The 144179-nt window shown below is 40.6% G+C and overlaps 4 protein-coding genes, 1 long non-coding RNA gene and 1 pseudogene across 5 annotated transcripts in view; 4 read left to right on the top strand and 2 right to left on the bottom strand.

Moving 5' to 3' along the window:
- The window catches only part of c21h5orf22 (chromosome 21 C5orf22 homolog), a 17271-nt gene extending 11357 nt beyond the window's left edge, over positions 1-5914 (top strand). Inside the window, exons 6-10 of the mRNA XM_073491975.1 lie at positions 1821-1883; positions 2824-2945; positions 3433-3499; positions 5408-5547; positions 5651-5914. Of these exons, the coding sequence (XP_073348076.1) occupies positions 1821-1883; positions 2824-2945; positions 3433-3499; positions 5408-5547; positions 5651-5807 (549 nt within the window). The 3' untranslated portion in view covers positions 5808-5914. The remainder of the gene's footprint in view (positions 1-1820; positions 1884-2823; positions 2946-3432; positions 3500-5407; positions 5548-5650) is intronic.
- A 10843-nt stretch (positions 5915-16757) lies between these two features.
- LOC141017306 (uncharacterized) lies at positions 16758-24495 on the top strand. The gene is made up of 7 exons (XM_073491976.1): positions 16758-17138; positions 19649-19793; positions 20461-20556; positions 22120-22264; positions 22416-22561; positions 23392-23531; positions 23739-24495. Exons 1-7 carry the CDS (start codon positions 17039-17041, stop codon positions 23885-23887), a joined length of 921 nt encoding a protein of 306 aa, XP_073348077.1. The 5' UTR covers positions 16758-17038; the 3' UTR covers positions 23888-24495.
- A 14563-nt stretch (positions 24496-39058) lies between these two features.
- Positions 39059-106702, top strand: LOC141016457 (voltage-gated inwardly rectifying potassium channel KCNH6-like). The gene is made up of 23 exons (XM_073490833.1): positions 39059-39134; positions 42689-42919; positions 59609-59773; positions 64956-65403; positions 67103-67275; positions 68115-68194; positions 69041-69160; positions 71061-71233; positions 78442-78580; positions 80854-80991; positions 81252-81406; positions 85003-85244; positions 86046-86245; positions 96162-96249; positions 97607-97771; positions 97925-98046; positions 98176-98247; positions 98999-99098; positions 99883-99991; positions 100101-100222; positions 100372-100621; positions 105840-106260; positions 106448-106702. The coding sequence occupies exons 1-23, from the start codon at positions 39059-39061 to the stop codon at positions 106700-106702; spliced, it is 4044 nt and encodes a 1347-aa protein (XP_073346934.1).
- Positions 91148-92467, bottom strand: LOC141017309 (uncharacterized). Its single transcript, XR_012180640.1, has 4 exons — positions 92394-92467; positions 92114-92256; positions 91783-91801; positions 91148-91402 (listed from the first exon to the last, which is right to left on the bottom strand). It is a non-coding gene; the product is annotated as an uncharacterized lncRNA (long non-coding RNA).
- A 2706-nt stretch (positions 106703-109408) lies between the features above and the next one.
- Positions 109409-112388, top strand: LOC141016456 (uncharacterized; annotated as a pseudogene).
- Positions 112389-120446: 8058 nt separating this feature from the next.
- tmem70 (transmembrane protein 70) lies at positions 120447-124431 on the bottom strand. Its single transcript, XM_073490489.1, has 3 exons — positions 124196-124431; positions 123229-123328; positions 120447-121088 (listed from the first exon to the last, which is right to left on the bottom strand). The coding sequence occupies exons 1-3, from the start codon at positions 124370-124372 to the stop codon at positions 120643-120645; spliced, it is 723 nt and encodes a 240-aa protein (XP_073346590.1). The 5' UTR covers positions 124373-124431; the 3' UTR covers positions 120447-120642.
- Between the last annotated feature and the right edge of the window lie 19748 nt (positions 124432-144179).

Here is a 144179-nt window from a genome sequence, read left to right as displayed (position 1 = left end):
TGCTAATGATCATCAATTTCACATGTAGGTTGAAACACAGTCATTAACTGAAACAGAAGCAGCTGTGTAGGAGGCTTAAAACTGGGTGAGGAACAGTCAAACTCTGCTACCAAGGTGAGGTTGTGGAAGACACAACAGGTCTTACACCACGGCAAGACTGAGCACAGCAACAAGACACAAGGCAGTTATACTGCATCAGCAAGGTCTCTCCCAGACAAAGATTTCAAAGCAGACTGGGGTTTCAAGATGTGCTGTTCAAGCTCTTTTGAAGAAGCACAAAGAAACGAGCAACGTTGAGGATCGTAGACGCAGTGGTCGGCCAAGGAAACTTCATCAAGACACATCAAGCTTATTTTCCTTTGAAAGCAGAAGATGTCCAGCAGTGCCATCAGCTCAGAACTGGCAGAAACCATTGGGACCCAGGTACACCCATCTACTGTCCAGAAGTGGTCTTCATGGAAGAGTTGCAGCCAAAAAGCCATACCTCCTACATGGAAACAAGGCCAAGTGACTCAACTATGCACGAAAACATGTTGTAGCAGAAGGCAGCTTGTTCGCCGAAGGGCTGGAGAGCGGTACAATAATGAGTGTCTGCAGGTAATAGTGAAGCATGGTGGAGGTTCCTTGCAAATTTGGGGCTGCATTTCTGCAAATGGAGTTGGAGATTTGGTGGATTAATGGTCCTCAATGCTGAGAAATACAGGCAGATATTTATCCATTATGCAATACCATCAGGGAGGCGTATGATTGGCCCCAAATGTATTCTGCAGCAGGACAACAACCCCAAACATACAGCCAACGTCATTAAGAACTATCTTCAGCGTAAAGACGAACAAGAAGTCCTGGAAGTGATGGTATGGCCCCCCACAGAGCCCTGATCTCAACATCATCGAGTCTGTCTGGGATACATGAAGAGACAGAAGGATGTGAGGAAGTCTACATCCACAGAAGATCTGTGGTTTGTTCTCCAAGATGTTTTGAACAACCTACCCGCCGAGTTCCTTCAAAAACTGTGGCAAAGGCAAAGGGTGGTCACACCAGATATTGATTTGTTATAGATTTCTCTTCTGTTCATTCACTGCATTTTGTTAATTGATGAAAATAAACTAGTAACACTTCAGTTTACAGCATTCGAGAATCGAATTGATTCGTGACCTTAAAATCGCTAATTAAATCGAATCGAGGATTTGGAGAATTAGGACACCCCTATGAACTATAATAATCAGCATTGTTTCACAGTAAAGGTGCATGTGGAGGAAACCTATGAACATGACAGATTCTGTTAAACTAACAGAGCTTGATGAAACTGTGACATCTTAACAGGCAATTTACATTGTCCAAACTGCAGAATCACAGAGCTTAAAACAGCAGAGCGTGAGCTCTGATAGACACATGTATAAGCAGTTTATCTTGAACGTTTAGTTAATGTCACAAATGTAATGGCCTCCTGATGATGATTGTTTTTTTACCTTCTCTACAATGCAGTGTAATTCATAAAGGCTAAAAAGTGGTGTTATCATTCTTGTTGGGCCTATAGTAAGTACCAGGTTTATCAAAGAATTGTTAAAGTGAATAATGAATATGAATTGACCAAATTATTACCAAATTCACATTTTTACTTAACAATTAATCCAGTCATTCACCCATGTATCCCATTTAGCTTAAAACAGAACAATTATAACCTGAAGAAAGATGAATGTGCGAATTGCATTTAAAACTATGTGCATCTACATAAAGATCCCTCTGTAGTTTAAATGCAACATAGTAGTAAAACATGTTTCCTTGAAGTGACCTCAGCTCCATGTTGTCTTTGTGTCAAGGAAGAGTACACCATCCTTCAGGAGCTCTACAACTTCCAAGGACCCAGCCCTGATGCTGATAAGGTCAGACCTTGTTTTTGCTTTTGTTTAACCAAAAATTATAACCCTCTTTTTACAGTCTCCATACAAGTACAGAGTAGGACCCAGGTGTGGTTGAACACATGTGCAAATGATGTATATGTAAGAACTGTATTCTATTATAACACACAGGGCTGCATAATGGAATGAAATTCTGTAACTCCATCATGCACATATACGTGTATACACCCACAGCTTTGGTTCTGGTGCCCATTTCCAGCCCTGCTGTGATAGTGGTTTTAGACAATTCCATATACTGTAAATATAAGTGTAATCCTCTGAAGAAGAAACTCCACATGTATTTTACCTAAACCATCCATAGTTACTCTTACCATTAAAGGAATAGTTCACTCTAGAACGAAATTCAGTCATTATCGACCGGTGTAGTTTCTTATTCCCGTGGGGGTACCCTCCTGCAGCAATAATCCATATAACGGGCGTCAATGGTGTTCGAGACAAAAAGGTCCATAAAACTACACAAAAACTTTGTAATATTCTTCCGCGGAGTGTCCCTCCAGAAAAATGTACTAAATGACGTTGTTTCAAGTAAACTCTGGATGTCGCCACTTCAGGACACTTGGATTGCAGCGGACGAGCAGTATGGAGGAATATTACAAAGTTTTTGTGTAGTTTTATGGACCTTTTTGTCTCGGACGCCATTTCCGCCCGTTATATGGATGTTTGCTGCAGGAGGGTACCCCCGCGGGTCTCCAGCTGCACTTTGAGGAATAAGAAACTACACCGGACTTCTCATCAGCATGAGGGTGAGTTGATAGTGACTGAATTTCGTTCTAGAGTGAACTATTCCTTTAACCTTTTAGAGCTGTGGTAGGTTTTTATTGTAAATGTATGTTTTGATAACTAACTAAGGTGTCTGTGTGTCTGGTCTGTGTGATTGATTGATTGTGTGTGTGTGTGTGTCCAGGAGGAGCTTGATGCATGTGTGGATCGTCGTGTACATCAGTTAGAAGACCTGGAAGCAGCATTTGCTGACCTGCTAGAGGATGATGGGGAAGAGACAGTTACACGCTGGGCGAGAAACCCTGGGTAAAGTTTCTCTGTGACAGTACAGAGAGCTAAACAACACACTGCCTTAACATTGAAGTTAGTGCAATTTTTAAAGGCGAACTTAGGCTTCATTGGGTCTAGTACTCAACCTGTGATGTGGTGTGTTGTTTTTTGAGCGACGCATGTCAGCAGTTTCTATCAATACTGTTTCATTTTATTACACATTGTAGAGATGCAGGTGAAGGGATGATTATGGAGGGAAATTAATGCTTACACTACTTACTCTATATTAAGCAGTAAACTGAGTTTTCTGAAACTTAATTGTGATCATTTAGCCTCATCACTGACCGATAGTCTAGCACTTTATAGATCGAACAATTACGCTCTAAAGTGTAGAGTCATGCATTGTGTCACTGTCAGTAGAAAGTCCATGCCATTGCTCTCTGTCCATTACTGTAAATTTGTAATTTTTCAGGGTACAGTAAGAGCTCATGTTCTTCCCTTTTTCCTTATATGTGTTTTCAAGCATGGCTTCATTAACCCAACTGGTTTCCAGTCTGAGGTCGAGAAACCTGTGCCCTGACTATGAAATGGTAAGAATGTTACTGAACCTGCATACCGTAACTGTATCTACCACTGCTTCAAGAACCACAATAACAGTATAAATAGTATCAATATGTAATTATTACACCATGTTAAAGCAGCTACAAGGAACTTTCAGTTTTTTCACTGCAGACAGAAGCATATGAGCCACACTGCCTCCTGTGGAAAAGATCTTGGTCTGGCTTGCGTGTGCATTTGTTCTGGAAGCAAGTAAAAGAAAGACAGAACTTATTTTTAAAACAATTTTTAAACAGGAAGCATGATGATGAGGTTGTGTCTTTAGCCCCTTTTACAGTGCCTTTCTATGGATGGAATCTTGCACCGATATTCTGCCTCGCCATCTGTACAGAGGGCGACAATGGGCGACAGTTTTGTTCTGCCCCTGATCTGCTAGTGCAGATAGTAACAGAGCCTCAACAGAGGTGAGACGATGTCTGTGTCCCAGATTCCACCAAAACATCACGGCCATGTTGCATTCTATACAATGCTCGTATTTCCACCGGCTGCGCCACCGCATGTTTCAGCAGCATCCCAGAAGCGGCTCTCCGCTCTGCTCCACGGAGAATACGTGCCGTGTCTATTTTCAGGAAGAGGGACCGTAGCTGCGTCAATGTGCACAGAGCAGATTGAGCCAGACAGGAGAAGGGAACGGCATGGTGCATCCAGTCAATTTTCAAAATAAAACACCCAGTGCTGACTCGGGATATAAAGCACAATGAAGGTGGAAATATTAACAATAAATACAGTTAAAACAGACAAATAATGAAATTATTTAACTATGTAGCCAACTCAACCATAGTAGAAGCACAAAAAGCCAAGAAGAAGTAATGAAATAAACACAATCTGAGCCAACAACATCAGGCAGGCATGACACTCCGCTTCTGAAACTCTCCTCATGGGATATGAAGTCACATGGAGGACGGAACAAATCAGCAGCGCACACGCCAGGTAACATAGACGTGCCCAGTGGAATCAAGGAGTAAGGTAAACCGGCAACGTGGGACGGTGAGGTGTTCTGATGCTGTTCACAGTCAGACATCTTAACACATCCTTCAGTTATCAAATAAAAGAGAAATGACCCACAAAGCAATGTTACAAGACCAAACAACAGTAAGGTAGGGTCTTCGACAACTTACATGAGAAAAAAAATACAGAATTTATATGTGGAAAAGTTGCTGTCATCGTGTCTGTCCTACCTAAATGACACACTGGAATGGCTGTATGCTGGCACTGCTTGGTTCAGTGTGAACAAAGGCGAGCCTTCGTTGTAGCATTAATGTGGAATTTGTGGGGAAAGGGCTTACGTAAGATTAGTAACTGTAATATGACAACAATAAAATAAAGGAGACTTTTTTTTTAGTGTAGTACCGCCAGACTATAGAGCTGCTTCTCTCCTCAGGCTATGAGTCCCCTCAATTAATAAAGATCAATAAAGATCAACGATAATAATCATCAAAACAGCTAATCTTTGCGCTGAATGTCTTGTTTGCTTATGTAGGGCATATAGAGGCATCAGTATTAAATGGAGACTTCTTCTTTAAAGTTAAAAGTTCCTTGTACTAGTGCAGTAAGTATTGACATGGATGATTTTGGTAAGATGGATGTTTTTATTTCTGTCTGTTCACATAGCTGTCATTTTGTTCACGTCTGCCTGACCAAGGCCTTAAGGGTTGCAACATCAGGATGAAACTCAAAAGGACAGGATCTTCAACTCTTCAAATAATATGAATGAAAGATTCAGAAATGATTCAATGATAATACACTGCCTTTTCAATTAAAGGCTTAAAATATCTCAAATGAAACATCATTCCTTCATTCTGGCTCCATTCTTTTTCCTCCTTTTATCTCTTGAGTTTTTGTCTTTCAACCCTTCTCCTCCCCCGTCTGTTCTCTGTCAGGTGCATCAGGCGGGGTTAACCTGTGACTCTGTTGAGCTGCCTCACCACATCAGCACTGATGAGGAGATCGATAGACTCGTCTCAGCTGTACAACTGCTTCTGAAGGCTCTGCCTAAACCTACACTGGTGACTATGTCAAGGTAAATATACCAAACACAGAGTTAAAGGTCTGCGGATGTCGACTTCTGAATTGAAATCTTAATTCAGTAAAAGAGGTTAAATGTGTTTAACATGTGTTTTCAGGTCAAGTCTAGATGAGTACTGCCCAGTGGAGCAGGTGGATTCAGTCCAGACCAGAGTGCTGGCTGTACTGGAGAGCCTGTATGGACCACTGGATTTGCACAAAGACTTTGAAAACAGCAGCACAGAAACTCGGGGCTGCCAACCTCAGGCCTCTTAAAGGAGAAATTCTCCATGTTATGTGGATGTATCCCAATCAGTGTTGATGGTAAATATAGTTAATTAAGGGCAATAAATTCCCCAGTGTGTGGTGTCATTACAGAGAAAGTTGGTTTATTAGTTTTCCTGCTTGCACAGCCTGCCTACATGCAACCTCCTGACGCTCTACCCCCTAATACTTCCAAACCTGCCTTCTGGATTGTTTGGTCTTGTAATGTTGCTTTGTGGGTTGAAGTGTTGGACATTTCTCTTTTATTTGATGAGTAAAGGATCTGTTTAGTTGTCAGACTGAACACCATCAGACTGACACAACCTTGATCTGCGCCTCCGCTGTTCCATTCACACAGACGCTGTCTTACCTCTGCTGCAGCTCTGATACTACCTCCGGAGGCAGATAAGAACTCCAGCATAACTTTCACACAGACAACGAGGCAGAGTATCGGCGCATGATTTCCGCACTGAAAGGGCAGTGTGAATGGGGCTAGAGATCTGGAAAACATCCTGGATCAAGCTGTTGCACTGGATGGACTGACCTTGTTCAGAGCCAGCAGGTCACGGAACTCATGGGAGTCTTTTACCAGCTGACACGCCCCCTTAGTTATTAGCCCATTTCAGGCTGTCCTTTCAGTGCAGGAATCATGTGCTGATTCTCCGCATTGTCGTCTGTGTGAAAGTTTCAGATGCGGAGAGGGGGACCACTGCGGCTCTGAGGCGCCTCCGGACATAGTATCAGAGCCGCAGCAGAGGCAAGCCAGAGTCTGTGTAAATGGATAAGCTGGAGGTGCGGATCAGGGGTGTGTCCGTCCTACCAACTCTTCAACACATTTCTGCCCAAAAAACAGCGTCTGCCCCTGGCAAAAAACTTCAACTCACCATGTGTTTATCCCACTATTGTGGTGTTGTAGTTACTGTCTTGAAAACATCACCCTCCTGACCGAGACTTCAGTGAACTTCCCCCCAGAAAACAGCATCCCTCTCCACTAGTGATAGAGCCAGACTGGGTCCGCTGTTTACTGATTGCAATTATGTAATAATGTCATTTAGAGCAAAAACGTAACTTTGTCACTTTCCAGGATGTTTGGTGGGTCAGGATCTCAATCACAACACATTATGACAGCATCCATATGATTATAAACAGTCAGCGGATACATGTTTAGATTAACAAGAGGACACCAGGGGAAACAGGTTGAAAAAAAATCACACAGATCTCAACGTCATGATGTGTACCGCCACACCTCTTTTGGATCCGCAGCTTCCGACTGCTGTATGAATTGACACACTGGTGCGGCTTTACCGGAGCTGCTTGGTTCAGTGTGAACAGACAAAGGCTGAGAAATGGCGAGCCTTCACTGCAGCGATAATGTGTTATGTAGTTTTAATTTAATCACTTATCTGTTGACATATGTTACATCATTTCAGTGCCACCCATGAATCAAATTCATTCATTCGTAAATTCGACATTCGTAAATGTCTGAACTGATACACTTTAAACTGCAGACACGTTTGATTTTTTCCCCGTTGATGATGCGCAGATCACAGGTGGGCATACAGTACTGTGCAAAACTTTTAGGCAGGTGTGAAAAAATGCTGTAAATTTAAGTGTTAATAGTTTATTTTCATCAATTAACAAACTGCAGTGAATGAACAGAAGAGAAATCTGAATCAAATCAATATTTGGTGTGACCACCCTTTGCCTTCAAAACAGCATCAATTCTTCTAGGTACACCTGCACACAGTTTTTGAAGGAACTCGGCGGGCAGGTTGTTCAAAACATCTTGGAGAACAAACCACAGATCTTCTGTGGATGTAGACTTCCTCACATCCTTCTGTCTCTTCATGTATCCCAGAAAGACTCAATGATGTTGAGATCAGGGCTCTGTGGGGGGCCATACCATCACTTCCAGGACTTCTTGTTCATCTTTATGCTGAAGATAGTTCTTAACGACTTCCTTAAATCCTTCTGTCTCTTCATGTATCTCAGACGCCTCCCTGATGGAGTTGCATGATGGATAAGTATCTGCCTGTATTTCTCAGCATTGAGGACCATTAATCCACCAAATCTCCAACTCCATTTGCATGAATGCAGCCCCAAACTTGCAAGGAACCTCCACCATGCTTCACTGTTGCCTGCAGACACTCATTATTGTACCGCTCTCCAGCACTTCGGCGAACAAGCTGCCTTCTGCTACAGCCAAATATTTCAGATTTTGACTCATCAGTCGAGAGCACCTGCTGCCATTTTTCTGCGTCCAAGTTTATGTTTTGTTTGTTCCTCCCATGTTGGAGGTATGGCTTTTTGGCTGCAACTCTTCCATGAAGACCACTTCTGGCCAGACTTCTCTGGACAGTAGATGGGTGTACCTGGGTCCCACTGGTTTCTGCCAGTTCTGAGCTGATGGCACTGCTGGACATCTTCTGCTTTCAAAGGAAAATAAGCTTGATGTGTCTTGATGAAGTTTCCTTGGCCGACCCCTGAGTCTACGATCTTCAGCGTTGCTCGTTTCTTTGTGCTTCTTCAAAAGAGCTTGAACAGCACATCTTGAAACCCCTGTCTGCTTTGAAATCTTTGTCTGGGAGAGACCTTGCTGATGCAGTATAACTGCCTTGTGTCTTGTTGCTGTGCTCAGTCTTGCCGTGGTGTAAGACCTGTTGTGTCTTCCACAACCTCACCTTGGTAGCAGAGTTTGGCTGTTCCTCACCCAGTTTTAAGCCTCCTACACAGCTGCTTCTGTTTCAGTTAATGACTGTGTTTCAACCTACATGTGAAATTGATGATCATTAGCACCTGTTTGGTATAATTGGTTGATCATACACCTGACTATAATCCTACAAAATCCCTGACTTTGTGCAAGAATTGATGCTGATTTGAAGGCAAAGGGTAGTAACACCAAATATTGATTTGATTTACATTTTTCTTTTGTTCGCTCACTTTGCATTTTGTAAATTGATAAAAAAAATAAACAATTGTTTATATATTTTAAAGTGTTGTTAGTTTACAGTATTTAACTTTTGCATAGTAGTGTATATCCATGGACACTGCGGGAAATCTGTGCAGGGGTGGTCGTATCGTATCCTCGAGCAAGATACTGAACCCCGAAATTGCTCCTGACGCGCAGTTGGCACCTTGTGTGGCAGCCTCTGCCGTCAGAGGGCCCTGCGATGAGCTGGCGACTCGTCCAGGGATATACCCTGGCCTCCGCCCATATGAACACTGGATTTGGCCCCAGTAACCCCCGCAACCCCCCGAAAGGGGGGATAAAGCAGCAACATCCCCACAACCCTTACGGATAAAGCGGTCAAGAAAATGAACTGAACTGAATCCAAACAATATAACAATATGTACAAATGAATAAACCTGTTCAATAATAAATACACAAAAAATAAACTTTTAAACATATTTTTAACAGTAGTGCAACATGTGATAACAAAAAGTGCACACTAAAGACTCAAAACAAAAAATTAGATAATGTAAAATGTGATTCATTTAACCTATTCATCAAAATATAATATATAAAATAAACAAATAAGGTTCAAATTCACCCCAAGTGAATAGAATAATAGAATAATATATTCTACTTCACACTTATATCACACTTCATTCACAATGCAATCTTTCTGGCCTTCCTTGCTGCAAAGTCATCAATAACTTCCTCATAGGAGGTCTGACCACCAACCTCATGGTTGATACTGATTGTGGCCAGACCACTGAGGTGTTCTTGAGCCATGGTGGATCTGAGGTATGTTTTCAGGAGTTTTAACTTGGAAAAACTCCGCTCAGCTGAAGCTAATCCATAAGGCAATGCACAAGTTGGTATTTATTTCTGTGAGCTGCTTTTTGTGTATGAATTTCAACAACTCAAGGGTTGTCATGCTCTTTGATGGCAAGTCAGGTAAATTTTCCAAATCTTGAGCCAGCTCCTTTCCATCCAAATCAGATTGCCCCCCATGGTTTAAGGTGTGTGCAAGTGCCTCTGCTTGCTTCATCAGCTCTTGGTGTGGCAGGTCTTGGAAATTTGACAGAAGGTCAAACTTGTCTTTCACAGTTTCAAGAGTGGTAAACCTCTCCTTATGTGCTGAAACCTCAGCATCCACCACCATATTAAAGAAGGTTATCTCCAGGTTTTGCAAGGCATCCCTAAATGGCTCATCAGGAGACTCATAAGAGAAGTGCCGTTTGTGGACCTCAGACGCTTTTGCACAAGGACTGCATCCACATTCATGTCTTCACACGTCCTTAGCCGATGTCTGTGCTGCCACAAAGCCTGTGGCTCTGTAGGACTCAAGAGCTTTTTCAGTCCTTTTCAGTAGATTTACTGCTACATCCACTTGCATTGTTTGGGACTGTAGGACTTTGCTCAGCTGCTGAATTTGACTCAATATGTCATACCAGACGACTGTGCACAGAGAAAAGCGGAATGATCCCACTTCTTCTGTCACAGATTGGGCTTTTGCCCTGATGGTAAATATAGTTAATTGCCCTGGTTTCTCACCTCAAGCAGAGCCTCTCTTACAGCTGCAGCTTCATATCGCAGAGGCTCTATAGCTTTCACTCTGCTCTCCCATCTGGTTTCTGACCATATTTTGAGTGAAAGGTTGACATGTTTCTTGAGGATTGCCAATCTCTGGGGGGAGGCAGAAAACAGGCTGTATCACTTCTGTACAATACCAAAATATCATAAGGCATCTCTGAAGCTTTTGGCAGCGTCAGCAATGTTCAAATTGAGTGAATGTGCACCACAAGGCACAAACAAAGCTCTTGGGTTCAATTGCAAGAGACTGGCCTGTACTCCCTTATTTTTCCCTCTCATATTTGCGCCATTGTCATATGACTGTCCTCTGCAGTCATCAAAAGCAATCTGAAGCTCCTCCAGCCTTTTCAAAATCAGGTCTGACAAACTTTCACCAGTGGTCTCCTCTACTGCCAGGAATCCAATGAAGTGTTCCTTAACCTGGGGGTCTTCCTCCAGTGACGCAACTCTGATAACTACTGACAGCTGTTTGGTGTGGCTAACATCCGGGGTGCAATCTAAAATGAAGGAAAAGTACTTGCATTCCTTTTCCTCTTGCACAATGGTTGATAATTTTTTTCCACTGATACATTCAGTCAACTCAATCTGGATATGTTTGCCCAAGTAGCTCTGGTGTGATGGTTGACTTTCAACTTTGTGGATGTAGTCTTTCATCACTGGGTCAAATTTTGCCAGAAGCTCCACCTCTTTCAAAAGTTTCCATTTGAAGGAGAGTGCTCTGCACCGATTATGCTCTGCCTCAAGGAGGGCCTGCTCTTGTTTGTCTATGGTTGTACCTTGTTTTAATCGAACTACCAATTCTTTCCATGATGCCAAATTCTTATGGTGTTCTGGACTATTTTCATGGCTGGTCAAAGCAGCACTTGCATTCTTCCAATCAGTCAGTCCTCTGTGTGTTAAATGCATTTGTTTTGCAGAGAAAAGTTTACAACAAAAACAAAAAAGACTGATATTCTTTTTTAAGTATGTCACCCAGCTTCTTTTGATCTTTTCACCATTGACTAAGGTCCTGCTGAAGTACTGGTGGTGGCAACCTCTTCCATCATCTCTCCGAGGAAAAATGAAATCAGGTGGTACATGATACGGCCCTCTCCGAACCAACTCTGTTCTCATTAGGTCTGTTACATGAAGAGGCTAGTCAGCAGGATCAGCTGAAGGTGAATTGCCAGTGTTTGCTGCATCTAGAGGGCACATGAAGCACACTTTCTCACCTTGTATTCAAGGGCACATGAAGCACACTTTCTCACCTTGTATTCAAGATAACTTACCACACACACACACACACACACACACACACACGATATATAGAATAAATATAATGACAATGTAATGCTATTGTGTGACTGCAGCATAAAGCATAACCTGATATTTTTTTAAAGAGAACATCCTTGAGCCACTTAGATGAATAAAACAGGACAGTTAAGTTATTGCTAAAATTCTTTACATTCATCAGGCACACACCCGAGACACACCCAAGTGTGGAATCAGTGGTGCAATCAATATGAACAGCTTGCACTCACCTGAACATCCAGGCTCAGTGGGTAGAGGCAGGGTGAGGTTGGCAGGAAGAGCAGCAAATACATTGACTGGATGAGACATGGCACAACATATTGTCATTTTCATATAAGTCAATACATTTTTATCATCACAAAAATTCACTGACACATTAAACTAACCTGAGGAAACCGGAGCAGCTGAGGTGCATGGCTGTTCCTGGTCTGATGATTCAGCTGCAGGTGGTCCTAAATATTTTTAATAGTGAATCTAAAATGATATAACAAACAAGTGTATTATCAACATGGAGTAAATCATTTCCATTTTTCAAATGATATTATTATTAAGCTGCTAAGCATTTTAATGTTGACATTCATTTTATATAAATTCACTTAGTGCCATATGCTCACAGCTCTATGTGCATACCTCTCTGTATAAACATAACTCTACCTGTATGTATATATAATTTATTATTATGCTCAACTTTTTTGATACAATATTCCATCAGTATGCAACTTATACTTATCTCTGTTCATCAGTATATAACATATGCTCATCTTTTGCACCTTGTCTAAGTCCACATGTTGATATCCTCATCTGCATATGCGGCACTGACTCACTCAGCACTTTACTAGTTTGCACTCTGGTTAGATGTAAAACTGTATTTCACGGTACTTGAACTTGACAGTAAAGTTAAAACTAATCCAAAACTGAATCTAATCTAATTGTGCTATATGGACAGTAATAATAGACTTTTCACATCCACTCAATTTTTAATTTCATAGCACACAATGAGATGCAAAGTGCTATATACTGTAGCTAGCGTCAACTTGTATAGTGTTTTTCTCATAAAATAGCCAGCCAATCAAGGCCAACCCAGGCCAGCAGTCTGAACCAGTCTTATGACAGTCTTATTTTGACAATTTTGCGGCCGACTGCATGTTAATGACCAAACCTAGCCGAACGAAGCGGAACGTCACACGCCCTCATTGCTACTTAACGTTAGCTTACTAGTAAGATGACATGATGCTACTGCTAGCTAGCATGATCATATCATGAATGCTCAGTGAATTTAAAAAATATATAATCAAAATTACATACCTTTCTCCTTTGTTGTGAAAGTGACTTGTAACAGCTATAAAGGGGCTTTACGTCAGAATTGTCATTACTTTTACTTAAGTTTAATTTATTTTTTATGTCAAAGTATTTTTTGTAGATAGAGGGATGGCAAAAACTGTTGAAAAATAAATAGACATTATAATTTTAATTATACATTTTTCTCACAACATATTTGGCGCCCCTCACTAGGTGGTGCCCTAGGCAAGCGCCTATGTCGCCTGTAGGAAGGACCGCCACTGAATCTGTGGATTGGGTGGTCCAGGTCATAAAACTAAACATTGTGATTAATATCAGATGGGCTGCTGGTGGGTGGAACAATACATCTCATTAATGAGGAAAACATCAAATTACCTGCACAATAAGTGCGTCTCTCCATTAACAGAACTGTGCGCATTACGCATGCGGCACATCAGTTTAACTTTATTGATTATTTAAATATTATTATTTAATTAAATAATAATTTAAAAAACTCTCAACCAGTTTTAGGTCTGTGTTATAATTTAAATATATAATAGATAATGACATTTTTGGCATAAATTCATCTGGCGTCTCTACAGCTGTAAAAGCCGACTGACAGCTGATCCAACTGTGATTAGCTGCAGCTGTCATCAGAAACGGACGTCGCTTCCTCCATTGCTGCGGAGGAAAGGACGTCTCATTTGTCTTAAAACCTATTTCCTCAGTCGTCTCTCCTCCCGTGGTTTCCCCGCGTCTCTCCCTGAACCCTCGGTGGGCGGGACTAAGATGCAAGAAAAGGAGGCAAGTGAGGGAAACATGGAAACAATTTAGGTGAAATGAGAAGCACTCCCAGTCTACATAAATAATGTTTGGTACTCAAATGCAGTAAAAGTTGATGCATAGTGTTCGCCAGATGTCGAATTTCTGATGCTAAGATGTCATACATGCCCAGAGAATTCACAAGTGTTTTTATTGTTGCTGTGTACATTCCCCTAGATGCAAACTCAAAAAATGCACTGCAGGAATTGTATGATGTCATCAGCCGCAACATGACTAAACAACCGGAATGGAATTTTCATTGTAGCTATGATCAAACAGACCTTAGAACTGTTTTATCTTAATTCCACAAGCATGTTCAACTCTATGCGAAGGAGATGTGCGGCAAATGGTGGTCACACCAGATACTGACTGGTTTTCTGACCCCCCCAGACCCCCCCAATAAAGCAAAACTGCACATTTCAGAGTGGCCTTTTATTGTGGCCAGCCTAAGGTACACCTGTGCAATATTCATGCTGTCTAATCAGCATCTTGTTACGCCACACCTGTGAGGTGGGATGGATTATCTCGGCAAAGGAGAAGTGCTCACTAACACAGATTTAGACAGATTTGTGAACAATATTTGACAGAAATGGATCTTTTGTGTATATAGAAAATGTTTTAGATCTTTGAGTTCAGCTCATGAAAAATGGGAGCAAAAACAAAAGTGTTGCGTTTATATTTTTGTTCAGTGTATTTCTCTGCTTCTTCTGCCTACTTATTCAGTTGATAAAAAAGGTCAAACCATCAGTTAAAACTAATGAAGTGTGGAGAGTCCTACAGGACTGTTTTGAGTGCTCAGACTAGCAAATGTTCAGAGATGCTGCCACTCAGGATAACAACATCAGTCTTCAGGAATATACGTCTTCAGTCACATCATATATCACCAAATGTGTTGAGGATGTGGTGATCGCAAAGACAGTAAGATTATTCCCCAACGAGAAGGCCTGGATGAATGGAGAAGTGAGGGCTCTATCCAGAGCCAGAAAAGGCTGCCTTTCAGTCTGGTGACATGGTAGCATACAACAACGCCAGAGCAAGACTGAAAGCTGGTATCAAGAAGGCAAAGAGGAGACATGAGCAGAGCCTGGAGACTTCAACACCAACAGCACTAAAGATATGTGGCAGGTAGGGATGTAACGATAGCAGAAACTCATGGCACAATATCATCATGATAAAGAGTCCACAATATGATATTTATCGCGATACTTAAAAACAAAAAGCTGACTTGAAAAATGTCCGTTAACACTAAATCTGATGTGTACAGCATTGTACACCCATGACTGCACTCCTAGACATCAAGAGAGAACCTATCTCGGTCATCACACATCACCATCCTGGTTAAAAAAGCACAGAAAATGCTCTACTTCCTATGGAATATGTAATGCTTAATTCCAGAGCAAGATTCCGCTCAACTTTACAAAGGAGCAATAGCAAGTATCCTGGCTGGAAACATCACAAACTGGCGAACCGCCAGTACATGGCCCAGGACAGGAAGGGTGTACAGTAGACAATTAAAATCACCCAGAACATCATTGGTACCCATCTAGAGAGTATCAGTGATATTGGTGAAGTGAGGTATCTGCACAGAGCCAAAAGGATACTGAAAGACTACACCCCCCCAGCCACGGTCTGTTCACCCTGCTGCAATCTAGCGAAAGATGCAGAAATATCTGCCACCATACCACCAGACTACAGAGCAGCTTCATTCCCCAGGCTGAGACTCCTCAATTCATCATCAGCACTCCATTTTCTAAAGCAACATAGATATAGCAAAAATGATATTGCAATAAATTTATCTTCTGACCTTGTATAATTACATCTCTCCTTGTATTACCATCCAACAGAAATAGTCTCTTCACCTGCAACTGTTAAATAATAAAGTTGAAAATAAAATAGTAATCTATGTAAATCTGTTTGCAATTATTTTTGAGTTTTCAATTTTAACATTAGAAAAAAATCAATACTAATAATTGGGTAGGTAATACAAGACAAGGATTTATAAAAGAAGGGTCAGAATCTAGGCAGCAAAGCCATGGTAGCCCTTTAATTTTGCCCCTGGTAGAGGTCAAGCTCGTTACACACTGAAACCTACAGTTTCTATTATACATCTCAATGTAGTTTTCATTTGACCTCCTTTCCTCCCATGTGACGATCTATTGTGAGCTGTTTCAACATTATTAGGTAAGCTGGATACATATTACAGATATCCATTGTTCAGTTCTTCTAAGTTAAAAAGAACATTTCAGATATTCACATTCTGTCTTCCTAGGACAATGACATCATGTTTGCTATTCATCCATAAGTAGATTTTGATATCCAGAATGAACCATCTGATAAATGAAGTTCCTACAAAGAAAACTCTAATTTAAGATCTACAGTCCAACTGTTACTGGTCATAATTTTAATTTTAGACATACAAAATTAAAAGCAATTCCAGATATCCATAGTTTAATTTTGAATAGCCAAAAACATAGTGACTGGTAAAATGTCTGAACAGATCTACTAAATTGGCATAATAATGTGTACAAATGCAGTTTTAGATATGTACACTTAGAATAATGAATATAAAGAATGCACTTGCAGATATCCACAAATGTATTGTGGATATCTGTTGACGGTTAAGATAATAAAAGCCAAAATTATTCACTTAAGTTCTAACTAGTAACAATCACACTGTAGACACAGTGGACATTATACAACAGTCACAGGCTGTTTAGGAGCCTTCTCCTACTGATATGTAAACTGAACTTCATAAACAAAAGTATCTACTCGAAATAAAGCCAATAAATAGACCTAAAAGGAGCTAATAAATAAATGTGAACTCTCAGTAAGTGAACTCACAGTATGGCCAAAAAAGAAAAAATCGTGGGAAATGTGAAGGTGAGGTGAGTCATCCTCACAGAGGACCCTCTGGTTAATAACAGCAGTTTGGGGATGTATATTTCCACGTTTTTTCCTGTAGAGGACACCATTGCGACTCAGCGTCCTGTGCCTACCCTAAAACCCTCCGACCTCATGGCAACGACGAAAAGCACTTTACCAACTTTAGCTCCGAAAAGTTACAGTATCAAAGCCAGGTCTCGTCATGTATGTAGATGGAAAGCTTAACTTGTGGTGAAAACGGGGCCATCTGTGTGTCTGAGCCTTCCGTCTTCTTTCAGCAGTTCTAAGGTCGTGGGCGTATACAAAGAGCACGTGAAGGCATCATTTAGTCAACGTGCGCTGTTGTTTGTGTCTCCGCCTCGATGGTAACTGACGGACAGCCAGCAGAAGAGCAACACACGCAAACAGGCAAAGAGGAAAACGAGCTAAAATGAAGGAGAACAGTTTGCCCCGAATAGTTGTTATAATCTTGTGTCTGGCCGTTTTTATTGCCGTTTTAGTTATTAACGCTTTGGCCGGAGCGGGCAGAGGTGAGTGAAATATGGTTATTAGCCTACACTTGAAGGGTTTTCAGTGCGTTAACTAGAGTTTCTGGACTCTCGGCCGATTTGCAACGTGTTTACATTTGACATAACGTTAATGTATTTAGCCACATGGGATTTGTATTCTCCTTAACTTACACAACAGCGGTTTCTCTAGTTACGAAACTGAAAAAGGAACTCCCAGTTAATGATGTACCACTAGCAACTCATTACATTCCTGCGCACAGACACTATGAGGAATTATTTCCTCACTGTGCCTAATGTTAAATTAGCTTAATAACTAGGAGTTGCGTGATTAGCTTACTTTTTATTGAAGGCGTTGGCTTTTTGTTTCAAGATACACAAATGATACGGGTTTGTTGTACCGTGTTCATTATGTTGGCAACGGCAACATCTCTGTCAAAAGAAGTCACTGAATCTGTGTTAGTTAGTGGACTTTCTACCAAAGACATAGAAGGAACCAGCTTAAACGAATGCTAACGGGAGTTGTTGCGGTGTCACCACACAACCGCTGGAGTTCTTGGATGGGGAACAAAGTCATTTTAATTTTTTTTTTTTTTTAAATCCAACCCAATTGTTAGGGTGTGTCATAGAAATCTAATTCGATGCTTTCAAACAGATGATGAGACATTTCCTTCATGGTGGGTGTCGCCCATGGTTGATACACGTCGGTGCATTTTTTTCTTCTTGTTTTGTACCAGCCCACATTTACTTGGTGTTATGAATTGTACTTTTTATGCCACACCCAGCCAATGGTTAAGCATATCATTGATTTGGAAAAATGTATTTCTCAGAATGACTTCCTAAAAATTGTTGACCATTTATCACAATATTTATATATTTATATAAAGAAAAGATACCTTGAACAATGTCCTATAATAGTAAATCTAATGTGTACTGCATATATTATTTGTATACGATTTGTTTTTCTTTTTACTTGAGGTACTTCTGCTTTCATTCTATAGTAAGATAAAAGTAGCCCATGTGAAAAAAGTAGCCATTGTCTTTGGCAATGACTGATTGGACTATGTACAATTGCAAAACAATACAGCAGCCAGTAGCCAGTAGCCAGTACCAGTCCCCCCTCTGGTTGTACCGGGGGTCTCACGGACCTCCCATCCTCTTGTTGTCCAGTAGACAACCAGGGCAATGGAAATCTCTGTCAGCATAACTGACATGTTATCATTTCCTACCTGTAAGTTTAGTGGTTGTCTGGTGGTAAGGGGTTGACGTAATTTTCTCAAGGTTGGACTGTGACCTGTCATTTCCCCGCTGGGAAACACTGTCACTTTGGCTGTCGCAGCTGCAGTGTCTGCAGTGTTAGGTGAAGCAGACGGGCTAGGTGGCAGAGCAGCGGCAGGCAGCACCGTGGCAATTGGCCTGTTTGTTCCACCTAACGAGCCTAGGGACACTTTTGCAGTAAATAGCAGGTCCAGAGGATGAGTGACCTCGACAGGAGCAGAGGCTGAAGAGGTCAATGTGTCTGTGTGAAGAGGTTGGAGTGTTACTACAGCTCAATCACCCCGAAAAAAGCAACATTACCAGAGTCACTGTGTGAGTGAACAGTTAATGTCAAGCATAAAGAATGCAACCAACAAAGCCAGCCAAGCAGAGGTGGAGTAAGCCGGGTCTTTCTCTTTGAGCAGTATGATTGCGCCCTCTGCTGTTCAGAAAGAATGATACAATGACAGGGACATACAGTATAGTAGAATGCATTCTTACTGATTTCCCTTGTGAGATCCATAAACTTTACAAGCAGAATATCCTTGTGATATGGTGGTAGATATCGACACAGTCCCGCGACAGCATTGCAACAGTTATTTATCGCGAAATTCTGTATATTGTTGTGTCCAACTGCTCACATATTGATAAATCAATATTACAGTCCAAGTAATATTTTGAATGAATCAGTTGTACTTATAGTGGAGTATTCCTCCATGTTTTAACTTGTGCTGTTACTTAGTTCTTCCACCACTGCTTCCATGTGTATTTTTTTTGCAAGATAACAGATAAAGCTTCTGTATGTACACACAAATTATTAATTTATGTTTTACACCCTATACATACCATCTCTATAACAATAATAATACAAATTTGTGCTGAGTTGAGACATTACATCTGTTCACTGACTGACTCCATGACTTTTCAATGCAGCATAAATAGTCCTGTTTTCTTATAGAATAATGTGTGTGTCCACATACTGTACTTGTTCATGATCTGAGTGAAGCTCCTTACTCCCAGTTAAAGAAATATTCATCTGACTGCAGACAATAGACAAACAATAAACTGTGTCCTCCACAGTTTGTCTTTGGCCCTTTCCTGTTTCACCATGACAGTGCAATGGCATAGAGCGCCAGCTCTGTAAAGAAAATGTTTTCCCAGTTTGGAAGAACTTGACAAGCCTGTACAGAGTTCTCCAACACCTCAGTGAGCCAGACCTGATCACCCAACATTGCTTTTGGAGATCAATCTAGTGAGTTACTGTCTCTGCTTTCTAGGTCCGTTCCACTCCTCTACAGGTAATGTGTCGGCCCGCTATGAGACAGACATCACTCCAGCTGGCTGGACCTTCTCCATCTGGGGTGTCATCTATACCTGGCTCACTCTCATGGTCATATACAACACAACATATGTGTTCAGAGGGTAAGTTAACACCAAAATGATCTTACTGGATATTTATTTCAGCAGTTGATGTGTCTGATAGGACTCATTGGTCAGAGCAACATGCCAATGACAGCACTGATGCCATCATGTTACAGACGTACTCAAGTTCTGTACTTCAGTCCAATTTTGAGTTACTTTACTCTGATATTTTTTTCATAACTTCAGTTACTAGTTCCTTTGCAGATTACATTCTGCATCAGAGCCAAAGTAGAATATATTTAAATTATGTATTTATTTATTTATTTTATCGCTTAAAACCTTTGATTTTAAGAAAACACTGATTATGGTCAGCAGAAAAATGCTGAAAATTCAATCAAAATCGCTATTTTTAAAACACTAAGACGACTCGACACAACATGAAACTTTGCTCGTAGAATCACCAGGGTCTCTACACATGAACACGAGCATTGAGAACATTGTTTGTGTACACAGAGTTTACTAAAAAGAAGGTTTTTGAACAACTCACGTTAGCTTTAGCTTGCTCCACTCGCTGCCGTCCTGCCAGTCAAGATGCGTCGATCCCCGAGTGCGGTGTAACATGGAGCTTTCTCCTCCATGTTACAAAAAAAATCTTTTGACACAAGTATGTAAACTATCAAACACTATACACACTGAATGACACTGATATTTGTCTTTCTGTAAATAGGTCCTGGGCTCAGTGTCTGCTGCCCTATGCTTTCTATTTTTGCTGGCTGGCCAACATGGTGCTGAACATAACATGGCTGCTGCTGTGGGACAGGGAGTATGTCTTCTTCCTCTACTTCTTATGTTATTTACACTGAACATTTTAAAAACAACACCAAATGAAACACGGTCTGAGTGTAAGTTGGATTTGGCTTGGTGACAATATGGGTTAGGACCAGGCATTGAGGAGCACTAGAGGCCCACTGAAATGAACGATATATAAGAATAAACCCATTGTTACATTAAAACGCTGTTATGTATTACCATAGAGAGGAGGAGGGATTGGGGACAGTATTAAGTATTTAGGTATGAGAATAGTGAATTACATTTATGATTAAAATTGGCTAAAAATCTTCTTAAAGGGTGGTACACCCCCCAAGAAAGTAAAGATATCAGTCATGTAGTTTTCTGCCTCTATGTATTGTATATTTTATGAAGAGAAATGGCAACAAAAAAATGCATGGCAGTCGGGCACATCCAGAAACTGTTCCAAGGCAGGTTCTGGACCAACAGAAGATGAATAAGAAATGGGAAACAGGAGAAAGAGAAATAGGAAATGTGAATTTTCATGCGTGTAGACACTAAATTAGAAAGAGATTGTAAGGATGACTGATAATTTGGTCAATTTTCTACAAATCCGCCAGTGAGCACCAACCGGAAATTCAACGTCAATTTCTAAATGAAAACTAAGTGTTAATCGAGATGATTAGAGTCACATTGCATTGGTAGGTGAACTCTGGTCTACATAAAGATGTAATTTAAACTTATTTTATGTTTTATATAAAATGTCATAAATATGGAACTGTAAAGGCTGTGTAAAGACATAGTAATGGGTGCAGTTTTAGACATTGCGCTTATTTCTATTATTATTATTATTATTATTATTATTATTATTAAGTATTTAGAGCATAACAGCTTTTAAAGGATGCTGTTAACTCACTGTCCATGGATCCAGGGGACGCACCCTATTTTATCTCTGGTAGTGCTACATTGTGAATGACAAATCTGTACTGAAATAATTCTAAAAAGAAACTCAGACAGAACTCAAGACTCCTGTATTGAGTGTGTGTTAAAAAAAATAATATCTTCTTTAATCTGCAAAGAAGAGTCTATCATCCTTTTGGATCCTGACTAAGAAACAGTATTTCAAATCCCAGTGCAGTATGGTCTAAATGTGAGTGTGTAATCAACCTCATCAATAGTCGGTGAAATGTTTTTTACGTTTGAACCTGTTTTAAACCTCTGTTCACCAGTGACCACAGACATTTTTTAAATGTCTTTGCTTTGATTTAGTTTATAAAAAACTTCAAAGTGAATTTAGTTTGATTGCAACTGAGAAATGTTTTATCAACTATTTTACAAATGGATTTGATGCCCGTTTTGTTATGCAAGTATAGTTAGTTTTATCAATATTCAGTATGGTTGCCTCTCCAATAATTACAAATAACTTTGGGTTAGGTGGGGAAACACAATCATCAATATAATTATGAAATATGAGGGGGGGTTCTTGTGAAATTGCTCACAGTATTGTTCTGTGGGTGATCATCACTTAAAAACTGACATTAATACAGCAAATATGATGCATTAAGGGTCCCTCGTTCTTTTTCTCTCTCTCTTGCAGGTTGATGTTGGCTGCTCTGGTTGTATTAATTATGATAGCGATTTCCAACTATAGTGCTTTATTCTTCTGTTGCTTTGCCACGGATTACTATGGACTCTGGTTACAGACATACCATCGCAAAGACCTGGCCTGTCTCAGAATACTGGTATGGCATTGTGTGTGTGTGTGATAGACCTCAGAGTTTTGGCAAACTGTTTTCCATTTGTGCAGTACACTGCTGATGAAAAAAGTCTCTTTTTAAAACACACCCTTGTGAATGATGTCAACCTTGTCCCCTTACATGGTGATATGTTCAGGTCCAGAATGGTTTGGCTCTCTACACCACATGGACAGCCATCGCCTCTCTGATCAACTTCTCTCTTGTTCTCCACCTGTGGGGTGTGGACAGGAGCACAGCAGCAACAGCTTCTCTGTGCGTCCTGTTTGGAGAGGTGTTGGGATGGTAAGTTCTGATTGGACCAGGTTAAATTATAGATAAAATCTGATGACTTTAAAATTGCTGTTTAATTAAACTGGTAAAGTAAAACTATGTCACATTTTTAAATAAGATATACAAAATAAGGAATAAAATTGGGTACCCTAGTAGCTCAGTTAGTAGAGTGTGTGCCCCATGTACACATCATATGTCCTCGCTGTAGTGACCCAGGGATCTGCAGTGACCTTCCCTCTGCCATTTTGAATGTATGATGCCATATCTCAAATGGACAAAGATATAAATAAAACCCATTTTCTTTTTTCTTTTTAGAATATTTGGCATGAAACTTGATAAATGTTACTAAAAACAATTCTAACTAACTGGAGGGGAGTTTGCAGGCTTTTAAACTCTGTGTTGGTGTGACCTTACAGAGTCGATAAGATCATGTGTGAGTTCTGAGTTTCAGAGTCTTTTAGGCCACTTGTGGGTCGTTGACCCAACCGGCCTTCATGTGGGTTGCTAGGGCTAGGTGTGTTAAGCTGTCTGGGAAGGGAACTCAGTACAGCACTGTAGGTGGGTGATAAGTAATTTCTTAGGCCACCTCCTCTGTTCAAAGATGGTCGTGCCAGTTTGACATAGATGGATTCTTTTACTCCTCTTTCAAACCATCTGTCTTCTCTGGACAAGATGTTTACTCTGAAATGCAGAGCTCACACGTGTCCTTAACGACTCTGTAATGAGACACCCACACAGAGAAACAAGTCCAGTTGCCTACGATACAGCACTTAGAATTACAGTGACCTGGATGACTGAAACCTTCATCAACACGTTACTAAAGACAGTCACTTTGTGTGCAGGTTCATCCTTGAGAACTGGGTGCTGGACCGTTGGGTGCGTAACATCATGACCGTTTACCCTGTGGTGATTGTGGCTCTGGTCGGGAACATCATGAAACATTTTAACCCAGCGGACCCCACTACAAATTCTGTGTTCATGGGTGAGTTTAACAAAATGGCTACCCCAACTGTGACTTCACCAACACCAGCTCTACTGCCATCTTTCTCAATTAATTAAATTAATACATTTAGAATAAAAAGAATGGTTGTGGCTTCCATTTTTAAAGGGTTTTTTTGAGTTTTGACAGTTCACCCAGTTATTCAATGTTGCATTTTTTTTTTACTTCTTTCCTTTTGTGTCTTATCAGTTGTATTGCTGGTGCTAGTGTGTGTCCTGCTGATTTTCCGAGTCTGTACCGTCATCTGGAGAAACATCAGGCGGCCACTTCACTCTCCAGGCTCAGCCCGGCTGATGATATCACCGCTTGATGGCAGCAAATTCAAGGTCTTTACTTAAACAAAAGTAACCGGTTACAGTCTTTCCAATCCCACTGCTGTCTTAAACTGTCTGCCCAGACCCACTCTTATTTACAATTTCAAACAAGCCACTGCAATACTCTAGGATAATAAAAATAAAAGGATTTTGCACTTATGAAGGGGTTAATAGTCATGGATTTTGGAAACATGGATAGGAACTGTATTTCTTTCTTTGGAATGTTTGACATTGATTTGAATTGAAAGGGGGGGTGTTGAGAGTCTGTAATGGGAAGATTGAAAAACTTCTCTCAAACTGCAATTAAGACAAATAACTCAACATCTGAAACACTTTCTTTGAAATACTAATAAACCACTTCTGTTTTCACTATCTACCATGAATGTTGTAAAGTACTTTTTATACATAGGCATGCATGTGATTTGATCATGTTTTGTAATGTTATTTTATCACAGTATTATTATTGCATTTATGGCCATTTTTTTCTTATCCATTCAGTGAAAATGGACATGCATACACTGTTTGTTTGCTTTTTGACTATATAATTTGAGAAAATTAACTATCATTTATTTTCAGAACTTTGTTGAATTCATTCTGAATTTCCAATTAAAGCATTCATTTTTAACATCTAATGCAGCCTGGAAAGTTTTATCAAATCAAATGAAAAATGTATTTGACTGTTCTGTTCAGACAAGATCTATCCCACCATGAAAATAAATCATATACATGGAGAGCATGTTTACTTTTTAAAACTGGGAACAAACCATCTTCTCTGATTTGTACCAAAGCACCATTCAGTCTCTCCTCTACTGTTCCTGCCACTTCTTTAATATGACGTTATTAATCGGACCAAAGTCATCCATTGTCTGGATGGATACTCGATTCTGATTGGCTGCAGGGTGTCAGTTAAATCTTGATGTATGGACACCTATGGAACTACTCAAATAGTTCCACTGAAACGGTTCACCGTTATAAATTAGCCTGTATCGAAAATGAGTGGCATTCACATAGCTGGCTGCACACACCTTGATCTTCGAAAATGAATTAAATGAGAAAAATCTGTATATCTAAGCGTAGTCTTCAGTGCATTGTCCTCTAAACACCACAGAATGACTACAACACAGAAGCTACACTAAGTAGCCTTCATTGTTCCTCTGAACACAAGCGACCATCTCACTTCTGATTCAATATTTAAGTCACTACTTCAGGCTGCAGCCCAACAGTACATCAGGGAGTGAAAATGTTTATATTGATTTTTTGGACAATGACATGGCTGCTAAATATACTGTCGTACTATATTTACTGTTTGTCAACTGTACACAATGTTATAGACGCACAACCTCGCCTCCTCTTCAGGCATTATCCCTTGGATAACCAACACGCTTCCGGGATAATTGGCTTCTCCACACCCAACTTTGCAGGGCTAAACAAAAAGGTCTTTGCACGCATTGCAACCTCAATAGCACAGGACATCACACACCCGCTCAATCAACTCCATACCCTGCAGGTACAGAGCCCTGAGGAGCACAAGGAATTGCTTTGGGAAAAGGTCAGACCCTTCAGCCATACTGTAGCTGCCTGAATGAACTGGCCAAATGAGTCTGTCATTGTTTGTAAGCACTATAGGTTGTTTGGAATTTCTCCTCTAAGACAAGTCTAAAGATTATTGAAACCTGCAAATATTAGACATCCCATACATGAAGACAGTCAGAAAGAAGTGTAGGACTGAATAAGTGCAGAGGTGCTGTCACTAATTGATTAATGCCTTGCTTTGACATCTAGTCAAATGATTCTGGTAATGTCTACTGCTCCCACCTCACAAACATATGGAATACAGTTGTTGCCCTAATCACTCTAGATGTGTAAAAAAAAAAAAAAAAAGGGAATTTTAAATACTGCTTCCTTTTGTGTTGTTACTAGTTCCAGTGCTTGCTAAAGGGCACAGCAAATCACTGGTACGAGCCTAATATGATTTACTGTTATTACACAGTAAAGAGTAGCCTGCACCACTGCTTCTTCAGTTGTCTGACCTTTTTTTCCCTCCCATCTCGTGTTTGCCCTGTGACAGCATGCTGGGCCACAGCTTGATCCACACAACTAAATGTTGACCCAAGTCAAAGTTTGCAATGCTGCTCATTAAATTACTGTTAATAATGGTGTTATTACCTTGCTTTGATTTTCACTCATGATGACAGTGCCCACAACCCAATTGCTAGGATAAATGTTTGGAATCTACATTGGATATGGTAAAACGTTACATTTGTTAATGTTTTAACTTTATGTTTTGTTAGGCTAAATTCTATGTTGTGACAGTGCTGTGTGTATGGTTTGGTTAGATTTAGGCACATAAAAGGCTTTGCTAGGGTAAGGACATCATATGTGGGTTTTCCTGGTTCTGTTACCACAAACATGGTTGCAAACTGTCCCAACAATGTTGTCAAAAATGTCTAGCTTTGATGCCATTAACACAGTTGGAAAATGTCTTGATGTCTGGCTAAAAATATCCAGTGGTTTCATGCTTACAAATGATGAAACGCAGTCTCAAACATTGGTCTCTTGTACAACAATCATCTGCCACCACCATCCTTACAACCATCTCTTCCACCTCCTGAAATGAAGTCTGCTTATATGCATGTAATGTGAATATGATATGACACATGTAAAAATGTTGATATGATATGCATCACACATTCAAATTTGAACAAATCAGTGGTTTGCACAAATGTAAAATGCCTCTCTTTCATTCTGGTTACTGGGCTGAGTGCCCAACGCGACTAATGACATGCTGGCTGCATGGTGGCGCAGTGGTTAGCGCTGTTGCCACACAGCAAGAAGGACCTGGCTTGAGCTGGGGCAGGCCCTTTCTGTGTGGAGTTTGCATGTTCTCTTCTCTCTTGCATGTGTCTGCGTGGGTTCTCTCTGGGTATTCCAGCTTCCGTCCACAATCCAAAGACAGGTTACTCTAAATTGTCTCCAGGTGTGAGCATGAATGGTTGTTTGTCCCTATATGTCAGTCCTTTAATTGTCTTAAGCAAAAAAAATATATGTTTAGTGCTGGCCAGTTATATAGAGCTCTATATGTGAAGTGTAATGTGATGTTTTGCCTGAAAATATCAGACGGGGTCCAAGAGATGGCAGGCGGCAGCTGTCCTCCCAGTAGCCACAGGAAAAGCACAGTCTCTGCTCCAATGACGACCCAGTAGCAAGGAAACATCGTATTTATAAATGAAATGAAGGCAGGCTAATACAGAGCACTGACGAGCAGGACACACATGTGAACTACACAGCAGTAATGATCTTCTGAGCCCGCGATCCCTGCCAGAAGCACCATACTATTGGCTGTCGTAACGCTGCCGTAATATGACACCGTCTTAAACTTAAAGTGAAACTCTCGCCAAAATGCAACCTAGGGTTTTTTTGTGAAGGAACCCGAGTCAAACCTTGGTGTAAAAGCATAATTACGACAAAAAAGCCACTTTTAAGATTTACCGTATTTTCGTTTTCGGGTCAAAATCATTTTCAATGGCGTGCTAGGGGCAACATTACGGTAGCATTAAAATCGCTATTTTTAGAACACTAAGAAGACTCGACACAACATGAAACTTTTCTCGCAGTATCACCAGGGTCTCTACACATGAACACGAGCATTGAGAACATTGTTTGCGTACACAGAGTTTACTAAAAAGAAGTTTTTTGAACAACTCACGCTAGCTTTAGCTTGTTCCGCTCACCGCCGTCCTGCCAGTCGAGAAGCGTCGATCCCTGAGTGCGACGCTTTAGGAGCTTCCCACCTTTACTCTCCTCCATGTTACGTCGCACTCAGGGATCGACAGCACTACACAAAACAATACTAACAGAAAACATCAGCTGACTGAAACTACAGCTGGGTTACATAACCAAAAGTGCACATGAGGCCAACAGTGTTCCGCCATGGTTTGTTCAAGCCTCGCGCAGCTTGAACACTCTGTGACGTCATCTTCCAAGAGATCAAGATGGCCATCTTGGCTCTCCTACATCGTAGCTCTCTTTCTTTGTCTCCCTGACACACACACACACACACACACACACACACACACACACACACACACACAATTGATCAATTTCCTTACATTAATAAATTCTATTATATTGTATGGAGCCGTTTTTTGTGATTATTAATTTTAACTATTAATTTAAATAATTAGCTTTAATAACTAATTTCTAAAAAACACACCTGTCCTACCATCAATTTCAACATTTCTATATGAAATGTATGCATTGTTCCATAGGATACAATTGTGAGGAGAACAATTATGTTTAAACAGAAGAGCCCAACATAACAGAATTTGCTGATGAACGTAAACTAGTTTCACAGGGAGTTTTCAGACAGAGAAAGAAAATTAAGACTGCCAGTTTTACTGAAAAAGGGATTAGGGAATATATTCCATATACTATTTTGATTCTTATGGAATCTTTTAATCCAGTTGATTTTTATAATTTAGTTAAAGACTGTAAAGGTCCAAACTTTAAGGCCCCCTTCAGCTAAAGGGTTAGAAAGAGCAGTTTTTTAAATTTTATTTTATGGGCCTTATTTTTCCATAAGAAATTAAACAGGATCTTGTCTAGCTTGGAACATTTGGATTTAGTGACATCTAGTGATGAGAACACATAAGCTCCTGACATCCCCTCTGCTTTACTTAATACACTACCATGTATAGATAGGTCTCTGGCCTTGATGACAGGCAAAAGATTATTATCCAGAACTTCTTTGGGATCTTTAGAAATTCTAATTCCTACGTAAGTTACAGTGCCTTCAACAGGAATGACAAATTTCAGTAAGATCAGTGTTATTTAGGGCTTTCAAACCTGAAACATCAGAGAACTTAGATATAACAGAGCCAAAGAAAAGTCTTCAGTCCCAGCTCGTCAAATAGCGACACTTAGTCAGGGCCTTTTGCGTCACTTTTGGTAGCACAAGGTCCCCCTTAGCGTCTGTTTGTTAAAGAATCCATCATTGTCAAACTGGAACGAGCATCTTTAAACAGAGGAGGTTGCCTACGACACTACTTATCACCCACCTACAATCCAGTACTGAGTTCCCTCCCCAGACAGCTTAACAACCATTCACACCTGGGCTCACCTAGCCTTAGCAACCCACATGAAGGCCGGTTGGTTCAACAAGTGGCCCTAACAACTCTGAAACTCAGAGCTCACATATGTCCTTAACAGCTCTGTAAGGACACTCCCACACAGGGTTTAAAATCCTGCATCTTTAAAAGCCCTTCAGTTAGTTAGAACTGAAGAAGCCTCTTGGATGAGAGGTGAAATGTCTTCAAGATACCTACAATACAGCACTTGGAATAACCATGCCCTGGATGACTGAGAACCTTCATCAACATGCCTTAATGTTAATGCATGGAAATGAGCCGCTGATCGATGGTTCTTTACCGTGAACACAACAAGAGAAAGATGAAGAAAATACATATTTCTGGCACAGAAAACAAGGTGTTGGTTGGTGAGGTGGATGTTACAAAGCACATATTGTAAACGTTTGTTCACATCATCCTCTAGTAGTGCAAGGACAGTGACAGTTGAGTTATTATGCACAAGTCGCACTGCAATATTTATGTTTACAGCGATCAAACTGACTGTTCCACTTGCCAAAAATATTGCGACAATCTGTCTGTCTGTCTGTCTGTCTGTCTGTCTGTCTGTCTGTCTGTCTATCTATCTCTATCTCTAAGAGATTTGGAGATATAGATATAGAGATATAAAGCTAGATATATAGAGATGTAGAGATATAAAGCTAGATTTATAGAGATATAGACACAGCTAGTAGAGATGTAGAGATATAGACATAGCGAGATAGAGATTGAGATCAATCTTTCTCTCTCTCTCTCTCTCTCTCTGTCTGTATATCTCTATCTCTAAGAGAGATAGAGATATAGAGATATAAAGCTAGATATATAGAGATAAAAACATAGCGAGATTGAAATAGATATATATATATATATATCTTAACTATAAAGGTGCAGCATATTTCGTAGTTCTATGATGCAGCTAGATAGTAAAGATTGATGGAGTGATTTTGTGTCAGGAAATAAGGTGATGTATCAAGTTTGCATTCAGTGGTCAGTTGTCCTACTATTGAAATAGACATTGAAGTGGACCACGTTAGTTATCAAGTTATCTATCAAATTCAAATTTTCAAATTCAAAGGGGCTTTATTGGCATGAAAGTTTAACAACAATGTTGCCAAAGCATCTGTCCGAACACTCGGACATAACACAACAAATAACAACACAAACACAACACCAAGATTGATTTACATTAATTACATATACAGTGTGTGTATGTGTGTGTCAGTCTATCTATCTATCTATCTATCTATCTATCTATCTATCTAGGAGGTGAAACACACTTTACATCATGACACGTTAGACATATATCTCTCTATGTATATATATATATATATATATATATATATATATATATATATATATCTCTATATATACATATATCTTTCTCTCTCTCTCTATCTATCTTTCTATCTCTCTATATATATATACAGAGAGATACAGTATATCTCTAAATATAGAGATATATATCTATATATAGAGATATATAAAGATCTATCTATCTATGATAGCCTGCCCCTTCTGTATGTACGCATACAGAAGGGGGCGGGGCTGTAGACTGAATGGGGGTGAAACACACTTTACATCATGAAACGTTAATCTCTAATGTTTCATGATGTAAAGATATATCTCTCTATGTATATATATATGTATATATATACACTGCTCAAAAAAATAAAGGGAACACTAAAATAACACATCCTAGATCTGAATAAATGAAATATTCTTATTAAATACTTTGTTTTTTATATAGTTGAATGTGCTGACAACAAAATCACACAAAAATTATCAATGAAAATCAAATTTATTAACCCACGGAGGTCTGGATTTGGAGTCACACTCAAAATTAAAGTGGAAAAACACACTACAGGCTGATCCAACTTTGTTGTAATGTCCTTAAAACAAGTCAAAATAAGGCTCAGTAGTGTGTGTGGCCTCCACGTGCCTGTATGACCTCCCTACAACGCCTGGGCATGCTCCTGATGAGGTGGCGGATGGTCTCCTGGGAGATCTCCTCCCAGACCTGGACTAAAGCATCCGCCAACTCCTGGACAGTCTGTGGTGCAACGTGGCGTTGGTGGATGGAGCGAGACATGATGTCCCAGATGTGCTCAATTGGATTCAGGTCTGGGGAACGGGCGGGCCAGTCCATAGCATCAATGCCTTCTTCTTGCAGGAACTGCTGACACACTCCAGCCACATGAGGTCTAGCATTGTCTTGCATTAGGAGGAACCCAGGGCCAACCGCACCAGCATATGGTCTCACAAGGGGTCTGAGGATCTCATCTCAGTACCTAATGGCAGTCAGGCTACCTCTGGCGAGCACATGGAGGGCTGTGCAGCCCCCCAAAGAAATGCCACCCCACACCATTACTGACCCACTGCCAAACCGGTCATGCTGGAGGATGTTGCAGGCAGCAGAACGTTCTCCACGGCGTCTCCAGACTCTGTCACGTCTGTCGCATGTGCTCAGTGTGAACCTGCCTTCATCTGTGAAGAGCACAGGGCGCCAGTGGCGAATTTGCCAATTTTGGTGTTCTCTGGCAAATGCCAAACGTCGTGCACGGTGTTGGGCTGTAAGCACAACCCCCACCTGTGGACGTCGGGCCCTCATACCACCCTCATGGAGTCTGTTTCTGACCGTTTGAACAGACACATGCACATTTGTGGCCTGCTGGAGGTCATTTTGCAGGGCTCTGGCAGTGCTCCTCCTGTTCCTCCTTGCACAAAGGAGGAGGTAGCGGTCCTGCTGCTGGGTTGTTGCCCTCCTACGGCCTCCTCCACGTCTCCTGATGTACTGGCCTGTCTCCTGGTAGCGCCTCCATGCTCTGGACACTACGCTGACAGACACAGCAAACCTTCTTGCCACAGCTCGCATTGATGTGCCATCCTGGATGAGCTGCACTACCTGAGCCACTTGTGTGGGTTGTAGACTCCGTTTCATGCTACCACTAGAGTGAAAGCACCGCCAGCATTCAAAAGTGACCAAAACATCAGCCAGAACGCATAGGAACTGAGAAGTGGTCTGTGGTCACCATCTGCAGAACCACTCCTTTATTGGGGGTGTCTTGCTAATTGCCTATAATTTCCACCTGTTGTCTATTCCATTTGCACAACAGCATGTGCAATTGATTGTCAATCAGTGTTGCTTCCTAAGTGGACAGTTTGATTTCACAGAAGTGTGATTGACTTGGAGTTACATTGTGTTGTTTAAGTGTTCCCTTTATTTTTTTGAGCAGTGTATATAGAGAGAGAGATATCTCTATATATAGAGATATATCTCTCTATGTGTGTATATATATAGAGAGATATCTCTCTATATAGAGATATCTCTCTCTATGTGTGTGTATATATATATATAGAGAGATATCTCTATATATAGAGATTTCTCTCTCTATGTGTGTGTATATATATATATAGAGAGATATCTCTATATATAGAGATTTCTCTCTCTATGTGTGTGTATATATATATATAGAGAGAGATATCTTTATATATAGCGATATATCTCTATATGTGTATATATATGTAGAGAGAGAGAGAGAGAGAGATCTCTATATATAGAGATATATCAAATTCAAATTCAAAGGGGGCTTTATTGGCATGAAAGTTTAACAACAATGTTGCCAAAGCATCTGTCCAAACACTCGGACAGAACACAACAAATAACAACACCAACACAACACCAATATTTATTTATATCTCTCTCTATATAGAGAGATATGTATAGAGATATATATCTCTAAATATAGATATATATCTATATATACAGATATATATAGATCTCTCTCTCTATCTATCTATCTATCTATGATAGCCTGCCCCCTTCTGTGTGTATGCATACAGAAGGGGGCGGGGCCTTAGACTGAATGGGGGTGAAACGTCTTTTTACCTCATGAAACGTTAGAGATATCTCTCTAATAATAATAATAATAATAATAATAATAATAATAATAATAATAATTTAAAGAGCATTATTTGTGTGTTTTGGAGTGAGCGTTATAAAGTCTGATGGCACCAGGTAGGAATGATTTCCTGTGCTGTTCCTTTAGGCAGCGGGGTTGAATGAGTCTGTTGCTGAAGCTGCTCTTTAGCTTAATTTTGTGGAGGGGGTGAGAGGCATTGTCCATGATAGCCAGCAGTTTTGCCAGCATCCTGTCCTCCACCACCTCCTCCAGGGGGACAAGATAGAGTCAACAACAGACTCTGCCTTCTTGATGAGTTTATTCAGTCTGTTGGCGTCTTTTGTTTTGATGCCCGCACCCCAGGACACCACAGCCAAGAAGATCGTGCTCGCAACAACAGACTGATATTGTACAATAATATTGTGAATATTAGTTTGGTAAAAAGTTATTTTGTGTATGAGGTTTTTTTTTCTGTCTTTTTATTTGGGGGGGCACTGAAGGTGAGGTTCGCCCAGGGTGTCATGCAAGCTAGGACCGCCACTGTGTGCGCATGTGTGTTTGAGTGAGATATATCTCTATAGAGAGATATACAGATCTCTATCTATCTATCTATCTATCTATCTATCTATCTATCTATCTATCTATCTATCTATTTGTCTATCTGTCTATCTCTGTGTTTAAGTGAGACAGAGAGCACGCATACACATACAGAAGGGGGTGGGACCATAGACTGACTGGGAGTGAAAGACACTTTACATTATGAAATGTTAGAGATCTCTCTCTCTCTCTCTCTCTCTCTCTCTCTCTATATATATATATATATATATATATATATATATATATATATATATACATATATATATATATTTGATATATATCAATAGTGATATACATATCTATATATAGATATCTCTCTCTCTATATATACATAAAAATAAATAGAGAGAGATATATATCTCTATCAATAGAGATATATATCTCTATCAATAGAGATATACATATCTATATATAGATATCTCTCTCTATATATATATATAAATAAATAGAGAGAGATATATATCTCTATCAATAGAGATATACATATCTATATATAGATATCTCTCTCTCTATATATATATATATAAATAAATAGAGAGAGATATATATCTCTATCAATAGAGATATATATCTCTATCAATAGAGATATACATATCTATATATAGATATCTCTCTCTCTCTATATATAAAAATAAATAGAGAGAGATATATCTCTATCAATAGAGATATACATATCTATATATAGATATCTATATATATATAAATAAATAGAGAGAGATATATATCTCTATCAATAGAGATATACATATCTATATATAGATAGCTCTCTCTCTATATATATAAAAATAAATAGAGAGAGATATATATCTCTATCAATAGAGATATACATATCTATATATAGATATCTCTCTCTATATATATATAAATAAATAGAGAGAGATATATATCTCTATCAATAGAGATATATATCTCTATCAATAGAGATATACATATCTATATATAGATATCTCTCTCTCTATATATATAAAAATAAATAGAGAGAGATATATATCTCTATCAATAGAGATATACATATCTATATATAGATCTCATATACATATATATGTATATATATGTATATATGTATATGTATATATATACATATATATATATCATGTTCAAGATTGCACCACAGACGGCAGCTACGGTGTGTTGGTGCGCGTTCTTTTGTCTTGTTTTGTTTGTTAATTTAACTTTTTGCCTGAATACCTGGTGCTCTTTCAATAGAGAAGAACTCGTGTCCATAAGGGCAACCACTTTAGCGGACTTATTCCCCACTTTTCTCTTCCCAGTCGTGGAATTATTGGACATATTGGTCAAAGGTGCGCTCACCTTTGCTCATGCGGTGAAACGCCGGAGAAGAGGGAAACGATCTGGTGCGCTCGTGCGTCTCTGGTAGCGCGGACATCACACACCGCTACCAGGAATATTTCTCTCCAACGTGCGCTCATTGTGCAACAAACTAGATGAGCTTCAACTGCTGGTGGGGAAAAACAGACTTTTCTTCATCTTCTGTTTTGTGTTTTACGGAGACATGGCTCTGCGGATTGATACCGGACTCCGCACTGCAGCTGGCAGGCTCCCAACTCTTTAGAGCGGATCGCGACACAGAACTTTCTGGTAAAACTAAAGGTGAAAGTATCTGTTTTTACACTAACAGTGGCTGGTGTAATAACATGACAGTGATCCTACAGCACTGTTCACATCATCTGGAAACATTCATCATAAACTGCAAACCCTTCTACTTCCCCCGTGAGTTTGTTTCATTCATTCTGATCGGTGTTTACATCCCACCGCATGCTAATGTGCAGGAGGCGCAGCGCATACTAGCCGACCAGACACTGAGTGTGGAGCGGACTAATCCGGACTCTTTGATGATTGTGCTTGGTGACTTTAACAAAGGTAACCTCAGCCATGAACTACCCAAATTCAAACAGTTCATTAATTGCCCGACCAGAGAGAACAATATTCTGGATCACTGCTACACCACAGTCAGTGGTGCATATCACGCCGTCCGACCACGTCATGGTCCACCTGATTCCCTCATACAGGCAGAAACTAAAACTCTGCAAACCTGTTGTGAGGACGTCAAAGCAGTGGACCAGTGAAGCTGTGGGGAACCTGCAGGCGTGTTTGGACTGTACAGACTGGGATGCTTTCAGGACTGCCACCAACAGTCTGGATGAGTTTACAGAGGCTGTGACGTCATACATCAGCTTCTGTGAAGACTGCTGTATCCCATCACGCAGCAGGGTGAGTTATAACAATGACAAGCCCTGGTTCACAGCCAAACTCAGACAGCTAAGGTTGCAAAAGGAGGACGCGTTCAGGACTGGGGACAGTGACAGGTTTTAGAAGCCGAAGTACAGCTTTAGCAAGGTGGTGGGAGAAGCTAAACAACAGCACTCTGAGAAACTTCAACACCAGTTCTCAGCTAATGACTCTGGTTCTGTCTGGAAGGGGCTCAGACAGATTACAAACTACAAACCAAAACCCCCCCACTCCATCAACAACCTGTGACTTGCAAATGAACTGAACGAGTTCTACTGTCGCTTTGAGAGACAAAGGGACAGTCCTGACACCATCCCCGCGACACCCTCTCCTATCTCACCACCTCTGTGGTCAGGAAATGGTTTGAGCACCTTGTGCTGTCCCACCTCAAATCCTTAACCAACCCACTCCTGGACCCACTGCAGTAAATATGGCCCTGCACTACACCCTCCAGCATCTGGACTCCCCAGGAACATATGCCAGGATCCTGTTTGTGGACTTCAGCTCTGCTTTCAACACTATCCTCCCGGCTCTGCTACAGGACAAGCTCTCCCAGCTCCACGTGCCTGACTCCACCTGCAGGTGGATCACAGACTTCCTGTCTGACAGGAAGCAGCGCGTGAAGCTGGGGAAACATGTCTCTGAATCCCAGACCATCAACACCGGATCCCCCCAAGGCTGCGTTCTTTCTCCCCTGCTCTTCTCCCTGTACACCAACGGTTGCACCTCCAGTCACCAGTCCGTCAAGCTCCTGAAGTTCGTGGACAACACCACGCTCATTGGGCTCATCTCTGGCGGGGATTAGTCCGCCTACAGGTGGGAGATTGACCATCTGGTGACCTGGTGCAGCCAGAACAACCTGGAGCTTAACGCTCTCAAGACAGTGGAGATAGTCGTGGACTTCAGGAAGAACCCAGCCTCACCCGCCTCCATCATCCTGTGTGGCTCCCCAGTCAACTCTGTGGAGTCCTGCCGCTTCCTGGGCACCATCATCACCCAGGACCTAAAATGGGAGCTGAATATCAGATCCCATTGGCGATTGGCTGCATCCTTCCATCCCTTCAGGACCTGCACAGCTCCAGGGCTCTGAGGCGTGCAGGTAGGATTGTGGCCAACCCCTCCCATCACGGTCACAGACTTTTTGATGCTCTCCCCTCTGGCAGCAGGCTGCAGTCCATCAGGACCAAAACCTCCCGCCACATGAACAGTTTCTTCCCCTCTGCAGTTGGGATCCTTAACAAGTCCCAGGACCCCCCACCCCCACCCCCACTGACACTGACACTGACTCTTGCACTCTGGCACTCAAACCCACCACCGCCCTTGAATCTTTGCATTACATTAATGCAGAATTTGTATATCTTTTATTTTTTATATCTTTTAAATCCAGTTAAATCCAGTTAACTCACTTCTAGCATAATTGTAGGCATTTCACACAGATTTAGATGGACAAATATTAAAATGACGTGCAAAACAGCTGATAATAACAAACGAGTGACGTTAGCATAACGTTACAACAGCTGTTTAGCTACAACAGCTAGCAACTTTACCTGCAAACAAAATAGCATTGTTAGCATTGGCTTTGTTCTGAAGTTAGCAGCTAACTACGTTCCTGGCAGGTCAACAGATTTAAACAGTGTTTGGTTGGAGACGTTTGGTGGATAAGGTGAACAACAAAAAAGTTTGACTTACTTCATGACGACTGCAGTCCAGCGGCTCAGCCTCCGTCTCAAACACGGTGTGTTTACTTTGAAAATCCCGGTGATTATCTCTCTCAGTTGTGGGAAAGTGGCTGAAATATCACTGTATAACAGTTATGAATTATCTAAATTATTTAGGCTATTTGTTGTTAGGTTGTATTTATTTCATTTCGCTCTCCTTAAACTGACAGCTCCGGCCAACACGCTTCAAAACACTCAACTTTTACTTTGAAGGCTGTTTCCGGCACTCGACTTCCTTTTTCAATGTTCATTGTACAAGTTGGATAAAGGAACAAGCTGCATTACGTGTCTTACAACAATGAAATAGGAAATACCCCCAAAATGGGATGTTTCATTATACAACGTTAACAATGGAGATTCATTATACTTCATGCACGGACCCAGAACCTTCATATAAACAAATGAACAGTTCAGTCCCCCTCAAGCAAGCTACTAACAGCCCCGTATACACACCACACCTTCTGAAACACATCATATATATATGTATATAAATATATATATAGAGAGAGAAAAAAATCTATCTATCTATCTATCTATCTATCTATCTATCTATCTATATCTCTATATCTCTATATCTCTATCTATCTATATCTCTATATCAAAGTCTGAGGGTTTTTTTTAATTCTTTTTTGGTTGAATGCCTGAAATAAGGTCTGTGGTTACCACAGGCTTAACATATTTAGACTCATTATTCAACCTAAACTTTACAAAATGGATGGAAGTTTGTTATCATCTGTACCCTTTAAGTGTGGGTACAATATGACAATTTTGAAATGAATCACAGCAGATTTAAAGTATGCTACATCAGACTCATTACCTCACCTCAAAGCTGCAGCTTTGCTGCTTAGTACACCATGCTAATAATAAGTAATATTAGAATATGTACCTATTAGTTAATTTATATACATAGCTTATAGTCTTTTATTCCCTATCTTCACACCTTGATCACTTAAACCCACATGTAAAACCTATGTATTGGTACATAGTATGCTGTACTGGCACACCATTACTACACAAAAATGAACTGTAAATGTGGAAGAATCATGTTGCAGGCCACATTCTAAAGGGTCACCAGTCCATCTTACTAAAAGCTTACTCATATTACTATGAAGCCACATGTGCCTAGTTGTTCGCTGTTACTGACACACCTGGGTTTTCTCATGCCTTATTTTGAGCAGCACAGTGTATTTAAAGAACTTTGCATTATTAGCAGCGTAATAATTGTAGTAGTTATAGAATCAGACGAAGCAACACTAGAAGCAGTAGTAGCCTAAAAGCTACTAATGGCTGCTATTATATTTGTATAGCCAACATATTGCACAGACCAATCAAAGCCGATGATTCAGATTAAGGTTGGACCTGTACAGTCAGGAGAGAGAGAGTGAGAGAGAGAGAGAGAGAGAGGAATCAGAGAAGATGAGAGGGGAACAGATGAGGGGATGTTGCAAAGCTTGACCAGAGAAAGACGACAACAGCTCTTTTTTTACTTCTGATAAAATAAAAATGTGCTAGAGACAACTGTTGTGTAAGAGAGCAGCTTGTTTGACAGAACAGCTAAGGTTTTAGCCAATCACAGCCAAAGGAGGCTCCAACAACAACATCTGAACCATGCCGGTGAGACGAGGCCATGTGGCGCCCCAGAACACTTTCCTGGATACCATCATACGCAAATTTGAGGGACAGAGTAAGTACAAAGATCCATTAAAGGTGCTATTTGTAAGAAAATTTGATTTTGTGTCTCATTCCAAAAAAACTGACAAGTTGGGATTGTAGGACAAGTCATCCGCCACCCAAAGTACCAGTTTTTGACGAGTTGGGAATGATACTCAAAAATCTACTTTTCTTACAAATAGTACCTTTAAACCTACATTGTAACTGTTTGAGTTCAGTACTAGAATGATGGCAGGATAAATGAAAAAAAACCTTCTTTGTTGAAGTTTATAGGCTATTTACAAAAACAAAATAACTTTTTGGGATAATTCGATTTTTACAGTTATTCTGCCTACAGCAGGAGAAACAAAGATACTATTTTGTTTGTTTGACTCAATACATCCAATATGTATGTACTCACATAGAGACAAAACACGAGCAAATTCAAAGAACATCTCCGTCGATCTGACAGCACATTTAGAGAACATGTTGCAGATACAGAAATGGCGGCAAAAATAAACGGAACCAAATCTGGTCACTCAGCCTTTGTTTGTGTGATGTGTAAATCAGTTACATAAAGTTTTGTATAGAAAGTAAAGTCATGCATGTATTAAAAGACATTTTTTTCTCATTAGCTTACACACTATAACTGGGCCTTTTAACCAGGTCCATAGCCAGGATTTTAGAAATACTGAGGGCATGTACTTTTAACTAAACATCCCAAGCCCAAAAACAGGCACATTTCACACATCTTTAAACACTATTCCCCTATTTTCACACATGATTCAGATTTGTCGAACTGTTGGTGAAAGACTCCACACTAATCCCTTTATTGATCACTGTCTGCACCGTGTGATCACTTAGGAAATGATCAACTCAGTTAACACACAATTCCCCATATGTTAACACTGAGAGTCCAGCTTGTTCAAACACCCATATGAACCTCAGAATAGAAAAGTAAAAGGGGCATGGGTTTTTTTTCTGCATGACCAAGACACCTACATCTGTGTTCACCTCCTCAAAGTGATGGAGAAGGCCTGTCTAGATATTACGAGTGAAGCTTGCCAGGGGTGGATAAGACATACAGTGGGGTTTTCTCCCACTGCCTGGCTGTGGCTAATACTGCCTGTGATGTCGATGAGAATCTTTGGCTTGTTGGCCCTATTGGTAAAATACATCAAAATTATTTTTCTAAAAGTTTGGTTTGATGGAAAGATAAGTGTGCAGTTGTGCATTTGTGTTTAGACTTTTGGAAAATGAAGCATAATTTCAAGAAATGTGTCTTAGCAATAGAGAAAAACGGTAAACAGTCCTGACAGATGCATATGACCACAACCTCACTTCTGTATTGTCCCTGCTGACCAAAGTGTCACTTTGTGCATTGTGAAGGAAATTACTGGTTTTATATTGTTTTGTTCAATTGCTTACATGCAACAGTCCGAGCTGAAGTCAAAACTCTTTGACTGACATGGTCAGAAAACAGACGTCTATATGGTCCAAACTGTGAATAATTTTTCATTGCTGTCACACAAAATGCATTCAATGACCACATCTTGCAGGAGTCATGAAGTCTTTCTCATTCACACTCCACCACCTGCCAAACCCTGTATATTTGTCAGCACATTTTTCAGATGCACAGCTGAAACAGAATGATGGTAAATTTCATGCATTTCTGTAGTAAGCATATATAAATACATAGAAAATGTTAGCAGAATACTGACAGTAAAATAAAATATTAATCATTCTACACACAGCTGATTGCAATTTCAGTTGAAAGCCGACTATTGTGTCCTGTATTTAAGTTTTAGAGCGTGACAACTAGAGCCTTCAGTACTGTACATTTTATTTTTATTTCTTTGCCCTAGAATTTCAGAAATTTGTTTTATTTTGCAACATTTTATTATGTTATTAATTATCTTAATATATTTTTTACAAGTAAATTACTACATGCAATAAAAGAGAAAAAAAAGAAAGCATATTAAAGCAAATTGCTGCATTTCTAGATCTTTTAACACATGCACTGCTACCCTGACAAGAGCTGAATGTGTGAATGCAGATGTCTACAATGTCTGATTGAACCAATGCCTGAACAGAGCAGGTCATTGTCCAGAGAATTCACAGTGAGCAACTGGACGGAGTGATGCTGCTTCGTACTCTTTGCTGCTTGCTTGCATGTTGTTTTCCACTCGTGCTTGTAGTATTACAGTATACTGTAATGTCAAATGCAAAAACAGTCATCATTACAGATTAGTCCTCCTCCTCCTCCAGCAGCTTCAACCCAGGCACCACCCCGCTGCCTTAACCAACCAAAGTATTTTGGTGTGTGAAAGGGCAACACCGGTTACACAACGTTCCAAAACAGATTCTCTGGACATTTGGTTCATACGTGAAAATGGCTTCCGATTCATTCATTTATTTGAATAATTTTATACTTCAGTACACACAAAGGTGCTGTTCTGCTATGAACTACAGATGTATTGTTATTTAATTTAAAAAATACATATTCATCAGTTATGTAACGCTCCCTGTTGTTAGTGTTTCTTTGGTCAGTGTCTTGTGACCTTGTACAAACATCCTACATGCTGATTCAACTGTTAGAACAGCAGAAAACGCATTTGACTGGACAGGAACCCGAAGCAATTAGCAGAATACTAAATTGTGATACCTAAAGGCTAGCACTGACCAGATGCATAAAATATCTCCAGGGGTAATCTGAATTCATAGAAATAATGACCAGATGTGTGAATGAGGTTGGCTATGACTGAAAGTAACAGGACAGTTAACTCAAAGAAGTGAGATAGACGTGAAACCGAAACACCATGCGAGATATATGCTATTATGCATCATAGAACTTGTGCAACCTCATAAACAGAGAAAGTGCTTCTGCCTCTTGATGCAAGACAGGTGACATGCTGAGGCTCCCGTGAAACCTGTGGATGGTGAAAGAGAGCCATGTGGCAGAATACGTCAACTCTACGTAAAAGTTAGGCCGACAGTTGATTGTAAATTTGGGATTTTTGGTAATGAGGTCAGTGATGACCTGGAACTGCTGAGTGAGGCCATATAACCATGCCTAGCCAGGTCCGAAATGCCTTTGACTGGTTGATGACTTTTATTTGTATACCTGATACAAAAGCGTAGATTTTGTAGGCCTATACACATCTGTTAAAGGAAGCAATGGAAGAAGATTGAAAACAATACGTTTCATGCTTAATATGCAAATAAACTCATTTAGAACAGTTAAACTGATGTAATGTGATTACAGGTGTGCGGCTTTGAACATGGCTCAGCCATATACAAAGATCTATCTGATCTGTAATGTGGATCTGAAAAGACTCAGCCACTTTGTGTCTGTGTATGTTGCTGATGAATATTTGAGAATATATAGGGCGCCATTTTTAAGATCCAGTAATTTCATAGTATGTAAGTAAGTGTCTGTGTGTGTGTGTGTGTGTGTGTGTGTATGTGTACTGTATGTGCATGCTGCGAGTTTAAGCTTTGTGATCTGTGTATGCTTTGCATTTTGGGATTTTGTTCAAATACTTAAGTTCTAATCTCTTCTTTCTTCTCTTTCGTTTTCCTGCAAAGACCGAAAGTTTATCATCGCCAACGCACAGGTTGAGAACTGTGCCATCATCTTCTGTAATGATGCCTTCTGTGGGATGTGTGGTTACACCCGGGCTGAGGTGATGCAGAAGCCCTGTACCTGTAGCTTCCTGTATGGACCTCACACCAAGAGACCAGCGGTGGCCCAAATGGCTAAAGCTCTGCTGGGAGCAGAGGAGAGGAAGGTGGAGATTTCCCTCTACACTAAAGATGGTACGATCCTGTCAACTCTGATTTTCCTAGATTCTGTCATCATTTGTATCACGTAAAATAGGATTTTTCTTATCTGCACATACCTGTCAACATTAATATATTATTATAGAAATAATATATATCATATATATATAAATGAATATAAATAGATTTTCGACAAATACCACCCCCACAAATTATTTATTCATTTGTAGTAAAACAACTTTAAAATTTACATCACAAAAAACATCTTGAAGGTCAAACATTGTGAGAGTGTGTGGTGATTGAGGAGCCGTCATTGCCAGGTAGACTTTCAAAAAGAGGAAGGGTAAATGATGCAGGACTTTAGTCTGGGGAGTGGAGGCAAGAGGAAGAGCAAGTGAGACAGGAGGCATGTTTCAGTAAGGAGGAAAGTCTTCGAGTATCGAGTTGAGTGAATTTGGAAGCATATTTCTTTTTCTTGGTTCCTGTTTCATTCATTTTAAGCAAATGGCAAACTGAGCAGAGGCCTTTAGCGAGTGCAGGAGCCAGTGACACACGTCAGGCAGGGTTGTTTGCACATGCCTCTGGGTTACCAGGAACCACAACACACAAGAAAGAAACTGATAGACTGCAATTTGATTTGTATCGCTATGAAATCGGGAGATTAATGAGAGAAGACACAAATCTAGAGCACAGCGGGAGAAAAGGTTCAACATCCGGTGTTGACAGGTTTGTCTTCCATTACGAGGTCTGGCAATGTAACAACTCCAGTAGAATAAATTACAGGAGTAGAGCAGCCAAGTAGTTTAGATAACGTTAAGTGGCATTTTTTGTACTTCTGGTGTGATCATGTTCTCCACCTGGCAGCACACACTACTGTTCTATGAAAGTGTGTCTCCAGATCTCGTCTTACCAGGCTAGATCTATAAAGTAGAAAACAAGACCTAAGAACAAAAATCATGATCCTTTTTTATTCTAATTTATTTTTAAAAATATTTTCAGACTCACTTGTTTTTCAAAGGACAATCAAAATCAGTGGCAACTCAATAGGGGGTGCTAGAGGTGACATAATTCCGGCCCCGGGCGAAAAAATCTTTTCACTGTAATCACTGTCAAATCACTCACTGTAATACAGATACAGATAGCAGCGCACTGGGTGCTGACTTTCACCGCCCCAAGGCCGTGATAGACAGCGCGAGAAGAAGTTTACGTAGGAGCAGATGATGTAGAAGTTCGTAGAGAGTTGGAGGAGCCTTGAAAGAAATTTCAACGCCGTTTGAGAGGAGAACACTGCAGGAAAAACTTGGAGTGAAAGAGCTCGGACCTGACCAGCAGGACATCGTGATAAAACAACAGTTCACCCCGTCTTTTTCATGAGGCTGGTTTGCGAAGAAATCATGGCTAACTGCATGCAGTGAGGTCGGCACTTTATTTTGCTATCCCTGCCTCATTCTTCAAACAACAGGAACGGAAACCAGCATGGATCCAGTCAGGTAGGACTGATTTGAAGCACTTTCCAGAAAAAGTGAAAAGACATGAACAAGCTAAGAGGCACATGGAAAATGCTATGCTATGCTATGGCACGTTTGGTAGAGTAAATATTGCTGCTCAGCTTAAAGAAGGTTACAGGATAGGGATCCGAAGACAACGAGGAGGGTGACAAAAGCAGGCGCATCTTGTCTAAAGTAATACACTGTGTAAAGTTCTGTGGTGTGTTTGAGCTCGCCCTGCGTGGCCATGATGAAAGTGGATGCTTAGAAAATCTGGGTGTTTTCAGAGGACTTGTGGATTTTGTAGCATCACTAGATGCAGCAGTACAAGAACATCTGCAGAGTGCTGCTGTGTTTGAAGGAACATCTGAGACAGGACGGAATGAACCCCTGGACTGCATGCTCTCAGTTTTGAGAGAGCACATCAGTGCAGTGCTGACTTTGTTTTAAGTCATTTTAATGATTTTTCAAGGTAAACTGTGAAACATTTGCTGTTTCCAGCTTCTTGAATGTAATTTTTTGCTGCTGTACTTCTTGTCATTTATGATAATAAATAGTAGAGTCTTTAGGTTTTGGTCTCATCATTTGACAAGCAGTGCTTGGGAATTTGTAAGTAAAACAAAGATTGAGATTTTAATAAGGGTCATTTTAATTTGGTAAGTATACTTTTCTGTGGAAAAATATCAGGCAAATATTACTGTTCCAAGTAGTATTTTTATTTTAATTTGATTAAATAGACTGGTGTGATGCACCAGTAGGGTGCTTTCACATGTCCTACTGGTTATAGTGCGTCTGACAAATGACTTTTACATATTGTGCCCAGTGCGTGCCGTTAGAGACTATGTAGATGCAAACGGGGGTCTGAACAACTATTACGGAGTAACTAAGAAAGGGTGTGCTCTCTCAAAACCCATTGGATTGTGGATGTCATCACCTTTTCATGTGGCGTGAATGGCCATCCTGTACCATCCGGCGTGAAGCGCCACTCTGTTATCGGCCATCCTGAGGGGTTACTTCAGCCAAGTTCATCTGCTTCAACCTTTAGAGACAGGTGTTTGGGACTTTGCTGTAATAAGTCATCCAGTGTTAAGCTCTGCTTCTGGTGATCTAGGGTGAATAGAACCTTGGTTACATAGGTAACCCTTGTTTGTCATTGCCCATCAAAACTGCACCTGTCAGTTTTTCTGATAGGCTGTTATGTTGAAGGTTTGTTTAGACTAAAACTACTTGATTAAAGGAATAGTTCATTCTAGAACGAAATTCAGTCATTATCGACTCACCGTCATGCTGAGAAGTCCGGTGTAGTTTCTTATTCCTCAAAGTGCAGCTGGAGACCTGCGGGGGTACCCTCCTGCAGCAAAAATCCATATAACGGGCGTAAATGGTGTCCGAGATGAAAAGGTCCATAAAACTACACAAAAACTTTGTAATATTCCTCCATACTGCTCGTCAGCTGCAATCCAAGTGTCCTGAAGTAGCGACATCCAGAGTTAAACTGAAACAACGTCATTTAGTTCATTTTTCTAGCCTCAACAGTCACTATACTATTGTGGCGACACAAGGGTTATTACTATGTCCTGTACCAAATACCAACAACGCCACTTTGGGTTAGGGCCCAAGGACCTGTATGGAATTATTCAATCAATAATTATTACTATTGCTATGATAAAAGGACACTCAGGTTCGTTCACTCAGGGAGGGCAGGAGACGGAGTTCAATTGTCAAATACAAAGTTTTATTAATTAAAATAAGCACAAGGGTTTGGCACTGTAAACAGAAAAGGAGAAGGGAGCCCAACTGGAGAAAGGGGGGATTCAGGCTGAGGCTTACCGTCTGGAAGAGGGGTTTGATAGGGGAAGTGACATCCAAAAGAAAAAGGAGACCACCCCACTCATACAGCAAAAAGGTGACGTGTAAACAAAATCTTGAACAGGGATCACACAGCACACAAGGGATCACCAACACCCAGGGGAACCACCACCACCACTATCGGCCTTCAGCACTAGGGGAAGGAATAGAAATACAATTAGGAGGGCTCAAAATTAAAGGAAAACAAACAATTTCCGTAATGTGTGCCAACAGACTGTAAATGATCAATTAATGCGCTGAAAAAGTATTGAATTGAATGAATGATAAATCAACCACACATAAGAGACAAAATAAATCAAAAGAGTCTCCGGCCAGAGATATTAAATCAACAATTAACCATAATTAATCAGTTCTGACACAAATAAGGGAGGGCTCAAACATTTACTAAGGAAATTCAGCAAAGCAGCAGTAGAGTAGCAGTGGTAGTGTCGCAGTGGCCAAGTAGCCAGGATTGATCAGCCGCGCTTACTTAGCTTGAGCGTCTATTGTTATAAGTCCGGGTGCATTTGCGTCCTGTCCAAAGAGGGAGAGGGGTGAAGAGAAACATGCACAGCGGGGGAAGACAGCCACCATGCAGCACACGACCAGCAGACTGTTGGAGGGAGAGGAGTGGAAGGGGAGCTTAGCACCTGTCTACAGCAATAAATGACAGAAGCACGTCTTAACTCACCAATGCTCTGGTCGGCAGCGGTGAACAACCCCAGCTTATCGCCTCGACCGCGGTGGAGACGCCGGATCTATTAAAGGATCACGGTTTAAATTACATGAAACACGGACTAATGTACACAAAACAGCATGGCAATGTGCGCCTACCTGTGCTCGGATGCTAGCGGCGAGTACAACGACCCAGAAGTGGATGGGCCGAAGAGGCAGGAAGCGAGAGGTCAGGAGGGGGGACACGGCCTACTTTTATCCCCTCAGTATGTGCAACGATTGGCTAATAAGCCAGAGGGGAAGTTTGATATTACAGTGGTGCCCCATACCACTACACTATATTTGCCTGGAGGCACGCTCCCGCGTGCACGCGAGTCTCCCTCACAGCTGCTTGCACTACGGAAGCCGCGCCAGACAAGATCAACGAGAACTCGCGATAGATACACCGGTATTTACATCCAGCTGTGAGCGACCGAGCGACACACAAACACAAGAGGGATCTGCCTGCACTAGTGATTTGAAACTTTGAAACTCACAGCAGGATGTAAATACCGGTGTGTATCTATTGCACACCGATAGATAGGGTGTGTCGATAATGACTGAATTTTGTTCTAGAGTGAACTATTCCTTTAAGGTTATTGAATGACTCTTGTCATTGTTCAAAGCATTGAGGAAGGAAAGTGATATGAACCAGCAGTCACACACTATTTCATTTATCCACCCAGATCCCTGAAAGGTTTTGTGGCACTGAAACAACTCCACAGTACTTCTAGGTGTTCTTTGAAACTGTTCAGGGAACTGCATTACCAGGCTCATACTTTCATTATAACATTAATTCCTCTTCTATAGACAGAACATTACAGCCTATGTAAACAATAACAAATGACTGTGTTCATTAGTATAGGCCTTTGATTAACGAGAAAACAGCGTCATAAAAGAGTGCCAGATTCACACACCAGACATTACTGTATTAAGCTGAATAGGTCAAATACACTCAACAAAAACATGAACAGCACTTTTTGCTCCCATTTTTAGTTAAAGTAAAAGATTTCAAACTTTTTTGAAACACACGACACAGAACACACACACGCAAGTTTTGAGGGAGTGTGCAGTTGGCATGCTGACTGCACGCATGTTCATCAGAGCTGCTATCCATGAACTGAATGTTCATTTCACTACCATAATCTGTCTAAGTTATTTCTGTGCCAGTACATCCAACAGGCCTTACAATCATAGACCATGTGTAACCACGCCTGCCTAGGATGATACATCTGGCTTGTTCACCTGCCACCAAGGCAGCTGATGCAACAGTTGGCTTGCAAAACCAAAAAATTGCCACACAAGCTTTCTGAAACTGTCTCAGCTCATTTGCATGCCCTTTGTCCTCAGGGTATTGACATGACTGCCTTTCAACACTGGAACCGACTTGTTTGGGAAAATACTTCCTTTCAGTGGTGTCTGGCACTTTGGAGAACACTTCTCTTCACAGATGAATTCCTGTTTTCACTGTACCATGCAGATGGCATCGCTCCTAATGCAGACCCAGCAGAAAACGTATTAGTGGGTGGGCATTACAGTTTTACATTTACCATAGAAGACATTCCTGCAGTCAGCATGCTCTGCACTCCCTCATAACATAGGACATTTGTGCCATTGTGTTGTGTACTAAAACTGTGCATTTAAAAGAGGCCTTTGTTTTGTGACCAGTCCGAGGCACACCTCTGCAAACATTATGCTGTTTAATCTGCATCTTGATATACCACACCTGTCAGGTGGATGGATTATCTTGAAAAAAGGAGAAGTGACCACCATCACATATTTTAACAAATCTGTGCTCAAAATCTGAGAGAAATTATTGTTTTGTGTGCACAGAAAAACCTTGGATCTTTGACTTGAAAATAAAAGCGTTTATGTTTTTACCAAGTGTAGATCATCATAGAAGCCATGTCCTTACGACCATCAACCTTTGACATGATAATTTATATTGTTATTACGTGAAAAGTATCGCGTTAAAATGAAATAATTTATATTGTTATAATGTGAGAAGTAAAAAAATAATATTCCCTTTGAAATGTGTCACATTTTCCCACTTCTCCTCCTGTGCTCTGCAGTGGTGCTAATAATTGGGATCGTGACCTGCAGTTGTCCCAGTAAACAAACTACACTCATCAGCTGTCACAGTCCCTCCTGCCCAGTCAGCCGCTGCTATTCTTTATTATACTCCTCCTCCAGAGCCTCTCTTTGCTGCGGGAGTGCCTCTGGGCGAGAGAGAGTGGACAGGCTGAATGTCTGAAGGGCAGGCTGCCCCTCAACAAGCAGCCTGGTTTGTATGGAGCCGTGGCCCTCTCTGCAGACACTCTGCCTGTCCGCTCTCTCTAGCCCAGAGACACAGCTGAAGGAGTCAGTGTGGGGAAAGTGCAGCTCAAGTGTATCTCTGTATCAAACTAACCACATCAGGGCAGAAGGACACCTGGAGAGAGTCTTGAGAGGAGTTCACTCGGACAAGTAACTGAGATTACTGATTACTTCTTTTTGTTTTCTAGTTAGAGTTAGAGTAGAGTTTGAGTATAAAATAGATCTTGCAACTATAGAGGTTGCTCTAAAATTTGGAGGTTTGGCAGATTATCACAGATTATTCATTTGATAATTGTTATTATAATTATTATAAATATTATTATTTAATGAATTTATGGCAGCACACATGGGTGCAGCTATGCTTAGCTTTTAATGACAATAAAGGCATTCTGATTCTCTGATAGTAGTGTTGAGTGTAGTATCTGCAATATGGACAGTGTAGTATCTGCAATACAATAACTTTCTTTGCACTGATAAACTCCAGTCTGCGATACACTTCATACACTTCACTTCACAGAGTATCATCAGGCTTCATGATCAAACAGACTGATAGCTGTCTCTATGAATGGGTCCAAGGCTGGTTGAATGGGCATTGATAGATCCGCGTTATAGACACTTGTCTCATTAATGAAATGTCTTTACCCTCAAATGCAGTGCATCTTTACAAACAATGGTGAAGTAATGGGACCTTGGTCAAATCTCTAGCCAGTGTGCAGGACATGTCCTTCCCTCTGCATCTCCTTGCAGTTCGCATTAGTTCTGTCTGTTGACCGTGTTGTTGCTGTGGTTGCTTTGACAGTATGTTGGTGTTCAAATTTGCCATCTGTTGCAGTGTAAAACTTTCTCGAATAGTTAACCATATACAACATTGGATGACCCTTAAAAGCAATTAAAACAGGTTTTACAGGAAGTGGGATAAGCAAAAATACACTTACATGTTCTTGTTCAATACGTGAGAGGCACATGTTTTGTGCCATGGTGATCCCAGTTCATTGCAGAAGGCCAACTGTACTAGAGTGCAAGTCACGTGGAGTCCACCTCCGCCTGAGACCACCTTTATCTCATTATAATGTGAAACTATACATACATATAACAATATAAATTATCACGTTTTAACGATAAACTTTTCACATTCTGACGTGATAATGTTTTTTTTTTCTTGTTTGGCAGCAATCCGTATGACAATACAGTAATCCCAGCAGCAAAGAACTCCCAGAATGCTCCTTTTAAACAAGGGTGCTGATTGCGTAACAAGCTGCTGCCTTAGGAAACCATGTGCTGACACAAATTTACCCTACACTTTGAAAACTTAGCTATTCTTACCTTTTCGATCACATAGTGGTACAGTCTACTCTGAAATATGAAGATGACGAGATTGACCGAAAAACCATCCAAGATAGGAGTTGCTACTTTGTAAGTAAAGCTTTGCTGTTATGATCTTAGCTTTTTTTATATTCAAAGAACAATTAATAAAAGAAGTATCTGTCATCTGATACATAACATAAGCTCTATGATAATGCAGAGATTTGGAGAGGGGAAAAAGAAAACTGGACGAGAGAATGGAATTCGTGTTAGAATGGCAGGGAGGAAGAGTGTGGTGTGAGACGGAATGAGAAGCAGAGTGTGTGTGTGTGTGTGTGTGCGCGCGTGTGAGGGATGTGGGTAATCTTTTGGGTCTTTGCATTAATCTTTAATCCATTAGTTTATAATTTATTTCGGCTTATATGGTATTAATGCTCTTATAAAAACTATGATCCTATTTCTCTCATTGTCCTGAAAGACAAACGTCCTTCACAACGGCCTCCAGGAGAGATTAATCTGGGCTGTAGGGGGAAATAAATACATCACCATTCTCTAACTAGGAAACCTCAAAATGATTCTGCAATCTATGAATATATCACCTTTCATGTAGTGTTTGTCCTGTAGAATCTGCTATGTGTTGAAAACTAAACAAACAAATAAGAGCACAAATTCCACACTTCCTGTGTATGTTCTCTGGCTACACAGAGAGCATATCTGGTGTCATGAATTCCAACTTTTGTCTGTCAGTAGCAGAAGAGAAAGAAGTGTGATGTTGTTGTGTATTAAATATGTTGTGTCACAATCAGCATTATTTGTCAAGTGTGTGTAAGCACACAAGGAATTTGCTTCTCGTTGCTCTTAAACTTCAACAGAAATAGACATATTATCAAAAGGAGAAGCTGTTATGTTGCTCTGCTTGAAGACATCGACAAAAAATAAAAGTAAACAACCGGAATACGAGGCATTTCCTTACAGTGGGTTTCAAACTGATGCACAAGACCAGACTGAGTGTTAACAAGTGAAACATAACGCTTCACAAAAAGTGCCCCCACGACTGACCCGTCCTACTCTAGCTCTGACCTGCGGGTCATGCCATAGTAGGTTTAGCATGCGGGCCCTAAAGTTATTGTCTGGAACCACAGAAGAAAACTGAAACTGCTACACAATGCCAAATTGAGTGAATACACATGGAACACTTTGTTGCACTCCATAGTTTTTCGGCTCCTATATACGTCTCACACACATCTGTGGCTGAGCTCAGTAGAAAGTTTGGTGCACACAAGAAGAGATCAGACCATCTGAGTTACCACCGCTAGCCAACCCTTGGCATTGCACCAGATTGTTCCGCTGTTTGGTAGGCTTCATTCAGACCAAATCGGGTGTCGCAGCAATTAGCCACAGGGTGGTGCCGTGGTGTGGAAGTGTCTTTTTTGTAATTATTTATTTTTGTTTTGTTTAATTCTGTTTTAATAGGACCAATGCAGTTTAACATAGTTCCAACACAGAGTATTCAATTGTGTGCTGCACAGAAAGCTTATACCCAGCAAGCTACTAGTTGACTATGTGTAACCCGTTTTCAGCGAAAAGAATCTTGAAATTGTTTAGATTTAGTTTTGGCCACTGCATCTGGCAGGGTGTATGATTTCATCACGTAAGAAAAGTCAACAGTGATTACAAGGTGAAATCAAGGCAAATAATGTAATTACCACATCTTGGCTACATCCCTGATTTAAAATGCAGTTACAACAACAATGTGTCACAATGCACAAATTTCATTCAAATTACACATCATTTTTATAATTTGCTCATTTGTAGGTTTTGAGTATTTTTCCAAAGTCACTGGCAGGTGAAATGTGGTGTACATGAAGACGTAATTTCAACGCATTTAATGTGTCATTTAAAATGTCATAAGTATGGCAATGTTTTAGCCTAGATATCAGGTTTAAGTATAGATGGCTATTATATGTGTTTTGGACATAAAATTGCTTGCTGGGTAGCTATTGCTAATTTTCAACTCGTGTCCCTAGTTGGGTTTTTACATGTACGGCATTATTATTTTAATTATTCCATGGCCCATTGTGAAGTGTTGTGAAGTTTCGCTCCCCAATCCAGAAGGTGGCAGTAACGTACCACACACCAGTTTGACAACTGCCATTCAACAACAAAGGTAAAGCTGCTATGTCACTCTACTACTATCATGATGGTCTTACAAATGATTGGTTTTCCACATCAACAGATTATTAAAAGACCAGGATGTGAGCCATATCATTACTGTGGTGTTAAAAAGAAATTTAAATAAAAATGCTTTACATTGAGAAGAATGTACTGTTGTACAACAATACCAGTGTTGTGTGAGGGCGCTATGTTGTCATGGTTTGTTGCTTGAAAAGGGCGCCAAGAGAGTTTGGAGGCACCAGTGTTTACAAGGAGTTACTCAAGTGTAGATGTGTTTTTCCACCTGTCTCCTAATAAAGTAGCCATCGTTTGCTAATATTTAATAATATTTAATATTTCCCAGCTCAGGCCTGGTGGAATCTGGGGTTCAGAAATAGACTCGGCACGTATTCTCTGCAGAGAACGCTGTTGAAGTGTTCAGTAGCAACGCGTCAATTCCGGCAACTGAGTTGGAGCTGTAACGCAGCTGAGACGGGCCCGCAGGAATCTGGGGATTACAGATGCACTGGCCAAGGACACATGACAGACAAATGCTGTCTAACGTAGGTGGAATGCTTGGCATGTAAGAAGAAAGGATACATTGCCAAGGCTTGCTGTTCCCTACATGAAAGGGAAAAAAGATTGCAGATCAAATGGACCAAGCACCTGGATGCTATGGCCCAGATGAATAACAGCGACGGGAATAAAGTGCGCCGGTGGTAGAGGCTGCCACCTGTCTGTCAAGCCGGAGCAACAGAAAGCCAGAACTCTAAAGTCTAAACCAGCACCGGGCTTTGTCTTGGAGTACCGGGTCAGAGGGGTTGAAGTGTTTTCCATAGCAACTGAAAGTGAGGACACTGTTTCTGAAAGTGATACAGAGAAACAATATTATGTGCATGTTACGGTAAATGAGTAACGATTAAAAATGGAAGTAGTAGGAGCAGCAGTGTCTGTGATATTAGAAAAGCTGTACAAAAAAGGACAAACAGGTAGGTTTAAGTAGGTGAAGTTGATGCCTGCAAATCTACAGAAGAGAACCTGCAGTAAGCAGTCACTGAGGCTGCATCCAAATGTCTTTGTGGGCACATTTGCAGGAAGTCCTTAGACTGAGATGGAGCATTTTTTGTAAAGGTGAACAGTCACAGACTTAACATGCTTCTGGTCAAAGATAATGATACAACCTTGCTGGGAAGAGACTGGTTCTAGAAGTTTAAACTTGACTGGTCTTCTGTAAAAGGAGTTTTGTGAGCCCAATCTAGGGAAGGTGACAAGGACCAAAGCCAAACTCCATGTAATATCAGGGGCATTCTCATCGCAACACCTGATTTAGTCTGAACAAGGCCTTAGGCTGCCTGTCTTTAAAACACAGTTACTCTTCCAAAGCAACCACATATGAACAGTTAGGCAGGGGTTGTTGCACAATGGGGATATAGTTTACCACTAAATACATAATGCTCATTATGACTGTATTTAAATTGCACTTTCATACATGGCAGGATTCCTGACGATATTATTTACATTCTTACATCAGTGCAGTTCATGAGAACACAAGGCAACTTTTAAATAATAGTTGTAAATGAAAAGTATACCCTCTTTCTTTAAAAGAATATATTTTTCCCTCATCAAATATTTATAATAATTTGTTCAAAAAGAAAAAAAAACTCACTCCACTGATGGTGTGGAAAAACATAGTAAAGCCAGTAAACAACGTTCACAATAACAATACCCATAGCACACACAATGTGAGCGCCCACAAAAGCAGTAATGGATTACTTTTATGAAAAACTAACTACATAACGGATTACTTGAATTGCAGAACTAATGTGTTATGTTTCAACAAAAAAGTACTCTAAGGAAGTTACCTCCAACACTGACCATAAGCACTCATGTGACATTATTTTGTAGGAAAATGTCCCCAAAATCTAGCTGATTGATGACCCTGGAATTTTGGCTGTATTCTGACTGGCTGTCAGTGTTTCTAGTGATCATCAGATCACTCTGAAAGTGATCCCAATGATATATGGGTTTAAAGCCTGCAACTCCTCTCCAGAGAGGTGAAAAGTCTTCAACAAACTGAAACAAGTCCAGTTGCCTACAATCGGTCCCCACTATGACTGCCGTTATAGTTGTGATGTGGCCTCTGCCATCCACTTTAATTAGTAAGATTTTTAAAACAATCTATTTATATCATGCATTGTTCTGAACTTAAGTCACAATGTCAAATCCTTATTATATATTCAGCGATTACCAGTCTGTGGGGACCAAATTGTGAATTATTTTTCATTGTCTTACATAACATGCATTATATGGCCATATATTATATGGCTCATTGAGCCTCTTTGTGAGTCTTCATTGGATCTAAAGTCGTATACCCTTAAATCAGATGTTGCTTTAACTAGCTGCTGGTGTGAATGTTTCTCAAATCCTCCACCTGCATTAAACTCAGACAGTGACATACAAAGCAGTCTGATCATTGAATTCTTCCCCATAATCAGCCATTAATCCAGATTTGTCTGGATTCAATCATAAAGTAGTCACTCCTGATGGAAGTCATTTTTGTATTGAATTAGGTCAGTACACCTCATGGTTTAGTCTCAATGTTGGCTCATAGTTTCAGGATTATCACAATGGAAGCATGCCTGGCTATATTGTTTGTGTGTGTGTGTGTGTGTGTGTGTGTGTGTAATATCTTAAAAAGCACTATAGCAGATGGTCTTCCAGTCATTTCATTGTGATATCATTATTGAGGTAGAATAAGTTAAATGTAGCGACATTAATCCATCCTGGTTGTTAATTTAGTCCCAACACCAACCCCCCTCTCCTGTCTCTAACAACCTGTTCATACACTCACAAAGGCTGCTGCACTGGATTCTGTCTTGTCCATCTATTACATTCTATTTCACTAGCTAGGACACTGATGTAGGTTTAATGTGTGTTCAGAATGTTTTTGATAAAGATTGCAGCTGAATGGTTGTAGAGAGGGAGGGTAAAGATTTTGTCGCTAGACTTGTCTGGGATGATTTACAGGTGGTAAGGCAGAGAGACACTCAGTGTGGGGCCCAAACTGATTACAGGCCCCCAAAAGAGTCAGATTTGAATTGAGCTGAGTTGAGTGTGGGCTTCCTGGAGATCATGAAGGTTGTTGTATAGGAGCAATATGTCTGAGAATACCAACACTAGAGGATCTGGATGGTCTGGTCTGAAATGCCCAGTCTAGCAGCTGTGGAAGCTGGGCCAATACAGAAGGTATGCTTCCTGCAGTGTTCTGATTATAAACCTAAAATTCAGAGGACTTGGTGCAGATACTTTTGGAACCAGAATTGAGTCGTCATGGTGGATCTGATGCACTGAAGAAAGTAAATGGAATAATGAAGAAGGAGGATTATCTCCAAATTCTTCAGGAAAACCTAAATTCATCAGCAGCAGATTGGCTCTTGGGTGCAGTTTTGTGTTCCAACAGGACAATGATCCAAACACACATCAGAGGTGGTAAATGAACGGATCAATCAGACCAGAATTGAGGTTTTGGAATGACCTTCCCAAAGTCCTGACTTGAACCCCATCAGAACATGTGGACTGTGCTGAAGAAACAAGTCTGTGCCAGGAAGACAACAAATTTTGTTGAACTTGACAGATTCTGTCAAGAGGAGCGGTTAAATATTCCTCCAGAGAACGACCAGAAGCTTGTGGATGGAGATCAAAAGAACCTAGCTGAGGTGAAAATGGCCGAGAGACGTTTAACCAAATATTAGAATTACTGTATGTATATTAATGATCCAGCAGATTTGGTCACATGTTCAGAAGACCTATAATAAATTAATTATTGAACCAAACTTCATTAATGTTTTTGAGACAAAGTAGTTTGTGTTCCACTCATTCATCACAGAAACATGAGAGCTGTAGAAATCACAGGAACTGAAGACTTACATGATGAACATGCTCTTTAAGAGTGTATGTAAACTTTTGACCACGACTGTACATTGTAAAAAGTTTTATCGGTGGTTTGATCTAGAGCCCGATCAGGCCCAAAAAATCAAGCCCGACCCTACCCGAGCCTGTGTGCGTTGTGTCCGAGCCCGGCCCGACACATTAACTGTAATTATGAGCCCGATGTAAACAATTTTTTAATACGTGGTGTAACAGTCTGAGTTATTCAATGTAGCGCCACTAGGTGGTGCCTCCTTTTGTTTAGTGGGTAATGTAACCTGTACAATGAAGAAGAGCAGGTGTACTTCCGCTCCCCGTGAAAAAGGATACTGCCGACAGATCGAAGACTCCCCATTTTATTTTGTCTTTATTTTGTAAAGTGTTGGTACAAGAACCTCGGCCTGTGTTTGTTTGCGTGTATGCCTGTAACATCTAGTGCCTTAGAGACCTGGCATGGTATGGTCAGTATTATGAATAAAAGTGCTGTGCAGAAACCCCCACATGTTGCCTGCCGTCTCTTGAGTAACCGGAGCCACCCGCACTAAAGTGGACCATCACCTTCCCCTTCACCAGCCCATGTTGAACTACAGAAATCTGTTTAGAATTATCTTAATGAATAATGCAACAAGGACGAAGCATGTAAACTGCGTTGTTTGTTTATTCAGAACAGAATGGATCGCAAATGAATAAAGTAATGATTAAAAAAAAACAAACATACACAAATGCTTGATCAAGGGCCCGGCCTGGCCCGGCCCAAGGATAGTGGTGGGAAATATCGACTCGACCCGGTTTGGGTCAAGTCAGGGCTCGGGCTTGGGCAGAGAATCTAAACTCTACGCTAAAATGCCACACACACTGTTCACCTGCTGCTAACAGCTCACTAGTTATCCTCTTGCTATATCAATACAGATTTTCAGTGCCCTGATGTTTTCAACCAGCACAATATATTCACAAGGTCCTGCCAGCCGTTTGTGACTAGGGGGATAGATGGGCCGGTACCCCGGAGCAATTCTCGTAACATCAGGTCTCGCACTGAGAAGCCAGCCAGTGTTAATAACTAGCGCTGACACAGCGCTGTGGAGAGAGAGATCACTATGGTAATAGCAGTAGAAGATGCACTCTGTCATAGTTAGAAATTCATCATTTGGGATATGTTTACATTTTCTGTCGTCTCGAGTGGGTGGGCAATGTAATGCCATTTGTCTCAAGTCCTGTAGCACAAGAGCTAACAGCAACCAGCGCTACCAGCTGACTAAATTAACAACTTACAGCTGACGGAGCTAATAGCCTGCAGTGGAGCTAAACACAGAAGAACTGAGAGTTTCTGTTCAGAGGAACATGAAATGTTAAACCATGAAATGCAGTTAAATGTGACAACACAACAAGTTTACACTCAATAAATGTACTGAAGTATTTTAGCTGAGTACTGTGCGTAGTTTAAAGTACCTCGAGTTTCCACATTCCACATAGCTCATAGGAGATGGCTGCAAAGATAAGGTAAGATAAAACATTATTAATCCTAAAGGAATTCTTATGTCAGAGATTGCTCCAAAAATGTACAGTTCAACCAGTAACAACCAATGGGTTCCCTGGGTCAGGGTCACACACTGGGCTCAGTTTTTATTAGAATAAAGACAAAGCAGCAGTAAAGGTTGGATTTAAGGGTGCACTAGTATGTTCCCTGATTAAATTGCTGTATCTGGCCAGCTGCCTGGTCAGCAAAGTGGACGTAAAACCTGTCCCTCAGAAACATAAGGCCATGTCAAGCACAATAGAAGGGTAGACCAGTTGGAAATATAAGAGGGGTCAGGGAATTGCCAATTTGGCTAGCCTGTGGTGGGGCCCTTTGGGTTGCTGAACATTTGTGCTGCTGTGTTGGCTGAGAGAGAAGAGGTAGAAGCAGAGGCAATATTACTGTTAACGGTTGAAGGAAGAGTATAGAAAGGGATTTTGGGATAGAAGGATGTATGTGTGTTGGGATTTAGTGCAGCCTGCAAACACAGGGATGAAAAGAAAGTGAGTCAGGTCTAGCATAGAGGGGGCAGAGGTGTGGTTGAGGCGTGGCCCTGCACCCCCAACCCTAAGTTTACTAAGTAAGTTAATTTCAAGAGAAGACAGAGGTCTTTATACATAACATCTTTTTTTGACTGAATTAAAGACATGTAAAACATATACATATGTAGTCAATAGTATATATTTCCTATATTATTAAAAAACTAACAACTACCAACCAACCAATCAGCCACAACATTAAAACCACTTACAGGTGAAATGAAAAACATTGATAATCTTGTTACAATGGAGTGTTCTGCCGGAGTGTTCTGGAAACAGGTTCCATGTAGAAACCACTTGACACGCACCACCCACCTAAACACTGCTGCAAATCATGGCATCCACATGAATGCCAGGACCCAAGGATTCTCTGCAGAACATTGTTGACAGCTCTGGGTTTAATGTTGGAACAGTACATATACACAGTGTCATTTCAGACTATATTAAGATAGATAATCGTGAGAAAATACCCCAACACTATGCCAATCATATGTAAACCAGTATAAAAAGGCAACCAGATCATTAAAAGTATTTATGGTGAATATGATAAATAAATGCCACATTTGGTTAATGTTCCACAATGTTGAGTTGTATGATGTTGTAATGTGTAATACGTTATACTAGTATTATTTGTATGAAGTATTATACTGGCTACAGTGGCTAGGCTAACATCAGCCATGTTAGCTTAGCCTAGTTGTAATTTTAGTAGCACATATCCCAACAACAGAACAGACAACAGAAATGCATAGATTCTTTTATTACGATGCACTGTTGGGCTAATTGTCAATAAAGAAAAATATTCAAAATTGCATGCACCTACTGACATATTTAGTTCTCTCTCAGACAGAAGCTTGTCAAGTGTGTGTCAAAATGGAATGTGACTCTTCCTACTTCTATCCTCTTCTATGTCTCTTTGTCCCTGCAGGAGTGTGTTTCCACTGTGTAATAGATGTGGTTCCAGTGAAGAATGAAGATGGCCTGGTCATCATGTTCATACTCAACTTTGAGCTTCCCACTGACCACAGACCAATCAACAGCTCTCCAGCTAGAGAGCTCAACAGAGTGCTGGGTATCCCCTGGCTGACCTTGGGTATGATTCATTTACACCGTCTTCAATCAATTCATACATGCCTTGAGACTGAATCTACATTATACAACACATAGTTCCAATCAAGAAATCTGATGCAATCAATGATCAAATCAGCGTGACAGCACACCGTAAAGAAGGGAGGGAGCACCAGCCAATGTATTTATTATTATACACTGTGTGTGATTTGTGAAAAGATCAGAGTGGGAGGATTTGAAATGTTTTTTCATGAAAATAAATCTCGAACCACAGCCTATATGGACTCTGATGTCCTGTTTGGCTATTTCTATAAGCTGTTTAACTGACATTTAGTTGATTGAAGAAGCATGAACTTGAAAAAAACAATTTCAGATCTTGAACTTAACTACTGCATTTGCAGAAGCTCTCCAACATACTTATATAAGTGATTCATCTAATTACATGAGTTAGTCTTATTTCTTATTAAATTGTCCTTCTGATATAATTGATGGTGCTGTTAAAGTACTGATCGACTGACTCGTTAATACAGGTGCTGTGTGCCTAATGTGCAGCAAGCCGGAGAGAAAATAACCATGGTGAAAATGTTCACAAGTTGTGAATTGTGGAAATTATTACAGCTATCTTTTTTCAATACATTTTGACTTGTGGATTTTTCAATGTTCGAGTTATTTGAAATGTTAGGATCGCATGGAAACTATTCAGCCATGATGTTAAACGCTCCTGCATCCATCGTCAGCTGTTCTGACATTTTGCATTACGCACACAGAGACGCACCGCAGCGCTCCTCCTCTAAGTTGAATAGAGTATTTGCTCATATGCAGTCGAACAGTTTTTGTCATCATCTCTATTGATTATTGATCACTATCAAAGGCAAACTCCATGTAGAAAGATAGGACTGTCAGTACTGTATCTGCACTGTGTAGCTTGTATCAATGGTACCTCCATGCCCCTCCAACTGATCAATGAGAAGTGACGCTTCCTCCAGAGGGAGGATGACTGATTCTTTCCTCTGTACAGCCCCCCAGCAAACAAAAGACGTCATTTATACATCTCAGCTAGATAGAGCCCCAGTTTAGTCCACTATCTGTAACCCACTCTAGCCAAAAGGATCTTGAAATTGTTTAGATTTTGTTTTTGCTACTGCAGCTTGCAGAATGTATGACATTTCATCATGTAAGAAAAATCAACAGTGATTATAAGGTGAAATCGAGGCAAATAATGAATATTATACGTTTTTACAACATCTTGGCTATAGCCCTGATTTAGACTGGCAGCAACAAGCTAATGCTAAATGTGTTTACAACATCAACGTGTCACAAAGCACAAATTTGTGTCATCATTTTTATAACTTCCAGCAGGCAAGGCAGGCCGTCTGTGACTTTAATCTGAAGCGTTATGTTGTACATCACACACGAATGCGCAGAAACAGTTGTAATAGAAGAGAAAACAACAACAGACCCATTGTGAAAGGAGCATCTGTAAAACAGTGATAAAAAACTGTGTCTGCTGCAGAGTCAATTGACCCGGGTGTAACTGCAGAGTGTACACATTGCCATTGCACACAAAAGCCTGATCTTAGCGGGTTTAAGTGGGTTTTCTGAGCAGTGGAAAAGGGGTATTAGAGGGTCAGAAGGTACTGGGTGCTGAGATGTTGTGCAGTCCGATGGCTAATGGTATGAAGGAGCCCCCCAAGCGCTATGAGGCACGTGGTTGGATGAGTCTGTGGCTGAACGTGCTCCTTAGCCGCCTCAGTGGTCTAGGGATTGTGAGAGGGAGTGGGTGGGGTGTAGGAGAGGAAGAGAAAGGGAGAGTGGTAAGAGGAGGAAAGGAGGGGGGAGGGAGGGAGGGAGGGAGGGAGGTGGTGGTCATGGGAAAGAGGGGGCATTTCTAATGTCTCCTTCGATGAAGGCCTCCTTCTTCCTGTTCAACAGGGCTGTTCATTGTTGGGAACGCAGCGGACCATCCTGGTGAGCATTAGCTCCTTGTATGCCTCCTTATTGTTGGTATACAGAAAGTCCCAGTTCGTATACCCTCTAGTGTTACAGGTCACATGAAGTGAAGTTGGTCAGCGTCTTTGAGGTATTAACATGGTTAAAATCTCTTTTTATCATTAGGAGAGGGTTGGGATGCTGTGAATGACGTCACAAGTGCGCACCGCCACTGCTGACGGTTGGGTGTAAACAATAGGTTGGTTTGAGATCGGCCAGTCCTGCGCAGATCATTGCTGCACAATGCATGTCAGTCAGATTTGTGTCTGACTTGATTGCAGCTTTTTGGCTCTGCCCCCTGTGGCTGCCGCCTGGTCTCGTCCACTTTCCAGCCAAATGAGTCTAGTGACAACAATGATGGCTGAGAACTCTCGTGGCAGATTGTATGGTTTCAGTCCAACATCAGGCCTTCGTAATAACAAGTCTCGAGTTACACCATTCGGAGCCAATAAAGACAGCAAGCCCTCCACCTAACTGCTTACTGCTCCGTCTCTGTCCACCTGAAATAGTGTGAAGCCAGCTACTTCCACTGAATAGTCTGGTATTTTCCCGTTCAGCCATGTCTCTGAATAATTGGTGTAAGACACCGCAATCCGGGTGCTCGCTCTGTCTGCTGACCAGGGCAGACCATTCATTCACCTTGTTAGTTAGTGAGCGTACCTTTCCCCATGACCAATGAGGAAATACGGGGCTTGTATCTCCCTGTCCTTTCTGTCTTCTTATTCCTCACCATCGCCCCGTGTTCCTCGCATCCTTCTCCTAAACTCCCCCGGTTGTCCTTAAGATATGCAAGGGGTCGATCCGATCCTGAAAGAGCTTCTCATATGAGTAGGCTAGATCTTGTTGTTGTCCTTTGATGGGTGCAGTGTTCGATGTTTTGCACATTGTTTTACCTCAGTAGTCGTTGGAAAGCGGTCTAAAGTACTTAAACTTCGTATGATTAATAATCTTATTCATTAAATTCGCAAAACGACCTCCTTGACCCTAATCAGTCAGGCTTCAGGACTGCTCACTCCACTGAGACGGCCCCCCTCACAGTGACTGAGTTGCTCCGGGCCGCCAGAGCCTCGTCCCACTCGTCACTCCTCATCCTCCTTGACTTATCCTCTGCGTTTGACACGGTCAACCACCAAATCCTCCTCTTCACTCTGGCCGAACTTGGCATCGCTGACTCTGCTTTAACCTGGCTCGCATCATACCTGACAGAACACACCTTTCAGGTCATGTGGAATGGCTCCTTGTCCAAACCCTGCTCCCTGGAAACTGGTGTCCCTCAAGGCTCAGTACTAGGACATCTTCTGTTTTCACTATACACTGGATCACTAGGCGCTGCAGTCACATCACATGGATTCTCTTACCACTGTTATGCTGACGACACCCAGCTGTTCCTCTCCTTCCCCCATCCTCCAACACCCACGTTGCCACGCGCATCTCAAAATGTCTGGCAGACATCTCCGCTTGGACAACTGCCCATCATCTCAACCTCAACCTTAGTAAATCTGAACTCCTCTTCATCCCGGGGAAAGACTGCCCTCACATGGATCTGTCAGTCACTGTCGAGGATGTCATGGTATCGCCTTCATCGCCTTCATCGACTGCGAGGAACCTGGGTGTAATCCTCGACGACAGACTATCCTGCACCCCCAACATCACCGCGATGGCCCAATCCTGCAGATTTGCCCTCTACAACATCCACAGGATCCGGTCTTTCCTCACAAAGGAAACGATGCAACTCCTGGTTCAATCGCTGGTCATCTCCCGCCTCGACTACTGCAACTCACTCTTGGCTGGACTCCCAGCCTCTGCGACTAAACTGTTGCAACGTATCCAGAATGCTGCAGCGCGCCTCATTTTCAATCTACCCAAACTCTCCCATGTGACCCCCCTCCTCCGTGACCTCCACTGGCTTCCTGTTGCGGCCCGCATCAGATTCAAGACCACGGTGCTGGCCTTCAAGGCCGTCAACCGAACTGCACCCATCTACCTCCAAACACTGATCAGACCACACGCCCCTGCGCGAGCACTTCGCTCTACTACATCAGCTGGCCGGCTGGTACCACCATCGCTAAGAGCAAACAAAGACCGCCCAGCGAAGTCGCAACTCTTCTCTGTTCTGGCACCTCAGTGGTGGAACGAACTCCTGACCAATGTCAGGACAGCAGAGTCACTCGCCATCTTTCGCAAAAGACTCAAGACTCACTTGTTCAGACTTCACCTCGACCCCGCATAGCACTACTCCCTCCCCTCCATGTAATAAAACAATACAGTGCTACAAAAGTTAAAAATAGTAAAAGAAGAGTCTAAGAGCCCTTTGAACCCAATGGCACATTATGCATCATTATTTGCACCACTTCAGTGACATTACCTAATCAAATCAGTATATTGTCAGTTTTTTTTGACATTCATAAGGGAAAAACCTCCAGAAATCTGCTTGAACTTTAAAAGATCAACCTAATTATGTCAAATCTGCCTCATAATCACTATTGACCTCAGTATCAACTGTACAGTAATCCAGGTCAGAGTTATCTGTACAGACATGGTAACAGTGCAACAGGAACTGCTAATAGTTAATGAAGTGCAACTTCATCATGCCAGTAAAGCAAAGTTGGAATCAGGTTTAGACTGCAGCTAACTCACTGAGGGTGTCATGGTAACACTGCTTTTTCGTTTAGATTTCTATAAGTATGATGGAAACCCTGGGGGCAAAAACACACATTCATCCCCGATAGAAATATAATCTAGATATTAGTTTGAGAATTTTGTTTTACATTATTTCGCATTTTTATCTCAACTTTTTACTTTTCAAAATGACAATACAGTATATAACATGCCAAGCTATGGCATGCAGTGACCATTCTATTGAGCTTAAACTTGAAGGGAGTGAAAGCCAGGGTTAATCCCTATAGGAGCTCAGATAACCAAGCAGTAGCCTACTCCTACTCTGGAGCCCTGGGGTAAGGTCCCTCCCCAGGATAACTGTGTGTCTGTTAGTCTATGGTAATTTGATTTCAGTAAGGTCCTTGCCATTTCAGTTTATACTGTGTATAAACTATTGTCATACAATAAACTTGGGGCCTTTGGGCTCCTGGGCAGTTGCTTCCAACAAAACACAACAAAAACCTTTATAGCAACATAAAGTAAAATTGTATTCCACCCTTTCTTTGTTAATTAGATCAAAGAGTAACTGAACCATCACTGTCTTCCTCATCCGCATCCAGCTCGGCGGCAGCGTCTCCGTCTCCTCTTCCGCTCCCTTAGCTCCCATACGGGTGTCCTGTCACAAGACACAGAGCTTAGTGCTCCTTATGCTGACCTCCCTCCCCTTGGACACGAGTCTGTGGCCCTGGACAAACTGCTTTCCCTCCCTGAAAGACAGCAGCTGGAGGATGTAGGAGCTGGACTACTGCTGTGGGACGAAGAACGGGAGGAGGAGAAAGAAGAACGAGTAGGAAGAGGTAGAGAGAGGGACACCTTGGTGGCACCTAGGCGAAGGAGCGAGGGAGACAGAAAGAGACAAGAAGAAGATGCTTGTGGGCTGCTGGTTGATATGAATGCAGGAGGAGGGGGAGGGAGAAGAGGGAGGGACCACACAGGTCTGCCCCCAGCTCCAGCCTCAGCACCCCCAACAATGGCCATGCCACTTGCCTATTCACATGCTCCACAAAGGTAATTAAATATTTACATTTTTGCTTTTTTATTAACATGTTATGTTTGTCATGTTTTCATTTTGACTTATGAAATATAAAATATGTCACTGGTAACCAGTATTTTCAATAATTATGACTTGTCCCGTGATGACACATTTTGCTATTATGATTATTAAGACAGGCAACTATCTTGGTTGTGAATTCCAATAAACACAACTGGCTGTGTTTATGAGTGGCAACCTTTATTGTTTTCCTTGATCTTTTCAGCAACATCATCAACACTGGTTTGTCTCAGATGTTTAGGCAAACTTATTTTTCAGGTTGTGTTTGTGACCTCTACATATACTAATGATACATTCTGGGACAATAATTCCTGTTGGTGACAATGCCTAGAAGTCTCCCTCAGTTCCCTTTCCATAAAGAAAATACAACATGGTCTTAATTTTATTATTATTACATACTTATTTTTTATTAAAATGAGTACAATGATTACATTAAAATTAATAACTTAATAACTACTATTTTAACTAATAAGTAGCAGTAGCAGGGATGTGGAATGTTTTAACATGTCTAGGAAGGAAACCATTTCCATCATAATCAATCATCCAATCAACTATGTGTATGCAAGTGAAGTTTGTAACTACATGGACATTTTTCTTAAAGTTAGGGGGGATAAGGAATCAAACCCCCAACCATGTGGTCTTGAGCCATATACTTTACCAATTCTGCCACAGAGGCACAGATGCAATTACAGGTATAATCAATCATACGATGTGAAGTTTTTGAATACGTAATTTTTCTTAAAGTGGGAAGATGAAAGGAATATTGAACACCTGGCCATGTGATCCTGAGCCATGTATTTTACCCATTCAAAGAAACTACAGATGTAATCAGTCATACAGTCAACCAGGCCTATGCATGTGTGAAGTTTGTCTTACAGTAAAGAGATGGGGACTTGAAACCATTACCGTGGCTTCATGAGACATGTGCTTTATCCACTATGCCATAGAGATTATGTTTGCGTCAGCTAAGGGTCTGGAATAAGGCTGCTCTACTACTAATGGTATTAGAGCACAGCTCCCCCAAACAAGTTTATATTCCATTCTTGTTAAAGCTGTCGTAGTAGTGGCAGCACTGAAGGCTGTAGTAGCTTTAGTAACAGTAGCAGTAGTAGCATCAGTAGTAGTAGCAGTAGTCGTAGTAAAGGTTGTAGTAGTAGCCAGAGGTGGGATTCAAACTGCCAAACTTGTTATCTGTGATGTGCCTCCCATCTCTTCTCTATGGCAAAATGTTGTTGAAAAAAGCTTCACATTTAAAAAGTACAGTCGGTATAAAAACAGTTGAAGCACACCGCAATTAGTGCGTCCCCATTCACATGAAATCATTTGAACAGATTTCTTGGCCTTCTGGGTGTAATTCACTGTTTGATTCCATTATGTTTTGTGTTTGTGGATAGAAAAACTAATTTGTAAATGGTGGAATATTTGTGGATCATGGTTCATGCATTTACAAATAGTTTTGAGACATATCTCTCTCCATGGGAGTAGCAGTATTAGTTGTTTTTACCATCATGGTGACATATGACCATCACCACCACAACCATTATTGTTGTTTTTTCCTCGTGTCATTGTTTTTATTTCTTTTTATTCCATTTTTTTTTACATAGAAGTTGTTGGGTAGATAAGTGTATGAGAAGCTCACAAATCTAAATTCTGTAGGAGAGAGGAGAGAGGACGAGACAGAGACAAAGATGATAAGATCCACGTCAACCATCCTTCAAGCAGATTAGACGGCAGCTGTGTGAGTTTAAAACATTTCTCCTCAGTGGATGACATCAAGAGTGGACAGGGTTACTGGGAAAAGAGGCTGCAGCTGAGACACAGCTGTACTGGTGAGAATAACACTGCATTTAGTCCAATTCAATCCCCTCCTGTATGCAGCACACTGTTTGTGATTGGTGCAATAAGCCACTGAAATGACAATGAAATGAAAAGAAGTATTGCTGAAAAGAAGTATTGCTGATTTTCTTTTTTTTTTTTCCTTGGAAAGAAGAGAAATAATCACGTCCCCTACAAACCAACTTCTGGTCGAAGTAGCTATGTAAAAATTCAGTCAGAAGTTCTGCTCATTGATACTGACTGTACGGTAAAAAGCTATTATAGAGTGAGTCAAAGCTGAAAGTTACCTATTAACTGAAGTTTATCAACAAAGCTATATACATACAGAATTACCTATACATTCATTCTTATTATAAGAAGCTGAAAAAAGGTCTGTCTCCCTCAGTAATTCCCATCCTTACATTTCTGTTTCATTTATGCAATATTTGTAGCAGCAAATAGAAAGAAAAACAAAAGAATGTGAAGAATAACTCTCATGCCCTCATTAGTGGGGGAGACAGGGCGACATCTCACTTGGGTTATTTGGCCAAAAGAACACAACACAACTTGTCAGAAGTAAAAGCTATTTAGCTTTGAGCAAAGGAAACCCTGCGGCACCCAAAGCTTCAAACATCGATCACTCCTTAAAAATTCTGTTGTTGATTGCTATCAAAATTGCTCTCATGAATCAATCCTTGCATGCTCTGAAATATTAATCTATATATTATTTTGCCAACTATTACTTCTGATAAACAGTATTTTTTTATTTTAATTTTAATTTTGCTTGGATTTGGTATACTTTAATTTAATAATTATAGATGCAACAAAAGTCTGCCCTTCTTCTCTCCTTCAGCTGGAATAGTGACCATTAGAAAGAGCAGTGTACCGGTCGGGACATCAGACACTGATTTGCGTGTCCTGAACAGCAGCCAGGTGAGACACACAGACACACTCAGTCAGTTTGCACACATGCAGAAACATACATGCATTTATCATTGCAGTTTGACAAGAAGTTCCAACTATGGAAGAATTATCCTATCTTTATTCAAGAGCGTAGATTTTCAGTTTGAGAGCATGATTTCATTCATTTTCAGTGACACAGCTCCTTCTCCTGCTCAGATTTATTCTCCTCATGCTCACATTTTGTGCTCGCACTGAGATGTTTGCTGCTTTCTTTCAAAATGTGTGCTTGAACTCAAAAATCACATGCTTGTGCTCACACATCTTCTTCTTGCACACAAAAATTTCGCTCGCATTCAAATATGTCCTGTGCTCGCTCAGATCTAAAGTCTGCGCGCTCAAATCTAATGTGTTTAATGTGAGTGTGTTTTTAATGTGAGAATTAAAGACCGTCTTTTCTGTAAAAACATTATTATGATTGAGAATGAATCAATTCATCTTTATTTGTATATATAGCTCCAATTCAGAACAAAAGCCCTCTCATGACACTTTCCAAATTGAGCAGGTCTAGACCATACTCCTTGATTAATATGATTTTAAAAATGTTGTCAGGTCCAAAACTACTGTTTTGTTTACCTCTGTGTAAGAATTCTGATGGTTGGATCCAGCTTCGAACAAGTTTTGTGAGCCAATAGTATAACGGCGTTGGTATCATGTGGTATCTGTGCTTCATCAGCATCAAGAGTCATGGTAGTTGTCAGTTTGTGGAAAAAATGTAAAAATGTACTGTTCTGCCCTAACTAGCGTTAGCATCCTTAATGTTAGCTTGCATTGATGATGTTGATGTTGAAACGGTTGTTGTTTGTGCACATGACACAGATGACCCAGAGCCTGCTGGACACAAAGACGGACGCCTTTGTGGCGTTACCTCCTGGTGATATCAGACCTCCCTGCAAACTGATTGACAGAACACACCATGTCACTGAGAGAGTCACCCAGGTTAGTAGAGACTTAGTACTTAAATGTTTCTGTTCCATGTTTGGTTGCTTATCCAGATCCAGGACAAATGGCAGCAGGCTGGAGTGCAAGTCCATAAAGCTGCAAGGGTTGTGGGAAATGAATTGAATTATCTACCAATGTCCATGCAGGTTAGAATAGACTATCTACAAGCAGATTAAATGTTATGACCATGCAGACTGTAAGTGCAAACCATGCAGACATGCAATGTAGTATTTTCAAGACATTTACACATAACATTACATAACATGTAACATTTACACATACTTATGACATATGTAATCCCTCCAGCTTGAGCTGCGTCTGCCTCAGGGTCTCCTCTGAGATCTTCATGCCTCGAAAAACCTTTGTTAGAGGTAGCCCCGAGGCATTCTGATCAGATGCCCGAGCCACCTCAGCTATTTTTTTAGTTTCACAACTAGACACACAAAATAAAACTACATATATTTAAGGGGCAGAAATGATTGTGCAGGTGGGGGCCAACATAGTGGAAGGAAAAAGAGAAATGCTAAATGACAGTGAGTTAATGAAAATGTCGTTTTTGTTCAAAAAGTTTATGAGGAATGATCTAATACTGAGCAGTAGGTTTCTTCTTTTATACCCCAAAACTGGGAGTGGAAATACCCAACTCCTCCCATAGCCTCATGGTCTCATCCAATCCTTACTCTTCCAATAGCTATACCTCAATTTTTCCTCCTTCTTTCTCTGGAATCAAGGCTGTTCCTGACACCAATATCTCCTTATCGATTTCCTTGGTATTCAAGGTATTTTCCTCAGAATACACCTTTAGCTTTCAGTAACTCTGGCCTTAGTTTAAAAAACAAAATAAGTTTCCTTCTTGATATGTCCCATTACTGAAAATTAATTAATGAAAACATTGGTAACCATGATAAAGGTTGGTATTGATTTCAGTCTGCACCAACTCACGAAAGTGCCAGGTTAGAAAATCCTACAGGAACTGAATTGTTGAGATATGTAAAGGATAGTTCATTTTACAGCCTGTTTATTTCATGTACTGCATGTCTAACTTAAATAAGTATGTCATATAAGTTATTTTTACTGTTAACTAATAATTTTGAGTATAGCCCACTAATGTAAACTTGCTGTGTCTACTTCATCCAATTAATGCTCTAAGTTAATACAACTAGACAAGTTCAGTTTCAGCTTGTGTAAAAACTAAAATGGTTTAAGGCAATGTGTTTCCACACAATTTTCTCAAAAAGTCAACTAATTCTGGTTAAAAGTAAAGGAGCTTGAGTACCTTTGGAGTATTTCAAGCTTGAAATATCACCTTTTAAAGTTAATGTCCATTTTTTCATTGATCTCATCTACCAAAATTCATTTGCACTGAAATATTTTTAAATGCTTACAGCAAATATTGGTGTGTGTGATTAGTTTTGATTAATTAATCAGAGCTTTTATTTAATTAGATACATTTTTCAATCGCTTGACGGCCTATCATAATTGTCTAGGGGTGACATTTAACCCAGGATATAGTGACGGTGCCCCTTGGTTTGCAAATGGGGAGGCGAGCCCTGGCATTAAAATCGCTAAATCACTGCAAAAGAAAAGGTAACAGCTGCTATCTTGTTAATGTTTGTGCAGTTAGCATACAGGTTAGTGTTCGAGTAACTCACCAGTTGCTAGCTTGGAGGTTGTTGTTGTTTCAGGTAGCAATGGAGGTTTTAAAAACATAAACACAGACAGGCGCCCAATGACAGGCTTTATACCACCAGTCTATATCAGGTAACATAGTACACACACACACACTTACATTTTAGGTTTTATGATGATCTGTCACCCAACTTTAGTTCCTATTTTGTGCCTTGTGTGGCCACAGAGTGGGGATGAATAGATGAACAGATACCTCTGTTTCCTCTAGGTGCTGTCTCTGGGTGCTGATGTGTTACCAGAGTATAAGCTACAGACTCCCAGGATCCAGAAGTGGACCATTCTTCACTACAGTCCATTCAAAGCTGTGTGGGACTGGGTTATTCTACTCCTAGTGATTTATACAGCCATATTCACTCCTTATTCTGCTACATTTCTACTGAGGTTTGTGGAGATTCACACAACACTGATCACTGTAGTATCTTACTGATAACAAGGACAAATGTGTTTTGGAGGACACCACAATGAGACAAACGATCACTGACTGATCCTCTCAGGATGTTGTGACATTAGGTACAATTGTTTTGTACCGTGCCAGAGTGAGATTGCTGCTTTCATATTAGTAATGCTTAACAAACGGCATATTATGTATTGTTCTCTAAAGAAACTACACAGTTGGAAAATACCTGTTAGACACTTTTAAACAAATGGCATATTATGTATTGTCCCCTTAAGAAACTACACAATTGGAAAATACCTGGAAGACACCTTTAAACAGAGAACCTAATAGGCATGCATTGTCCAACACTGTCCATGCTACCATTATTCATTTTAACCCCGTATACACTTCATTCTTGGTTTAGCTTCAACACACACAGAGTTGTTATGCACCTGCAGATTTAGCAAACATGATATTGTTTAAACTGTAACACATTGACATTGCTATTTTAACCATACAATACAAATTGAATACAGACAAAACCCGCTTTCATACTGAACAGCGCCGGGCATGTCGCTACTGCGCTCTCTGCCTGCATGTTCCAAGCTAGCAAGCGTGCTACCGCCGGACTAACACTAGGTGAACTAAATTCACTTGCTAAAATTACTTCTCAATCAATCAATCAATCAATTTATTGTTTAGAGTGCAAAATCACCATGGTACATGGTCTCAATACACTTTACAATAAAATCAAGTACAATAATAACAGACAATAAAACAATATTAAAACACCAAAGGAAAATGATAAAACAGTTAAAAATTAGTTTAAACCAAAATATTGAGTAAAAAGGTGTGTTTTAAGACGGGACTTAAAAATTGCAGTGGATGTAGCTTCTTTGATACCTAGTGGGAGGCCATTCCATAGAAAAGGAGCACGGTAGGCGAAGGCCCTGCCACCAGCTGACTTTTTATTGATTGGTGGGATGACAAGGAGATTTGAACTAAGAGAACGAAGAGGACGTGGCGGAATGTAGGGAGAAAGTAGTTCAGTTAAATAAGATGGTGCAATTCCATTTAAAGCCTTATAAGTTAAAAGAAGAACTTTAAAATCGGCTCTAGCCTGAATGGGCAGCCAATGTAGTGATGCCAGGACAGGAGTTATGTGACAGAACCTACTTGTTTTTGTTAAAAGTCTGGCGGCTGAATTTTGCACAAGCTGAAGGCTCCTAGTAGTACAGATGGGGAGGCCAGAAAAAAGGACATTACAGTAATCTAAACGGGAAGACACAAGGGCATGGAGAACCACCTCGGCGCTACGCCGGGACAGAGCAGGGCGGATTTTGGCAATGTTGCGCAGGTGAAAGAAAGCCGTCCTGGTGATTTCCTTGATGTGAGTCTGGAAAGTCAGGGTCGGATCAAAAATAACACCTAGGTTTCTAATGTGCGTGCTTTCAGAGATTGAACAACCATCAGTAGAGTGGCAGGAGCGGAAACCAGACTGAAAATTGTCAAAGAGATTATTGGTAGAAAGGTGGACAGTCAGTTGATCAGCAACAATTCTCTCAAGTATTTTAGATAAGAAAGGGAGAGTGGAGACAGGTCGATAATTGGCAAGAACCAGTGGATCGCTATTGGGTTTCTTGAGGAGTGGTTTAATGATAGCAGATTTATAGGTTAAGGGGACACACCCCTCAGAGAGGGAAGTGTTCAAGATGACACGTATAGGGGCATTCAGAATAGGAAGGAGTTCCTTAAGGAGGTCAGAAGGGATGGGATCTAGTGAACACGTTGTTGGCTTTGAGGCGGCAACCATTGAGGCCAAGGCCTCAGCAGAAATGGGTTTGAACTGAGAGAGTGAGCTCGTGGACCAGGACACAGAGCACTGGCTGGACACGGTGCTAGAGAGCTGCTGGCTAATGATATTGTTCCTTAATTGGGAGATTTTGTCAGTGAAAAAAACTAGAAAATCATTAGCTGTGAAAGGAGAGCTCAGAACCGGTGAAGAGTGTGTAAGCCTGGCCACAGTATTAAACAGGACCCGATGATTGTTCTTATTGGTTTCGATCAAATTGGAGAAATAAGAAGATCTGGCAGCAGAAAGTGCATGTTTATAATGTTTAAAGCTAAGAGTCCAGGCGAGGCGAGAGGACTCTGATTTACAGGTGCGCCATCTGTCTTCAAGTTTACGACAAGCCCGTTTTAAAGAGCGAGTGAGGTCGGAGAACCAAGGTGCAGATTTAGTTCGAGTGCCTCTACTAGTTCTGAGAGGAGCAAAGGACTCAAGCGTTTCTGACAGTGCACTGTTTAGGCCATCTGTAAGGTTGTTGACAGACATGGACGTGTTGGAAAGTGACTCCAGTTTATCGGGCAAATGATCAGCTAGAAGGGACTTAATATGGTTGTTAATGAAACGAAAAGAATGAGGGTTAGATTCAGAGCGAATAGTCTGTGTATGCGTGAGAAGGTTAAAAAAGACACAAGAGTGATCCGAGACTGGGACCTGAAAAATAGAAGGGGGGCCAGCGGTAATATCCTTTGTACAGACTAGATCCAAAGTATTACCGAGATTATGAGTGGGGCCAGTGACATGTTGGATGAAGTTGAGACTCGAAAGAAGATCCAGAAATTCCGTTGCTTTGGGATCCAAAACATCATTAATGTGAAAATTCAGGTCACCGAGCAGAACTATTTTGTCATATTTAATCAGAGCGGTAGATAAAAATTCAGAGAACTCTGTTAAAAAAATGGGATTAAACCTGGGTGGTCTATAAATGAGTAATGCCAGGATATGTTGGCGGTTTCCAATAAGCATGGCCAGGTACTCAAAAGATGTAAAATCACCGAGTGAACATACTGTACAGGGAAATTGATTAGAGAAGATAACCGCAAGTCCCCCACCCGTTTTGTCTTTCCTAGCGGAGAATAAGAAGCTATAGTCAGGGGGAGACGCCTCAATAAGAACAGCACTGGCAGTGGAGGAAAGCCAACACTCAGTGAGGAAAAATAAATGCAAACCATAGTGAGTAATAAAATCATTAATATAAAATGTCTTGCTGGAGAGTGACCTAATGTTAAGTAAAGCACAACTGAGGTCGACAGGGGGAAGAGCTGGAGGGACAGGAACTGTTTTTATATTAATCAGGTTAGATGTGACCCTCCCATGAGTGTTGGAACGATTAACTTTACTGGGATCAGGGTTGTTGCCATGAGGACAGTGAGAGCGTTTTGACAGGATGCAACGCCTGTCAGTAACTCTAATAGGGATATGAGAGCAGATAGGAGTTGGAATTGACATTGGAAAAGAGGTATTAGCATCTGCTACAGGTTTTGCTGCTGCAAAAGAACTAGGTGGAGTAAGGGGGCCAGAAGCAGAGACAGTACAGACACTAAAGATGACAGCAGGACCCGCACTATCAGAGACAGTGCTGTGACAGGAAGACAACGTGTGCAGGGCAGGGTCTTGCTGACCCTGATATTGTGTGTCTTCTGACACAGATATTTCATCATCAGCATGTTCCTTGTCACATAGACAATATATACATTCACTTTAACACATTACAACCATTGTTTTTACCTGTAAGGAGGAAAATAGAAAGGAATGAAGCGGGCACAATGTTGCTGGCTTCAAATCCAAAGTGTAATGAACGAGCCGCGAACAACATCCTCCCCTTACAGGAAAACACGGAAGACCAGAGCAATAGATCAACTGGAAGACCAGAGGGATGGATTTCAGATATCAACTGAGAAGTCCAGAGTAATAGATTACCCGGAAGACCAGAGCAATGGATTACAGATAACTGAGAATTAAACCAAGGGAAATAAAGAAACATGAACTGTTATTTCAAATGTATTTTCTCAAAATAAGAAATATAAAGTGAAATAAAGTAGAATGCATTTTCAACACATACTGTTTCTCTTTTACATGCAATGCTCGTTTTTATATCCATTACACTTGTTCTATTATAGAAGTAGTTGTTTTGTTGTTGTTTTGAAGTAATTTCACTCTAACTTTACCACTGTGGGAAAGAAAAGAGAGCTCTGGTTTGGAGTGGGGATTGTGAGCTGTTGGGATTCGGCTGGACAGCCTCATGCTGTGATTTGCCTTAGTGTTCGGCCCATTTTCAAATATACACGCACATCCACATGTGCACATTTATATCAACTAGGGAAGCTGGTTGTTAGTTAATGTTAGAGTATTGAGTGCAAATCAACTGAGTCACTGGAAGCTCAACACTGTACTCTGATTTAAGCGTGTGCAATACGCAGTAAATAAACCTGTACTACTACCATATTTACTAGGCATAAAGTCTGCGCCACATGCTTATCCATATAATTGGAGTATTTTAATTATGTCATTCCATATCCTGAGGCAACTTGTTATCCAAGGATTACTGGGGTCCAAAAGATGACTAGTTAATGAAGGGTCTCCAATTAGCATGTTGACTGGTAGTCCCTTGCCATTGAGCTCTCTTTCCATCTTGACCTGGAGTTGGGTTTGCATGTGCCAACTAGTAGCCTAATTTGGACTGGTCCATAGTTTGGTACTTATACATTATAAAAGTATTGGCAGGGTAAAATTATTTTATTGAATCTATCAGGGAACTAATATTTAGATAAGAAATTAAGTTCCATCTATTAATATTTGCCGTAATTTCCTTTTTTAGAAGGTCGGTAGTTATTTTCTTCTATTGTTGTTATAGGCAAAGAAATTCCCAAATATTTGACAGATTTCCTATCCCAGCCATTTGATACCTTAAAGGGGAACTACCGTTTTTTACAACCTGGACCTTATTTCTAGCATAAAATTCGATCATTTACTCACCCAGATAACTTTGGTGTCATTTGGAGTCGTTCGGACGAAATTAGATCCAGTGGAGCGCCGCGTATATCCATATAATGCGAGTGATTGGGGCACCGAAGCGCAGCCTCTATATAACGCATTATCTGCTGCGAAACTATTTCATTTCACCAATATTTTGTTATGATACGCTAGTGCTATTCCCCTCTGAGTTGTCTGTTATCAACATCCGGGGTCTGTAGGTTGACCTAGCCGTTTAGCCTAGCCGCAGCCGTTTGTTGTTCTTTGGCCAGCTGTTCCTCTCTCTGCCTCCGCATCCTCCTTTCAACGAGCTCCTCATCCGTGTACTCTGGCTCAAAACGGTGAGGACGTCCATCATAAACAAAGTCATAGTCCACCACCTCAGAATTGGAAAAAACATTCAGCCATGTTGCAAAAAACTAGCAGTAGCAAACTACAGGTAAACAAGTCGGCTGTCCCGGGTGCGCGCAGCGCTCAGAGATGACATCGTCCAGGTCAGAGGTTAGTAGGTCAACCTACAGACCCCGGATGTTGATAACAGGCGACCCCGGACTCAGAGGGGAATAGCACTAGTGTATCATAACAAAATATTGGTGAAATGAACTAGTTTCACGGCAGATAATGCGTTATATAGAGGCTGCGCTTCGGTACCCCGATCACTCGCATTATATGGCGCTCCACTGGATCTAATTTCGGCAGAACGACTCCAAATGACACCAAAGTTATCTGGGTGAGTAAATGATCATATTTTATGCTAGAAATAAGGTCCAGGTTGTAAAAAACGGCAGTTCCCCTTTAAAGGGATAGTTTGAGCCTTTTGATGTGGGGTTGTATGAGGTACTTATACCATACAAGATTATGTCATCTTGTTCTCTGTAGCTCAATACACACATTATTTCACAATTTAAACCTTTTCTACACTATCTGAGGCTGTAACTTGCAAATGCCCCAAATCAATAAAAACAGGCTCAGCAGGTATCACACAGCTAGAAAACCAAAGGAGCACAGTACAATTATCTATCTATTAAATAATACCACTGAATTTAATAATACAGCCAGTGGAAAGTACAAAAAAATACCATTTTCAAAGAGAATATGATTCATGATGAAGAAATGCAACATCTTTGAATTTTTTATATATATTTGTAATGAATATTAACTCTTTCCCAAAAAATCTGTTTTGAGGAAATTATAATATTTCTTCTTAGGGGGGAAAATAAAATCATATAACAAAGTATTTGAGCACAGCTATAGGAATTTAAAGTTTTTTCATTATTTTTTTCAAGAAAATCCATGACATGAACTGAAAGGCCCAAGTGAGTTGGTATAGAATGACCCTGTTTATCCCCCCACGTTGTCTTTGTAATTCTTGTTCCTTTTTGTCATAGAAAATGGAGTTCTGTGAAACAAAGACAACCAATTTACAATGTTGGATGTTTTGTCCACAACACACATTTCGATTGGTCAGATGTATGTGTCGAAAGTGAAGCCTCGAGAAAGTTGACTTCAATCTGAAAAATAAGAGCCGCAATATCGCAGTGAAATTATGTTGCTAATCTGAAAGCTTGCATTGACTGGGTAGGGGTTCAAAATATATTATGATAGAGCAAATGAATCATTGGGGGGAAAAAAAGGCACCAGGCAAAGGCCTTAAGATTGTGGAGTGTTTTTCACTGTTTTCAATAGGTTAGGCCAGTATGCAGAGCACAGGAAAAGCAACTCACAAACATTACCATATAGGCAAGGTCCATGTCCTAGAGCTGTAGTGTACTGCTTGATGTTGCGAGTAGTGAAGATTCAGAGATGGGGATGGGATGAGATGGGAATATTCAGGACAGCATATTCAGCTCAGTGAGAAATTGGAGCCCAGTCTTTATTTGACACAAGGTTCCCTGTAAATTACTGCCTTATACTTGATATACTGCATATGGTCAACCGCAGTTGGTTGGTTTAGATGGTTTAGATCAGTTGTTATCTTTCCTCTAGTGAAATCTCTGGTCAAATTCTGAACTTTGTGAACAATTATCTCTAATCTGCAGATCAAACCTGAAATGACCCTATGGCCTGCCACCTACAGGACAAATGTTTCTGGCCTAAAGAATATTACAATTGTTTATATGTTCACATATTAGACTTAGATTATGAGATAACAGAACCTAATCTGCAAAAGCATTTTAATGTAGAAAATGAACTCCATAAATATATTTCAATAGTAGGGGCAAGTCTGTAAATGTTTCTTAAATTCCTTGTCCTTTCACTAGCATGTTTTTAATGTTGTGCTAAAATAATTGTACAGTAGCTGCCATAGTGCTGTTTGTTTGTATTTTTTGTCATTGGATGTTTTATTCTTTCCTTAAACACACCCAAATAATTTATTGATGTATTTTCTTTTAGTGACCAGGAGGAAGCAGCCATGCAGACCTGTGGTTACTCCTGTTCCCCCCTCAATGTTGTGGATCTTATAGTGGACATCATGTTCATTGTTGACATCATCATCAACTTCAGAACCACATATGTTAACTCCAATGATGAGGTGAACTGATCTGACTGTCTGAGTAACCTAAAAATTAACTGACTAACTAACCAACCCCTCAATTTACCTTCTCTGTGTATAAAGGACTGACAGATTGACTAAAACAGATTGTGTGACTAAAACAGATTGTGTGACTTACCAAAATTGTTCTTTTTCTAAAAGTGTGCTAAGATATATATGCTTGAGTTTGAGTTTGACTTTTTTGACCAGTTTAGTGACCTAGTGATTCACTGGTTCATTTATAGAGAGGTAGTTTCACAGTGAAACAAATGATCTGCTCATTGTAGTGCTGTCAACTTTTCATGCAGAGAAAGTAATAGCAGTTATGCAGGTTTGAACTGTAGCTCACCACAACTGGGTCTATATGGGTTGTAATTTAAAGAAATAAAAGCTTGTTTATTCTTTTAGTAACTAACATTAATTCCCTTTTTTGCCTTAGTTACTTGAACTAAGAATGGTGTGCAGCATTCATAAGATCTACAACTGTACATAGATATCCCCAAATAGGTAAATTGATTCATTGATTATTTGCTTTCATTTCTAATTGCATGAACAATTTATCTATCTTTCATACTGCTTTCATTAGAAGTTTTTTGTATTCATAATTTTATATTTTATATTATTATACTGTATTGTATAATATTGTACTGTATACTGAACTGTACATACTTATATGTACATGGAGCCCTGCCAGTATGCTTTCAGAACCAAGAGATCCACAGACGATTACATGTCCACTGCCTTCCTCTCAGTCTTCATACACCTTGAGGATAAGAACAGCTAAATCAGAATGCTGTTTGTTGACTTCAGCTCAGCATTGAAGACAAGCTCACCCATGAAGCTGCATGGAAAACTAAACACTCTGGGTTTGAGTACCACACTCTGATTGGAATTGGCAGTCATACCTCTGCTACAATAGTGCTCAGCACTGGAGCCCGTGCAGGGCATTGTCTTCAGCCCCCTCCTGTTCACACTGTAACAGTTTTTTCATTAGAGAACACCAGTTCTCAGCCAACTGAATCGACTGTTTCTGTCTCAAAGTCCTGACTCCATCCACCAACTCCACTTCCCCCACCATCCCCCTAAACCTCAACAGAGGCCATGGACCTCTATTCAACTGCCCACCTTAGTGGCCCCCTCCTCTCCTACCACAGTGACAACTCTCTCCATCCTGGAGATAGACATAAATAGGGTTTTCGGGGGCAGAAGCCCTGCAAAATGGCCAAGCCAGACTTTGCCCCTCCATCCAGCCTGTACCTCTGTTCTGATAAGCTGTCTCCGGTTAAGCATCTGACTCCTGACAATCAATGTGTCTTCCTTCATCAACATGTCCTATCGTCCCTGTCTGAAAGAAAACAAAGAACCATTGGACTTAATGACTACAGACACGTCACCCTGGCCTCTGTGTTAATAAAGTCATTTGAGTGCCTAGTGTGGTCCCACCTCAAAGCCATCACCAAACCACTCCTGGACCTAATGCAGTTTTCCTACTGAGCCAACTTGTCCATAGAAAATACAGTGGACATGGCCCTTCTCTTCATCCCCTGGCCTCCTTAGAAACCTATGCCAGGATCCTTTTGTGGACTTGACCTCTGCTTATCATCCTGGCTCAGCTACAGGAAAAGCTCTCCGCGCTGAGTTTCAGTCTGTCAATCTCCTGAAGTTTGCAAATTAAACCACCCTCATCTGGTGACCTGGTGCAGTCATAACAACTTGGAGCTCAAAACTCTAAGGACAACAAAAAGAATAGCCATCTATCCAGGAACTGAAGTCCAAAAGGTTGTAGCCAAACCCTCATACTGCAAACAACTACTGTCTGAGACATTCTCCTCCACCTGTGGCTCCTCAGGACCACAACCTCACACCATAACAGTTTCTTCCCATATTGCACATTGCAGATGTTCTTTAAACTTAATACTGTGACATTATTCCTCATAACCTGACCAACATTTTGCACATTCCTACATAAAGGTTACTGTTCTTTTACTAAAATAAGAGATATAATATATTGCACATATAGTTTAGATTAAAAAAAAAAAGTTTTGTGAATGTTCTTTTTTCTATTCTAATCTTTCTTTATATTTTCTTGTTCTATATTCATTGTTAGGCTTCAAATTCCTTGTATGTGAAAATCTACTTGGCAATGAACCAGATTCTAATTCTATAATGTCATTTGACAAGGTTGTCGAGTTCAAAGTACTCTCTCCCTCAACAGTACACTTATTGAAATGTGATTATACATATGGTTTACTCTGTGTGTTTTGTCTCCTCAGGTGGTGAGCCAGTCTGTTCGGATTGCAGTCCACTACTTCAAAGGGTGGTTCCTCATTGACATGGTGGCAGCCATTCCCTTTGACCTCCTCATCTACCGCTCAGGAGAGGAGGTGGTTAGGGGAGGTGGAGAGGGAGAGGTAGGGAGGAGGGAGGGAAAGAAGAAGAAGAGGGTGGGGTGAGGAGTAAGGAAGGGAGGAAAGACTGTTGGGGTTACAGGAGAGAGAGAGAGAGAGAGAGAGAGAGAGAGAGAGAGAGAGAGAGCAAGAGAGAAAGAGGAGAATCTGGAGGCCTGAAACTGTAATGATATACTGTATTGTATTTTTTTTTTTTTAATAATTTGCTCATTTTACCAAGTCACATAGTCATATTGCTGCTTCCTGTCTTCTCTTCCTAACAGACCACCACACTGATTGGCTTACTGAAGACCGCTCGTTTATTGCGATTGGTTCGTGTAGCCAGGAAGTTGGACCGTTACTCAGAGTATGGTGCAGCTGTCCTCTTCCTCCTCATGTGCACCTTTGCCCTCATCGCCCACTGGCTGGCCTGCATCTGGTACATTACTCTAGTTTTCAGTATTTGTTACTCAGACCCAAACTTTACTAAGAATATGTCACCAAGAACATGGGTGACATAACAACCAAAACCAGACATCCATTTCATCCTTGTTGTACAGTGGTACCGTATAACCCTGATTCCAAAAAAGTAGGAACATTGTTTGAACCGTAAAAATAAAACTAGTATGCAATCGTTTGCAAATGAATAGTGTGAACCAACATCCCCATGATGCTGCCACCACCATGCTTCACAGTGGGGATGGTGTGTTTGTGGTGATGTGCAGTGTTTGGTGTCTGCTAAACAAAGCGTCTAGGCTGATGACCAAAAATCTCCGTTTTGGTCTCATCAGACCATAGAACCTTCTTCCAGTTGACCTTGGAGTCTCCCCTGCCTTTGGATGAACTCTAGTTGAGATTTAATGAGCTTTCTTCAACAGTGGCTTTCTCTTTGCCACTCTCCCATAAAGCTTTGACTGGTGACTTGTTGTATGCAGGCAGTCTCTCCCATCTCACCTGCTGAAGCTTTTAACTGCTTCAGAGTAGTCATAGGTGTCTTGGTGGCGGCCTCCCTCACTAGTCTCCTTCTCCCACGGTCACTCAGTTTGTGAGGACGGCCTGCTCTAGGCAGATTTACACATGTGCCATATTCCTTCCATTTCTTAATGATGGATTTAACTGAACTCTGGGGGATGTTCAGTTACTTGGAAATGTTTTTGTATCCATCCCCTGACTTATACTTTTCAATAACCTTTTTACAGAGTTGCTTGGAGTGTTCTTTTGTCTTCATGGTGTAATTAAGCCAGGAATACTGATTAACCAGTGACTGGACCTTCAGACACAGGTGTCTTTCTACTACAATCACTTGAGACACATTCACTGGTGAATACTTATGCAATCACTTATTTTACGTTATATATTTTTGTTACTCTGTAAAAATCTGTTTTTACTTTGACATGAGTTTTTTTTTTTTTTTTTGGTCAAAAAAGCCTAATTAAATTGACCATGATTCCATTTATAAAAGCAATAAACCCCATCCAAGGGGGTGAATACATTTTACATTTTACATAAAGTGGTGGACATTGCCCCATCCTTGCTTGTTAATGTCCATACGGGTCCTTTTTTTGACCATTCCACAACTTTCCTGACATTTGTTGCCCATGTCCCAAGTTGCATGAAACTTGTTGCTGGCATCAAATTTAGAATAAGTATATATTCACAAAATTAAATTGAGTTGATGAGGTAAAACTAAATACATTGTCTTGGTACTGTATTTAATTGAGGATATGTCAAAAAGGATTAGGAAATTATCACATTCTGTGTCATTTCCGTCTTACCCCTTGTTTCCATCGGGCACGTGTCTATGACGTTACATGTGTGATGCTATTTTGCTCTGTCCTCCACGTGACTGGGTATCCTACCGAGAGCCTTACAGAAGCGGAGCGTGCTGCCAGCTGATACAGTAGACCTCGTGAAATTTTGATTATTTCGTCACATTCTTCTTGGTTTTTGTGCTTCCACCATGGGTGAGTAGGCTATGTACTTCAGCTAGACTTGCCGCGTATTCTCCGCAGAGCAGAACGGAGAGCAGAGAGCCACTTCTTGGATGCTGCTGAGACGTGCCATGGCGCAGCTGGTGGAAACATGAGCATTGACTGAACGGCCGCGATCAGCTCCGGCAACCATATTGCGACCGTAATGTGGCCATGAGTTCCGGTGGAATCTAGGGGTTAGACAGGTGTCCAAGCTTTTTTGGAGTCAGTATTGTATATGAAAAAAATGCACCAAGGTAAAATTTAAAAACTTAAATGTTCAGAAGTTATACACTAAGCTAAATTAAGACATGATGTGTACATTAAGAAAAAACTGGGATAAAATATATATGTGGGAAAAACAAGAAAGGATAATAATAATAATAATAATAATAATAATAATAATAGATAGATAGATAGATAGATAGATAGATAGATAGATAGATAGATAGATAGATAGAACTTAGCGTAGTCAGATAAAGTGGATTTGCACTGTAGCGCCACCTACAGGTGAAGAAAACCACATTTTTACAGCAGTGTTGGTGATTTATGTGTAATGACACCACTCAAAATTGGTGGTAATTACATCATGAGAGATTCATCAGTGTCCACAAGTTGGGCTGCTGGTACCATGCTTTAATATGTCATGCTCCTGGAAAACTCATGTACCAAGTTTCATTATGTTATATCATTACGCGTGGCCGAAGGTGGCCGGTGTCGGCGCTTGGAAGGCGGGAGGTGGTGGGAGCCTGGTCGGCTGAAGTGCTGCTGCAGCTCTCAACGTCCTCCAGCATGGGACCCTCGGTAAGATCCGGAGGGGTCTCGTTTGAGGGGTCCAGTCGGTCATTTTTTATTTTGACATTAAAAAAATGTCTAATGTCACTTTTCACGGGCTGCTTTCTCTTCATGCTGTCCGTGAATAGCTAGCAAGGCGAAACCGTTAGCTTCTACGCTACGTACGTACGGAATGACGCAGGTAGCCTGCGCCTATCAAATACCATCTTTCATATATTAATTTAAGAAAAATAATAAATAATACCTTGAAAGTGTGCGTTTTTATGTCGCTCTAACCTCATCTTAAAATAAAATTTGAAACATAAAATAAAAATCATGATTTTATTTGGGGATTTTTTTTTTCTGTGACAATTTTGGGGAAGCTAAGCTTCTCCTAGCCTCTTAATAGTGCCGCCTATGATCAGACTCAGAGTATGAATGACGGAAACCACAGTGGAGTGTAACGTAATGTGTCATCCTCAATCTCATAACAAACTTTATTAATTCTTCAGGAAGAGTTTCAGATTAAAAAAATTCAGTTAATGAGAGGTACAGAGGAGTGACATGTGACATTACACCATCACATCCTTCCCACAAGACATTAAATAAACAGGAAATCTTTAGATTGATCTCTTCTTTGAAGACGCCCTCTTCTCTGGCATGCAAAAAGATTGCTGAATGTGTGTGCTGCAAGCATTCACACTATTGTTCTTCTGGAATTTATTAATTAGTGTGCATGCTGCAAGCAACTATCAAAATATTCAGCTTTATGTTCAGCTAGAGAAACTGTTCAACTATCAACTATCAGCATTTTCACCACATAACAGCCACAAAGTATTTTTGACTTGAATGCAGCAAAGTAGGGCCAGCTCATTAAATGCGAAAGTCTATGGTAGTAATATGTCATTAATAGAGGTTATTACACAAACTACCTCATAGTAGTAATGAGACAACTTTTCTGAAATCACTTCAGCCATCAGCATTCACAATGTATTTTTGCAAGAAATGCAATTTTTCTAGTTGTCTCATTACTACTATGAGGTAGTTTGTGTAATAACCTCTATTAATGACATATTACTACCATAGACTTTCGCATTTAATGAGCTGGCCCTACTTTGCTGCATTCAAGTCAAAAATACTTTGTGGTGTTTGTGGTGAAAATGATGATAGTTGATTTTTTTTCTGTAGTCAATGTTGAAAGTGATTTCATGGGTAACTGGGTGATAAAAATGCTGCATCCCACTGTAGTGTGTATAAAAGGTTCATTTTTGTGTTTGTCTCCTTACACCAGGTATGCCATTGGTAATGTGGAGCGGTCAACCTCTGCTGGGATTGGCTGGTTGGACAATCTGGGCGAGCAGCTGGGGAAGCCATACAATGACTCCATCATCAGGTCGGGTCCCTCCATTAGGGATAAATATGTCACAGCTCTGTACTTCACCTTCAGTAGTCTGACCAGTGTAGGCTTCGGGAACGTCTCCCCAAACACCAACTCTGAAAAGATCTTCTCCATCTGTGTCATGCTTATTGGTGGTGAGTTGTATAAAACAGCTGTCAGGACTTTTGGCTTGAACTTGAGTGACAGCAGATTGGTTTGAAATAAGAACTTTCTTTGAGGGCAGTATCAGTGATTTTGACGTGAAGCTTACCGCACACACACACACACACACACACACACACACACACACACACACACACACACACACACACACAAACACACACACACAGCAAACTGACATTGGATAACACATTAACCTAGGAAACATTAGCCCAGAAGTCAGGTTCAGTCATTCATTATTGCAAGGCGAGGCAGCATATTTGCAAAATGTATATGCTTAATAGTTAACCTTAATTACAGTTAGCTAACTTACCATGGTTTTACTGTGTGCACATTTCCATGTGAATACAATTTTATGAAGGGAACATGGCCTGCTAGTGTGCACAGTTTATAAATCTGATGATTTTTTTTTTTTTTTTTTTTTGGCGTGTGCCATTTTCGGCTTTTGTACACTTGTAAACTTTTATCATAAATCCTATGCAGTGTTTTGATAACGAGACCCCAGATCCTGACTAATGCAGCGTGCTTGTATTATACTTTTTTCATATGTAAATCTGGTGTTCTCAGTGTTTAGGCACAGTGTTTATGCATTAGGAGTTCTAAATGTGAACAGATAATTAATTCCTTAATTATTGTCATGATTTCTTGTTTTCAATGCTCTAATGAAACACTGGACAATCAACAATGGAACTCGTTTGATTGTTCGTTGACTGTTGCTTGCTTTTATTTGTTATGAATAACAGGCTAATAACATGGTCTTTGTTTCCCTCCTCCAGCTCTGATGTATGCCAGTATCTTTGGTAACGTTTCAGCCATAATCCAGCGGCTGTACTCAGGTACGGCCCGATACCATGCCCAGATGATGAGAGTTCGAGAGTTCATCCGCTTCCACCAGATCCCTAACCCTCTGAGACAGCGACTGGAGGAGTACTTCCAACATGCATGGTCATACACTAATGGGATTGATATGAACGCTGTGAGTATGAGAGACTTTCAGGTGAGCTAATACTGTCAGCCACATTTAAAGTTCTCACCTCTTGCACAGCCATTTCAACAGAATTAAAAGACGTGGTTCTTATTTTCTATATTATTTTTGAAAGAGAACTGATTATTTTCACAAGACTAATGGCCTTTGTGTTCACGGTTGCCGTGTTGGCTAGTTTTCTGTTTCCAACATTTCTAAAGATACTGAAATAATACAGCTTATTTGGCGGAAAATGATCAGAAGCTGAATGAATTATAATTTAGGAATATGTACTTCTATAACATGTACTATTAAAACATTATATATTCTTACATAATAAGGGGCTTAATACATGCCCTGACATGAACAATAACTTGTTACACCACAGACATATGTAATGTCACAAGCTTACAAGGTAAATGTAGTATAATTTTTTAAAGCACAAGGGTTTGATAAAACAAAACTATGTTTTAGTCCTTTGTGCTATATTCACAGAGAAAGAAACCCCAATCTATTTTATAAAATGGAGTGTTGAGGATGAGTTCAGGAGTCTCACAGACTGAGGAAAGAGGCTGCTCTGTAGTCTGGTGGTATGGCAGTTGATACTTCTGTATCTGTTGTCAGATGGCAGCAGGGTGAAGAGACTGTGGCTGGGCGGGTGTTGGCTTTTAGTATCCTTTGGGCTCTGACATCAACACTCATTATATTTTTTGTCATTAGTATGGAGCTATTTTTACTATTATTTTTTGTTTTGTAGTGCTATTTACACATTTTTGTTACCACAATAATGTTAGATCCTGTGGTTCTGTTTTGAGTGTCTAGGTTGGGTGGTGTGGTTGGTTTGGCAGGTTGTTTCCCCTTCCTTTCTCCTTCTGTGTTTTCTACAACTCTTAAAAGGATGAAGAAAGAAGAAGAAAATGGTGTCTGTATTTAAAACTGTATTTGTTGTATATTCACTGTTTTTTTATTTATTTAACCCTTGTTTTAACTTATAAATCTTACATTTGTATATTCACTAATGATTTGTGCATATGGGACGCCACTCTCAATAAAAAAATTTAATAAAAAAAACCCAGAATATATCAGAATAACAATACAATTCACAGGGAGTATTATGAAAAGGAAGGTTAACAGGGGCCTCAATCATTGGTTGTGAATGGTGGATGTATAACATATGTTCCTCTACTATTCTTGCTGGCCTGTTTTTTATAGCCATTAACTCCTTCAACATTTTTCAACGTAGAAAAATAATTCAAAAGAAATATTCAACTTTTTTTGGGACATTTTTCCTCCATTTGGCGGATTGTTCAAAAATGCAAAATGTTCATACTTTTTCAAGCATTTTCAAAACTTAACTACTCACTCATGCTTTCAGCTAAATACACCATTCAAACTACATTTAAGCTGTCATCCAACTTTCAAATCACACTTATACCTTTCAAAATATTAAACTTTATTTGAAGCGTAGTTATAATAGAAGTCAATTACAAATCACATCAAACCCACCCAGCCCACCATTCATACATCCACGTAGAAACTCCATTCAAACTTTAAAAGTTTAGAAGTCTAGATTAGGACTTCCCCGTATCATTCAACGTTTTCATATCATTCATACTTTTTATAGTCAAAGTTCAAAAGTTCATAATTTTTAAATTTTTTGATTTTTACATTAGCTGTCAACATTCTGCCCCATCCATACCCACCAGAGTGGAGGACTCAACTGACAAAGTGGAGATGAGCTCTAAAAAAGTCTGAAAACCTTGTCTTCATCTCGCTCCCATTCCCACAATGTTTACTCAACCAACATAATTTAAAAATCAACTTGTAGGTTGCAACAATGTATATCGGACCAGCACTTTTGGCCTTGTGAACTTTTAAATGACAGGTCTGCAGCATGATCTCCCATTAAACTGAGAGGAAAAATATCTGGAGGCAGGCAAACACATCCACTTTTCTGAACGGCTCCACCAGCCACGATTTATCGTACTTCACTTCATCTTGGGATCTTTCCAAACTGTTTGCATACCGAGTTAGAGAAAGGGGGAAAAAATAGAGACAAAACGATTAGTCAAGTTATTAACAGAGTTTGATCACCAGAATGATAATTGACAAATATTGCAATAATTTAATAACTTTTGTAATAATTTTTCAAAGCAAAAATGACACTTGAATGACAATTCACTGATTCCAGCTTGTTGTCAAGATGACCCAAAACAAGAACAAGTCATGACCAAGACCAGAGTGTATCAAGATCAAGAGAAGACCAAGACTTCAAGGGGCTGAGACCCAGTCAAGACCAAGACCAGTTTGAGTCCCACACAGCATGACACACACTAAATTGTGGAACCTGGAAACCATAGGCACTCCTAAAATTGATCTGAAAGATCCACATTCTAATGAAAACACCCAGAGAAGACAGATCAAAATGTATCTTCATTCACTTCTTTCATCGCATATACAGTCATGGAAAAAATTATTAGACCACCCTTGTTTTCTTCAATTTCTTGTTCATTTTAATACCTGGTACCACTAAAGGTATAATACAATGAACACGACAAAAAATGCAGCTGATCACATAATACTTTATGTCCTATTTGACATTCTTAAGCTTAATTGTATTCCCAGGGTATATAAGAGGCCATTTCATGTCCTAAGCAGCACTGCACATGCAAAGGCTTAGAGTGGTTTCCTGCTTACATTCAAGCCATAGCACAACTCAGAAGTTGTCAGCTCTCACATAATGCCTAAAACAGAAGAATTATGTGAAGCCACAAAGGCAGCCATCTTGGCACTGCTGGAAATTGGCATGAGTGAGAGACAGGTAGCAAAAAAACTAAAGATCTCCAAGACAGCTGTTCATTACAACAAGAAAAAACAAGCCGAACACGGCACTACCAAATTGCTACCTGGCCGCGGCAGGAAACGTCTCTCTACCCCACGAGATGACCGTGCACTCGTCCGTTCCTGTGTCAGGAATCGTCGTCAGACCTCCAGGGACCTTAAAAATGAGTGGGCACTGTCGAGAAATGTGACTTGTTCGGCAAGGACAGTTCGAAACCGACTTGTTGAAGCTGGTCTGAAGTCACACAGAGCACGGAAGAAGCCCTTCATCAACGAAAGGCACAGGAAGGCCCGGTTACTCTTTGCTAGGGATCACAAGGATTGGACTGTTGATTGGGCTAAGGTTCTCTTCAGTGATGAATCCAATTTTGAGTTGATGCCCACTCCAGCTAACTTACTGGTTAGGAGGAGGCCTGGAGAAGCCTACAAACCAGACTGTCTTGCCCCTACAGTAAAACATGGGGGTGGATCAGTGATGATCTGGGGTTGTTTCAGTATGAGTGGAAAAGGGCAAATGCAATTGTGTGAAGGGCGAATGAACCAGGTCATGTACAGGGCTACTCTTGAAAACAGTCTTCTTCCATCAGCTGGAAAACTCTTTCCTGCCTCGAATGACTGGATTTTCCAACAAGACAATGCCCCTTGCCACACAGCAAGGTCAGTTAAAGCCTGGATGGAGAACCACAACATTCGCACCATGCCTTGGCCTGCTCAATCACCAGATCTGAATCCAGTTGAAAACCTATGGAAAATCATCAAACTCAAAATGGAGAACCACAAGCCCAAAAACAAAGCAAATTTGTTTGAATTTGTGCAACAGGAATGGGCTGCTGTGACAGCAGAACAATGTCAGAAGCTGGTGGAGAGCATGCCAAGACGCATGGCTTCAGTCATCAAAAACAATGGTTACGCAATCAAGTACTAACTCCTGTGTGTATCATGTGTTTAAAGCAAACAGAAAAGAAAACATGGAATGCTTAAAAGCAGTGTTTTTGGCAGTACAGTGCCATAGCTATTGATGTAAGAACTTAAGTGATTTTGGTTACTATCAAGAAAACCATGGAAAATGGCTAGATATCAGCTCTTAAATTAAACTCTTAGGAGCTATTTTTGTTGTTATCATTATATTTGTCCAAACAAATGTACCTTTAGTTGAACCAGGCATTAAAATGAACAAGAAATTGAAGAAAACAAGGGTGGTCTAATAATTTTTTCCATGACTGTATATTCGAGCCCGAGTGACATATTCAGACAACAGCAGCCTGCCATACAACACAAAAACGCACCAATGCACAACTTTAAAGCACCAGCATGTGTTTTATTGTTGCTTGTTCTTTTCAAACCAGTGTGGACGTGTACAAACTGACCGACACCTCCCTCATCCTCCTGTTAGGTTAGGATAACTTTCCCTGTTGTTATTTTTATTAGTACATTAAGTTCTGGACACATCATAGAACTCCTGTCATAGTTCTGCCCAACTTACACCTGACTGAAGGTCTTATCACCCACAACAATTAAAGACACCTGTGTGGATGGACAAGGCCTTTAAAAGAAGGTAATCTGTAGTAGAGCGGCAAAGATTAGTTGGTTACTCACCACCTATTTTTTATCATTATTTTTTGTCAATTTTCAAGCAGAAATGACACTTGATGGTTCCAGCTTCTCAAATGTGAGAATTAGCTTTTTTGACTCATTTTACATTATAGTCCCTTGAATGTCTTCAGCTTTTGGGCTGTTGGCCACATCCAAACGAAAAATTTACATCACGATCATCCTGAGCTCTAATAAAATAGAGTTAATGATTTATCTGTTGATTGAGAAAATGCCAGAATTTAATCATTTCCAAAGTGCTTCTCTACCAGAGAAACAAACTGCACTCAGAAACAAGCAGAAAGTCACTGGTAGAGTTATTATTTTATAGTGATCAAACCAACACACACATTTTCAGATCTATAGAGTTAATATAAGCCTTTGCCTCTGCCTAAATAAAAAACAATGTCCCACATGATCATCAGAATTAGTGATATAAAATTACAGAAACATGCACACTTAAATAATACCACAAAACAGAGATTGTCTTTTGTAATGCAGCTTTATTCAGCAGGATAGTTTTCACTATCAAGCAATTTTACATTTTTCAACATCAATTAGAGCTGTGACTAAAGTCACTACATCTCAAGAGCTTCATGTTTACTCGGCCAATTATTTCTTGCTTTGCAGAGCACAAAGATATAGCTCAAACCATATCTTCAAAATCAAGAACAGACTCAGTCTTGATAGGATTGCTGCGATTTATCGTACTTCACTTCATCTTGGGATCTTTCCAAACTGTTTGCATACCGAGTTAGAGAAAGGGGGAAAAAATAGAGACAAAACGATTAGTCAAGTTATTAACAGAGTTTGATCACCAGAATGATAATTGACAATATTGCAATAATTTAATAACTTTTGTAATAATTTTTCAAAGCAAAAATGACAAATTCACTGATTCCAGCTTCTGAAATGTGTCCACTTGCTTCTTTACTCTCTGTAATATCATCATGAATTTAAATGGGTTGTGACAAAATAAGCTATTTCAAGACATCAACTTGGGATCTGGTTCATACTGATGCTTACTATGTGTCATAGTTTTGAGGCATTCCACAAAGTCTTTAGATCTTTTTTTCTTTTTCTGGTCGAATCAACATAATTTACTCAGTAGTACTTACCGTCTCAGTCTGTTGAGTGCTAAAGGGACAGAAAAAGTGATAATCACATTAGTAAAATTACATAAATAAACAGTGTATTCTTATTCATTTGAATATCTTTGAAATTAGATCATTAATGACACTGTATGTACTTAGCTTTAGGTTTATTAGGGAGATACCAGGTCTAAATAAAAGATTGTAGCTAAACACAGAACTAAGTGAAGTTGTATGTAGTAAGTTAGTACAGTCAAGTGTGATTTGTTGATCACAGACTAAAGTAGCCTGCTGTTTGTGTAAATCTGAGGTGTATCTGTTAAAGTCAACTCAGTATGTATGAACACTTGTGATTTACCTCTTTCTACCTTCAATCCCCATGGCATGTCGCAGTATGCGCCACCAACCTTACCAGGTGTACAAGGCATTGAGCGACACTCCCCAGGTTCAGCCATTAAGGCGGCCAGCGTAAACACCAGAAAGATCATAACACACTTCATCCTGAAAAACATATCAGTGGCCACATCCAGAATCATTCACTGCCTTCATTGTTCAGCCTCAAAGCTCATCACATCACATCTCATCTAAAAGACGTCGCATGTAATGAAGTAACATGAGGATTAAATTTGACTTCTCACCTTTCCACAGCTTGATTGTGTCACAGACAGCAAAGTGAGCACAGTGAGATCTAGAGGTGATGTGGACGTCTTTGCTGAGCAGTCGTGAGTTACCTGTCTTTTTATAACGATGGAGATGGAATAATCCTATCCAATCATTCTGTATTGTCATTGTATTTTGCAATGCCAAGTTCTGCATATGGATTTAGAAATTTTGATCTAATCTCAGTTTCTAATGACTGGACATTTTACTGTTTACATGGGAACACAAAGTTGACAACACTACTTATCATTCCCCGGCTCTATGGCCTCACAAAATGTCACCACTAGAAGTTCTGTCTCATGTACGTAAAATAACAGGCAGAAAACAGAGACTGCTATTTTGTATTGCAGCTTTTTATTCAGCAGGATATATATAAAAATCAAGCGATTTTACATTTTTAAAAATCAATGGGAGCCATGACTAAATTCACTACGTACATCTCAAGAGCTTCATGTTTACTCATCCAATATTTTTTGCTTTGCAAAGGACAAAAAAAGTAACAGATGTGGAGAGGGTGGACAGTTTCACTGCGGCTCTGATGCGCCTCCGGAGGTAGTATCAGAGGCGAGCCGACGTCTGTGTGAAAGATCTGTGGTTAGTTCTCCAAGATGTTTGGAACAACCTACCAGCCAAGTTCCTTCAAAAACTGTGTACCTAGAAGAATTGATGCTGTTTTGAAAGCAAAGGGGTGGTCACACCAAATACTGATTTGATTTAGATTTCTCTTTTGTTTGCTCACTTTGCATTTTGTAATATTTTGAAAATAAACTTTTAACACTTCCATTTTCGAAAGCATTCTTAGTTTACAGGACTTTTTCACACCTGCCTAAAACTTTTGCACAGTACTGTATATTAGAACACAACTGATACACAATGTCTGGGGCCAATACCAATGCAGATATAAGAAAAGACATCTGATATTGATATATTGGCAGACATAAACACATTTTTTTGCTACGATCCCTCAAAAGTGGTTGTCAAACACTAGTGACTAAGATGTAACAGATGTTACAGTTTAACAATAAACTTTATTGTCTAAAATGACATTCATTCACTGAAACAGTAAACTTCACTGGAAATTTAAATATCCTAAATCACCACAAGCATAATTTCTGCATTAAAACCAAAATGACTTGTACTTGTTTTAGGTCATCTTGACAACAACGCTGGCAGCTCTAGTTAAAACCCATTTTTGAACACATTACATGCTGATAGTACTGTGACAGTCTGTGAGGACCCTGAGATGACCCCTGATGACCTCCTAAAACAGCAGCAACATTAGCAGCTCACTACTGAGTATTTGATCATTTCACCATCTGGCTGTAACAGATGAAAATATCGTTGGCAGAATCACTTACTCATGTCTTTGAGGAAGTACGATTAGACAGTAAGATTGGTGAACATCTTATCATCTATGTGCAGGACTTGACATTGCAAAATAGAATGACAACTAAAAAATGAGTAGAAGTTAAAAAAACACAAAAAACAAAAACATAAAGAGACAGGTAACTCATGACTGCTTGGCAATCCACATCATCTCTAGATGTCCCTTTGCTCCCTTTGCTGTGTGTGACACCAGTTTTTTGGTTCTAACAGTCAATCTGTGGAAAGGTGAGAAGCAAAATTTGATCCAGATGTTACTTTAATAGGTGCAAAGACCTTGGGATGGAGTGTGATGAGCTTTGACACTGGTGAATGAAGGTAGTGAATGATTGTGTATGTGGCCACTGTGATGTGTTTTTCAGGATGAAGTGTGTTATAATCTCTGTGGTGTTGATGCTGGTCATCCTCATGGCTGAACCCGGGGAGTGTCTCTCTCAACCTGTCCTTGACTTTCTCCATATTATCACTAAGAATGCAGTCGGTAAATCACAAGTACACATACATACTGAGTTGACTTTAACAGATTTGAGAAGCTGGAACCATCAAATGTTTTTGCTTGGAAGGACAGTGACCCCATTATCTTTGCAGGTCTAGTACAGATGTTATTCTATTGAAGGACAGCTATTTTCAATTGCTAACAAGCATCGGTCAATACTGAAACTCTTCTTCCAGTCTGCATGACCAACATGCATCTTGGCCCAACAGTAAATCTCACCTCCAGAACAGCCTCAGAGCAACAAAACACTTCATACATGTTAATGTCAAAATAAGCTCGTTCAGCCATAACACCTACACCAATCCTCACTCAGACAGCATACATTGTCACTCGTAACACACTGAGCTAAAAATACAAACAACAGGCAGTGCTACAGAAGTGATCAACTTTTATCATTGAAGTTTGACGATTCATACAGTTTTGTTAACAAGCCTTTGATTTAAGATTTTTTCTAAACTATAAACACAGCAACACCCCAACATGACATAATTCATTTTCTGTTCAAAACCACATTTTGTTCATTACAGCAAATACCAGCTATAGATTTCAAAATGCAACAAAACTTAGTTTACATACAACTCTGTCAAAACAAGACTAAACTTGACTCTATGAAATCATTCTTTCAAAACACAAGCAGGATTTCTATCCAAGAGGATCAAATAGTCAATCGTAGTGCAACAACTTTCAAATACTGCTGTAACAGTTTTGAAAACAGTGTGTTAGCAAAAATGTGCCCACACAAACACAGATATAGTATGTGTTCCAACATTTTAACAATATCCAACTATTATCTTGTTGTTTATTCTTTCAGCAGCAAACTCCTTTTAAATATTTCAATGATCCCAATCTTTGATACATTATTAGATTCATTTAACTTCTCAGTCCCATTCAGAGTATGTGACTCATTCATCTCTTCATACTACGCATACTGCTTCTCGACACAAATTACAGCTTACAGTGTATGTTGAATACTTCATTCTCACCCCTATACTATGACGTTTCATTCTCCTTTAGATGTGACTTCAGATATGTTAAAGCTTTAGCTTTCAACAAACCTTAAAGTATTCAAAATCATTCATATATTCTTGATATTGTTGAAAGTTTTTATAGCCAGCAATGCGTATTTGGCATCAGCTTTTCAACAGCCAGCATTCACAACCGCAAGTTCTTCAGAACTTGCTTTCCCTAGTTAATATAGCCATCATTTTTCTCAGTAGTGAAGTGTGAGAGTAAGCAGATATTAAAGACTGGTCATGTAGTGTGAAATAGTGTTTCATCCAACTTTTAAGTTTCTTAAGGTGGAATTTAAGAAAGAATACTAACAGGAAATAGACCAAATTGCCAGACATCCACTGAACAGTTCAATTGCATTTAAAGTCTGATAAGAGACTAAGCTAACAAACTGCAAGTTACAGCCTAGAGAACTATGAAATAGATGGTACAGCAGATGATCCCCACTGAGGTGTTGCATTTTATTGAAGCTGCACCTTGTACAGTTATTCAGATGTGTTTAAAACAAGTCATAAGCAGGTATGGCATATACACAAGCCCAGTTTCAATGTAAGTTTTTTCACCAACTAATTACCGTGAAGAAATGCTCACTGTCATTTCAACTGCTACTATAACTCTTAAACCGACTACCGGCTTGTCAGTGAAGCCTACATAAGTTTCATTAGTAAGTCTAAAACTTCATTCTGATTCCATCCTACACTGATGCAAACATATAAGATTACTTTATGAAGGGATTGTGTGAACAGTTTAAAAAGGCCGTCAGTCAAAAATGAGCTACATAAACTAATGTCTGTGTGCTACTTGTAGCTAAGGTATTAACTGCCCTCCTTTTGTGTCCTTCTTCTGACCTATCCAGGTTTTAAAAGGCTTCCCTGAGTGTCTCCAAGCAGATATTTGTCTCCACTTAAACAGGTCACTGCTGCAGAACTGTAAAGCTTTCAAAGGTAATACTATTTTACATCACACATGAAAGTGGATGTCTTATTAACACAATCAGATATTATCAATTTACAGTGGTGCAAAGTAAGTACCTTTACTCAAGTACTGTACTAAATACAAGGTCAAATATATACAAACAAACTCAAGGGGACCAGGAGACAGGGGCAAAGGGCAGAGCAAGTCCAAGGGGCAAACAGCAAGTCTTGACATAGGGCAGAAGCCTCCAGCAGGTCGGGCTGGAGGCCGGCGGTGAATGGCAGAAGCCCTCTGGAGACTGGGCAGGAGACTGCCAGATCGCAGACTGGGAACCACTGGCAGATGTTATTAATGACAGACTTGAAAAGCAAATTAATTTAGCTTTTCCTATTAAAGCTTTTAAGCTTTTAGCTGTGTGGGCTCTAGGCTGCTAGCATACAAAACATGGCTGGGAAAAGGAGATATGACTACGAGTTAGGCAGTCAATGCATTTCTCTGCCTGTGTGTACAGTATGTGGTGCACTCTTGCTGTTTGGAAATATTGCTTATATTTTCATCCTTGTTGTACTTGTGGCAACAAGCATTGTCCTCATCAACAATGTCCTCATTGCATGCAGGTTAAGACAGCTGCCCAGACCCCGCCCATTGCATAGATGGACAAAACTTTCCTTGATTGGGAGACGCAAAAAATAATTATCTTAATTTCTCCAATGACAGGAAGAAGCATGGTTAGCCTAGATCAATGTTTTTCAATCCTGGTCCTGTTGCCCCCTGCCCTGCATGTTTTAGATATTTCCCTTCCCCAACGAACCTGATTCAAAAGAATGTCAGGCTTCAGCGGAGCTTGATGACAAGCTGATCATTTGAATCAGGTGTCTTGGAGCAAGGGGCCACCAGCAAAAGGGTTGAAAAACACTGGCATAGATGCACCTCTTGCATCAGTTATATCAGAACTGGAGAGTATCTCTTCATTGAAAGAAGACCAAGGGAACAGCACTGAAATCTTTTTCAATGGTAAAAATGCTTTCAATCATCTCCTGGCTTGTTCTGATTGTTTGACTTTAAAGGGAAGAAGCTGTCTCTAATACAGACATTGTAAACCTGGATGAACCATAGAAACCAAAACTTGCATGAAAGGTGCAGCATTTTGCAGTGGAGTTACCTGCCCCTCATTTACCTCCAACAGAAATATTGTATTCCATTCAAATGCTCTCAAGGAGATCAGTGAAATCAACACATTACACAGTTTTATTACACACTTCTAGTACGGCAACTGTCATTTAAACAAGTCATCGCCTGTCAAATATATATGCTAGTCCAACAAAAGCACAGGAACATTGTTCTTGTAGCACAAGACCAACACATTGTATTTCTTATGGTGTCTAGGATCCACTAAGGGCTGTCTGAGGGCCCTAGCGATGAGGTTTAAGACGACCCATGCTCCTCCTGGTGACACCCTAGTCCATGCTGGAGACCTGATATCAGCTCTGTACTTCATCTCCAGAGGATCCATAGAGATCCTGAAAGGAGACGTGGTGGTAGCTATACTGGGTGCGTTTTTGTTTGAGCCATATGATCCATCAAGTGGCCCAACTCCAATGTTACAGTTACATTTGTAACCATTTCCTAGGTTGCGCACATCTTAGAAATGAACACATCAAGATTCCTATTTTCATATCATGACAATAATTTATTCTCTTCCAGGAAAGAATGATATCTTTGGGGAACCCATCGATCTGTATGTTCTGCCAGGAAAATCCAGGGCTGATGTCAGAGCTCTTACCTACTGTGATCTGCACAAGATACACAGGGAGGATATGCTGGAGGTATCATGTGATTGTCTGTTGTTTGTGTCCGGACACAGTGAATGAATATGAATAGCTGGATGGATGGACAGATAGACAGACAGATATTTTGAATTGACACAGACACTTTTCTGTTATTTGTGTTTGCAGGTCCTGGACATGTATCCTGAATTTTGTGAATATTTCTGGTCCAACTTGGAGATCACCTTCAATCTCAGAGATGTATGTTATGCATGTTGCAGCTCTTCTATTTATTGAAACTTTTTATATATATAATTTATCTGGAGAATTTTCAACAGAAAAACATTAACAACAGTGCAATTAAAAAAAAACAAAAAAAACATTGCATGTATGACTGAATAAATTAAATTGAAAAACTTTCAAGAATGCAGTTCACATTGTCATACAGCCAAAAGAACAAACAAGCACGAATACAATAGCTGCTACCAGCTGACATGTCTGCACATATGCATTGCATATGTAAAGAGACTAGTATGGGTGCTAGTTTTGCCCCTGAATATGCCTTCCTCTGTGGGACTCTGGGAATCTGAATATGTTTTTAACACAGCAATGAATTGCTTTTGTGACAACATTAAAATAAGAACAGTTCACTTCATTACAGTGGTCGTTGCCAATGATTTGATAGATGTGTTCATGCACCTTTCCAGATTGTTCAAACCCTCTGCCGCTCAGGTTATCAGTCTCTCTCCTGTTGCCACTCATGACAAACAGGTCCAGATATGTCAACAAAGAGATTTTGGTTTGTGTCAAACTTTGAATTGTTTGGGGAACATTTAAGGAACACATTGAATGGAAATATCAGAGGTATTTTGTCCCACTTTACAGCCTTGGTGGACCTTTGTCTTAAATAGACCATTTCACAAACAAACTGTCGAATGAATTGCAACTTTATCTACAGGTATTATTATTTTTTTCTTTATCTTTGGAAATTCTTCCCGCTCCTTGTCTGCAGGTGAATAATGAAGCTGTGGGTTTCCTAAATGGAGAAGACTCTGAGTGTGAGGGATTCAGCAGAGCATTGGGGAAACGCAAACATTCTTCCATTCACACAGGTAGCACTTCATAAATAAAACAGCTTGTGAGAACATATTGTACCTGCTGAGAGGTAAATGAGGTAGCGAGAGGTTTGCCATTCTCAATTTTTCTCAACAAGGAATAGAATGTTTTGCTGTTTTAAGGATTTAAGAAATTCAGTGCCAAGAAATCTTGTTTAAAATAGGTCGATAAAGATAAAGAGTTCGGTTAAGTTTATTGAACCACAAAAGGAAATTCTTCTCGCTCCAAAGCATCATCAGTTTTTCATTTTACATGTATATCACATATGGAGCGGTATTTGACATGTAAAATATATGCACATGTGATATTCACATATTTTATATTCAAGACACCATATAACAATTTCAACACAATTTTTTTTTACAACACATTCACACACACACTAATAGCAGAGGCTGCCATGCAAGGTGCCACCCTGCTCATCAGGAGTAATTTGGGGTTCAGTATCTTGCTCAAGGATGCTTCGACCTGCAGCAGCTGGGGATTTGAACCTTCCAATTGCTGGACGACCAGCTCTACCTCCTGAGCTACAGCCACCTCACATGATATTACATATGAAACACATTTCAGATGTGATTTCATGTGATTTTTTTGTTACTTAAACAATTAGACAATTGAAATGTTGTTAAAAGTGTAGAGACTAAACACACAATACAAATGTAAATGTTACGTAATTGTCACATAGCGGTGCAATACTGCAATACTTAATTCATTCTGAAGTACTTAGTTTCTGTGAACCTTGGTAATTTCTTCATGTTAAAGACTGTGGATATTCATCAGGTGACAGCATCTCAGCGAGGAGACAGAGCGCTGCCTACAGATGTAGAGGTAGACACAGTAACTGGGAGCAGCACGACGGCCACAACAAAAATGATCATAAACATACAATGTAAGACTTGGTATTTATTTCCTCTGCTATGAAACATACTTAATCAATTTCAAATCGGTCTATACTTTCCCCATGACAAAACGAGCCTCTAAACTAAGTGCTTCTGTAGATATGGCCATGCATTCTCCAGTGAGGATGAAGGGGAGGATACAGAGGTAACCAGCCCTGCTCACACCTCCATGATTCATGCTGCTGCCACGAAGAGAGATAAGACCTGCAACCCTTTAACAGGCAGGTGTAAAGATGCATTCAAGGCACATGAGATAAATGGGACAAAAAAACCAAACAACTAGTATGGTAACTAGAATGATGGTGGAAGCTCCACCTGACACTGTGTGTGTCTCACTGTCTTTCTGTATGTTGACCAGATGCACTTTCAGGAGTATCCAACATCTTTTCATTCTGGGGCTCAGAGAGTCGAGAGAAGCAGAGATACCAGGAGCTGCCCTGCTCCCACAGCCTCCCTGCCCCTCTTCCTCAGTCTCCCTCCCAGCAGCTCCCACAGGTTCCGTCCGCTTCCCACTGTCCCTCTAGCCCTCCTAATCTCCATCCTCCTCCACCTGTCTTGTCTTGGAGGCAGAAGGTGGCATTGGAGAAAAGGCTGGAGTTACTGCAGGGACACATTACCAGGTGGGTGACAGGACAAAGGCTTTATCAGGATCTTTATCAGTAGTGGTGATGACTTCACATTTATGTCAGATTTTAAGTCAAATACCACAATAACAAAAAATAGTTGCTTACAGTCAAACCTCCAGTCAAAAATGTGTTTTTCTTGTTGTTCCTACAGTTGAATATTTGAGCTTCACAGTATAGAGTGTGGACTGGGGGCGGTGCTTTATGTCCTTTAGTATTGTGGGCCTGATGCGCATTCTCATCAGCTCACATTGGGTGTCTCATCACTTGTAACGTCAAACAGATGTGATTTTTATTTTTGGTGATCATTACTGCTCCTGTCCCGTGTAAAACCAAGTGGATTCTTATGGAAGAATTATCCTATCTTTATTCAAGAGCGTAGATTTTCAGTTTGAGAGCATGATTTCATTCCTTTTCAGTGACACAGCTCCTTCTCGTGCTCAGATTTATTCTCCTCATGCTCACATTTTGTGCTCACACTGAGATGTTTGCTGCTTCCTTTCAAAATGTGTGCTTGAACTCAAAAATCACATACTTGTGCTCACACATCTTCTTCTTGCACACAAAAATTTCGCTCGCATTCAAATATGTCCTGTGCTCGCTCAGATCTAAAGTCTGCGCACCAGCCAATAGGGAGACAGCTACAGTGTGGACCAATCAAATGATGGATGCCGCCTTGGGTGCGTTCCTTCGCACTTTTTTTGAGTGCTCCATAGGGGCGGATATATGGTCTGTTTGTAAAACTGCTTCTCTCAAAATACACCAATTTACCATATTAGCCAGCTATTTGAATCGTCACCTATTTAAGACGTCAGCATATTTATGTATAATTCATCTTAAGTAATCCTAAAAAGAGTTATCGTAGTTTAGATTTTTTCCAATTTAATGGATGTATGTCATATAGTATAAATACTCACAACAGCGTAGGAATGTTACGATAGTCGAGTGGTTAAGTACACTCCCAGATATTGCATTTTAAGCGGAGGTTTGCCAATTCTCCGCCGTTGGTTGTTCACACAGAACCGAGCAGCTCCGGCGTAAAAGACGAACCAGAGTAGGCTAATTCACACAGAAAGCCGGTACCAGCGTGACGGTACACGTCATGATGATGACGTATGTGTTTTTTTCAATGGGTTCGCGTGTCCTCCTGTTAATCTAAACATGTACCCGCTGACTCTTTATAATTATATTGATGCTGTTATAATGTGTTGTGATTGAGATCCTGACCCACCAAACATCCTTACGTTTTAATCTCTGAATTACATAATTACATAATCACCATCAGTAAACAGGAGACTGTCTGACTCTTTCACTGGCGGGGAGGGAGGCTGTTTTCTGGGGGAAAGTTCACTCAAGTCTCAGTCGGGAGGGCTTTTTTACACCGGGACATTTCTCTACTAGGCCTATATTTGGTTGAGTGATGGACCTGTTCAGTTATCAGACAGTGAACACCATCAGATCGACACATCCTCACTCCGCGCCGCCGGCTTATCTGTTCACACTGGTTCGGTTCGCCAATACTGCGCCTCTGATACTACCTCTGATACTACCTCTGATACTACCTCCGTAATCGGCGCAGCGAAATTTCACCCCTCGCCGCATCTGAAATTTTCACACAGAGGTGGATGCGGAGAATTGGCGCAGGATCCCCGCATGCAAACGGGAGTGTGAAAAGGGCTAGTGCAGCGGCCGGGATGCGAACCGGCATCCCATGGTTTAAAATACAATATCTAACTTTGTACCTAACCACTCGACTATCGTAACATTCCTATGCTGTTGTGAGTATTTATACTATATGACATATATCCATTAAATTGGAAAAAAAATCTAAACTACGATAACTCTTTTTAGGATTACTTAAGATGAATTATACATAAATATGCTGGCGTCTTAAATAGGTGACGATTCAAATAGCTGGCTAATATGGTAAATTGGTGTATTTTGAGAGAAGCAGTTTTACAAACAGACCATATACCCGCCCCTACAGAGCACTCAAAAAAAGTGCGAAGGAACGCACCCAAGGCGGCATCTGTCATTTGATTGGTCCACACTGTAGCTGTCTCCCTATTGGCTGGTGAAACACAATATTTTAAGCGCAGGGAGGGACAGCCTTGAGTCTGAGCAGACTCCTCAACCGGAGAGGAGGTGCTTGTTCTGAGTGCGTGCACATTAGATCTGAGCGCGCAGACTTTAGATCTGAGCGAGCACAGGACATATTTGAATGCGAGCGAAATTTTTGTGTGCAAGAAGAAGATGTGTGAGCACAAGCATGTGATTTTTGAGTTCAAGCACACATTTTGAAAGGAAGCAGCAAACATCTCAGTGCGAGTACAAAATGTGAGCGTGAGGAGAATAAATCTGAGCACGAGAAGGAGCTGTGTCACTGAAAAGGAATGAAATCATGCTCTCAAACTGAAAATCTACGCTCTTGAATAAAGATAGGATAATTCTTCCATAGATTCTGACTTATTATTTAAATCCTGACCATGATCATTTACAAAACCTAAGCAGGTATTTTTATTGCCTAAATCTAACCAAACTGCAACTGAAAAAAATATAAACAAACCTCCACTTCCACATACTGTAGGACATGAACTCTGGTCACCCAGACAATAGTCCTTTGTATTAACCACTCAGCCAGCTCTTCATTCTGATTCGTGAGCAGAGCAATATGAGATATTAACGGTGAGAGAGAGAAGTTGTGTTTGAGCTGCCAGATCCCATCTGTTAGAGTTGAGTGGAAGAATAGTGCATTTAGACCAGTTGATAGTGTAGTCTGACATTTTAGAGTCAGAGTTAATGAGGCGAATGGTTTTAGGTAATGAAGATGAGATGATTTGGAGGTAAAGTAGAATGTTGTGTGCATAGAGGTTGAAGTTATGGTGCATAATCTTTGTTTGGATTCCTGTGATCTTAATGTTGTGATGGATGGCTGCTGCGAGTGGTTCAATGAAGATGGCAAATAAAGACAAGGAGAGTGGGCATCCCTGCCTTGTACCCCTGTGTAAAGTAAAGCGTTGTACTGTTAGTCCATTGGTGGTGAACAAGGCCATTGGTGATGTGTATAAAATCCTCACCCAGTGGATAAATGATTCACCAAAGCCAAGTGTACCAATCTACACTGGTTAAGAATGTATCAACTTCTTATATTCACATAGCTTGGGTTCTGTGATGATGAATACAGGTCAGAGTCAAATCTTAGAAGGTCTTCTTTATTTCTTCAGGTGTCTGCAGGGTCTTCTCTCCTAAGTTCATAATCATTCAATTTATTGATTTTCCTTAGTTGCGCTTAATTTGGTTAGCCAGGTATTTTCCAGATTTATTGATGGATTCAATTTTTTCTTGTCTGAGTGTGTGTAGAAGGGATTAGGTTTTCTTATTTGTGCTTTCATTCAGTTATAATTTGTAATTCCCTATGTACCTTTGGATTTGTGCCGTGGAAGTAATTGCATTTATGTGTTCTAATTCTTTAATTTGTTGTTATAAATACAATGCCTGTTCACTGTCTTTCTCTTTCTTGTGTGTGGTATATGATATGAAGTAGTGATGGTTCTATTTCAGGTGAATCATTTATTTGGAGGAAGGATGTCCACTCTTTTTTTATGTACATATCAAAATTGGGGTCCTCAAGTGACAATATGTATTAAATCGTCATCTGTTGGATAGTTGGTTAAAATCTCAGGTGAGAGACACAAGAGCATGATTGCTAATGGTTATTAATACATTGGGGCATTATGCAACATTTGTAGGGAATTTATGTTAAATTTGGCTATCAATAATAATTCATAAATATCAGAGATGATTGTAGTGGTAAAATGCTGCACATGTGACTTTCTTTAAGTGACTGACTTTCTTTACATCACCTGTCAGGCCTTGAATGCTATCGAGGACACATAACTATGGTTCCAATGTGGACATGGGTAAGGAGTTACTTCTGAATGAGTGGGTTAAGGTTGTTTTCGTGTTTCTTATGTTACCAACCCCTTTGTCTTATTCTTGGCTTGAAGCCACAGAAGGTAATTGTGTCAAGAGGGGTGATGTATGAACTACAGGCATGTGTGTTTACCTACCTTTCAGATGTCGACCATGATGCTGTACCTTCTGTTTCTTTTGGTAATGTTCAAATGTTGCCACAATGTGATGTGGGCGTTTGTAGCAGGGGTTTCCAGGTCCGATGAGATGAACACTGTGGAATGTACTGTCCTTAATTGTGTCCAGGGAGATTTTGAGGTGAGTGGTCATTAAGTCCTTAATAAGCTGCTCTGGATTGTCATCATGTGTTTGCTTTGGGATGCCGGAAAAAACTAAAACTAAATCAATCTTTGGATACATAAAAACCCTATACAATCCCCCAGTTGCAACTTTCAGTCTTCCGAAGTTCCCTCTTTGGTTTCCTTGTTCTTTCGGACTTCTTCCAGCTTCTTGTCCTTCTCCTTGAATTTTTCATTCATTGCTACAATGAATGCTGTGCGGTCCTCTTTGTTGGCCTCCATCTTCTGATTGAGCTTCTCCTCAGCCATCTTGTTGAAGTTGTTGTTCTCCACAGCTTTCTGCAGCACTTCCTTTTCATGCTCGTGCTTCTCATGCTGTGTGATTGTAGATCGCAAATAGTTTCTTTCGTGCTTTTGTTTCCTTTAGTAGGTTCATAGCTATTCTGGCATCTAGAGCAGAGAGATTGAGTTGGAAGGTTGGAATTTCTTGTTGGTTGGTGTGGAAGTTGATTTGTCCTTTTCTCTGCTCTTTATCGAGTCGCTCATGGTGCAGAGGCGGTTGAAACATTCATTATCATCATTGTTATTCCAGTTGATACAGGGAAAAAAAGGGGGGGTTCTGTTGTAGAAAATGTTAGTTATGTTTGCAATCTAGCAGCAGGGGGCTAGATCTTTTGGATCTCATACTTGGTCTGACTCTATCACTTATCAATGTAAAATATGTCCTCTTGGGGTTTAATGCTTTGGAGCACCTTTGTCTTGGTTGAAAAAGATTCTTCTCATCAGACTGTTTGGGCAGTCTATACAAAATAGAACCTCAATTAACAGATTAATGTGAAATAAATATTTATGTTTATGAACACATGGAGTTGCTGTACTATTGAAGACTTACAGTCTGATGTATCTCAATACTGTATCCTCATAAACTCATGTAGCTCTATCAGAATCAGCTTTATCAGAATCAGGATCAGAAATCTATCTATTTGGATGTGTGTGTTTTTCAGGTTGGAGTCTCGTATATCAGCAGACGTCGGTATCATCATGCAGCTGCTTCAGAGGCAGATACCAATGATCCCACCTTCCTACAGCACCCTGACATCCACACCCAACACACCCTCCACCCCCATCTTGTGTCCTACTACTGCCTCTCTCACAGACAAGTCCCCACCCACCAACCCCCAGCAGCAACTGTTTGATGAAAACCAAGATCAAGTCCTTCAACAACTTCCAGAATATAAATCCCTCCATGGTGGGTCCACGGTCCTCCATTTTACTGCTACAACCCCTCTCACCCATGCCTCACCGCTGAACACTTCCTCATATCAGTCACTGATTTCTTTATCCAGCTTACCCCCAGTACACCCCAGTCCACCTCCACAACCGACCCTTACTGCCAGGAAACAGGGATTAGTCGCTGTCTCACAGGTAAGGTAACACTTTTAGCAGCATATCAAATGACAGTTTGAGCTTCACTTCTTGAGGATGCGCCATTGTTGTTTTCAAAATGAACTGTTGCTTCTCTTGCTGGCTGTCACACCTAATAGAGGTGGGCGATACCACAAAATCTGTAGCACCACACCTTATTCCTTTACTGTTTGTCTTTCTCTGACAGGATTTGGTCACAGACTGTGAGGACGAACCCTCCAAACTAAGCCTGTGTGTTGACAACAAAGACCTCCTTCAGTCAACATCCCGTCAGTCAGAGCTTCACCTCCACAGTGGAATAAACCAACCAGAAGATGGGCTGTTGAGTCTCTCACCTGCTCAATGTAATACAGAAGAGGCATCTAGGCAATCAGAGCAGCATGAAAGCCAGAGGCGCATGTCAATGCCAGGAGATCCAGCATCATTATCGAACAGCAGCTAGCTGACTCAGCACTGTGGCTCAAACCCAGGAGGTCACCAGGGGTGAAGAGGTCTGGTATATCACCATACTACAAAGAGTCATCTCTGTCATTCTGTGAACATGCTTCTGCAGGATGAAGTGACATGGATGTAGTGTCATCTGTCAACATAATGACATAAACTATAGATCACAAAAAATCACCAAAATCAGGTCCATGGCTCCAATCCACATTTTAAAAACACTGTCATTTCTTTAGTGTTTTGTTAATGTAGCACTATTGTTTGAGATAGGTAGAGGAGTGCAAGTCTAATATTCAACCTTTTAGCACTGGTTTGGTATCCACCAACAGCCAATAAAAAAGCCTGTCAGTATTTTACAGTTGCAGCAAGTATCTAAAGGATAAGGAGATAAAATGTTCCTCACAGTGTGGCAGAATTTTCTCTATGGTTGTTTTGTTATTATAGCATTTTTATCACAGGAGCAGTGGGTGACATTATTCTTTATACCTAGCTAATATAGCTGACCTTCATTTAACAAAAAAGATTTTCATTGAGAGCATTCCTCTCATTTTCAAGAAGGTCCTGTCCACACACACACAGTTACACATTCACAGCTGAGGCTACCTGGTACAACCACAGTCTGATCTGTCACTGAGCAGATCCACAGGAGCACCTGGGGGTTAAAGGCATTGCTCAGTGGTGGTAATTGGAGCTGTATACGCATATCCAAGCTGAAAAAGGGCAGGTGCTGAATCAAATATAAGCATCACATGAAATAGAAAAAAGGTGGCTGATATTATTGCACCAAAGTAGTGGCCTTTCGAGCAAACCTGCTCTTCATCAGACTAAAGTGACATTGCACAGTGGCATCTTGAATACATGGGAGAAAAGTCACATGATCAGTCTCTAGTAAGTAGAAAACATACATTTACATACAACATTGTGCATATACAAACATTCAAATGATACAAATATACAAATGATGTATCGCATAGTCCCCAATTGGGCAATGATGTATGATGTACAAGTGTTGCCTTAACAAACAAATATAAGCACATGATTCTATATACATTCACTCAAACAAGGCTATCCTAAAGGGAAAACAGTACATGAATATCTTCAAGACATTCTAACACACGAGAAAACAGCCATGATATAGCAAAAAAATACTGTACTGTACAATACTGTATCCATAAATATATCATAGAGGGAAGACTCTCAAATAGAATTTCCACAACCACCATCAGGCTGTCATGAAGTACGTGAATAAACTAAAGCTGTCCCTCTATATGTCCTAAATATGGTGCACAATATATACAGTCAGAGACACAAAGACCATGTATAACAAGTGGTGGACTATACATACACAATATATACGACTGTCACAAGTGGAACATAGCAAATACACACTGATCACAAAAAAGGGTGAATGTCCATTTCTTGGTTTAGGCCCTATGTGACATGGGGCCTATTTAAATAATCTATAGCACGTGGTCTAAGGCGCAAGTGCGTTTAGGGCTCATCCAAGTCCATTTTGCTGGTTAAACGCTGGATAATCTGGCCCCAAAGTGAGGAGCACAGCGCAAAGGGGCTGTATTTAGACTTGGAATTAGTCATGGGGTGGAACATAAATTAAACCAATCAAACTGCAATCTCCCATTCCCTTTGAAAGCTGGTTGTGCAAGGACCTGGAACATTGCTATCCTCTTGACTGAGGGACAAGGATGTTGTCCTCTGCTGCTGGACCCTCTGCCCTGCCATTACACAATCATCTGTTCCATCAACAACTGTCTGTCTGTCTGTCTGTCTTTGTAAACATTTTTGATCCAAATCTGTAGTTTGCTTATTGGAGTCAGTATCTGTGGAACTTGCTGGGCGATATGGCCAAAACTGTTATCACGATATGATTTTTATATTGATTGATGTCGATAATTATCACAATATACAGTATATTTAACAATAATAATGTTGAATTGACAGTTTTAAGAGTATTCTCCATAGGACAGAACCCAAAACAAACCAGAAGGTTAATTATGGTTTAAAAAATACAGTTATTTATTGTCAGAATGAATAGGTGACAAACATTCAGCAGAACCAACCAACCAAATGGCTTTATGTTAAACACGGCATAAAAATAGGGCGTATTATGTTGAAAGACCCGAAACGTCTGATGATTCCAGGCACATAACTGACGATGTGTCCAGAGGCATCAGTAGATGTATGTACACAGCAAACACCCTGAGTTATCAGTGACAGCCAGGAAAGACTGGATGACAACCATGAAGAGTGTGGTGACTACTGGAGAGTCAGTGACAGCTCGGAGAGACGGCAACCGAGGCAGAATGGGCTGGCAACCCAATCTGTGTTCTCTGAGAGGAGGACTCCCGAGAAAGCTACAATGAACCTCATCGCAAAATACCCCCAGGGGTGCCCGAGAGGGGGGGAGGATGAGCATCCCAGCCGGACAGATACAATGGCTACAGACCTAAGCATTGGACAATCGACTATGAGTAAGCAGTGTACATGTGGAAAAATCTGCAAGAACATCCACGGCCTAAAGATCCACCGAACGAGGATGAAGGGCCCGCTGGGAGCAGAAGCAACACAACGCACAACTTCTCAACCTGGTGAGACGCAGGAGGAGCCAGGCCCAGAGTCACCCCATATTGCCTGGAACCTCCATGTGTTGGAAGCTAATCCCTTGAGCATCAAGTCTGACAGGAGGCAGATCAAATGGCCGGCAGCTAGCATGTCCTCACTGTGGAAGCAGTTTAATGATGATGTGGACCAAATTCTGGAGGCAACGGTAAAGGGGGAGGTGGACAGGAAGCTACAAGCCATGACAACAATCATTGTCAGTAACGCAGCTGAGTGATTCGGTGAGGAGGACAAGATAGGCTCTGGAACATCTTACTCAAAGAATCATAGAGCTGTGAGGATCCACAACATCAGGAAGGAGATGAAGGTACTGAAGTCTCAATACAAGGAGGCCGTAGACAATGATCGCATTGGCCTGGCCCAGCTAATGCGCATCCTACGGGAAAAGAACAGGGCTCTCCGCCGGGCTGAGTGGCATCGGAGGTGGCGCCGTGAGAGAGCCCGCAAGCGTGCTGCCTTTATCTCCAACCCCTTCAAGTTCACCAAGGATTTGCTGGGGCAGAAGCGGAGTGGTAAACTTGCATCCTCGCAGGAAGACATAGACCAACACCTGAAGCAGACCTACAGCGACCCCACAAGAGAGTAGGAGCTGGGAGAATGTAACATCCTCATAGACCCCCCTGAAACTGAGGTGCAGTTTGACACCTCAGAGCTGCAGCTAAAGGAAGTCAGGGAGGTTGTCCGCAAAGCAAGGGTGGGTTCGGCTCCAGGACCAAGTGGCACTTCATACAAAGTGTATAAGAACTGTCCCAAACTCTTGCTGCGTCTGTGGAAAATCCTGCGAGTTTTCTGGAGAAGAGGGAGGATCCCAGATCAATGGAGAGTAGCTGAAGGAGTGTGGATCCCGAAGGAGGAAAACTCCACCCAATTAGACCAGTTCTGCATCATCTCCCTGCTGAGTGTTGAGGCTAAGCTCTTCTTCAGCACTGTTTCCAAGCGGCTGTGTACCTACCTGGAACAGAACACCTACATCAACACATCTGTCCAGAAGGGCAGCATTTCGGGAATGCCAGGCTGTCTGGAGCACACTGGTGTGGTGACACAGCTGATTAGAGAAGCAAGAGAGGACAAGGGCAACCTGTCAGTGCTGTGGCTTGACCTGGCCAATGCATTCAGCTCCATTTCACACAAGTTGGTTCAGCTCACACTGGCAAAACATCATGTCCCCAGCAAGTGTAGAGACCTCATTGCTGATTACTACACCAAATTCAGGATAAGGGTCTCGTCGGGAGCAATAACATCACGTTGGCACAAGGTGGAGATCGGCATAATCACAGGGTGCACTATCTCTGTGACACTATTCTCCCTAGCCATGAACATGCTCACCAAGTCTGCTGAGCCAGAGTGCAGAGGACCCCTATCGAAATCCGGACAGCAGCAACCCTCCATCAGGGCATTCATGGATGACCTCACAGTCATGACAGAATCAGTCCCAGGCTGCCGGTGGATTCTTAAGGGACTCGAAAAGGTGATGGATTGGGCCCAGATGCAATTCAAACCAGCCAAATCAAGGTCCATGGTGCTGAGGATAGGGAAGGTGGCAGACAAGTTCCGCTTTAACATCACAGGCACAGCTATCCCAACCATCACAGAGAAGCCAGTCAAGAGCTTGGGCAAGGTTTTCGACAGCTCCCTGAGAGATACAACATCTATCTAGTCGACCTGTACTGCGTTGGATGGCTGGCTGAAATCCGTGGACAAGTCAGGCCTTCCAGGAAAGTTCAAAGCCTGGGTATACCAACACGGAATTCTGCCCAGGATCCTGTGGCCCCTCCTTGTCTACGCAGTCCCCATCTCTACAGTGGAGACCTTAGAGAGGAAGGTAAGCAGCCACCTCCGGAGATGGCTTGGATTACCAAAGAGCCTGAGCAGCCTCGCACTCCAACAAACTGCAGCTGCCCTTCAAATCCTTGGAGGAGGAGTTCAAAGCCACAAAAGCCAGAGAAGTGGTTCAGTACAGGGACTCACGTGATCCGAAGGTGGCTAAAGCAGGGATCCAAGTGAGGACTGGAAGGAAGTGGAGGGCAGAGGACACAGTTCAAGAGGCAGAGGCAAGGGTGCGTCAAAGGAGCCCGGTGGGAGTGGTCACACAAGGCAGAGCTGGGCTAGGCTCCTTTCCAACTCCCCAAACAAACACCAGCGGGAAGGAAGGGCGCCGCTTTGTCCAGGAGGAGGTGAGAGCTGCAGTGGAGGAATTAAGAACCGTCAAGGCAGTGGGAATGAAGCAACAGGGAGCTTGGACAAGATGGGAGCATGCGGTCGAGAGGAAAGTGACCTGGGCCAAGTTGTGGAAAGCCGAGCCTTTCCGCATCAAGTTCCTCATCCAGGCAGTATACGACGTGCTTCCAAGCCCATCAAACCTGCACACATGGGGCATAGCCGAGGCACCAACATGCCCACTGTGCTCCAAGCGAGGAACCCTGGAACACATCCTTAGCTGCTGCACCAGGGCACTTGGAGATGGGCGGTACCACTGGAGGCATGACCAGGTTCTGAAGATCATCACTGAAGTTATCAGCGAAGGACTGGTGTGGGCGAAGCGGCTCCGACCCTCCAAGGAAACCATTGCCTTTGTCAGAGCTGGGGAGCAGCCAACCCCTGCCAGAAGAACATCTGCAGGAATCCTAACCTCCGCAAAAGACTGGCAGCTGTTGGTGGACCTTGAACATCAACTGAAGTTTCCCAGCCACATTGCAGTTACCACCCTGCGACCAGACATTGTCCTTGTGTCTGAGTCCAGCAAGCAAGTGGTGCTGCTGGAGCTGACCATCCCTTGGGAAGACCGCCTGGAAAAAGCTTTTGAAAGGAAGCCCTCCAAGTACACGGGACCAGTCAGCGACTGTCAGCTGGCTGGATGGAGAGCAAGGTGTCTCCCATTGGAGGTTGGATGCAGGGGTTTTGCAGCCCGTTCCCTAACCAGAGCCTTCAGCTGTTTGGGCATCGAGGGAGAGAGAAGGAGGAGAGCCATCCGCAGTACCACCGATGCGGCAGAGAAGGCCTCAAGATGGCTGTGGCTCAAAAGAGGAGAGCCATGGAGTCATGGTAGTTAGTCAGACATCTGGACACAAGCGGGGGCCTGATCAGCCCCGGCTGGGTCACCTGGAGGAGGGCGTATTATGTTGAAAGACCCGAAACGTCCGATGATTCCAGGCACATAACTGACGATGTGTCCAGAGGCATCAGTAGATGTATGTACACAAACACTAAATAAATAAAATGATGAATATGTACAAAAAATTGCTTATTTCAAACGTGTCTCAAACATTTAAGAGGTAGTATACTGAACTGAACATTGATTAAAGAAAATAAAATAAAAAGGTAAATGTTGAGGATGACTATGCTACTGTATTCTTTGAATATTGCACATTCTTGAGCTTGCAGGTAGTTGTTCAGTTCAGCTTTAATGCCTCCTGTTCTGCAAGACCTGATGTGGTTTGGACGTGCAACCAGACCACATATCAGCGGTGACATCTCTGAGCTGCTGCTCCAACTTTACCCTTCACTCTGCATAGAGCTGATTTTTCAGCTGTGCTAATAGGCATCATATCTGTAGCGATACAGTACATAACTGCGCTGGTAATATCTTTGTGTTGCTTCGGTTTCTGCTCATGTGGGGTAATGGCTGAAAAAGCAGCGGCAACTGTTGGTTGTCGAACTGAAGTTTGACTAGTAGAAGCAGTGGGGCCGGGCTGTTGGCTACTTGAGAGGAGGCTGACGCTAACATTATATCGCTAACTCGTGCTTTTGGACTACTGTTTGGGACGGTACCTTTTGAGATGATGGAAGAGGTTGGTGGTGTTTCCAGTTATGCTGAGGACTGGTCGTCGACACATTTTGCACCTAATGGTGGTCTGTCCTTTGTCAGAATTCAGGTAGCCAAACTATTTCCAAATAACCAAAGTGGTATGACCTTTCTTCGGTACAATTTCTTCGTCTTTCGCAGTTTCCTTGCACTCGGTTTCGTTAGTCGGACCGCTCATTGTCTTGTGTCACTTGACACACAGGTGGTCACTGTCACTCTGAGTATTTGTGAGTGGGAGGGGCCGGAAACATACATCCACCACATGCATTTGTTTCTCTGCGGTGCGATTGGCTGTTGGTGTAGTGTTTTCTAGGTAAAGGAAAACTGACTCAAAAATAACTATATCGAATAACTATATGGAAAATTTTATCATGAAAAGTATCGAGATTGTTTTATCGCCCAGCCCTAGGATGGTGCCACTTTGTGTAGGATGGTGACACTGTCCATGTAACAATGAATTCCTGTCAGTCAGTTTTCTATATAGGCTTGTGCTGAGGTTTCCATTGTTGTTTATGATTATTCATTATTGTTTTACGGTATGTCCAGAAAGTTCCTTTTAGAAGGATCATAGGCCAAAGTGGGTGACAGATGTCCATTTTGTGTGTTCATGAAGTTGTGAAAGTCTGATTTTTGCCTCGATGGAGGTCCATATGACAAAAATATCATCAATGTACCCTTTATATGTATGGATGTACTGTAGGAATGGGTTCCTGGAGGGATCCATTACAATCTCCCACTCGAACAGTCCATCATATAGTTAGGCAAAAAGGTTATCAAGACCTCCATGTATTTTAGTTTTAAGTTCTGATGTCGGATTGCCAAATAGTATGTGGTAAAAGCTGTCATTTCCCAGTGGTCTCACAATTTCCTGGTCATATGCATCTCTGGTCTAGTCGAGGTGGCTGAAGGATTTTCCTGGTTAGTCTCAGTCTGTGTACCTCAGGAGGAAGCCACCCCCTGCGTTCCTTGAGAAGTGTTGATATTGGAAATCGTGAGACCCACGATTCTCGTAACGCAAGTTATGAAAAACTTTTGTAAGTCGATAAATAAGTTGAAGTCTTTGCAGTGGACAGTAGCACAGAATGACAGTCCTTTATTTAGAGCAGACATTCCTGTGTAGGGCTCCCTCTTGGCATTTTAAATGTCGTAATGTCTTAAATATACTGTTTCCCCTTTAGGATAGCCTTGTTTGAATGAATTTATATAGAATCATGTACTTATATTGGTTTGTTGAGGCAACACTTATGTACATCATCTCCCCGTCAGGGACTATGTGCTACATCATTTGTATATTTAAAGCAATTATGTAGAATTTGGGATTTTGTGTGGGCCAGGAATCACATTGACTGGCGTCTGTTTATTTGTAGCACACATGACTTTGCATAATGGAGCACTTCGTCTCGGTCCCTCCTTTTCTCAGATGTAGATGTTTTCTTAAGCTAGCAGCATTATAGTGCTTGTATTTCTGTTAGTTACACTTAATTCTCCCTTTTTGACATCTGCTGCCATTGCAGCTATTTAAGTTTATTGCTGATGAAAACGACTGTGGTGGTAGGGTTAGTGATTTCAACTCAGATGTGGATGTTGTCATAAGGATGACAGGATTGTACAGTGCTCTCATATAAAATTACAATGTCCTGATTTTTGGAGAAAAATGTTTTTTTTTTAAAATGTTGGTATGCACGTTGCCTATATATGGATGGAATCAAACTGCTGATTAACAAGAACATTTAAAACTTCATATCAAAAAGGTTGCCAAAACCTGTTTTACACTCTACTAACCCACAGCCATGCTAAAACCTGACCTCTGAAACCACTGTGCAGAGGATTACGTGCAGTAGCTCGAGTAACAAAGCAGAAGTCTGTCGTTATTCACCTGATTATTCACCTCACTAAGTCCTGTCTAAGAAAAGATGTTTTTCATACTGTGTGTTGTAGAATAAATGTGTAATATACCGTATATATGTTGTAAATGAAAGTTAGACTAACAGTAATACCTAACAAATCCAGTAGTTATAGTGTAGATCAACTTAATAATGTTAGTCGTGACTCATAAACTTGTATCAATGTGTGGACTGTTACCTTATTTTTTTCATTACACAGTATAAGCAATAAACATCAGCTCAGTTAACCCAAGATTCGTTTAAAAACATAGCATGTACCATGAGAAGCCTTGAGTGTATATTTGCAAAAAACTAAGTTTATCAGTTAGAACATTACATATCTTATTGTGGGGTATTCAACTAAATATATGATGAAAAAGAGATGCAAATAATTGCCTTCCTGTTTGTATGAATGTTTTACACAGCATCCCAATGTCTTTTGTAATAGAGGTTGTAGTTTAAGATTGTCTGTATTGAGTTGAATAGAATGGCAGCATGTAGTAGCAGTAGTGAGGTAACTGTCAGAGAAGAGGGCTGAGCAGAAGAAAGGCTGAATGAACAGTGAGAATATGCTCAGGAAGAGGCTGCTCTGGTGAACATATGCTTTTAAAAATACCATATCACAGAGTTTGTACATCATACAGAACCTTTGACTCAGACACACACCTGACAAACGACAGGTCAGGTCATACCAAGCCCTAGGATACTTTTTTCAAAGTTATGGCAACTATTACTTTTTTTTAAGGCAGAAAATGAGGGAAAGTATCCTTTTTTTTTGTTTCATATTTTTATTGATGTGTATACAAGAGTAACAAAGGCACTTATATCAGGACACATTGGTGTCGGCATTAAACATGTTTGCATACACCCTTAGATTTTAGATTTGCATATTTTTAGGAGCAAACAACAATTACTAAAAATAAAACCAAATAGACAACAGTCCTACAATGAAAAAAATATTTAGACATAGTCTATATAGAATGATTAAACTAACCACATAAACATAATAGATACGATAAATAAATAACAGTAAAAGAAGGAGAGAAAAGAAAAGAAAAAAGAAAGAAAGAAAGAAGAGTGTGTGTATGGGAGGGGGGATTACATTGTCGCAAAAAAATCCATGAACGGTTGCCATTTATTGTAGAATTTGTTCAAGTTTCCCCTTCTTGAATATCTAATTTTCTCTACTTTTAAAAAGGACATAGCCTCTTTAATCCATTGTGTACTGGAAGGAGCTGTTGTGGATTTCCAGTTAAGAAGGAGGTGGCACTTAGCAATCAAGGAGGTAAAAGCTATTACTTCCAATTCTTTAGTAGAGTATTGGGTATACTATTCCTCTGACTGTCTCTCTTCTAGAGGGGCCGGGATGTAGATGTGAGGGTTGTCACACACATTAACATACACACAGACCTGACTGCACTCCGAGGGTCAGAGTGGCATTTTAACTCAAATGTTGTCTCTGGGTTAATGGATAGGTCTTGTTGGTTATGTTAAAACAACCAGTAATAATGAGTGGGTACCCCTGATAAGAGTCACACGCTGGGCCCAGTTTTTATGTGAATAAAGACAATATGGTATTAAATATTAGTGAAATATACAAAATATAAAGTGCTGAAAGAGTAAATGCAATAAAGTGATGCCTAAGAGAAAACTAAAAATGAACAAAAGAAAAAATATATTATTGGGCAGCCACATCGAAAGTAAAATTGGCAGTGACAATACTGCACCTGATAATCAACATAATGTGCACATGATGTTGAAAAGTTAAAAACAGTACATGTAATATTGGTATTATTGTTGTCAGTGTCCTTTATTTCAGCTGTGCTTCCCACAGAAGGAGGAGGAGTTATACAGTTTGATGGCCACTGCTAGAAAACACCTCCTGTGGCATTCTGTGGTGCTCCTCCCTGGTCTCAGTCTAGGGTAGACGGTGCTCTGCTATGACTCCAGGTGGTTATACTGAGTCGTTTTCTCAGCATCCTCCTCTCTGACACATCCACCAAAGACCCCCAGTTCCACTCCAAGGACAGAATGAGCTTCTCTATCCAGAGCAACATCCATAAAAGAAACCTTTCACATTTAGAAGTTTCAGTGTCGAGTGAAACCACAGCCACTGCTAAATAATATCATGTTATCATCCATGTGTATTATCATCCATGTGGTGAAATAAGACAAAATATAGAGATAGAAGCAGACTTATTGTGACAAAGTTATGATAGCTATTGATATTGCTTTTATGTGTTTTTAATATTTGATTATTAGTGTAATGTAATTATTAGTTTAGTTCTTCTTTTTGTGTCATGCCAAACTTTGGCCCTTTCCAGATGAAAAAACTGCCATGTATCACACATAAAATGTGTGACACTAATGTATGTTAGTAATATATGTTTAATTATGTTTTAAAGTAAATATTGTATTTGTATTATTTATTCGTATTTGATTGCATTTACTTAACATTAAAGAAATATTCAAATAATTGTGCTCAAGGATTATTATGACTTGGTGATATAGACTTAAGAAAAATGCTTAATTACATTATATTTATTTACATTAAAAACTAGATGAATATGAAGACAACATAAGTTCCTCTTAATACTTCATCTAGAGACAACACATTTTCATTCTGATCTTCTATCAGTAGCGCAGGGCTCAAGCCAAGTGACGTCCTGTCGTCCCAGACACAACAGAAGATCTTCCCCAGGATGCCTTCGGGGTGCAAGGGTTTTTTGTATGTGTACAGTATGTATGACTATTGCTTAGCAAATGACCAACTGAATCAAGCACTGACTACAACAGAGTGTTTCCTCTCATGCTTTAATATATGTATCTCTCTCTCTACAAAACTGTGTCAGTGCTAGTTACAGTCGCTGACAGGCTACTTAGTGCAAGACCTAAGAAAAATGTGATCTGAATTTCAGAAAAATCTGAAATGTTGCAGTAAACTCTATCAACAAATACATGGTGAAGTCGGTGGGAGAGGAGCTAGTTAGCTGTTAGCAGCCGGTGGCCAGCAGTCCTGTAGTGTGGGGCTGGCTAATGGAGCTAACTTCTAATGGAGCTAAACACACAGCAGGACAGAAGGTCTCTGTTCAGGGGAACATTACGCATGGGTGAGCTGTAGTTTAATATGACAACCTTACTTCTTTAAGTTTTATTTCTTTTTTCAGTTTTCATTTTTCAGCTGTCAAACCAGTTTATAGCCATATTACCACCAACTACTGGATTTGATTGTAGCAGTAGATTGGTATAAAAAAACATTACTAAATTCTGTTATTCCTGTTACTCTTAAGCAGCCTAATTAATTAGAAGATTCTGTACTTTTCATGATATGTAATGTAATATTTTGTGGGGGGTTTTTTTTCCCCATTTAGTAATGTTATAAATTCCCTTCTTTTTTTTTTTTTATCAATCCTGTGCAATCCATCAGGTCATGTTTGACAGTTTCTGGTTTATTATAGTGTGCACAGTCCAGAAGGATGCTTGCCTATTCTATGGAGTGTCTGATTTAACCATACATAAATGTACTAGAGTATTTAAGCTAAGAACAGTTTGGAGGTGAAAGTACTTAAATACTTATAACTAGAGGTGTCAAAATAACGCATTAATTTAGATTATTTATGCGACGGAGAGCCGTTCCACAAGCAAAAGCCCTAACCCTAACCTCTTCATTATCTTTATAGGCTGCTGCTGGCAGACTTTTCTTTGATTGCCAATTTGGTACATGAAAAAATAACTACTGGACATATGTTTTAAATAGCCATATATAGTCAACATTTGAACAGCATTAAGCACAAAACACACAAATGCTATGATACCCTGGTACTGAACATTTTGTCTATTCCCTTCACCTTTTTCATGTGGTGATGATATTGCGTGGTAAACCTGTGGTCAGGACTTTAACGTACTAACTGGGTCCACCCCAGCTGTGTTATAGAGTTAACTATCAAAACGATTAAGAGTAACCATTAGTCTGGTGCTTGTTTATCTATAAATATGGGTACATTCATAAATATAGTCAGAAATGGTTGTTCAGAAATTCACAGCTCAAGTTTCCACATGGTCAGAGCATCCTCTGTACGGAAGATCTTTGTGGTCGTTATTAAAATTCAAAGTCCAACTAGAATTGAAAATTAAAAGAGATGTAATTAAAGATTATTTTTATTACAATATGAGGGATAATAAGGCACTAATTAAACTAAAAAAGGAAATGATGATTTTTTTTTGAAAAAGCAAGTATAAAATGTAAAATTATAATTTTAGATGTGAAGTGAGTAAAAAGAAAAGACATTTAATTGAAATGCTCAAACTGAAACCATAAATTGTAAAGATGAAACTGAAACAATTAAAATGAAACTGGAACACCACCCACTTCTTTCATTCAAAGTTTCATGACAACATTTAGTTTTGTCAAAAAAATATTTGATGAACAGCGTGGCTCATCAACATTGTCGGGAAATAATCCAGAAATATATGAAATATAAAACTGCCAAAATACACTGGAGTGGGACTTTAAAACACAGCCAGATGGAACTGTTGACGGCCACCCTTCTGTGCAATTTAAGCAGCACAGGATTTTTGAGCATCTGAGTACTGTAAGTTAATCGACTATTATATTACTTAAAAAATTAAATAGTCCAACAGCTGTTATTTATGTTTGTCAATAGACAATTGTAAGGTATTTGGGGACTTAACCATCTCCACTTCATAATATCATCGAAACATTCTGAGGATCCACAGTCCACATTTCAATTTTCAATCATGGATGTCATGTCTTTCAAGCTAAAGAAAAGGATCATCCAGATAGTTATTAGTGTAAGTTCAAAAGCCAGCATGTGTGGTGCTATGGGGGTGTGTTGGCTATGGCACTGGTATCTTGCGCATCCATGTAGGCACCTTCCAGTTGTATTTTTCCATCGGCACTTTTGGCTATGATTTAACATTAAAGGTACTTCAGTCCAGCTGAGCCATGTAAGGGTCCAAAGCGCAACCACCCAGAATCCAAGCGAGCTGCTGTGATGTCTCATGGCCATCAAGCCTGTAACAACCCCTGTTTCCCTCTCAGAGAAGCCTTTATTGCAAGACTCAACTCATGTTTATCACCGAATAAGTGGCGCATTATAATAATTTGTTGCTATTCAAGCTGACACAATGGTGGCATTTGATTAATTCATTCTGATCGGCTTTGCTTTGTCTGCCTTTAATCAAATCTAGCTGTTATATATGTTTCATAATAAAAGCCCTGTTAAAGAAGGGTCTGAGTCCATTGAAACACAAGAGGGCTTTTAAATTTGGAATTTAAGTGTTGAAGCAATACAAAATACATTTTTTATAAAAAAAAAATAAAGGCCTGGCTCTAATACAAGCCTGTATCAAATAAAGGCCCTTCACTTTCTGCAGTTGATGTAAATAAAGGCCCAGGTCAGTTTTCAAGGAAATATGATAATTTATTAACATGATATTTATATTGACAAAAAAACTAATAATATATTTGAGAACATACTCTGGTTGCCAAGTCCTCTGTGGATAATCCACCCTGGTAGAAATAGAATGGACTATACAGTTTGAGTTTTGGATGTAAGTCATTGTAACATCACATCAACCCTCTTTGCAGTCAGTCCTTCAGCTCTCATCGGGTCTGTTAATATCATCTGCATCAAACCTGAAGGGTTTATCATAGCCCATCAGATGGTTGTAGTCATGTGGGATGGGGAACATGTCTGGGTTTACCAATAGCCCCATGTGGTCAGCATAGAAGGTGGTGAACATCTGGCTGACGGCTGGGATCCTGACCTGCCTCTGGTGGAACACATTCTTTTTTTCAGTGAGGAAGACACTGTATGTGATGGCAGTGTAGGTGTCTCTTTCTGGGTTGTGGTACAGGCGGATCACGTAGCCCTTGGTCATAAGATGGAGGAGGACAGGGATGAGGAAGGTGAACAAGCCAATGATTCCACAATAAACAGCCTGAATGGCGAAGCCCTGGACTCCTAAACCAGTCTTCAGGAGGATTTGGGGCATGACGATGAGGCTGAACCCACTGGTACTGTAAGAAAACAGCTTTACCCCTGACGAAAAAGAAGATTCAGAGAACATAGGTTACCTAATGGAAGGGTACTGTAGAACACTTTTCTATACACTGCTATCAATAGGCACATATTCATTTAATCTAAGTATTGTATGCATTTCCATCAGCAGTAGGTTGTTCAGTGTTGGATTTCACAAGTTTACAATATATATAGTAATAGTCGACCAGAAGGGTATGCAGGCAGAGATGAGACTGTAAACAAAGGAGGGAAGAGAAGCGGGTTCAGGGTTAAGCCAAAGCTTACTCTTTATCAACCGTCTCTCCCCAGAATTTTGTTCGCCAAGAGCAGAGGAGATCATAGAGGGGGAGACTTTTTACAGTGTTTTGGCTGACTATGATACTTTGACAGGGTACTTATTCGAGTAAGAGTAAACAAATGAAGAACTCCAGCAGAGAGTGGCCGAGCCGCACCTGGAATATCGTGAGAGGACATGGTCAACAGAAACTATCAAGAGCTGCCAACAAAAGACAGCGACTGGTTGTGTGTTTGCTCAAATTGCCCACCAATGCTAACAGAAACAGATCATTTCTGCTGCAGTGAATTTTGGCGTGGGCAGTTTTTGTTGGATACTGTCGCCAACAACCAGCCTGAAGCAGCACATGTGCGTTACATGAAAGTTCACTTCTCGTTTGCGTAGAGGTGAGCCAGAGACCTTCTTCAGGATCCTAAAGATAAACTGGGAAAAAAAACAAGACCATCAGGGCTGAGAGGAACACCCGACTTTCTGGACAAACTTCCCAGATGGATCTCAGGAGAGAGCGGTGAAAGTGCAGAGTTTGACTGCATCTTACAACCGGAGCTGTACTACGATGGTGCAGACATGCACATCTCAAGAGAGAGCTACAGCTGCTTCCCTCCGTGTTGCATGGATTTTGGAGAAGAAGAAAAGGCCATTTACTGACTCTGAAACTGTGAAAGATTGTATGCTGGCCATCGTGGATGAAGTGATAAATGACGACAAAATAAAAACGAGTGTTACATCTGCTCTTAAAAATGTACCCGTCAGACACGTCAAACATTCGCAGGGTTGAAATTCTAGCTACAGATGTATTTGAAATGCTGTTGAATGAAGTGAAGAAAGCCGATGTCATGTCTGGGTAAGATGTGACCAAAATGATTATTTACAGAATTTCATTTTATTTTTTCTTTCTATTTATTTTAATTTTATTTAAGTGAAAAAAATATTTCTACTACCACAGATTCTGTTCAATTACAGCTCTGTTATTGTGTTTTTATGCACTTTTTGATGTGCCTTTGTCATGTTACCAAATTTAAAAGGGAGACTATGAATAAAAAGTGCATATTTTTCACATCACATTGATCTGTATTGGTTTGAAATTTGTCATTACCAGCTGCTTACTGGGTGCCTAACATGACTGGCCTGGCTAGATTTCTTGATTTTAAAATTTGGCCCAACTGAATTTGTTATTGAATAGCCCTTTATTAGGGGGTGGGGCGTCAGGAGGTTGCTCGCAACACATCCTGATACATGTAGGCAAGCTGTGCAGGCAGGAAGACTCTAATAACCCAATTTTCTCTTTCAAGACATCACGACAAGGGATTTTATTGCCTCAATGAACTACATTTACCATCAACACTGAGTGGGATATCTACATAAAATATGGCAAATTTCTCCTTTAACCCAATGGAGAATCTTTGGGATGTGCTGGAGAAGACTTTGCGCAGTGGCCCAACTCTCCCATCATCAAGATCTTGGCGAAAAATGAATGCAACTCTGGACGAATATAAATGTTGTGACATTGGATAAGCTTATCAAAAGGATGCCACAGCAAATGTGTGCTGTAATCAAAGCTAAAGGCAGTCCAACAAATTATTAGTGTGTGACTTTATTTTTTTTTGTTTTAGAGAGAGAGAGAGAGAGAGAGAAGGCCACACATGTGATCCTATTCATACAATTTAGTCGCACTGTCTCCAAAAATAGTCACAAAAATGCAACTAAGTGGTCGCAGCCTGGAGCCCAGTATAGCCAAAAATATTGCAATATTAGGGCCATATTGCCCAGCCCTACAAGCAAACATGTCAATCTTTGTACAACTAAAAACTATTATCAGATAGTGTTTTTTTCTTCTTCAGATGTAATAGGGTTCAAGTAAATCACCTTTAATAGCATTGCCCAGGTTGCCGCTGTAAATAAGGTTCCCATCCTCGGAGTGGACTGCCCTGGAGAGACAGCGGGTGGACGGACATTGAGACTGCACCTATTCAAAGAACCAGCAAAAAAAGCTCTCAATTTTAAATTGTATTGTGTATTGGGAGATTAGTGACAGCCCTCGTTGTAATGTCCTACAATGTATTAAATTCATACACATTATCAGTCTAAATGTATACAATCAATTAAAAAAACAAATCTTCAGCCATCATTCACCATATATATACATATACACACACACACATATATATATATATATACACATATATACATATATATACATATAAAATTCTAAGAAAAAAAATACTATATCGGGATATATATCGTTATCGGGATATAAAATTAGCTATATCAAGATATAAAATTTTGTCCATATCGCACAGCACTACACAGTAGTGTAAGTAATATGAAGGATACTTTGCAGAATTAATATAAAGTTATCTTTTCAATCTTGTTCGCTTGTTCTATGATAACAAATGGCCAGATTCAACTCCTAATTTTAATTCATACAGCAATTTCCACAGGAGACATTATGGATCTGTTTATGTCAAGCAAACCACAGTTCCTTTACAGGAAACACATCATTCCCAAAGAAAGTATTCAGAGGATTTCTGCTTATTTTTGCTGTTTCCTATGTGACACTGTAAATGTTGAATTTGTACAGTTTAGAGAAATCTGAAAAGGTCCGTTTTGGTCAGATATCCTACTGGGCCCTTTTCTAGACCTCAGTCAGTCCTGCAAGCATAACCAGTCGATTCCAGACAGAGTGATCTTAGCAGCTAATGCTAACTTATCTAATATCAGCTAGTTTCGTTTACATTTGTCAAGTAAACACGTCCATTAAAGTATGACTTGATGCTAACCCCTGTGTATCTCTTAAGAAAACACAATGTGAATACGGTGTTAATAACGTCACCTTGTTGTGTGTCTGGAGGAGTGACCTCCTGACAGCAGCTAGCTGGCTCCTACTCGCCACTCTGAAGCAAGCCTGGGTAAACGGTGCGAAATGTCGCGCGGCCGTAACGTTCATATTACTGAACGACCGAGAGATACTACAGGGTCGTAATATTCGCAGGATATGTGCAGAAATCATTCTGAGTTAGCTCTTCTTAGCTAGCTGAATTTCACACGCGCTGGAAGTACTTCCTGTGCTGCTACTTTTTCCTTCTTTTTCTTCTTCTTCTGGTTTTATGTCGGGTTGTAACCATGACTTTACAGTGCATAGCGCCACCTACTGTACCGGAGCGTGTAGCTTCGGGACATATGGCACTGCTTTACATCACACAGTAAATGAAATAACTAAATTAATTAAAACAGAGAACAAAAACAAAACAACCCCCCTCAAAAAACCTCTCATCTATATATCTCCTCCTCATTCTACAAAGGCTGTCTGTGTGTAGCCTCTCTCCTGCTGTCCCCACTGTCTCATACTATATTGACTTTCCTATTCCTTTCCTCAGTGTATTAGTATACGTTCAGCATTCTCTGTAATAAACAATGTTTTATTAGCTCTGTGTGGTCAAGTCTTGTTAGAACTGTGTCGTTCCTTCTGTTTCTTCTGGAAGCACCCTGTATATTAACAGTTTTCTGTTTGCTGTGATAGTATTCCCTTCTGCTACTATCCCTGTCCCATCTAATTTGCCATTTCTTCATATTTTCTTTTTAAACCATTGCCTTACCTTCTCCTTTGCCAAAAGGTATATCCATGACATCCCTCATCCTGGTTGCTTTTTTTTTTTTTTTGTCTATTCTGTCTGCTCCTTCGTTTTCTTTTCAGCCCACATGAGCAGGTACCCAGCAGAACCTCAAATCCACTTCAAGCATGTGTAATCTGAATAGACTTTTTTGGATTCCGAGTATTAGTTCTTCCCTGTTAGATTTCACAGCTTGGATGCTGAGTAGGACTGCTACTGATCAACACAACACACTATTCTGTCTGGTCTTGCGTTGTCCGTCCACTGTATAAAGAACTTCAACCTACACTTCAGAGAGTAGATTAATGACTCATTTTGTTTCGACATGTTGTTCGTTCCTCAACTTTGTGTAGGACTGACAGGACCCTTCCAATACGCAGTGTGATTGCAGTCTCATCAGCTGAAATCGGTCGGACCTGCCCCGTTTGGTCACAGTATTATCAGTCAGTCATTTGGGGGGACAAAATCAGGGGTTAACCTACTCTTGTGTGTTCTTGCAGTCATATGACGTAGGTATGTAGGTTTTAGTGGATTACAAACAGCACCTGTGTTTCCTGTTACTGAGGACTTCAGAATCAGAATCAGAATCAGAATTCCTTTATTGTCCCACAACGGGGAAATTTGTCTGCCACAGCAGCCAAAGGACAGAATATTTACAAAAAAAAACAATAATAAATAAAAAAAGGTAAGAATAGAACAGACTTACATATAAACATGATATTGTACAAAATTAACAGCAGTGAATTTGTATTTACAATATAATAATAAATATGGGTTTTAGGAAAATTGAGTGTGCAGAATGAGGTATTGGGAGCAGTGCTGATTGTAGACTCTGACAGCAGCAGGAAGGAAGGACATGCGATACCGCTCCTTCACACACTTGGGGTGTATCAGTCTGTTGCTGAAGGAGCTGCCCAGTGCTGTGATGGTGTCCTGCAGGGGGTGGGACTCCTTCACCAGCAGCGATGACAGCTTGTCCATCATCCTGCTCTCTCCCTTTCCCAGCTGGCCTGTAATAGTCTTTTGGCTGGATGACTCTCCACGCACCTTCAGAACTTACTTGCGGGTGGCATTTCTCCTGCCTCAACTTGGAGTGCACACACTGATGATGATCTCACTGCCCCTAAACACATTCTCAAAGCCTCACCAGCACAGATTTTTCTGCTGATCCATATGCAACACTCCAATAGTCTCGCCTTGATCTTATTAGAGCTACGTATATTTCAGCGCCGTAGTATCAGCTCCCCATTCCACCCCTTTCTACATTTATCCTCCACATTTCTGGTATGCTCTTTCCATGTTAATCTTGTGTCAAAAACTTTCTACTCAGTTCCATTTCTCCCTCTTTTACACAGTGCTCATCATTTGCAAAAACTCAAGATAAAAAAATGATAGCACTTCAAAAGCGACAAAAAGATAAAAGATAAACTGAAATCAAGTCATTAGTCATTTGTGGAAAACAGATGTCAGTGAGCGAGATGAAATGAACTAGATAAGGCAGGCATACGTTTCACACAGAGAGGTCAGTGCTCAAGTGGCAGTGGCACAGACATGCAGCTTACCACTAAAAAAGTGTTGACGTAATGTGGTGTTCATACAGAGTGGTGATGATGCAGTAAATTAGGCCAAAAGTTATGCTGCTTGTAGAGTTTCCAAAGTTGAGCTGTTCCTCCATTTCTTTCATCAGCCTTTTTTTAGAGCTTTCGGTACCAGGTAAGCTGCCAGCATCACTGGGTCATTCCTCTGAGAGAACGTGACATCTAGCTCACAGGTGACATGGTCTGTGAAAGTGTAGCAGCATAGAAAAAGGGTTGTCTTCCTGCACTTAATTGTGCACAGCTGATCACTAGGTCGGCAGTATATAAGTATGGCCTTCCTTCTTGCGCTCCCACTGATGCGTCACTTCCGGGTCTGAGGTGTTTGCCTGTGCAGGTAATTCCCTGCGCTGCTGCTGCTGCTTCAATTCACCTATCGCTTGGTGTCCTCATGCGGTATTTACATCCAGCTGTGAGCGACTGAGCAACACACAAACACAAGAGGGATCTGCCTGCACTAGTGATTTGAAACTTTGAAACTCACAGCAGAATGTAAATAACGGTGTGTATCTATCACGAGTTCTCATTGATCTTGTCTGGCGCGGCTTCCGTAGTGCAAACACTGTGAGGGAGACTCGCGTGCACGCGGGAGCGTGCCTCAAGGCAAATATAGTATAGTGACTGTTTAGGCTAGAAAAATGTACTAAATGACGTTGTTTCGAGTAAACTCTGGATGTCGCCACTTCAGGACACTTGGATTGCAGCGGACGAGCAGTATGGAGGAATATTACAAAGTTTTTGGGTAGTTTTATGGACCTTTTCGTCTCGGACACCATTTACGCCCATTATACGGATTTTTGCTGCAGGAGGGTACCCCTGCGGGTCTCCAGCTGCACTTTGAGGAATAAGAAACTACACCGGACTTCTCATCAGCATGAGGGTGAGTCGATAATGACTGAATTTCGTTCTAGAGTGAACTATTCCTTTAAAGCCTGTGTGTTTTCACTGCAGAGTAGCGACTGAGTGCGCCGTGCTCCCTTTTGATGCCTGGTTCTCTCTGGCGGTGGTAAGTGTCCTTTCTCTCTGCGTTACACCGAATGCTATCCTGTGGCTAACGCTAGTGTGGTCACAGGTAGATGTCCACAGCCGTGTGGGTCTCTCCCTCCCTCTCCCTGTGCAGGTTTTGACTCTGAAAACAGGTATGCTACTTTAAATCTAGCTCTCAAAAGCCTCTGTAAATTTAGCTTAGCCATGCTAATTTTATGTTTACTGTCAGAAAACGCTCATCAGCTGGCCGAAATCCAACGGTGGTGAATCACGTGACTCCACCACCAGCTGATTGGGACCACTGCTGTTTTGTCTCTACTGCTTTGTACACTACGTTGTCCCCTGCTTTGTCGGACTTTGTCTCCTGCGCTGACTTATTTAGTACTGCCTTTTTTCTGTGGCTCTGTGCTGCTTGGTGGCGCTGCTTTGCGGCTTTTGGCCACAGCCGGCTTGTACGGTGGTGTGCCAACACCACATTTTAACCTGTTTATTTCTCTCATTTTAATTGAATGATTGTGAAGAGTTAATCCCCTTATTTTTGGATATTTGTATTATTTTTGTTTTCTTTTTTTTGTTTGGGGATTTGTCCATTTAGTTCCAATAGTTTATTTTGATTTATTTCTGATATTTCTCCTTGCAATTTAGATATTTCTTTGGGGCAAGTGTTTTCTTTACTGTGCTATTGTTTTGATTAAGTAAATTGTGTGTTTTGTTTAGGCAATTGTGTTTAGCTTATTTATGTTGTGAACTGCCCCTTGCTTTAAGTTGTATATTTTGTTGTACATTTTTGGTTGATTATTTCCGTTGTAACTTCCTCTTTTTTTCAGTGGCTGCAGGCTGGTGGTGGTGCTGGTGACGTGGGTGGTGGTGTCCCTCTTTCGGTGTGCTGTGCTTCCTTGGATTTTGGTGGTATCACAGTGTGTGACTGCCACGTGTGTCCGGGTGAACCCTTTTTCTTTAATTTACTTATTTTTGTTGAGTCCCCTTCCCCTCCACTAGCTCTCTCTTCACCAGTAGGCCTCAGCCCCTGATTAGGCTCCCTTTTCATTATTTTTGTATGAATGGTAATCTTTAAAAGAATATATGTTTTGTAATAAAGTACTTCTTTTTGTAAACTGGGAACCACATGTCTTGCCTGTCGAGTAAAACGAACCTGTGATTCTGATAAGTGGTACATCATTCCTTGGGTGCAATTACCAAGGTGGCGTTGTCGAGCAACCAAACTCACATTGAGAGCCTTGGCTTGCCACAAAAGGATAAAAGACAGTTATCCTGTAGTGGTCTTTCACTGCCTCTGTAGGTACATTAGGCCTGCAGTTTTGTTTAACACATATTCAGCGCTTGGCTTGGACAACATCATCAGAGCAGGCCAGAGCTGTGGCTTTTTGAAAACATGCACTAAATCCTCTCTCACATCTCTGTTTGGCTACGACTTCACGTACATTTCTTGCCTTCTCATATGCTGTGATGATGTCCGAGTTAGTAGCCTGCAACTGTTTGGTGAGGGGCTGTGTGGCACACCTAAAATAGGGTGACCACATTTATGTGGTAAGATTCCTTTAATGAGTATCACAATTATTTTGTTGTGGTATATATTGTTGTTTTCAATTAGAAGTCTTGAGGTGCTCCGTTTATATTGGAAATGGGGCGGCAGAACGTTTGTGTTCTAATGAGTTGCTCCAGGGAACGGTTAGGGGGCGCAACTGCTGCTGTTTCCTAAGAGGCAATCTGGAAAGGAAACAAGACAAACGGTGTCCTCATTCCTCTGCTTCACCTGCTTAATACAGGTCACATATTTGTTAATGTGGTCTCCCATCCCTGGGACCCGTAACAGCTGCATGTAAGGTGAGTCATGGTTGGTCATCACAGCAGTAATCATAGTCTTGAAGGATTCCATAATATGCCAGAGATTAAACTGCCTTTCCAGAAATAGAGGTCAGTTCTGTCTCCAGGCTCTTCATTGGAGGATGTGCAGCAGTGAACTCCTCCACAAAAGCGGATAATGTGGTTACTCTGCTGCCCAGTCTGGTGTCTGACATCAGTGGGATCCCTACTGTCCTTGACTGGGCATCATCCTCTGCATTCTTCCTGCAATGCATCTTACCCGGCACCTGTGGATGAGAAGAACACAGCAATCTGTTCATTGATGGACATAGTGTTCCTCACTCACGGAATGTCAGAACAGACATGCGCCACTACACAACTGAGAGTGTGGCTCCTACAGTGGGTGTACATTGCCCTGGGGTACAGTCCCTGGATTCTCTTATACACCCTATCATAGTCCTGAACCTTAAGTAAGGTTGCCTGAAGACCTCTGAGAATGCCTTCAGTTATTGTTGCTGCGTCTTGTTTTGGTAAGGGACAGAAACCAAAAAAAAAATCCTCTTATCTCAGTCTTTTCTTCCTCTTCACTGACGTAGCAGATACATATGGACATTTGTTCAGTCCCACTTATGTCAATTTATTCATTGGTCAATACAGTAAAATACTTGGCTTCCTTGATGTTTTTTAACAGGGTCTCTCTGACCTCTGCACAGCATGCTGTCAAACTCGAGTTTTAGAGGAAAGGTACTTTGCATTCTGGGGTGTTTCTGCAGATGTTGCTTTAGGCTGGAATCAAATTCTGCTTTCCAATGAACAAAGTGTCTGAAGTTTCCACTCTCACATTCCCCTTCCCATCTTCCTTGGAATGTCACATTTCGCTGGCCAAGACACACAATAATGGTATCTATGATGGAAAACAGACACTTTGAGAAGAACACAGCAATCTGTTCATTGATGGACATAGTGTTCCTCACTCACGGAATGTCAGAACAGACATGCGCCACTACACAACTGAGAGTGTGGCTCCTACAGTGGGTGTACATTGCCCTGGGGTACAGTCCCTGGATTCTCTTATACACCCTATCATAGTCCTGAGCCTTAAGTAAGGTTGCCTGAAGACCTCTGAGAATGCCTTCAGTTATTGTTGCTGCGTCTTGTTTTGGTAAGGGACAGAAACCAAAAAAAAAATCCTCTTATCTCAGTCTTTTCTTCCTCTTCACTGACGTAGCAGATACATATGGACATTTGTTCAGTCCCACTTATGTCAATTTATTCATTGGTCAATACAGTAAAATACTTGGCTTCCTTGATGTTTTTTAACAGGGTCTCTCTGACCTCTGCACAGCATGCTGTCAAACTCGAGTTTTAGAGGAAAGGTACTTTGCATTCTGGGGTGTTTCTGCAGATGTTGCTTTAGGCTGGAATCAAATTCTGCTTTCCAATGAACAAAGTGTCTTAAGTTTCCACTCTCACATTCCCCTTCCCATCTTCCTTGGAATGTCACATTTCGCTGGCCAAGACACACAATAATGGTATCTATGATGGAAAACAGACACTTTCCATTGGCCATAACCTTTTCATAATATGTTTGGCTAGGAAATAAGCCAATTAACTTTTTTTCCCCTTGAACTACAGACAGGTGAACTCTGCCAGTTGAGTGGCTCTTTGATACCCAACTGCCAAGCTATGCTTTGGGATAATATCTCTCTTTTCACCTTCCAGTCCCTTTGTAATGAAGTTTAAGTTTGAACCCTTAACCTTATTAAAGGCAAGGCAATAAGCACAATAAGCTGCATCTTCATGAGGTGAGTAACAAAGCCATTCATATTTTTCTTCCAGAGGGCATTATATTTTAGCTGCTTTCTGATTTTGGAGCAAACATGTTTGTCTGTTAATGTCAGATTTTGCTCAACTTTATTCTTTAATTTCACAGGATCAAAAGGAAAAATGACCTCAGTTTCTCTGTACTCTCCCTCTCTGTTCATCTGTCCGCTGTGCTCCTCTCTGGTCTCCTCCTCTCTGGTCTCCTTCTCTCTGGTCTCCTCCTCTCTGGTCTCCTTCTCTCTGGTCTCCTTCTCTCTGGTCTCCTTCTCTCTGGTCTCCTCCTCTCTGGTCTCCTCCTCTCTGGTCTCCTTCTCTCTGGTCTCCTCCTCTCTGGTCTCCTCCTCTCTGGTCTCCTCCTCTCTGGTCTCCTTCTTTTCTCCTCCACTTTTTAAAAAAAAAAAAAAATCTATCTCATTCTGATCTAATCTTTCTGGCATTCTTCTCTCACTGTTATCTGATATATTTTCTGTGGGAGGAAGAATCAGAGCAGTTGATTAGTCCTTATTGATTTCATCACTTTGCTTGAAGATATTTTCTAATTCTAATGAATTCTGAATTAATGCATTCAAGCTAATTGTTATGAAAATATATACCAATAATAGCTAAATAAGATAATATGACAAATAAGGAAAAAAAATAGAAGAACAATAGGCTTTGGGTCTATACAACTTTAGATAAGCTGAGGGTTTTGGGATTTTTACTTCGCATTCTTCAAGATTGTTTTTTAAATTTTGAAAATGTGAAAGTACAGGCACTTTTTAAAACAAATCATTTTATCAATGTAAAAAAAATCTAATTAGAACTTAATCTGAGAAAACCAGTGGTGCACAGTAGCTAGGTACATTTACTCAACTCAATTATTAAAGGAGAACTCTGGTATTTTTCAACCTGGGCCTAATTATCCCATGTGTTTGAGTGAGTAACCACCCTTTCCAGATTGTTGTTAGGCATTTAGAATAACAATCTGAGCCTGTCAGTGGTAAAAGCAAGCACTTTTAGTAGACAGTGTGCAACTGTCCCAGGGATTTCATCACAGCCTTGTTCATGGCTGCCAGCTGCAGCAGTTTTGCTCAATACTTGGCCAATTTCAAAAACAGCTGTCCACATTAGTCACTTAGATACAAAAACTTGGGGAAAATATGGTCCAGGTTGAAAAATAAAGGAGTTCCCATTTAAGAACAAATTCAAAGTACTTTACTCATTTACTACATTTGCAGCTTTAGTTGCAAGTTATTTTTCAGTTCCTGGGTAGTGAAAACCATGGATCTCCAGATGTGCTGATTCTGAATGTTGTGATAATTTGGAGGAGAATATTATCCTACTTCCTAAGCTAAATAAACTTTATATTACTCAGTATATTAGGTAGTTAAAACGAGCTCAACTATAAACATCTACAACATTAAAATGCAACATACACCTTAATGCAGCAGTAATATTAATTTATAATAACATCAGATATAATGGGAAAACACTGACTGGGAGCATTTTACTGCAGTAAATGATCAGAGTACTTCCTCTACCACTAAAGAAAAACAATTCTCAGCCTGTCTTCTTCCTTTGCTATTAACTAACTGTAGTGTTAAGTAGCTAATCAGACATCAAACCATCAAGACAGCTAGCATTGCTCGAGTCCTGCACTCTTCAAATAAGTGAAATGCTGCATTGTTGCTCTTGTCTCAGCAAACAACTTCTCATCTATTTAACTTTTTACATACTACACAGTAGAGTGCCTGGTTGATAATGAGGGTCCAACTTGTTAGCCGGGGAGTGAGAGATGGTCAGTATTGTAGCTATCATTCTCAAGCGCTTTCACATCAGTCAGATTCAGAAAGACCATGGCTGCCAGACAGATGCTTAGGCCAGACGTTTTCAACTCCTGATTTGACAGTTATATATGCTAGCGGTTATTGTGATTTATTCAATTTTTTATATATGAAAGATATATTTTAAAGGAAATAATTACCGAGGTCTGGACCTGGGGACCTCAGTAATTTAGCTGGCTACGGCCGTGGGGTGAATTACACTCCCTCCGAATAGCCCAACTGGTTATGGGCTGCACCACTTAAAGCACTGAGACAGGCACACCATGCACACTAACATGAAATGGTGGTAAGGAATAGACAAAATTGTTCATTTAAATGTAAAAAAAAAAAAAAAAAGCTTAGTGTAAACTCTGGACAGCAACCTCACAACTTCCTGTATTTGGTCCCAAGTCCAAGTTGGTCCCAACCTTTTCTCTTTTTTTTTTTGGAACTTTATTTTTATTTAACAAGAAAAAACACAGTACAAAACATTCCTTGACAACAGCACAGAGTACCTATGACAGTGCGAAAAAAATAAAACAAAAACAAGGACAAACGAAAGACACATTGGGGCCCAGCAAGCTGAACAATAACTATGAGTACAATATAATTAAATAGATAAATGAAAGAATAATGGACAGTTAGGACAGTACAGCACAGTATGGGTTCCCTTCAGTTAGAGAGGTATCTTGCAATAGGTAGCCACCTCCTCTTAAAGACATCCGACCGTAATTGTAACTAAGCAGTTAAAGCCTCCATTCCATACACCTCCCTCAGCTTCTGTTTCCACTGTGCCACTGTAGGTGGCCGTGGATTCCTCCATTTTATTGTCACCATTTTTCTAGCAGTCATCAAAAGTATGTGCAACAGGTGCTTTTGGTCTCTGGTGTATGTGTTGTCAGGAGTTAAATCAAAAAGAAACTGACTTGGGCTAAACAGTAAGTCAATCCCCAGAATTATATCGATCTCGCTCTTTACCCCCTTCCAAAAAGGAAGCAGCTTTGGGCAATCCCAAAATATGTGTGAGTGGTCACCAACCATCCCGCATTCTCTCCAACAGTATAATGCAGCTGGCTCATCTACAAATTTGGAAACCACGGAAGGTGTCTTAAAGAATCTTGTCTTCATCTTCCAGTCAAACTCTTTCCACATGTTACTATTAATACCCTTATGACATCCAGTGCATATCGTTTCCCGCTCCCCATCCTGTCTCCATGTCATTGTTAATCCAGGCTACCACTGCTGTCAGTTGCGCTGCCCAAAAATAGTATTTTATATTGGGGAGGCTGAGTCCACCCCTGTTCTTCTCAAGAGTGAGTGTTTTAAGCCGCACTCTTGGTCTCTTATTTTGTCATATGAACCTAGATATAAGCTTGTCCAGCATATTGAAGGCCGATGTCGGGATCCCGACTGGGAGAGATTGAAACAAAAACAAGAGTCTGGGAAAAAGATTCATCTTAACAGCCTCTACCCTACCCAAAAAAGATAGCGGCAGAACATCCCATCTCGCCAGCTCATCCCTAAATGCCTCAAATAATTTTTTATAATTCCCTGTATATAGTTGTGTTACTTGGGGAGTGAGTGTGATCCCTAAATACCTTAAACCCTGTTTAGATCTGCGAAAGGACACTATATCGTCAAGCTGGTTAGGCCATGCCCCAGACATCATCATCGCCTCTGATTTACTCTGATTAACTTTATAACCAGATACTAGACCGTATTCATTAAGATTTTGCAGAAGAGCTGGGATTGAGTGGACAGGGTTTTCAATAAATAATATGTCGTCAGCGTATAGAGCTATTTTATGTTGGTGTCCACCCTCATCTCTTATCCCCTGTATAAGGGGGCTGCTTCTAATCAATTCTGCGAGGGGCTCAATGCTGAGAGCGAACAGGACTGGCGAAAGTGCGTCCCCCTGCCTCGTCCCCCGTCCCACGTCAAAGAAATCGGAGCATTGCCCATTAACTCTGACTCTAGACCGCAGGTTCATATAAAACACTCCAATCCAACTCAAAAAGGTTTTGTTAAAGCCCATACGAGCCAGCGTTTGCTCCAAAAATGTCCAGTCTAGCCTGTCAAATGCTTTTTCGGCATCCAGGCTGAGAAGCATTGATGGAGTCATTCTATCAGAAGCAATGGATTGTAGATTTAAGGCTCGTCGAACATTGTTAGTGCCCTGCCATCCGGAAATGAACCCTGTTCGGTCCGAGTTCACTAATTTTCTAATTTATTTCTGTATTCTATTAGCCAAAATAGAAGTCAAGATTTTTAAATCTTGACAAAGCAAACTTATTGGCCGATATCCCATACATTGAGTGGGGTCCTTTCCGTCTTTGTGTATAACCGAAATAACTGCCTCTGACCAGGTTTTTGGAGGGTCCCTTTCGTCCAGAGCATAGTTATATACACAACATAAAATTGGGGCCAGCTCGTCAACAAAAACTCTATAATATTCCCCAGAGTATCCATCGACACCCGGGGATTTACTGTTCTAGCATAGCATCCCAACTTCCTCCTGTGATAACCTGTTCAGCTGTATCATATCCAGAAGTTTTGTTATTTTGTCCTTCTTCCCTAATAATTCTTGACCTTCATATAATTTTTTATAGTATGCAGCAAACGCCTCTGCAATTTCTTTCGGTTGAGAGGTAATTCTATTCGTGTCAGGGTGTTTAATTTTAGGTACGACACGGTTCGATTGAGCCTTCCGTAACTGAAATGCCAATAACCTACTTGCTTTATTACCCATTTCATAATATTTCCTTTTCACAAATCTGAGCATTCCCTCTGCTTTATGTGTGAGTAGATCATCCAATTTTTTTCTTTCCTGTTTTATCAATTCTAGTATATTCCCCCTTCTCGATATTTTGTGTTCTCTTTCCTACCTCATAATTTTAGTCTCCAGTGCAAGTCTCCTGGCTTCTCTTTGTTTTTTAATCCTCGATGTAATTTCAATATGTCCCCTCATAACAGCTTTGGCACCGTCCCATAAAATAGACAGAGTAACATCTCCGCTGTCATTTATAACCATATATTCTTTTAACTTGTCACGCAGTTCCTGTTGGGTTAGGGGGTCATTCAATATTGAGACATTAAGTCTCCAATATCTGAATGTTTTTTCCTGACCTAAATTTATTTTCATCTTAATAGGGCCATGATCCGACAGGGTTATAGGTTCTATCTTGCACTCTGTCACTCTATGTGCATCAGCCTTTGAAACAAGAAACATATTTAATCTGGAGTAACTCCCGTGAACCTGGGACCTATATGTGTAATCTCTGTCTCTGGGATGATGATAACGCCATACATCGATCAAGCCCAATCCATCCATCATTCCCCGAACAGTAACTGATTTTCTAGTTCGAGGTCCCTTCTCAGCAGGTAGTCGGTCCATACTCTGATTTAGTACACAATTATAGTCTCCCCCAACCACTATGATTCCCTCCCCTTCGTCCGCCAATTTGGATGCTATTTTCTTAAAAAAATTTGGACAGTCCTCATTTGGTGCATACAGGTTCAAGAATGTAAACCTATTGTCCCCAATCGTACCTATCACCATGATATATCTGCCATCCTTGTCTTCAAATACCTTTTCGTTGTTAAAAAAGACATTCCTTCCGAATAGAATAGCAACCCCTCGTTTTCTCCCTCCTTTATGAGATGCGCTGTATATTTGTTCCACCCAATCCCTCTTTAATTTAAGGTGTTCTGCCTCAGACAGGTGTGTCTCTTGTAACATTGCAATAGAGCAGTGTAGAGCTTTAAGTTGATTGAGTGTTTTCTTTCTTTTAATCGGACTTCCCAGACCCTTTATGTTGTAGCTAACCACAGTCAAGCCATCCATATGACACCACTTTTAATCCTTGCTGTCATAATGCCTTGCATTCAGTTTGTAAATCACAGATGCACTGTCACTGTTTGTAAAAGTCTTATCAGTTGTCAAGGAAGTAACACACAAAAAAACAGAAACTATGTACAATTTCCAACAAAGAACATCAGAAAACACACACATCAACCTGGGTTCCAAGTAGTAATATAAAAATAGTAATATAAACTTGAAACAAAGTCTTGAGAAATATATACCCCAACAACACCACTGTAATGGGAGGGTAAGGAGAGCGTTAAACTTAAGTCCATCAAGCAGAAGATTATTCACAGCTGTTCAAAGCTGTTTAAAGTAATAGAAAAAGAAACCTTACTTCCCGCATCACATGCCAGACATTTCAGGGGAAGAAAAACCTGCAGTCTTCCTCTGTAAACGTGCTGACTTTCTGTCCACCTCGTCTGTCGTCCCGTCTCTCCCACCTGTGCCTGGCCAGCTCCCACTCCACTATATCCCGCTCATCAACTCGGACCTGGATACCGGGACCGGGTACATGCACTTCACTGTAATATTTTTGTCCTTCAGCTGTTTAACAACGTATCTGACCTGAGCGCGTTTCCTCTGCAGCTCATTATCGAAGTAGATCTGCCTTTCATCCATCTTGACTGTGCGCTGTTTCCAGGCTCGTTGCAGGATCTGTTCCTTCACCGCGTAGTCCACGAACCTAATCACGATGGAGCGAGGGGGGTCATTGTCTTTCGGTTTCGGCATAGGCACTCTGTGCGCCCGCTCAATCCTGATGTCATCTTCAATTAGCGGCAAGTCCGTCAGCACCTGCGGCAGTAGTTTTTTAATAAAGGCCACCATGTCACTTCCCTCACTTCCTTCAGGGACCTGATACAGCCTTAAGTTTTGCCTTCTCGCCCGGTTCTGGAGATTCTCACACCGTTCCACAAGTTCTGCCTCACGCTGCAGTAGAAACCTTTTCAACATAATGTTTTCCCAAATTTTGGTTCGGATCAAACGGTAGAGTCAGAAAGTCTGGACCAAACGAGGTAGGTGTTCCGTCCTACACACGAATTCATATCCCACTGGGAGTGTTTCAGAAGCGGAGCATCATGCCTGCCTGTGTCATAGTTTGAGTTATGGTTTTGTTATTTCCTGTTTTATTTTGAAGTTCTGCCCTCATGTGTCATGTTTTGCTTTTCATTTCCTTCCTTTCTGTCCCAAGAGCTCCCTCTTGTCTCAGTTCATCCTGTGTTCATCCTGTTTCCAGTGTCTCCCAGTGTCTCCCCGTGGTATGTTCCTGTTTTGTTCCTTGTGTTTTTACTAGTTTGTACCTTGCTTTTGTTTGTACTTTGTTTAGCTTTTGTTTTGCTACTTACGATATTTACACTTGGATTTTACTTTGTGGATTATTTCAGCTTTTGTTAATAAAGCTCACCTTTAGTTCCATATCCTGCCTACCTTTACCCTGTCTGGGTGTTTTGCATTTGGGTCCAACTAAACAACCACCTCCCAATTGTAACAAAACTGGTAGAATTCCCGACCTTTAACTTGATCCAACAAACACAACACAAGATATAATACATATCATTATTGAAGACATTGCTCCATTAGAAGTAAAGTGTGATAAAACAGTTAGGTTTTTTTGGACAACTAGACTTGGATGATCTGAATACTGTATTAATTGGATTCCCCTACTCTCCACTTGATGTCAGAGATAAACCAAGTCCTATAGCCTAGAGTACATTAACCTCCAGTGATAATAAGTTGAAGCAGTCCTCAGGCCAAATGATTTGTTCTACTAAAAATACTGCCATCTCTGATTGATACAGTTAAAGGTAATGAATACCACACAATCATCCTTTCATCATTTTGTTTGCTCCTTTCATTGTTCTATGAACTATTAATACATTTAAAAACAGCAGTCATTGAACGGCATTTAAAGCATATGAAGAACCTTTTCCCAGATAACATCACCCCAGAACAGCATTATTTGAATCATGCTCCATCACAGATTGAACTACTGGGACCAATGGTTCATCATGTGCATTCCAATCAAAACATTGTTTTTTCAAACAATGGGCCTCAAAACTACATTTTAAAAATGTTTGCAAGTCTTTAATTAGACATAACCAAATGTATGAATGTTGTCAGAATGTAAGTCATTCTGAACACCCCATTTTTTAAAATGAGTGTGCATTGGGACCAACATCAGAAATAAGCAACTTGTCACACTTGGAAAAAATGAGGATTTTCCTCGGAAATGATGAAATACATAATGCCGTATCTGTTAAATTGATTAATCTAAATGGCAACAAATATATAAGGGAGAAGACATCACTTGTGAATGCTGTTAATTCTAATAATTTACCTGAATTTGGACATGTGAGAAATATACATGTAATTAATTAATCAGTATATTTTTCTGAGTTCCAGCAGCACAATACTATTTGTTATGATAGAGATTACATGGCATATCAAATCGAGATTCCAAACATGGCACAAGCAACTGAACTGATATCTGCTGATAACCTTGTAGATTTCACTCCGTATTACAGTTTTACTCACAAGGATATGACATAAGTCCCTCTGAAATATTGTTTTGGCGATGTGATTGGACTAAACCGAGCCTCATCTGATGAAGTGTAAAAGGCAAACTGTTCGATGTGGTTCTCTCTGGTGACTCAAATGTTGTTTGTTGAAGGTGTGCATCTTTGACACTTTTGCATTGCAATTTCTTGTCATTTATTGACCCACAAGCTAATACATGAGTACTACCTCTGCTAGCTTATGCATCAAATAAGCTGGATCTAAAGTAATGCTAAAACACTGAGTCAGCTGAGAGAGAGAGAGAGAGAGGGGGGGGGGGGGGGGAGAGGGGGAGGGGGAGAGAGATGGAGAAAGAGTTTCCTGACTTCTAGTAACCCCTCACCTCACGGAGCCCTCTTCATCCTGCTTTAACGAGCTACCCCTGAACTGCACTTCTCTCATCGATTGTTAAATAAATCACCTTTTAAATCTCCTCCAGTCTGGTTGTCCGCTTTTGGGTCCATCTATAAACATTCAAACCGTCACAGATCAAGCTTTTTAGTTTTCATCAACCACCACTGTCAAATGAATCCAAAACATACCTTCACCAGCCCTCCTCATAACCTTTTGCTGTATCAGGATACAGTGCAAATACTCTGGATGAAGTTTAATAGTGGGGATACAATGGCTGTAGAAGAGCTTTTGTTGAGTGTATGGGATCAGTTTTTCCTGGATTTGACCTGTGGAAATCTGTCGACCACTGAGGCTCAGGGGAGTGTGTGGAGGGTTTTAAAGTTCATCCACATATTTCTAAAAAAAACATGTTTGCTCTTCCACACTGTTTATACAGATGATGGCGAAGGAGGGGATATTTGCAACTACTTGTTCATCTTTCTCACATACATAAACACACACACACACACACACACACTTTGTTAGGTTACATTAGGTCAACAAAGGTTACATTAAACATGTCACCCTGTTTTTATCAAAATGACTTTTTTTACCATGACTTCCTCCTTTCCCATGACTTCCTCCTTTCCCATGACACTTGGACCTTAATGACATCACTACATATTGTTAGTACATCATCTTATTTTTCAAGCTCAGACTTTCTCACATGTACTATACTAAGTGTTAGAGTCAGGCGTGGAGAATATAATTACACAAACAACACACATCAGAGCCTTGTTGCTTTATACAGTATTTGCAGTATACATATAGACAGCTACCGTGCCATAATAACATCTGCACACTTTTTTAAAACAAAGGTGACGGTGCTAACTCATATGCTCATGGTTTCACCTGCAGTAACCTCTCATCAAGTTACGTAAGGTCATGGTCCCTATGTTATCAGTTTTATGCGTGTCATGCTTAAAAGGTCTCAAGGCCTTTGTTTTCTGTCAGCAGCACAAAGGTCTAGAATTTAACACGCATTGGCTGAATCTTTCCTGTGTTAAATGGTGAACCTCATTATAATATTGAACTGTGGTGAATTACAAGGCTATTAGCTACTGATATCATGAAAACCCAACACAGGTAAACAAAGGTTTGTGCTTTCCAGAAGTTGTCAGAACAACAAGGTGCTCAAGATCAGTATAAATGACAACTGAGTTGTGCCTAACTCAGGAGTGGTCTGCAGTCTTTGGAAGACGACTGTAGCCCCTTTTACACAGAGATGCAATACAGCCGCAATAAAGACCATTCCTTATGCTGGTTTTGTATATTTACACTGAATGAAACAGCGATAAAGTGCTACCCCAGTGTGTGATTTTAGATAACATTCTGCCAGCAAAAGAGGCATGATGTGTAACAGCATGAGTGTTGAGTGTGTCGTTTTACATACACCTCGGGCAGCACTTCCTAAACAATGGCAAAAGTAATGATTGACTGTCCCTTGTTGAGCTCAAACAATGTTTGGAGTGTAAGATGCACACAGACCCTATTTTCTCCTCAATTATTAGATATTTTTGGGCTTACCCAGACCTTCTCCATGATTGCTACAACTAAAGCTCTAATCCAACCTCAGCCTAACTATCATCATCAAAACATGAAACCTAAAACCAAGTCAAATCAGTGATCAGAACTGATGGGACTGACTTTCCAGTCTGCACATGAGAAGTGAATCTTCACAATGTGACTGTGAAGTAACATTATTGGCTCACTGTGGAGACCATACATAGCCTACATGTGTCTATGCAGCTGGCCTTGAGTTGACAATTGTGTTTGTTGTCAGCAAAACAAATCACATGTCTCTTATTCATTGATTTAGTGTGGTGCAATACTGCATCTTGGCCAGACACACACACAGTCCACTGTGAAGTCGACTGTTTGTGTCTGGACTGCAGGCTAACAGGGTTATTAAAGGTTACTTACACTGACCTCAGTTCAGCTCAAGATTCAAGGTTCAAGGTAATTTGTCATTATACAACACAGGGTTGCATGATAAAATAAAAGTGTGTAGAACTCCTTCATGCAACACAAAGAGAACATACAGTAGATACAGTTATTTATATATTCATCTTTATATTAAAAGTTTGACATCTGGTAAACACTGTTCATCAATTTTGACTGATTGTGAGCACCAAGCATGAACTATGAAAACACCTCTGCTCATCCAGCTGTAGTTCAGCACTCTGTTGGCTCCGAACAAGATCTGTCGATTGCAACAGCTTTATCTGGGATGTTATAGTGGAGACAGGTCTCTGTAAAGATATGGGCACAACAGTCTCTGATTTCCCACTGTCTGATCAGCCTTGGTGCCATTTGCCCCTTTCCTATTCCTGTGACCGGACATTAGCCAGAAGCAGCCTTAAATTCAAAATGGATAAGCATGATTCTTAACCCGACTCTCTTCCTTCTCCTCCCTGAGCGGTCTCTCTGGTTGGCTGGCCATAAGATGCCTTGGGCAGTGAGTGACAGTCTCAAAGTCTGCTGCTCTTAATTTAAAACCTGTGCTTTCTGCTGGTGGATGCATTTCTGTCATTAAAAAGAAAATGTAACGAAATTTGAAGGAACTTATGGAGCCCGGGAGGTGACATGGATGTGTTTTTTTTTAAAAACATGCATGCGAATCAAGAAAACACTTTAATAAATCACGCACGCGTTTTACATTAAAAACACGTCATCTGCTCCATAGTTTTAAACACGTGAGGCTGATCATGCCTGAGCGTCGGGTTTCATGTTACATCATTTCAGTTTAAGATAAATGGGACATCATTTCCTCTGCAGCATCACGTGAAGAGACGTCCATTTCTGATGTCGGCTGCAGATGATCACAGCTGGATCAGCTGTCAGTTGGCTTTAACAGCTGCAGAGATGTCAGATGACTTGATGCCAAAAATGTCATTATCTACATATATTTAAATCATAACAGAACTAAAACTTGTCGAGAGTTTTGAATAATAATAAAGTTAAACTGATGTGCGGCATGCATACTTGTGCACATTTCTAAACAGAGAGACACACTTGTATCGTTTCTTATAGTGCAGGTAATGTGATGTTTTCCTCATTAATGACATGTAATATTTCACACACCAGCAGCCCATCTGATATTAATCACAATGTTTAGTTTTATGACCTGGAACGCCCAACACAGACTTCCAGTGGTGTCCATGGAAACCTGTGATCTTAATTCTTAATTGCAGTTTAAAGTGTAATTGTTGCAATTATGGTTAAACAAGGTCAGGACCCAAATGCAGACAACACATGGGAGGCAGGATTGGGTGTTGTTTCAAAAGTGTTGGAGCTTCTTAAAAAATGATGATCACTGCCGCTTCTCATTCAAGCCGATCATATTTACTGATTCAAAACACAGAAACACTGTTACAAGGAAGGGAAAACAACAACGGCGACATAAAAGTATGAGGAGGAAAAAACAGATGCGTTACTTAGCAACAAAAAGATTCTTTTGTAGCGACTAATGTCTAAACGCTACACTGGCGGAAGAATACACAACGCATTCCTATTTCAAAATAAAAGCATTTGTTATCGTAACCTATGTCAGAGAAAAATATTTACAACATCCTCCCGCCGGATGAACAGTTGTTCATCACTATCATGTTCATCACATCACATTGCAATCATTTTAATCAATTAATCTCTAAAGGATAAATTAGCTGAACAGGTCTTCTTAATAAACTGCCTGTGGATGTATGAACTATACAGGAGCGAACAAGTCCATCTCTCCCTGGGAACAGTTGAGTTATCCTGCCTATTTTCCAGGTCTGTCGGGGTGCGTTGTCCTCACCAACCAGGATGACATCTCCCACTTTCAGCTCAGTGGGTGTAGGTGTCTCACATTTGTGAGCTGATTTCAAGTCCATCAGGTAATCCTTTCGCCAGCTGTTCCAAAAGCTGGTTAGGAGTCTCTGTCGGTATCTCCATCTCTTTGCCTGTCTACTCACTGTTGTTATCTGAGAGGGGGGAAGCAGAGTCTTTGGTGGTAGAGAGGTTAGTCTTTTACCAACCAGGAAATGAGCAGGTGTGAGTGGCTGGGGTTCAGAGGCATCTTCATGAACATATGAGAGGGGCCTGGAGTTCAACACAGCTTCCACCTCCGTAAGTATGGTTGTTAACTCCTCAAAACTTGAAGATGCTTTTCCCAGGATCTTCCTTAAACATGTTTTTACAGACCTCACAAGTCTCTCCCAGAAGCCACCCCACCAAGCTGCTCTCTCAGTGATGAACTTCCATGTGATTCCTTTATCAGAGAAAAACTCTGTGAGCTCTGATCCTTTCAATGACTTCCAAAGTTCCCTTAAGTCTTGGTCTGCTCTTTTAAATGTTTTGGCATTGTCTGAATAAATGATCTTAC

This window comes from Pagrus major, chromosome 21 (assembly GCF_040436345.1).
Source record: "Pagrus major chromosome 21, Pma_NU_1.0".
Lineage (NCBI taxonomy): Eukaryota > Metazoa > Chordata > Actinopteri > Spariformes > Sparidae > Pagrus > Pagrus major.
Note: the sequence above shows the minus strand (reverse complement) of the source record. Positions and strands in the feature narration are given on the sequence as shown.

Bases quoted from the DNA above. Each gene is read 5' to 3' on its own strand.
- tmem70 (XM_073490489.1), bottom strand. From the start codon at position 124,372: ATGATTTCTGCACATATCCTGCGAATATTACGACCCTGTAGTATCTCT. The intron at 123,329-124,195 runs GTGACGTTATTA...TTCTTTGAATAG, and splicing joins TCCTCCAGACACACAACAAG to GTGCAGTCTCAATGTCCGTC. The intron at 121,089-123,228 runs GTGATTTACTTG...CTTTTTCGTCAG, and splicing joins CCTGGGCAATGCTATTAAAG to GGGTAAAGCTGTTTTCTTAC.
- LOC141016457 (XM_073490833.1), top strand. From the start codon at position 39,059: ATGCCGGTGAGACGAGGCCATGTGGCGCCCCAGAACACTTTCCTGGAT. The intron at 59,774-64,955 runs GTATGATTCATT...ATCCGCATCCAG, and splicing joins TATCCCCTGGCTGACCTTGG to CTCGGCGGCAGCGTCTCCGT. The intron at 85,245-86,045 runs GTGAGTTGTATA...TCCCTCCTCCAG, and splicing joins CTGTGTCATGCTTATTGGTG to CTCTGATGTATGCCAGTATC.
- LOC141017306 (XM_073491976.1), top strand. From the start codon at position 17,039: ATGAAGGAGAACAGTTTGCCCCGAATAGTTGTTATAATCTTGTGTCTG. The intron at 17,139-19,648 runs GTGAGTGAAATA...TCTGCTTTCTAG, and splicing joins TTTGGCCGGAGCGGGCAGAG to GTCCGTTCCACTCCTCTACA. The intron at 22,562-23,391 runs GTAAGTTCTGAT...CTTTGTGTGCAG, and splicing joins TTTGGAGAGGTGTTGGGATG to GTTCATCCTTGAGAACTGGG.